The sequence below is a fragment of the Aristolochia californica genome, unplaced genomic scaffold, assembly GCF_029961685.1.
Source record: "Aristolochia californica isolate CCGP_79_NKW_82.1479 unplaced genomic scaffold, dmAriCali1.0.hap1 SCAF_8, whole genome shotgun sequence".
Lineage (NCBI taxonomy): Eukaryota > Viridiplantae > Streptophyta > Magnoliopsida > Piperales > Aristolochiaceae > Aristolochia > Aristolochia californica.
Genome location: NW_027182279.1, coordinates 9096303 through 9240481, shown reverse-complemented (window position 1 = coordinate 9240481; position 144179 = coordinate 9096303). Strand labels below are relative to the sequence as shown.

At 37.6% G+C, this 144179-nt stretch overlaps 1 protein-coding gene, 1 non-coding gene and 1 pseudogene across 6 annotated transcripts; 2 read left to right on the top strand and 1 right to left on the bottom strand.

Annotated features, from left to right (window-relative positions):
• Positions 1 to 47568: 47568 nt before the first annotated feature.
• On the top strand, positions 47569 to 50910 carry LOC137938713 (heat shock 70 kDa protein 15-like; annotated as a pseudogene).
• Positions 50911 to 68175: 17265 nt separating this feature from the next.
• LOC137938966 (uncharacterized) lies at positions 68176 to 134617 on the top strand. 5 transcript variants are annotated; one of them, XM_068784102.1, is made up of 4 exons: positions 68176 to 68609; positions 70432 to 70762; positions 70963 to 71071; positions 134555 to 134617. In XM_068784102.1, the coding sequence occupies exons 1-3, from the start codon at positions 68263 to 68265 to the stop codon at positions 71047 to 71049; spliced, it is 765 nt and encodes a 254-aa protein (XP_068640203.1). In that variant the 5' UTR covers positions 68176 to 68262; the 3' UTR covers positions 71050 to 71071; positions 134555 to 134617. The 5 variants fall into 5 exon arrangements, with proteins under 5 accessions (XP_068640203.1, XP_068640201.1, XP_068640202.1 ...); XM_068784100.1 differs by lacking the exon at positions 134555 to 134617 and adding an exon at positions 101870 to 102313; XM_068784101.1 differs by lacking the exon at positions 134555 to 134617 and adding an exon at positions 97832 to 98301.
• LOC137939622 (small nucleolar RNA R71) lies at positions 96444 to 96550 on the bottom strand. The gene has a single exon (XR_011110000.1). It is a non-coding gene; the product is annotated as a small nucleolar RNA R71 (small nucleolar RNA).
• Positions 134618 to 144179: the final 9562 nt, after the last annotated feature.

Below are 144179 nucleotides of genomic sequence, written 5' to 3'. Positions count from 1 at the left end.
ATGTGGTGCAGGTGGAGCTAGAGAACCATGGTAGAGAAAAGGATGCTCAGCATGCAGAAAGTTCTAGCTCAGGTGATTAGCAACATCACCGAATAGCCATAGATAGACCCAAATGCACTATTAAGCCACCTACCTAGTATGGTTTTGAAGATTTGGTTTCTTATGCGCTTATTACTAGTAGTGGGGATCTTCCTACTTTTCATGAAGCAGTACAAAGCCAAGAGAAAAGTAGATGGATGGGTGCTATGGTGGAGGAGATGGAGTCTCTGCATAAAAACCAGACATGGGAGTTGGTGAAACTTCCCAAGGAGAAGAGAGCAATAGGGTACAAATGGGTCTATAAGAAGAAAGAAGCAGTATCAGAAAAAAGAGGGGGAAAATTAAAGGCTCGTCTAGTAGCAAAGGGTTACTCACAAAGGAAAGGGGTTGACTATGATGAGGCCTTCTCCCTTGTGGTCAGACACACCTCCATCACGACAATGTTGGCGTTAGTAGCACATTCAGACATGTAGTTGGAGCAGATGAATGTAAAGACAGATTTCTCTCATGGTGACTTGGAGGAACAAATTTACATGGTGCAGCCAGAAAGGTTTAGTCACCCTGGACAAAAACATTTGGTTTGTAATTTGAAGAAATCACTTTGTGGGTTAAAGTAGTCTCTGAGGCAGTGGTACAAGCGATTTGATTCTTACATGATCCAGATTGGCTACAAAAGATGTGAGTATGATTGTTGTGTTTATGTGAAAAGCTTTTGATGATGATTCTTTTATTTTTCTGCTAATTTATGTGGATGATATGTTGATTGTTGCAAAGAGTATGAGTGAGGTCAACAAGTTGAAGACTTTGTTGAACATAAAATTTGATATGAAGGATTTGGGTGCGGCCAAGAAGATTCTTGGAATGGATATTTGCAAGGTCAAATCGTCCTGGAGATTATAGTTTTTTTATGAAAAAGCCATGTTGCAGTGATCAGTGCCCAAAGACAGATGATGAAGTTCATGACATGTTAAAGGTCCTTTATGCCAGTGTAGTGGGGTGTTTGATGTATGCTATGGTTTGTACGAGACAAAATTTGGCACAAGCCGTCAGCATGGTTAGCAAGTTTCTTTCAAATCTCGGTCGACAACATTGGGATGCAGTCAAGTGGATTTTCAGATATTTGAGGGGTACTACAGACTATGGCATTATGTTCAGCAGACAACACAATGGTCCTTCAGTTGTGGGATATGTGGATGCAGACTATGCAAGGGAGTTGGATGATAAGAGGTCTACCATAGGTTATGTATTAATTCTTGTGGGAGGACCTATTTGTTGGAAGTCCATGGTACAATATATAGTTGCACTATCTACTACCGAGTCAGAGTATATGGCAGTAGTTGAGGCTGCCAAGGAGGCTTTGTGGCTTACAGGGTTGGTCAAGGAGTTGGGAGTCCAACAAGGTGGAGTTCAATTGTATTGTGACAGTCAGACTGTCATTTATTGGGCAAAGAACCAAGTGTATCATGCGAGGACCAAGCACATAGATGTGAGGTTTCATATGATCAGGGAATTGGTTTCATCAGGTGAACTACTACTTGAAAAAGTTCACACTTCTGGGATGCAGCAGACATGTTGACAAAGCTTGTTACTACAAATAAGTTCAAGCATTGCTTGGACTTGATAAATGTCTCCAATTGCTAGATGAGAGACGGCCCCAACCTATTGTTCTAGGTGGAGTCCTAAGTTATGCTTTCTTTTCTTGAGGGCTGAATATTTGCCAAGGTGGAGATTGTTGAGTATATGGCCCATACTTAGGTTTAGGGGGGTATTTATGCACAAAGGTATTTGTGCATTTTATACACAAATACGTATAGGGTTTTAGTATAAATATCTATGATGTAACCCTAATTCAAGATGAGTTAACTTTTCCGGCCGTCGTTCTGGTGGATGTAGACACACTGTCGAACCATCGTAAAATTCTGTCTTCTTCGTTTTTCCTCCAATGGGTAGTTTAATTGTAGTTGGACTCTACTACTTTCCTCTATTATAAATAGAGGTTCATGTACTTAGATTATAATAAGTCAATAAAGTATTTCTCTTTTCCATAATTTCAACAATTTCGTATAGGAAAATATATATCTTTGGAAAGATATGAGTCTAGTTTCCAACTCAAAAATAATCGTTGATATCAGAATTTTTTAGAAAGATAAATTGACTTCTGAAGCAGCAAAGGTCAAGGAGCAGAAAAGTTACATGTAGCAGCAGAAAAGTTCACATTTTGAGCCATTTTAAGCCATAAAGAATGAGGCTTTATATGGAGATTTAAATTTCAAAAGAAATATATGTAAGTATATTTTTTACCTTATTAAACTAATTCTCAATCTGAGTTTTCTAGAGGGAGCTATCAATTTCCCAAAGATCAATGGTCATGTTCGCAAAAATAGAAAGAGTACTCAGATTTGCCAGATTATAGAGTAAAACATATATTAGATTCTTTCTCGAAAGATGAATGTTTTATGAAAATATGCTACATTTTGATGAAAGGTATTTAAGTTAAGGTTTATAAGGAGAAAATTTTATGTCAATTTGGTCTATATTTAAGGAGATATTCGCATCGAAAGAATCAACGATCATGTTGATATCCTATTGTCTGTGAAGATCTGAATTTAAGCCGAATTTTTTTTTGCTTCATTTTTTTAGTTATTGTTATTGATCAGCAATATCAGGAAAGTATCTCATGATCTACCTTTGGAAACTGTATTTTTGTTAACTAACAATATCTATAAAGAATCTTTAGAAGATCATCTTATTTTCATAAATATTCCTTGATTTATTTGTCAAAGAGAAGAAGTGTTCCTATTTTGAATTATGGGCCTTTTTTGCCAGCCTCAAATTTTGTGTGATTTTTTTGGTGATTTTATTGGTGATTTGGAAAGATTACAAGAATCTAATTTGATATCTTTGAGTATTGAAGCAAGGAAAGATTGATTTTTGGGTAAGTGGTGCCATAATACAAGGGAAATTTTTCTTATTTATATTTGGAAGTGGCTGATTTTATTAAAGATCTTCTCAAGATCATGATTTGGTGGATAATTTGATTATTATCCTTTTGATTAAGAATGATATGATTTTTGGACAACCAAGAGTTTGCTTAATTAAGTGCATGATTAATTGACTAAAGTCAATAATTGAGTTCAAGTTGAAATTGAAAGATTGGGCTTGAATTCTTCCTTGAGTTGAATTGGTTCAAGTTGTCAGTTACTTGGACTCTTTTATTTGGATTGGTTCTTCTTAAACAAATTATGCCAATTGATATTTGAGCTATTGTGAAGTTATTAGTACTAGCCTCCTTAATTAGTGGATGATATCGGACTAGCTCAATTTACCAATGAAGGACATCTCGGGCTAAGTTTAGTGATAAGGAGATTCACAAATTTTTTTGGCGACCTTGTTCATAATCTATTCTTTCTTGAGTTGATTTTAAGCCCTTGCCAGTCTTAAGAGGATCAATAGCTTTGGGCTTGAAGTTTCCAAATCTTGGAAATTAGTTTCTTACTTCATCCTTTACAAGCAACTTATTACTCGGTTCCAACTTATTATTTGGTGCACATTCTCCTAATTCAATGATGGACTCGCTACAGATTATTTCATGTGTCTTTATTAAGGAATTATATTATTTGGTACATGTTATTTAGGCATTGGCCCATATCCGCTGTTACTATTGTGTCTCTTTGACTAAGACATTTTTATTGAAGAACTTTTTAATTGCTGACTATTTTCAGCATTGGTTATTCTGATGAAGAAGAAAGAACATGGTGACCCCATAATATTATCTTCCATTGATTACCCTTTACCCAGTTTTACTCCTACCATTTTGAGAGTCGGTGCCCTGTGTTGGGACACCATGACTAAGGAGTTTATTACTACATTTTTTGTACAATGCCTATAGACCCACTACCTATAGAGGATAGGAGTGTGTCCAACATCCAGCATGAATCAAGTCTATTATTCACCCAAGAGGTGTTTTTTTTAGCTACCCTGAAAAACTGAATAGACTCAGTGCCCCTTAGTAGAGCTATTTTTTCGCCTGTGAAATTGAGCAGAAAGTATTTTTGACTACGACCATTTGATTGGAGTTTGGAGCTTTGTCTTACGGCTAAGAATGATTTTATATTATAACACTTGGGTCTCTTGGTAAAGAACAAATGGACCACCAGCTTGAGGTAAAGTTTTGGAAGATATGATTGAGGTAGACTGCCATTTTATATGGGAAGATCCTGTCCACAATTTGCAGCAAGTTAGAATTTTATAATGTTCTCTCACCCCCAGCTTGAGGGGAAGTGTTGGAAGATGGGCTCAAGCCCACACATCCATGGAGAAGGCCCACTCTTCCAAGAGAGGTGGCATCATGATTAATAAGAAGACTTCTCATAAAGATGGCACAAGTATGTAATTAGTCAAGGATGAACATGTCTACTTATGTCTTTTCTTATGTAAAGCTTGTAGCCCTAAGGACATTGTGGAAATCGTAGCATCCTCTCAAAAACTATAAAAGAAGGGCCATTGGCTTGGGTAGAGCATTCAAGCTCTCTCCCCTTCTCTTAATTCATCCAAACTCTCTCTCTCTCTCTCTCTCTCTCTCTCTCTCTCTCTCTATCTCTCTGTCTCTCTCTCTCTCTCTTCTCTTCTCTTCTTATTTGATTCTCCTCTAGTTGTCTTACTTTGTTCGAGGTTCTTTTCTTGGGATCTTAAATTCAAAAAATGAAGAAAATCCCCTTACAACATCCTCCTCACCTATAGAATGACTCCAAAGCAAGAAATCCTTGTGACTTAAGGGGGGGTCAGTCAACATGACTCAGGACATGAAGATCAAGCGCATTACTCACTTCATGTCCTGATGTCGTTAGGGAGCGCCAAAGATCATGTCATGTACATGATTATCCATGACTCAGGAGTTCATGTCCCAAGAGTAAACGATGGAAAGCGCTTTCTGCCCGATTTTGAGAATCATGTACATGACACTCACGGGACGCTCTCTTGGGCCTCTGTCTCTCACACACCGTCGCTCTCATTTTTCGCTCTCTAGTTCCCGTAGCCCTCTTTGGTTCCGGCATCTCTTTTGTTCCACAACCCTCTCTCATTCTCTGCTCCCTCTCTTGTCTCCACCGTCCCTCTCCGGTCTCTCTCTCTCTCTAGTCTCCCTCTCTATGGCGTCCTTCTCTCCTTCTCGGACTCGCTCTCCCTCTGAACCTCCCGCTCACTTCTCCCTCTCTCTTATCTCTCTGTCTCTTCTCCCTCTCTTCTCCCTTTTGGCATCTCACTCCCTTCTCCCTCACGCTATTATCTTTTCTCCCAAAAGACCTTCCAATTTCTTGCGATTTCCTCTGTTTCAGTTTCGGTTTTCTTCGATTTTGACATTTGGGCTTCGATTTCTTAATTTCTACTTCGATTCGGAATTGATTTCCCCATTCGGCTTTGATTTCAGCCATCGGCTTCGGTTTAACAGCCATCCTCCCTCTCCTCTCCCTCTCCACCTCCGTCGCAGAGCACGGGAGGTCGAGCATCTGTTGCCGAGCTTCTCAGCCTCCCTCTCTTCTCCCTCTCTGTGTACCGTCGGAGCTTCGCCTCTATTGGCGTTGCCCGCCACTGTCGCCGTTGCCTGCTGGCTCGCCGTTGAGGAAGACGATGATGGTTTAATTTTTCCTAAGTTAGAAAAAATTAAACTATCGTCATCAAAATCATTAATTTATAAAATTTATTTATAAAATAATTATTTTTATTTATTTAATATATTTATTTTATAATTACTATATTAAAATAGTGATTTAATAGTCATAATTAAAATATTGTTAAAATAAACATTTGATAAATTATTTTGGCATAATTATCTGATTTCTATAGTTAATTAAACCAATGGTTTTAAAGTTTGTGATAATATATTATTAATTAATAATACATAAAATATATTATGTACAAATATATAGTGTATTAAATTTATGATTAGATCAATTTTTTCTCTTAAATTATTCATTTTTAGGTTAAAGTATATCATATGTTGTTAATAAATTAATAACTCAACGTATTACTTTCGTTTTTGTTATTTATAATGTTATTTATGTATTATTTTTAATTAATCATGTGCATATTTCATTGGCTCATGTAATTACCATATTAATGCATAATAAAATATCTAATTCAATTAATAAATATATTAATATATTTAATTATACAATAAATAACTTATTCGTGTAGTAATAATGGTTGTTTTACCTAATTTGGGGTTTAAGGATTATGTTGTAATTAAGTGTACTGTAAAAGTTTAGAGATTCTCTTGTTTTTTATGTTTTTCTCATATTGGGGCACTAACAGTGGAAACTATTTTCCAGTGCACAGGAAGTCGTCAACACTAAAGGAGAACAAGTTTTTCGAGAAAATTTCTCATTACCCAAGAAACATTTTTCTCAGTGAGTTCTAAATTTTAGTTGGAACAATGTTTTATTTGAAATAATATGGTAAATATAGTAATTGTGAATTTTAAAATTTGTTGGAATAAATTGACCTCTACCAAAAAAATTAAAAATTCACTATTACATGTTTTAAAAATTTTCAATGAATTTGTAAATTCACTGGTATAGTGGTAGAAAATTGTTCCAAGGAAATTGTTCCAAGAAACTGTTCCAAAAAAATTGTATATCTATTTGCTTTATATCAAAATGACATGCAACATGATTAATAAGGTAATGGATATTACACTTTCTCTTATATAAGAAGCATTTCCTCTTGGCCAGTCATTGTCTTGCTACTACTTAAGGCTAAAATTCTTTTACATGAATTAAGATTTATTACAAAAGATACAAGCGTATACTATCATTGTAAAAATTATGTTTGTCAACAGAATAGGAAAAGAACCTGTCTAGTTTTAGGGCGATGATAAATTTCACCGAGCCTAACCCATAGGGGTGAATACCCCATATACCCCCATAAAAACTTGAATTTTATATAGGTTTAGCATTGAATTATAAAATTATTTAAATTCTTTTAAAGCATTTAAGGAAACAAAAGAAATTTGAGAAGCAAATTTTTATGAGTTAAAGTCCATTGCATATAAAAAATAAATTATTATTGTCTTTTCTTCAATTATTCAAATACTCTGATATTATTCATTTGTATAAGTCAAAGTTGATGTAAAAACTTGTCTAAAACTTGTGATCAAAACACATGGTTAATTCCAAATGTCAGTGGAAATAGGACCTTGAGACCAACATCCTCCTGACACTATCCTTTTTCTTATGATAACAAACACCATTCAAAATTAAAGCTCAAATGCACATACATATAATCCTCTAGCATGATTCATGAATTAAATAATATGTCTATACTCCCCCTAACAACAAGCCAACATCCATGTAAAAATTTTAATCACGTGGATAGAGATTGAAAGTTTTGTGTTTTGAGTTTTATTTAAAGTTGCTCCCCCTTTCCTCTTGCTTTTTTTGTCCTTTTTTAAAATTTCTCCATCTCAAATTATGCTTTTTTTCACACACTCTATATTTCTCCCTTTTTGAGTTTTATGTCAATTTTATTTTCCTCTTTTATATTAGTTTTCTTATTTCTCTCTTTTTGCATCATAAGAACATACTAAGATGAAACTCACTCATTCATTGAACATTTTATTTCTCCACCTAAATGTTTTCAAGTACAAACACATTAAGGCACTGCAAATGATATACATCACACGGTCAAATCCCTTTTGAGGGATCTTGAGATCTAACATTGTCACAATGTTGACACTCACACATAAAATATCACAAATATGTTGACAAAATGTTGATATCAAGATCCTATACCGCCAAGTTTTGATGATAAAAAAATATTTGGTACTAATATTTTGAGTAAGTTTTAGACAGGTCTCTAAAGCATCTCATGCTCCCACGACACCTCCATTATAATGTTAAAGGAGTGTTCAAGTAATTGAAGCAAAAACATGAAACCAAAAAATGCAGAAATAACCACAATAATTTAACAACCATAGGAGAAAATCATATTTTGTTTGAACAAGCCATGAACAAAATCTACAAAAGTAAAAATAAGACGTGATTTGAATAACTCAAACCAGAACGTGATAGCAGTGAGTCTCAAGCTTCAATTCAGTCGTGTAGGTGTTGAAACCTTGTAAGTATTATATCATTATGATTAGGAGTTTAAAACAAGAATTTTAAGTATTTTCTTGTGATTTTATCAAGGATTTGATGAATTTTATTAGAAGACAAAAGGTCTCTTTCAAACCTAATGATCTATTTGAGAAATAAGAACTTTGTTTCTAATGTGATTTTCGACCTCATTTTAAATTTGGCTACAAAAAAAGGGACCACTCAATGAACACTTACACTTCCAAGTCATCTATGGGGGTTGCATTATCAACTCAAAAGTTCAATCTATCACTATTTTTGAAAAATAATAATAAGAGTTGTTATCTTAAATCCTCAATTATCTTAGCTTAATGTCATGCTAGAAGTAGCGTTCCTTGATTTTTAAATTAGTTCATACTCTAGCAAAGGTCTTTGCACAAATGAGCTACTTTAGGTGAGCTAAGAAATTTGGAAAGTTGATGTTTTTCTTATGCATGAATTTCAAGTTTTACACTTTCCATAACCAAGTACAACAAAACTTTGAGTTTCAAATCTATCATTGTACTTGCCTATCTCTGACCTTAACTTGAGCCATTGGACTTTCAAGTTGCTCATTATATTTTAGAAAATCACTTCTTACATAGTATTTTCAAATCCATCTCTCAACCATGCAATTTTTGAATTGATATTTTATTCTCAAATCTTATTTGGACTGCACTTTTGATCTTGAGTTTCAAATAAAGTATGTGTGAATATCCTTGAGTTGTTACAATACTTGGGAGGGCGCATTGGTAGGATGTATTTTTATTCATGTTTATTATTAAAAAGAAAGCCTATTAAGAGATATTAGGTATGTTGAAATTGTAAGCTAGTAAATGCTGCCTTATGATCACTCAAGTCTTATGGAGGCAAGACTAATACCTCGACTCAAATCAATTGCAAAACATTTGTGGTTTTGATGATGATATGAACCCCAATCGTGTCATGGGTTAGGCTATGCTGGTCATAAGGGATACAAAAATAATAAATTTATGCTCCTACAAGAGCCTAGTAGGATTGAGTCTAAAGTTAGAAGTCCTTAGGAAGTTATTTATATCCAATAGAAGAGTCTAAGGAAGTTATTTATATTCAATAGAAGAGTCTGGGGGGGAGGGGTTAATCAACTTGACAAAGGAGATGAACTTCAGCCGCATTACTCAGTTCATCTCTTGAGGTCGTTAGTGGAGCACTAGAATTCAAGTCATCTAGATGACTAAGATGATTTTGAAAATCATCTCCAAAGTGTAAGCGATGGAATTTGGTGTCCACCCATATTTGTCCTTCATCCGAATGAAGCAATCGCTGGGGTTCAAACCCTTGACGATTTTTCCCCCCTCTCTTGCTTTCTTCATTTCGTTTTTTTTCACCATATCTCCCGCACCCCCTCTCTCGTCTCCATGCGGCCCGTGAGTTCTCCGCTCCGTCTTCGTCTCTCTCTGGGCTCCATCTCTCCGGTTTCTGTCTCTCTACGACCTCCATCTCTGGCTACGAACGTCCTTCCGATGTCCTTCTCTCCATCTCGGACTCGCTCTCCCTCTAAACCTCCTGCTTGCTTATCCCTCTCGGTTATCCCTCTCGACCTCCCTCTCTTCTCCCTTTCGGCCTGTCACTCCCTTCTCCCTCTCGCTATTCTCTTTTTCCCTAAAATACCTTCTGATTTCGTTTGATTCCCCCTATTTCGGTTTCAATTTTCGTTGATTTTGACATTTGGGCTTCAATTTCTTTATTTCTACTTCGATTCAGCATCGATTTCCCCATTCGGCTTCGGTTTTTCCCAAATTTCAGATGGTATGACTAAACCCTAATTTTTTTGGATTAAATTAGTGTTGTATTTGATTTAATTTTAGTTTTAGTGCCTAATTTGGGGTTATTTGTGCATAATTGGAGGATTTAGGGTTACGATTTAGGAAATAAATTCTAGATTAGGGTTAGGGTTTAGTGTTTTTAGGGTTTGGTGCTCTGTATTTAAGGGTTTAGTGTTTAGGATTAAGGATTTATGGTATTTTTAGGGTTTAGATTCTGAAATTAGAGTTTAGGTTTTTTTCAAATTTTTTTTTCAGTTTAGGTTTATTGGGTGATAGAGTTTTGGGTTTGGGGCTTTTAGGATTTTTAAGGTCTAGAGTTTTTTGTTTAAGTTCTAGAATTATGGTTTAGGGTATAGGGTATAAGGTTTAGGAGGTTTAGGGGGTCTAGGGTTTAGGGTTTATTTGGGTTTTCTAAGGTTCTCAATTAGGGTTTAGAGTTTACGGTGTTTAGTCCAGTTCAAACAAGGTTGAGTCACCTACACGGGCGTCCATTAGCCAACGAAACCCGACCCCCATCACTGTCGAGGTACAGTTCATAGTGATTGTGAAGTTATATGGGGCTCTACCAGGGGTGTTCGGTGAATTTCGACTTGATGTGTGTGTGTTTTGGCATTGTTTAGTGTATCTGCAATGGAAATAGTTTATTAATTTTGGAATGTTTTAGAATGTTGTTTAAAATTTTGTTGCTCTATGAAATGATTTTGCCATGTGGTGAGGAGATTCGGGTGTTATAAATATCCACCACATGGTATTTTATTTTCTGTGGTTTGTGTTTTCGTGATGGATAACGGTTGTCTGATAAAGTTTTTTCCATTAGGACCATCTCTAAGCTATGTTCCATCAAATTTCTTAGATGTACCCTTGTACGCTACTGACACGTTATTGTTGATCAAGTTTGGTATTTTCCATCCTACTTTGCAGCATAACATCGATAATATTAGGTTGTACACTACTCCCCGGAAGCTTATCCACTCTCTTCAAAATCTTGATGAGCCCAGCTCTGCATCCTCTGAAAAACAATCCAGGAAGTATTGAAGTCCAAATTCAAGGGTTGGACGGAACTTGACAAGAGAAAGAATTGAAGGGCCCTCGCATAATCCGACAAACAACAAGATTGAAGGCAGAATAAGCTCATAGGAACAAAGCTCTGAATCTGTTCTGTCTACAAGCAATTGTCCCACTGTGAAGTGCCCTCTGAAATGGGTCAGAAGGAGAGGAGTAAGATCCAAACTGTTGTCAACTCAACAAGGAGAAGTTTGAAGAAGTCTATTGTTACTCTGGTTGTGGGACTTTCTATAATTCTTCCTATTGTTTTCTTGTCAGCAATGTGTCCAGACAATGGTGACAAAGCCTTTAATCTAGTTCCTATATAAAACACTCTTTCTGATTTTGAAATTTATGCTTTGTAGATATCGTTTTTGTTGCAATTTGGTTCGTAAATTCAGCCCATTTGTATCATGTAATTTGAGTTTTGAATAAATACTCTGCTATCTTTAAAGAGTCTCATGTGTTAGTAATGATGCCTCTACTTCTGCGTGTTCTACAAAGTATAAATTTGTAATAGTATTTAGATCTTTGGGTTATGAAGATATTGAGTAGCCCTCCAAACAGCTTCAGGACCCAACACTACTAGTTTTAATACAGGTGATGGGCCTACACATATGTAAGCATATTTTCCATACCACTCATAGCTGCATCCAGGGCTGAAAATGTATAATTCGTCTAACCCAATTCTTCCCATTGTAATTTATTATTAATTAATATTACGTACAAATATAGTGTGTTAAAGTTATGATTAGATCAATTTTTCCTCTTAAATCATTCATTTTTAGGTTAAAGTACATCATATGTTATTAATAAATTAATAACTAAACTTATTACATTCTTTATTGTAATTTATAACGTTATTTATTTATTACTTATAATTAATCATGTGTATATTTCATTGGCTCACCTAATTACTGTATTAATGCACAATATAATGCAATCATTAAATAATATAATATCTAATTCAATTAATGAATATATTAATATATTTTAATTATACATTAAATTACTTATTAGAGTAGTAATAATGTATGTTTTACCTAATTTGGGGTTTAAGGATTATGTTTTAATTAAGTTTAGGTTTAGGGATTCTCTTATTTTTATATTTTTCTCATGTTGAGGTACTAACACTGGAAACTATTTTCCAGTGCACATAAAGTAATCTACAATAACACCATGTGCGAATATGAAGTTCATGTAGATGAATGAAATGAATTTGAATCAAAAGATGAAGATGAACTTCAAATTTCCGTTTTGTTGAAGGAACAAGGAGTAGAAGAAATTGGTGGGAAAAGTTGTGTCAGCTATCTAGAGCAAAAGAGTCAAGGAAGACTCTAGATGAAGAGGTGCCGACAACATCTAGGAGCATAACTATCTAGGAGAACTCCCGAAAAAGGGTGCCAACTTAGAGGAAGAGTTTAGATGTTTCGAGGTCGATCTATGTCTTGGACCACAATCAAAAGGATGTCTAAGTCTTAGTACCAATAAGGGAAAGTGTAGAAGTAGCTTTACTCTCTTGTCTACAAATGGTAGGCTCCATGAGCATTTTACTCAATCAAATATCAAAACAAAACCCCCTTTTTATCTTTGACTAAACTTATTAGTTTGGCCAACCCAAGGCATCTTGACTAACGATAAATAGGTCTCTTAGGTGGTTAGCCCTTGTTTAATAGGTTGTCTATCAACATATGAAATTTCACCAACTCATATGTGTTGACCTAGAGTTGACTCCCATCCATATTGATGATAATAAAGCTTAACCGTGCTAATAATTGTATATTTAATATTTCACAAGCTTTTACTTCAGGAGACACAAAAATTAAGGTATTTTCAAAAGAACCAGCAAATGCATCTCAATGCCTCAAGTTAGATTCATGTGTCAAGACATCTTAAAGAAGCAACCTACAAGTGAAGGAAATAAGACTAGAATAATAGAGTCCAATTTGTATAGAAGAGTCTCAAGAACTCTAATCATGTAAAAGGACAAAATGAAAACTTCAAATTTGAGGTACAAATGAATTTTTGGAGCATCAGGAATATTTTATTCAAAACATATATTTTCAATGCATATCAATGTTTTAAACTTGTTATAAACCCTTAGGATTGTTTTTATCATGCTTAGAAGCCTAATTTAGAAAAAAAAAGGATATGGCATGATCGATCATTATCTGGTAGTGATCATATAATGATCGATCATCCAGAGTGCAAACTGGCAAAAACATACAAAGCATGATTGATCAACCCAATGGATTGACCAATTAGACATACCTATAAAAATGTGCTATAAAGAATGATTGATCACAAATGTCTAGGCATTGAAAAATTATAAAACACGATCAATCATACCTATGTATTGATCGATCAAATAGAACTATGTCAAAATGGGATAGAAAACATGATCAATCATACCCATAGAATTGATCAATCATACTTAGTTTTGCATAGCCAGAGCTTCACTGCATGATCGATCATTCAGGATTGATTGATCGATCGACTTATGTTTTCTAAATGCTTGACAAAGTGCATTGATCGATCAATATGCCTAAGGACTCATAAAAATATAGTTGTTACACATGATTAATCGACCATACCTTTTCATTGATCAATCATTGAGTTGTCAACTTTTAGGAAACAACTACATAATGACTAATTTGGCATGGGGAAGCTATAAATACCCCATCAAATGTGCTTTAAAGTAATTATTGATCATTTATTTGCAAACTTATTGCATTCAAAGCAATCTCTACTTAAAATTCCTTCCAAACCCACTTTTGAGAGAAAACAAATAGAAAATTACAAATTCCAACCTTTGTCAAAGATTTTCTCCTTGCATCATCTTAGTTCAAGCTCTAGAGTCATTCTCAATTGTGCTTAAAAGTTGGAGGTTTGATATCTCAAAGGAGATGGTTGTCTCTCCATCAATTCAAGGGTGAAAGCTTTTCTTCTTTTGTATTTTTACTTTTTTACTTCATAGGTTAGGACCTTTAATTTTAGATGGAAGAGTTTGCTAGAATTAGAATCTAGGCAATTAATCTCTGGGAAGACTTCTGTAAATAGTGTATTGAGCATACATGTGGCTTAAAAGAGAGCCAAAATCTCTTTTATGTAAATTTCAGTTAATAGAGCTAATTAGTGGAATTTCCCAAGCAAATGTTCTTGGGCATTGAGTACCACTAGGGGAACATCGATAATAAAACATCTTTATGTTCAATTTGTGGTGTGTGCATGCTTTTACATTGAACTTGTTTTAGTTTTAATTTGGCATACTTAATTTTCATTTGAAAGTTCTCAATTCACCCCCCACTTGAGAAGCCACTTGGGCCAACAATCTACTCCCCCTGAGGAAGAAGACTCTTGATAATGATAAGAGTGCTTGATACTATCTATTAGAAGACAAGGAAATGTCTATAGATCATAATCATATGTAATTTTCCTCTATTATTTTAGTTTTTTGTAGTCTCAATGGCAACTTGGTCATTACGTAAAGATTTAGTTATAAACTCTCATGAAGTGCATGAATTTGATAGAGAAACCCTAGGCTGAAAGGGTCCGAGCTCTTTGAACATTCATTTCTCCTTTTCTTCTTTCTTTTTCTTTTCTTTCCTCTCTTCTTGTCGGTTTATCTTAATCTAACCACAATTGTTGGCATCTCAAGACAGTCTTTGGATAAAAGATATCATGGTATCAGACCAGGTCTATTAAGGGCAGCTTGTGGATCAATTTATTTTTAGAACCTATCTATCAATAACTGGATTAGAAGGGAAAGGGAATTAGTAGAGCTATTGGTTAAGAAGTTTCCTTCCTACATCCTTTTTTTTCTTTAGTTTCTGCTTATCTATCTTGTGAATGATTCATGAGACAGTCTAAGCATGGAGCTTACTATTTTGAAATCTGAAACTTAAGTTGTTTGTAAGAGTTCTCATGAAGAGAATTCAATATTGAAGCTTCTGATTTTTGGGTTTAAGAAGACTAATAATTACATGATAAATTTGGTGTTATGATTTTTTGTAATAGTGTGTTTTGTTTTTCAGCTATATTGATGGTTGAAGATGATCATATTCAAACTACAAACTAGTTTGATGTGTGGTTTTTCTATTTAAGAATCCTAGTTGAAATAAAAAAAAACTTGAAGTTGTAGAGTCCTCATGTAGTTTAAATCAGAAGCAAGTTAATTTATATTGAAGTTAACTTGATGAAGAGGTTGTGTTTCATTCATAATCGTGTTTTCCTAGGTTCCTTCATATGCGTTCCAGTTGTTTGTGAAGCTAGTTTGTGGTTTATGTGTGCATGGAATTTTGGATATTGGCACATGAATGAAAAGGTGGTTGCTGGATTTCTTTCATTAACAACTTTTGTGTGTTGGTTGTGTTTAAAAACTTATGTGATGGCTGAAGATGATGTAGTCAATCCAATGGTTGGTGTGTATAGTTCGTCGTATAAAGAGGTGAGTTTTTGGAAAATCACCATTGTTAAACATAATGGCGAGAATTACATTTTGTTAGCTCAAGTGGTGGAGATCTGTATTGGTGCTAAAAAAAGATAAATTTATTTTTGAAGAACTACCTACTGGAATGATGACTTAATGGAGGGCTGGAAACTTGCAACTCTGGAAGAGATAGGAATTATGGGGTGTAGACCACAAGAAACTCCTATGGATTCAAATACAAAATTATCTGCAAGCACTGGTGAAGATGTAGATATCGGGAAATATCAAGGACTTGTGAGAAAACTTATTTATCTCTTCATAAGAAGGCAGAATATCTCATATTCAGTAATTATGGTAAGTCAATACTTTTACAAACCTCAACTTACTCATTGGCAAGCACTGGAAAGAATATTGTGATACTTGAATGGAGTTTCAGGAAGAGGGCTTCTCTATAAGAGCCATGGTCACTTCAACATAGAAGGGTTCTTAGATGCAAACTAGGATAGATCCTCGAATGACAGAAAATCTACTTCGGGATACTATACAATAGTTGGAGTGAACTTGGTTGCATGGAGAAGCAAAAAATAGAATGTAGTTGCAAGGTCTAGTGCAGAAGCAAAATACAGGGCTATAGCACACACAGTCAGTGAGCTTCTATGGATTAGGTCCTTTCTCACTGACATGGCATTCTATAAAGAAACTTCTATGGATCTATATTACGATAATCAAGAGGCGATTCATATCACCTCAAATATGGTATTCCATGAAAGAACTAAACACATTGAGGTGGCCCGCCACTTTATACGAGAGAAATTCCAAGTCGACATATTATTTCTTAGACATATCTCCTCACAAGGATAAGTCGTAGACATCCTCACAAAACTAGTCACTCATAAAATCATGTCCACAATCAGCAACTAGTTGGGCATCTACAATGTTTTCTTACCCCTACTTGAGGGGGAGTGTTAGAAGATGGGTGCAAGCAGACAAGAGTATGAAAAAAGTATACATGTCCATGAGGGGTGGCATGATTGTAAATAAGGTGTCATCCCATAAGGATGGCACAATAGTGTAATTAGTTAAGGGCAACATGTCTACTTATGCCTTTTATCATGTAACGCTTGTAACCCTAAGGGCATTGTAGGCATTGTAAATTCCTTTGAAAAACTATAAATAGAGGCCCTTGACTAGAGGTAGAGCATCAAACTCTCTCCTCTTCTCACAATTCGTGGAAGACTCTCTCCCTTTTCTTTCTTCTCTCTGCATTACCCGAGCTCTCTCTTTGCTCTCCTCTTTCCTTCTCTTCTCTTCTCCTTCTCTACACCCTCTCTTATGTTGCTCGAGGTTCTAAGCATGGGGTCCTAAATTCAACACATTTTTAGTGCCTTGGCTCGGAGACAAACCTACATCGTAAAAAGTTCAACCCTTGGAGATTCATTTTAAGTTGGATCCCTTTGAGATAACATTTAATGCATTAGGTGATTTAGGCATCAAAATTTGTTTGCCCATTTTCTTTTTGGTTACCACAACCTTTTTGGTTGTCTTGGTTACCCCAATTGATTTGATGTCATTTTCATTCTTAACTTTGAAAATGGGGGCGTAGTGATGCACTTCATTGCAATAGTGGTATCAAATGTGAGGAACAAAAGAGAACTTTTTTATTTGATTTTTCTTGTTCGTCCTAACTTTCCTCTTGGGTGTGGATTTGAGTGAGATAATTTTGATTTTTTGTTCTAAGCGTAAACTCTTCTTTTCAAATGCAAGTCTATCACATGATAACTTGTCTCTCAATACACTTTGTCTTGAAGCATTGGCCACATGGCTTTCATTGGCTTTCTTCAAGACACTAACTTGTTCCTTGAGCTTTGCAATCTCGTGTAATTGAGCATTGAATTTATCCTTATATGTTTTTAGACTATGAATTGACTTTCCTAACAACAATTCAAGTTTGGTTTTATAGCCTGAGTCACTTACCTCTTCGAAAGTGGTAGACTCATCATCATCTTCAATTTCCATGAGTCCAAAATTGCTTTCTTCTTCTTCCAAGTGGCTAGACTCTTCATCCAAAGCATCCCAAGTTGAGATCAAGACCTCCTTGTTCTTTTTCTTGGGATCATTGCTTGTGGATGAGGTTCTTCCTTCAAGATTTAGGCATTTGTTCCTTATATACCTTGGTTTTCCACACTCAAAACAAACTTCAAGTTTTTTTTAAAAATATTTGTCATTTTGAGTTATGTGTTAGCCTTTTATAAAAAAAATTCTTTTCCTATAATTTCTTTGAAAATGTCTAGTGATGAAACTCACCTCATCAGAGCTTTCTTCACTAGAGATGCTTTCAACACTCATTTTGGCCTTAAGAGCAATAGTTTTTCTTTTGGGTTGCTCTTCCTCAATTTCTTGGCGTTCCATCTTGTAGAATTTAGGATTCCATGGTGGAAGGTAAAGTATTTGAAATAGTTGGTTTGCAAATTGTCTGCTCTATTAAGTTTTGTTATCATCAAAAGCAATAAGGGAGTCAACCTATGGTCAACATAAATTTCATAAAGCTATTTATTATCCAAAGGTAAGTCCTAGTGCTTGGTTTGAATAATTCAGCCAAGTAGATTTTGACTTTGGTTTGTAAGAAGTAGCTCTAACCGCTCAATGTTTATTGATAGGTTGTGTGATTTTAATTGTCAATGTTGATGACATTATCATCTCTTGAATTGATATAGAAGCTATTAGTAAAGTGAAGAATAATTTGCAGCAACATTTTTAGATCAAGGATTTGTTGAGGGATAAAACTTGTTAGAAGATGGGATGAAGCCCATACTTCTAAAGAGAAGGCCCACACATCCAAGAAAGATGACATCATGGTAAATAAGAAGACTTCTCATAAAGATGGTAGAAGGATGTTATTAGTCAAGAAGAAACATGTTTACTTATGTCTTTTCTTATGTAAAGTTTGTAGCCCTATGGACATTATAAACATTGTAACAAGCTCTCAAAAACTATAAATAGAGGCCCTTGGCTTGGGGTAGAGTATCAAATTCTCTCCCCTTCTGTCAATTCATCCAAGTTCCCTTTGCAAACCTAAAAGCTCTTCCCTTCTTTCTCTTTCCCTCTTTTCTTCTCTAGTCGAGTTCTCTCTATCTTTCTTCTCTTCTCCTCTCATACTCTTCTTTTCTTGAGGTCCTAATCTAGGGATCCTAGATTCAATATGGTATGAGAGAGTGAATTCTGGATCCCAAAGTCAAAAGAAGATGCTCTGAAAGTTTGATGATCAAGTCATCCATCGAAGGCTCTTGAAGAAGCAAGCTCATTGAGATAAGTTGATTATCCTTATTCTATCTCTTCATGATATGAAGCTGTTCTAATGCTCATATAATTGTATTATTTTCAAACCCATCTCATGGGTATTGTGATTTTAAGATTGGATTATTGAGGCTGAAAAGAGAACTACATCGGTTATATGTTGTCTCTCTCATTGCTTCTTATTCATTAAAATTGGTTTGATACAAGTGATGATGGAGGTTATTTTTTGAAGCATTAATTGGTCTTTATTTGTTTCACCATAAGCTTATGATACTCTATGTTCTTCACAAAACCATACATGAGAAATTACTCAAGATTTTTCCAGTTATCAGATATTAAGTTTGAAGAGCATTATCAACTTTTCTTTCTCAAATCGAGCACGAAGAATGAACTTTTCTAGTTGACTGATCATGAACAGAAATATTTGGTTATTTTTTGTTTTGAGAATTAATCTGATTTCTCTCCTTTACACGTTGAGAATAAGAGAAGATTTACTTGCCCAAAGATCTCAAGGAAAAAATGGCAAGGAAAACTGTTTTTTTTTTATTTCCTCTTTTGGCTCCATTGAAGGAAGGAAACTTTCTTTATACTCCTTTTTGGTCAGCCACGAATTTTGAAAATTTTTATTCGAATTTTAGAAAGATTACAGGTATCAAATTTGATATCCTTGAGTACTAAGGCAATGAAAGATTTAGTTTTTTTTTTTTGGCAAGTGATGCCATAATGCAATGGAAAATTTCCTTATTTATATTTGGAAGTGGCTGATTTTGTGGAATATTTGGGTTGTTTTCTTAATCAAGAAAGATATAGTTTTTTTTTTTTTACCAACCAAGAGTTAACTGAATTGACTAAATTCAATAATTGAAGATTGAAATTTAAGGATTGAACTTGGATTCTCTCTTGAGACGAGTTGGTTCAAATTGATTGGTTTGACTCTTATTTGGATTATGCCAATTGGTATTTGAGTTAATAGTGAAGATATTCTTTATAGCTTCTCTTTGTTGATTATACAAATGAAGAATTAATTCTTGGACTTGAAAAGTATTTGTTGAATCGATTATTGAAGTCTCTTTCCTACACTTTATATGAGTGAATTATTACTCATGGTTTGCCTCTCATTGTTGAAGAATATTTTGGAAGTAATAATCATGTTCTTAGGATTACCACCATACCCTTAAGAGGGTTATCTAATTACTTGAATTGGTAAAAATCAGTTAGGAGATTCCTTATTACCCAAGACCTATTAGGTCCCTTGACCAAGCTATGATGACCTATTGATGATGAAGATATCAATTACAATAAGTGGTTGAAAAATGATACCTTGGTGATTAGTTGGCTTATAAACAACATGGAGGAGCATGTAGTTAGTAATGTAATCCATCTAGAGACAGCTAACAAATATGGGATACATGACTCAAGCTATACTCAAATACTTATAGTATCCAAAAGTTATATGATTATAAAGTATGTTCAATACCAAACAAGGAGACAACTTACATGAGAACTTGGCAAGATTTAGAGGTCTCATTCTAGAGTGGAAGCTAGCTCAGCTGTACTCCACTAATGTCTTTATTTAAGAAAAATAGAGGGAGGCCTTGGCAATGGCTATTTTTCTAGAAAACATCAAGTCTTATCTTGAGGTTGCAAAAACTCAACTCCTTAGCTACTCCGCTATTCCAATATTTGATGATGTATGTGCCACCTTACTCAGAAATACAAATTCTTCTTCCACTTCTCATAATGAAGTATAATCAGCCATGTACTCAGGTAATAGGGGCACATTTTTCATCAACCGAGGCCATTATAGAAGTTATAGAGAAGATCGAGGAAGAGGTGGAAGGATTGGTTCATCCAGAATAGACAACACTCACTGTGGGAGGTCCAACCATACTATAGAAAAATGTTGGAAACTCCATCAAAAACCAATGGGGCCACAACTAGTTAGGCCTCAGTCAACAGTAAAAAGTAGGATAAGTCTAAACCACAATCAGACAAAAAGATCATCATTGATGGTGAGTATGAACTAATCTAGAGAATGAAAACTCGGATGGTATCTCCTACTACACCTTCCACTACTATTGCTGTCACCACTGCTTTAGGTATGCTTTCTGCCACTACCTCCCTTTCATCTTGGATTATTGATTTAGGGGCCTCAGATCATCTCATAGGTAACAAAGGTCTACTACATTCGTTATCTCAATGTCTCTCAAATAAATTTATTACCATAGCCGATGGATCCCAAAACAAAGCGCTAACTTGTGGAGCCTAATCAACGCCTTACACAGAGTTGGGACACAGATCGACCTTCACGGTAAGGTCGTCGTGGGGAGTGGAAGGGGGGCGAGGAACCCCCGAAAGGTCCATGATATATTGACTATTGTTTCATTAAGGGCAGTTTGGGGATTTCACTCTTGTAAAGTGGTTGCCCTAGTTTTCTCTTTATAATTGAGTGGTGCTATTAGGGTTTTATAATTCATCACCTATAGTAAGAAACTGAGAGAGGTTAGAGAAAACACCTATAAGTGTGTAAGATTTATCTTGTAAACTATTTAATATTTATAGTGGATTATTTTAGCAGCGGAAGACAGAACGTAGTCTCACCTTGAGGCGAACCTGAATAAATCTTGTGAGTGTTCTCCGTGCTTTCTTTTCCTTCTTATTACTCTTGTTAGTTTAGAATTAGGGTGTCTAATTCCTAAAAGGTGGTATCAGAGCTTTGGTTTATGATTGAGAGCAAGGGCTGGCGGAGAAGGATCAACACTTGGAATCAACAAGTTTGATCATATGGATTTTGCGTTATGGAAGATGCAAACCAAAGATTATCTATACAGTACAAAGCTGCACTCAACACTTCTAGATATGAAACAAAAAGGTATGAAAGATCATGAGTGGAACCTCCTTGATAGATTGGTGTTGGAAGTAGTCCGGTTAATGTTGTCGAAGAACGTCGCTCACAATGTGGCATTGAAGAAAACCACAATGGGGATGATGAAGATTTTGTCCGAGATGTATGAGAAGCCTTCCCCAAATAATAAGGTACATCTCAAGAAAAAAAACTTTTCAATTTAAAGATGAAAGAAAATACATCAGTGGCAACGCATTTGAATGAGTTTTGCATGATTTTCAATCAATTGACCTCTGTTCAGATAAAATTTGATGATGTGGTTCGTGCTTTAATTCTTTTGGCATCTTTGCCAAATTATTAGGAGCCTATGAGGGTTGCGATCAACAAGTCCATAGGATACGGGAAGTTGATCCTTAATGATGTTCGGGATACCATTCTTGTGGAGGAAGTTCATAGAAAGGGCTCCGGAGAAACGTTGACATCTAATTAAGCCCTCAATGTCGATACTAGGGGCAGGAACTTCGAGAGGAATTCCAACAAGGGCAACAGTAGAGGGAAGTCAAGGAATGGAAGAAGCTAGTCCAAATTCAGAAGGAATGTGGTGTTATGGAATTGTGTAAGTTTGGTCACATAAAGAAGAACTACATAGCACCGAAGAAGGATACAAAAAATGATATTGCAAATGCAGTGACTAAAGAAGGACATGATGTTTTACGCTTGTCGGTTGATACCCCTATTGACTCTTGGGTGTTAGATTCAGAAGCTTCTTTTCACAATATTGTGCACAGCGAGATCATGGAGAATTATGTCACAGGAGATCACAGGAAGGTGTATCTTGTTGATGGAGAACCTTTGGATATTGTTGCCATTGGTAATTTCAGTTTGAGGATGTCAAAGGGTTAGAGTAAAAAATTCACAAGGTGATACATGTACCAAAACTGATGCATAATCTGATCTCAGTAGGGCATCTTGATGATGAAGGACATAATGTGACTTTTAATGGTGCCCTTTGGAAAGTCACTAAGGGAGCCATGGTTGTTGGAAGAGAAGTTAAAACTGGAACTCTTTACATCACTTCTAGTTGCAGGGACATGGTTGTAGTTGTTGATATTGTTATTGATTCTGATTTGTGGTAATATAGTCTCAATCACATGAGTGAAAAAGGAATGAAAGTGCTTTAGTTCAATGGGAAGCTACCAGGGTTGAAAATTTTAAATAGTAATTTGTATGAAGGTTGTATTTTTGGCAAGCAAAAAAAGGATAGCTTTTCTAAAGATGGAAAGGAGAAAAGGACAATAAAATTGGAATTGGTTCACACAAATGTGTGGGGGCCTTCAAATGTTACTCCCATTGGTGGTTCAAATTACTACGTGACATTTATTGATGATGCAAGCAGAAAGGTATGAGTTAATTTCTTAAAAAAGAAATCTGATGTTTTTGATACATTAAAGAGATGGAGAACAATGGTTGAGAATGAGACAGATTTGAAGGTGAAGTGTCTATAGTCAGATAATGGGGGAGAATACATAAATGATGATTTCAAGTGTAGTGTGCTAATAATAGAATCAAGATGAAGAAGACTATTCCTGAAAAACCTCAAAAAAATGTTGTGGCTTGAGAGGTTGAACAAAACTTTGAACGAGTGTGCTAGGAGCATGAGATTACATGTAGGAATGCCAAAGATGTTTTGTTATGAGGTTATTAGTATCATTGCCTATTTAATTAATAGTGGTCCCTCAAAACCATTTGATTTCAAAATACCAGAAGAAGTCTGGAGTGGCAAAGAGGTTAACCTTTCTTTCTTGAAAGTGTTTGGTTGTATTTCTTATGTTCACATTGATTCTACTGTAAGAAGTAAACTTGATGCTAAATATAACATATGTTTCTTTATTGGCTATGGTGGTATCGAGTTTGGTTATGGCTTTTGGGATCACCAAGGTCATAAGGTTATCAGGAGCAAGGATGTGATGTTCAATGAAGGTGCCATGTATAAAGACAGGTTGAGAACAGAGTCTGTGAGCACAAGCGATGAAGCCAATAAGTCTGTAGTGATTCAATTGAGAGATCTTCCAGTTATTGACATGGAGAATATTGCTCAAGAAGACCAAGAAAACATACTCCCAGAAGTAAATCAGAACATTCCTATGATTGAACTCATGAGATCTGCCAAAACTTGTAGGCCACCATAGAGGTACTCTCCTATGCTGAATTATATTTTGTTGAATGATAAAGGTGAACCAAAGAGTTATGAGGAGGTCGTGCAAGCTGATGAATTAACCAAGTGGGAGTTGGCCATGCAGGATGAGATGGATTCATTTTTTTCCAATCAGACATGGCAATTGACTGAGCTGCAAAAATCGAAGAAGGCCTTAAAGAATAAATGGGTGTACCTAATAAAAGATGAACATGATGGCAGCAAGTGGTATAAGGAAAGACTGGTGGTAAAGGGATTTCAACAAAAAGAATGCATTGACTACACTGATATTTTCTCTCTAGTAGTGAAATTGACTACTATTAGAACAATGCTTAGCCTAGTGGCAAATGAAGACTTGAACTTAGAGCAGTTGGATGTAAGGATAACCTTTCTTCATAGTGATTTGGAGGAAGAAATTTATATGATATAGCCATAGGGTTTCAATGCACAGGGAGAGGAGAAAATTGTGTGCAAACTTCAAAAGAGCTTGTATGGTCTTAAACAAGCTCCAAGACAAAGGTATAAGAAGTTTCACACCTTTATGAGTAGTAATGGTTTCTTGAGGTGCCAAGTAGATCATTGCTATTATGTGAAAAAACTTGATGACTCCTACATGATCCTATAGCTATATGCTAATGACATGTTGATAATAGGTTCTTGAAAATAGGAAATAGATAAGTTGAAAAGGGAGTTGTCAAAGAAGTTTGCAATTGAAGGATTTGGGTGCTGCAAAACAAGTCCTTGGGATGAGGATGATTAGGGACATTGATGTCTTGAAACTGTCACAAGAAGAATAAGTGATGAAGGTATTGAGCATATTCAACATGAACAATGCAAAACTAGTGAGTACTCCTTTGGCTAGTCACTTTAGGCTATCTAAGAAGCAACACCTTCTACAGAGTAGAAGCGAGCCAACATGGCTAATGTACCTAATGCTTTTGCTATTGGTAGTCTCATGTATGCCATTGTGTGCACTAGACTAGACATAGCTCATGCAGTGGGAGTTGTTAATAGATATATGAGTAATCCGGGTCAAAAACATTGGGAAGCAGTGAAGTGGATTCTCAGGCATTTGAGAGGCAATGTAGACTCAACCTTATATTTCAGAAAGTCAGACTTGGGATTACAGGACTATGTAGATGCTGATGTGGTTGGAGACATTGATGGTAGGAAGAGTACCATTGGATATACACATTGGGTAGTAGAACAGTTAGTTGGGTCTCTAAGTTGCAGAAGATAGTTGCTATTACCACTAATGAGGTCGAATATGTTGTCGTGACCGAAGCCAGCAAAGAGATTGTATGGTTTGCAATCTTTCTGGGATGAATTAGGTCTCAAACATGGGAAGAATGTGTTGTATTGTGACAATCAGAGTGCTATTAATTTAGCAAAACACCCTATTTATCACGCCATAGCAAGGCACATACAAGTGTGTTACTACTTCATTAGATCGGCTCTAGAGGATAGAGTCTTAGCATTTGATTGGATTTAATGGAGTCAAAATCCAGCTGATATGTTGAAGAAGACTGTTATGATTGAGAAATTGAAGTTGTGTGCAACTTCAGTTGGACTTCTCTTTGAGGATTGAGAAATTGTTGTTGCTGTAGAGGAGATATTGATGATGGATTAGTCTCCAAGTGGGAGATTATTAGGTTGTGGAGCCTAATTAATGCCTTACGCTGAGTCGGTACATGGATCGACCTTCGCGATAAGGTCACCATGGGGGTTGGAAGGTGGGCGGGGAGCCCACAAAAGGTCCATGATATATTGATCGTTGTTTCAATAAGGGTAGTTTGGGGATTTGACTCGTGTAAAGTAGTTGCCCTACGTTTCTCTTTATAATTGAGGGGCACCGCTTTTAGGGTTTTATCATTCACCACCCGGAGTAAGCGGTCGAGATATGTTAGATAAAACTCTTGTAAGTGTATATGATTTCTCTTGTAAACTATTTCATCTTTATAGTGGATTACTACAACGGTGGAAGACAGGACATAGTCTCATGTTGAGGCCAACGTATATAAATCTTGAGTGCGTTCTTCGTGCTTGCTTTTTCTTCTTCCACGATTATTATTATTGCTCTCATTAGTTTCAATTACGACATCTAATTTCTAATATAAAGTTCTCAAGAAAGGATCCACCTCTATTGCACCATCACTTTCACTCAAAAATATTCTATTTGTTCCAACTTTCCCATGAACCTATTGTTTGTCTGTCAACTTACTAAACACTTCAATTGCTCCATCACCTTCTCACCTTCTTCTTGTCTTTTTCAGGATCTAACAACGAAGTGGGTGATTAGTGGATGCCATGAACCAGGGGGCTTTGCTTGGACTTGCCTCAAATAATGCAGTCTAAACCATGCAAATCGAGGCTAGATTATGACTTAATTAGTTGGGACACCCCTCACCACCATCTCTTCAACATCTCTTTCCATCTTTTAAAAAAAATTAGTTTTAAATTCTAAAGTGTGCCAACTAAGCAAACAACAGAGGACCACATACTTGCCGCAGACTGAACTTAAAGGTGTTGAACATTTTTCCTTAGTCCAAACATATGTATGGGGACCCTTGAGTGTCTCAAACATTTTTAGAGTTAAGTACTTTGTCATTTTTATTGATGATTTTACTCAAGTCACATGGATATTCTTGTTTAAAGTGAGATCCGAAATTTAATCCATATTTATGTCCTTTCATGCTCTGGTGGTCACTTAATTTAGCAAGAAAAAAAATTACTTTGCTCTGATAATCCCAAAGAGTATCTCTCTAGTGACCTTGACTTCTTTTGTAAAAAAATGGCACTATCCATCATACATCTTGTGTCTACACCCTCAACAGAACAATGTATAACAATGGAAGAATTGACATCTCCTAGAGGTAGCCCGCAAATTACTATACTACATGAAGGTACCATCCTTTTATTGGCCACATGTCGTATTTACTATATGCATTCTTATTAATAGGCTAACGTCATCCATACTCGGTCATAAATCTCCACACTCTTTATTATTTCCAAATGATGAACCATTTTCACTTCTTTTATGAGTCTTCAGTTGCACATGTTTTGTTCATGCTACATCACCTTGCAAAAATCAACTTGACCCAAATTCTATCAAGTATATCTTCTTGGGATACTCTAGCACACAAAAGAGTTTTGTTTGTTATAATCCTATTCTTTGAAGGTTACTTGTGTCTAGGGATATGACCTACACTTATACAACTCCTTCAAAAATGCTCATTCGGGTCTCTCATTTGTACAAGCCTCTCCTCGATCGATAGTGCCCCTTGCTACAAATATTTTAAACCCCCTAAAGCGTTGGCCAATACCACACCTATGGAGTTTATGGATCCCACCGAAGTAAGTCCATCTCGACCTACTTTTGCTCCATTTGGACTACAATTTGATACTCGGCCTATAGCCTTAAGGAAAGAACCCAGGACTTGTACCGGGCCCTCTACTTCTCACTCAATATCTAACTTTGTGTCTCACCATCATTTGTATTCCTCATGTTATCAATTTATTGCGTCTATTTATTCCATCTCTATAACACAGTCTTATCAGGAGGCTCTGAGGTATCCAAGATGGAAAACGGCAATGGAAGAAGAAATGCATATGAGAATCAGACAAGACCACTAGTCCCTCTTCCTTTAGTCAAGAAGTCTGTGGGTTGTAAGTGGATTTATACAGTTAAAGAAAAAAAGGCAAGTAAAGTATGATCATGTTGCCTTGAAAGACTATTGGAGGCTTTGTTCCCATTCCCCCATTTGTAAATGATGTAAAAATCATATCCGATCACTTTAACCAACCATTTTTCTACGTGAGAGTGGTAAATCATTGCTGGTGAAAAAATTGAAGGGAGAAATGGCTGGTCTAGATGGTAAACTTCTGGATCAAATAAGGTCACCAATGGTGAACTAGGTGAACTAAGGTGAAGATTTTTTTCATAAGTCGACTAAGAGAGCATTCATCCATTTAGAGGTCAACTAAAATATGCAATTGGTTGTTCTTCTTACATCAAGATAGCCCTGATGCCTGTCCCTAAAGCATCACATTCAATAATAGAAGGTTTAGGGAAACTAGGAAAACTAAGATGGGGGTAGTGCACATTCAGTTTTTGAGATCTATGAAGAACTTGGTGCCTTCATCATTTCATATTAAGGCATCATTGTTTAGTAGGGAGTTTAAGGGCTAAGCTATCGGGGTATAGTCTTTGACAAACCTCTGATAGTGTCTTTTTAGACCTAAAAACCTCTTAATTGTTTCAAAGTAGTAGGTTGAGACTGTTCTGTCATGGTTTGAATTTTGTCTTATTCAATTAACACCTTTAGAAACCATGTGCCCTAAATAGTGAACTTTTGGGGAACCAAAGGGGATTTTAGGTGTTTTAGCTTGGACATGATGGAGTTCTCTCCATACCTCTTTCAAGTGTCCAAGATGGTCATTAGAACTCTTGGTATAGATGATAATGTCAAAAATAAAACAAGCACAAGCTTTCACAAGTAAACATCATTCATCAAGCATTGAAAGGTAGTTGGGGCATTAGTCAGCCCAAAGCGAATTACTAAGAACTCATAGTGATCATTATGTGTTCTAAAGGTAGTTCTTTTCAATATCATGATCATCTACTCTGTTTTAATGGTAACCCAAGCTGAGGTAAAACTTTGAAAAAAATTGTGCTCCACTTAATTCATCATATAATTGATCAATAAAGAGGATGGGTTCTTATGTTTGACTGTGATGTCATAGACGACTTTGTAGTCCACACAAAATCTCTAAGATCCATCTTTTTTCTTGACCAAAACAATAGGGGAAGAGTAGGGACTCGGTCTAAAGGTTCATTCTTGGAGCAGTTCTTTGACCAATTATTCAATCTCAACTTTTTGCATGGAAGGGTATCTATAGGATTGAGTGCTAGTAGGAGAAGCAATAGGGTGGATAGGTATCTAATGGTCACTAGAGTCACCTTGGAGGTAGCCCTTTTGGTGTTGTGACCACAATCATTCATCGAGGAAAGTTACTAACAAATGCTTCAAATTGAGGGAGAAAGTTATGTTCACCTTGTGTTTCTATATGCTTGATCGTTTGGAAGAGTGCCTTTTTCTTCTAAGGGAGCCATTTTTTGAAAAAAAATCCGGCTGAAGGTGTGGGGCTCCCCATCTGTAATGATCCACCACTTAGTTCCAATACAGTTAATGGATAAATCTGTGGTCATTTTCTTAAATTTCGATATGACTTCTCCCAAAGTGTGTAACCATTGCATGCCTAATACCATTTCAGCTCCTTTGATAGGAAGAACAAAAATATGAGCATGGATTATGATAGAGACTTGCATCACTTTAGATGAACATTGTATCTTTGTGTGTTCTCCCACCATTAGGGGAAAAAACATAGATTTGGTAAACAGGAAGTCTTAGGGTTTTTGCAACCTTGCCACACACAAATTTTTCCTTGCTACCACTATCAACCAAAATATGTACCTTGTGTTCTTTTAATTCCCCATCAAATTGCATAGTTCAAAGTTGTAGTACCTTATAGAGAACATGAAAGGATGCTTATGATTTGAGTACCTTGTCTTCCGTAAGATTGGAATGGGGAAAATAATCCTACTCATCTTCTTCGACTAGGTACAATTAGAAAAATTTTTGCTTGTCCTAGAACAAACTTTTCATTGAAATTAAATCATTGGCCCTTTCGCCTTTGTTTATCCATTTCTTCTAGGTGAGTTCCTTAACTGGTTTTTGAGGGACACTTTCCTCACTTATAGTAATTTTTTCTGTTGAAATTGGGGTTGAAGATTGCATATACTGAAAAGGTGGTCCCTTGGGCCAATACTAAACAAGGGCAAACTTTTTCTTTTCGAGCACTAGCATGGTAAATTGTCTCAATAAGGGTTTTAGGATGAAATAACCTTACCTCGACTGAAATTTCTGGTTTAAGTTATTGAATGAAGCTTCCCACCTGGATATGTTCTAGCTATTGAATTTCAGTTTGATATTTTTTCAAATTCTATTTGGTAGTCTTTGACCAAACTAGTTTGTTTGAGAATAAAAGTCTTGATATTGATTAGGTGCAAAACAATGACCTTGCACAAACACTTGCCAAGAAAAGGAGGAGATGAATTTTCTTGTGCGACTAGAAATATCTTCCAGCATCACCCTCAAGATGGAATGATGGTAATAGCACCCATTGGATCTCTTCAATTTTCTGGAAATTAAATAATTTCAGTCATATAGGCCTTCCATATCGTGTCATCTTCACTCTTGTGTTTGGGGAAATCTGATCAGGCCACTGGAAGTTGTACAAAGCCCACTTGTGTGGACATGGGCTCACAGGGAGAATGAGGAGAAAAAAAGGTGAATTGGAAAAATGGAAAATCAGGGCGGGGGGGGGGGGGGCAACAATAATAAATCAATCACACACCATAATAATACCAATTTTTTTGTAATCGATGTTCCCCTATTAGTATTCACTACCCAAGAACATGTGCTTGGGAAATTCCTCTAATATAAGCTTTTAGCTTGGAATTACACTAGAGATTTTGACTCTCTTTGGTATGCTCAAATACATGATTAAAAGGAATTTCCCCAGAGATTGAGCTCAATTCCAGCACTAGCAAGCTCTTCAATCTAGATTCAAAAGGTTCTAGATGAACCCGTCAAGAAAAGAATGAAAATGCCAAAGTAAGAAAAAGCTAACACCCTTTGTAAACTTTAAGAGACTACATTCTTCTTTGAAATGTCCAAGCCTCCAACTTTGATGCACAATGTAGATGAGTTTGAAGCTTGACTAAGTGAATGCAAGGAGTCGGTTTGAGAAGAGTGGAAAGAATTTTCAAATGATGTTTTTTCTTTCTAAACAATAACTTGGGTGTGGATTTGCAAGATTAAGAACTTTGAATGCAATAGTTAAGCCAATAAATGCTCATTAACTTCTCAAAAGAATGCTTGGATGGGTGTTTATAAGTTCCATAAGCCAAACTAGCCTTTATTAACTTCTTTCAATGATATTATTGATCAATATCCTTCCATTGGGTCTAACAAGTTAAATTGATCGATCAATGTCCAAGGGCTGATCGATCAATCAAAATTTCTATTGATTGTGCATTGCAAGTATGATCGTTTAATGGTGTTCCTATGGTCGTTCACGCTTTATATCCCTGGTTGGCAAACTTCTGTATGATCAATCAATGTCATTTGGTTGATCAATCATTCTTCATAATTTTAAATTGCCAGGACAACATTGATCGATCAATCCATAGAGAATGCTCGATCATGCTTTATAGTTGGTCATGTTATGGTTGATCGATCAATCACCCTTGATTGATTGATCATGCTTTATATTTTTGGCTTGTACACAATCTGGTTGATCAATCATTGGTAGACGATGATTGATGAATCCAGTGATAGATCTCTAAATGTGTTTTCAAAGCATGATTCAAAATTGATCCAAAGTGATTTTAACTTGTTTAAAACATATGTATGCATCGAAAAAACATGTAGACTATGCAATTTTGTCCTAAAGCTCCAAAAACTCTCATTGTACATCAAGTTTGAAGGTTTAGGGCTGCTCTCTTATATAGAATGAGATTTTGTGATTTTTCAAGACTTCTGAAACTCTAGTCATCTATTATTTTCTTCTTCTTTTTTAGGGTGCTTCATTAAGATGACTTGGATATGGTAGTAAAGCTTGAAGTCTTTGACTGTTGAATTTCAAGAAAAGAGAAACACTTCACTAACTTGATGGAATTTGTGTACATGACCCTCAATATAGAATAGAAGAAACAAGTAGAATCCAATTACAATTAAACTACCCTTATCCTAGTTACACCCAAAGTTAAACACTAAAAGATAAGGCCTTGAACAATTAAACAACAAAAAATATAAATAGAAGACTAACATAACTAAATCAATTTTAAATTGAGACTCTTATGTGAGACTTCCTTCCTTAATTCTTTCATACTTGCTCTTCAACACTCCCCCTAAAGTCGGAGTTTAAAACTTCAACTTGTAATGAAAAGGATTCTTGGTCTTCAATTTTCTTTTGTTGAATTTTTTTTTTCATAGATGCAATTCTTTTGTGCTCCTCCTTTCTTAATGTTTTGGTCACATAAAAATTGTCACAACATGTAAAATTCTTCATTGTAGATTATACTACTTCTTCTTCTCAAACATGGAATTCTGATGGAGGCACAACCACGACAACACTCAACTTCCAATCTCATCCCCATACTTTTACTTCTATTCTTCCCCTCAAGTTGGGAGGTAGTGGCAATGATCCTAACTTGAAACAAATAAAATAGTTGTAGTAATGATCTCTTCCATCAAGGTATGCCAAGGATAAGTACAAAACCAAACACAAACTCTCAAAAAGTAAAAAATGGGTGATAAAAACTCAAGTTGAAACCAACCCCCAAGAATTTCAAACAAAAATAGTGATAATAATCACTTTAGTAGGTAATGCCTATCACTCATAAGATGGTGATAAAAACCCAAGGGTACCAATAAAAAAAGTCTCATTAGACTTAAAAACAACCATATATATTAAAAAAAAAAGACCAACCAAAACAACACACCAAAGGGTTGGGCCAAAAGGGCGGTAATCGAGAGTAAAAAAGGATGGTAAGAGAAAAGCTGCCAAGTAAAAGATTAATGGGGAGTTAAAGGAAGAGAAAATAACCACCATCTTAATAAGAAGGAGATTGTAATGGTAGTAATGAAATAACTGAATAAATTTGACCAAGTATGACTTTTGTTTGGTATGGTTACAATTTTTTGGAGTTAACTATGTGGAAGATATAAAACCAAGTAATAAAAACACAAAATTTGAAAACAATATTAATGCAAGATATTGTATATTTTGAATGAGCACATCATGGAGTGATTAAGTTAGACCAAAATGCTCTAATTAAAATAATTTTTTTGCTAAAAATGCAAATTTTAGGAGAAAATGAAACTCAGTTCATGTCATTGCTTGGAGAGATAATATGAGAGAAAATAGGAAAAAAGGAGAGACTTTTGGCATAATTGATATTTGATACTTCTGATATCAATATCTTCCAAACTATTGCTAAGAATCACAAAACAAAAATTGTTGCTAAAGAAACTGGACTCAAGGAACTTAATTTTATATATAATTTAACATAAAAACTTTTGTTCTTGAATCTTTTACGACCCATTGATTCTCTTTTTTCTGTACTTTTACCTTTGTTGACATTAGTGCGAATATCTCCTTAAAAACATATTAGATTGACATGAAATTTTCTCCTTCTGAAATAAGAATTCAATAATTTCATCCAAGTATAATATTTCTTCATTAAATATACTTCTTTTGAGAGAAAGAATCTGATAGATTTCAGACTGTAATCTAGCAAACTCAATACTCTTTCTTCTTTGGCCAACATGACCATTGACCCTTGCAAAATTGATATCTCCCTTTAGAAAACTCAGATTGAGAATTGGTTTATTAAAGTAGAAAATAAACTTATAGGTATTTATTTTGACACATATTTTTCCTTATAAAGTCTCATTCTTGATGGCATAAAAGGTATCAAAATTTGAAGTTTTTTGCAGCAGCTCAAACCTCTCTTGCAGTATGACCTTTGCTGCTTCAAATATCGATTTCTCTTTGTAGAAAAGTCTGATTGCCAAAATTATTTTTGCATTCGAAATTAGACTTGGAGATTTTTCTATCAATATATAATTTTCAATATGAAAACATTACGGTCCCTAGTCATGGATCAAGTAACACGGCGTGGGACTTGAGACTCCAGCAGTGTAAGTGAGTGGTTGTTCTCGGTAAGGTCAGGTAAGGGAGACCCTTTCTTGGTCTGGTCTGGGTCAAGAGGAAAACAACCTCTTTTATGAGGCTAGTATGTTGCTCGGTAAGGCCAAGGGACCCTATGCTACTGTAATCGAATTGTAAAGGGAAAGGGTTCCCTTTTCTTGACCACGAAAAAGAGTGTTTGATCCCTCCTTGATGCTGATTGTGTTAGGGTTGTTATCCCTAACTTGGACAGCCCTAGGGCCTATGGTAAGGAACTCCTTACCTAGGTTCTTGCTGATCTCAACGCTAGAAAGAAACCTGCTTTCTGGTTGCTCATGGTAGGATGATGGAAAGACCTCAATTTTTGCTCGAAAGAGAGAGAGAATCCTCCTCTTGCTGTTCATGATGAAAAGGAGGCTGAAGCCACTGTTTGAACTCAAAAAAGGGACATCAACTCCCTTCTCTTATTCGATTGTGATCAATGGAATAGTACATCAATAATAATGGGGAGATATGCAGATTCTAAGTGGACCTAGACCTAGAGATCATCAAGGGAGACCTCCAACCCCTAGAGCTCGTCAAGAAGAACTCCAAGCATGTTTAACCTAAAATCAATGTTTTCCTTTTCTCTATTTCTTTACCCTTTAAATAGGGTTTGACGTCATAAGTGTTTTAGGGCTAAAAACAGATAATTCTGCCCCTACATCCATACACCTTACATACTTAATGAAAAATTATATTTAAAGCAATATAAAATATGAAACATAAAAGTAATGAACTCGGTGAGCCATTGCCTCCTCCTTTGTGTGACTCGGTGTGCTATTGAGTCCACAGCATCTGCCTACCCTTGGAGAAAGAGCTTGTCCTCAAGCTCGTAAGTTGGGTATACCTGTTTGAAGATGTCTAACTTCTCCCAGGTAGCTGCCTCCGGTTCTGTATCTGTCCACTGGACTAGAATTTCCCACTGGTCATTGACCAAACGGGCGCATAGCACTGTGGATGGTGTGAGAATGATAGGTCCCTCGACCACTGGAGGAAGGAACGGAGTGGATGTAGGTGGTGTCCCCGTATACGGTTTCAGGAGGGAGACATGAAACACATCATGCAGTTTGGCTATGGTTGGCAGTTGTAGTTGATAGGACACCGGTCCCACACACCGAACAATGGAGAAAGGCCAAAAAAATTTAGGGAAGAGTTTTTGGCAAAATGGTCCCGCAATGGACTACTGTCAGCGCTATTATAGGCATAACCAAACATAGTCCCCTACCTTGTATGAGACATCATGGTGTCCATTGTCGTAGACATCTTTCATGCGAACCTGAGCATGTCGTAAGCATTCTGTAATAGTCTGCAACACCTGGTCGCAATCCATGAGTGCCTGATCAATGGCGTCAACGCGAGGTGGACCCTACAGTATAAGATAAAAGGTGAGGGGATCTCTGCCATAAAGAACCCTGAAAGCAGAGGAGTGCAAAGCGGAGTGGAACGATGTGTTGTAACATTATTCAGCCCACGGGAATCAAGTGGCCGGCTTTGTTGATTTGACATACCTGACATGTTGAGACATATGTCGCAACCGAGGTCTTCATGGCTTGCCAATAAAAGACTGCTCGAATCCGTTGCAAAGTTACATCAATACCTTCATGTGTGCTGTCATGGTATGCATAGAGGATGACCGGAATGAACTCTGAAGTGTGGGGAAGATAAATGCGTTGTTTGTAGCGCATAAGTGAATCCTGGATGGACCACTTCGACTCCATTGTCCCCTCTATAATTTTTTTTTTGTGTAGCTCCTGCAGGACCGGAAGAGTGGCATGGGCTTTTCTCACCAAGTCAAGGATGAGGAAACGAGGCTGGCTGATCGCATATATGAGCTACTGATTTTCAAAACACCGTGACAAGGCATCCACGACCTTCTTTAATCTCCCAGAATGTTAATCCACCGAAAAGTCAAATCCCATCAACTTACTGATCCAATGCAGCTGAGGCAAAATCGTGAGACGTTGTTCAAGTAAGAATTTAAGGTTATAGTGATTAGTACGGATGATAAATGCAAGGCCCCATAAGTAAGGGCGCCAGTGTTGGACCACCTTGGCCAATCCTATTAATTCCCATTCATATGCTACCAATTTGTGATGACGAACTGCCAGCTGTCTACTGAAATATGCAATGGGATGTGACTACTGCTGTAATACGGCTCCAATGACCCCACCCAGAAGCATCATACTCAACTACAAATAATTCATCAAAATTGGGAAGCTATAAGACAGGGGTGGAGGCGAGAGTTGTTTTGAGGGCCTCAAAGGACTGTGTGGCCTCCTCATTCTAGTGAAAGGAATTCTTCTTCAGGAGAAGGGCCAAAGGTTCCGCCAAAGGTGCGGCCAACGGCCCGTAATTCTGAATGAATTTATGGTAGTAACCGGTGAGACCCAAAAATCCTCGTAAAGTTGAGCAAAACTGCAGTTGTGGCCAATCATGAATTACCCGAATCTTCTCTGGATCAACCGTGACACCCTCATGTGATATAATATGGCCTAGATACACGACATGTGAAGCTGCAAAAGAGCATTTGGATTTCTTCAAATAGAGTTTATGTGCCCGTATTAGTTCAAAAACAATCCGTAAATGCTCTAAATTCTCTTCTCCGGACTTGCTATACATGAGTATATCATAAAAAAAAAAGTACAAATTTTCGAAGATAGGTGCTAAATACCTCATTCATCAGTGCTTGAAAAATGGAGGGTGCATTTGATAAGCCGAATGGCATGACCACAAATTCAAAATGAACGTGATGTGTGCAGAAGGTTGTCTTCTCAATGTTGGAGGGGTGTATACGAACCTGATGATATCCAGATCGTAAGTCCAGTTTAGTAAAGACCCACGACCCATGTAATTCATCCAGGAGCTCCTCTACTACCAGAAAAGGAAACTTATCCTTCACTATATGATCGTTTAACTCCCGATAATCAATACAAAATTGCCATGTGCCATCATGTTTCTTCATGAGCAATACGGGTGAAGAGAACGGGGATCGGCTGCTTCGAATAAGGCCCTGTTGTAACATTGCCTCGCAGTGTCGCTCTATTTCATCCTTCTGTAAGGGTGGGTACCGGTACAGCCAGACTACCACCACATCAGAACCTGGTTTTAAACAGATCATGTGATCACAGTGCCGCAAGGGAGGCAATCTGGAAGGCTCATGGAAGAGGTTAGAGAACTCGTCAATAAGATGTTCAATAGTGTTGTCCGGTGGGTCTTGTGTGTGGATGCTATAAAGGTAGTGGGTTTTGTCCACCTGACAGCCCTGTAAGAGCACTTGGCTACCACCTAATACAAAGCTCATAGTTAAAGCAGAGAAGTCCCACAGAATGGATCTCAATGTTTGCAACCATTTAATGCCTAACACCATATCAAAACTGGCCAAAGGTATGACAAAAAAATTTGCATTAAATAAAGTAGTACCAATGGAAAAATTTACCGCTTGACTGATCGTGTAGCTAGAGACTTTCTCTCCATTGGCCATCGAAACCGTGGCTGTAGGATGTGGAAGGATCTGTAACTGAAGATGCTGAGCAGCTGTTAAACTAAGAAAATTGTGGGTACTTCTAGAATCCATTAGTCCCACAAGTTCCTGGTTGAGTACGTGAGCTCGGACCTGCATAGTTTTTGCAGATTCCTACTATGTAATAGCATGCAAGGAAATCGTCAGCGGTTCCTCCTCAATAATATCATCCGTACCTTCTGTATCCTCTTATTCATCCACTTCGAGCCAAAACAACCTTTTACATTGGTGCCCTGCCTAGTACTGTTCATCACAGTTGTAACATAGATTCTTGGACCTCCATTCCGCCATCTCAGAACTTGTTATTTTTTAATATACTGAGATGGGGGATTACTAGAGTGCGTGTCGGCTTCCAGAGTAGGAATCAGATTGTTTCTGGAAGAAGGTAATGTTGGAGGTGTCACTTGAGATGAAGTGTTTTGGCGCCCTTGCCTAGTGGAGAAAATGTTCCTTTCCCCTTGCCACATAGGCTTACGTTGCTGAAGCCGTTGTCGTTGTTCCATTACCCGAGCTAAATTCATTGCTTGAGCCAAATCTGAGGGGAAATGAAGTTCCACCTCTATCCTCAGAGATTCATTGAGGCCTGCTATAAATAAGGGGACCTGCTAGTCGAATCCTACCAACCGGCCAATGCGAGCCAATTTTTCTTGGAACTGTTTTTGATATAGTTCAAAAGACCCGGTTTGTTGCAATAGGACTAAATCTCCCAAGGGGTTGTTGTGGGCTGGAGGGCCAAATCTAAGTGTGCATAATTCTTTAAATTCACCCCAATCCAGCACTGCTCTCTCTAGTTTCACCTAGTCAAACCATAGCTGGGCTTCGTCTAACATATGGAAGGAAGCAAGTGCCACCTTATCAAAATCAATAGTCCCTTGATTTAAAAAAAATTCTCACATCTATGCAACCAAATTAAGGGGTCAACTGCCCCAGTAAAGGTAGGAAAGTCTAATTTTGTGTACCTTGGTATTTTAATTCCTCTTTGATGTGGCTGGACAGCAGTGTACCCAACCACTGGCTCCTCCCTTGCGTCTTGACTATAATGTCTCTCTGCCATGGGACCAGCATACATGCTAGCTAGACGATGAATACTTGCTTGTGTATCTCGAATACTTGCTCGTGTTTCTCGAATACTAGCTTGTGTTTCCTCATGTCTCTCATCCACCTTTTTCATCCAGACTTCCAGTTCTTCCTTGATGAATGTATCCCCCATGTTACCCTGCTCTGATACCAAGTTGTTATGGTCCCTAGACATGGATCGAGTAACACGGCGTGGGACTTGAGACTCCAGCATTTAAGTGGGTGGCTGTTCTTGGTAAGGTCAGGTAAGGGAGACCCTTTCTTGGTCTGGTCTGGGTCAAGAGGAAAACAACCTCTTTTATGAGGCTAGTATGTTGCTCAGTAGGGCCAAGGGACCCTATACTGCTGTACTAGAATTGTAAAGGGAAAGGGTTCTCTTTTCTTGACCACGGAAAAGAGGGTTTGATCCCTCCTTCCTGCTGCTCGTGTTAGGGTTGTAACCCCAAACTTGGACAGCCCTAGGGCCTATGGTTAGGAACTCCTTACTTAGCTTCTTTTTTATCTCAACGCTGGAAAGAAACCTTCTTTCTGGTTGCTCATGGTTGGATGATGGAAAGACCTGCTTTCTTGCTCGGAAGAGAGAGAATCCTCCTCTTGTTGCTCCTGATGAAAAAGAGGTTGAAGCCTCTATTGAACTCGGAAAAGGGACAGCAACTCCCTTCTCTTCTTCTATTGTGATCAATGGAATAGTAAATCAAGAATGATGGAGAGATATGCAGATTCTAAGGGAATCTAGACCTAGAGATCATCAAGGGAGACCTCAAAACCCTAGAACTCATCAAGGAGAACTCCAAGTCTGTTTAACCTAAAATCAATGCTTCCCATTTCTCTATTTCTTTACCCTTTAAATAGGGTTTGACGTCATAAGTGTTTTAGGGCTAAAAATGACAATTCTGCCCCTATGTCCATACTCCTTACATACTTAATGAAACATTATACTTAAAGCAATATCAAATATGAAACATTAAAGTAATGAACTCAATGAGTCATTGCCTCCTCCTTTGAGTGACTCGGTGTGCTATTGATGTGTGAAAAGCAAAAAAGTAACTGGTACTAGGACATGACAAAATGAAAAAAGATAGGAAACAAAATTAAAATACTTGAGATGATAGATCAGAAAAGGATCATATTACCTCTATGGGTTGACCGAGTCAATTCATATAACTTGCTCTGATACCATGTTGAATTTCTGGAAAAGAGAAAAATTTCACAAGCTTCTACTTATAATAGAGGAAACAAGTAGAATCAAATTATAATTAAACTATCCTTATCTCAGTTAAACACTGAAAGATAAATCCTAGCATAATTGAACAAATGAACATAAATAGAAGACTAACATAATTAAAACACTTTTAAAATGAGACTCTTCCGTGAGACCTATTTCCATAATAATTCTGGCTCTGTAAGACTTCTTGTTGTTAGAGTCATGTGAAACTCTTCCTTACCGACTCTTCAAAAATAATCAACATAAGATCTAGAAATATTAATATGGCCATGCTTCTGATACAATAGCCCTTTTCTCAGAGCACCTTTTACATATTGTAATATTTATTATATAGCTTCTAATTGAGCTTTCCTTGAATTTCTCATAAACTAACTAGTCCCACAAAGTACACAATTTTTTTTCTTGTAACCATGGCATGAGTAACTTTGCCAACAACCTTCTATATTGAATCTTGTTTCAGCACTTGTCGATGTAAGAAAATATTGAACAATTGGAACTCGATCAAACAAACCCAAAGGAAATCATGGAAGAGCTAAATTTATCAAACCATATTATGCCTTCTTTCCTCCCCTTAAGCAACAAACCCAAGTGGTTTTTTGTCACAGTACACGCACCCGGTCCTGGGTGTTATGGGACGCCCTGGTCCTGGGCTAAGGGTTAAGTACCTATGTCTTCCGCTCCTAATAGGTCGGTCTTTTGGGTAGTATTGGCTAGGTGCTTAATATTTGGTATCAGAGCCAACCCTCGGTCGTGAGTTCGAATCCTCGGAGGAGCAACCATGCGGAAAGGGCCAACCTGGAGAACTACGAAGGGGCACAAGGAGTGGGGTAGCCGCATGAGTAGGCTAGTTGTAGGTGAGCCATCATGGGCGTCGGCTCACGAAGGGTGGGGGGGGGGGGGGGGGTGATGTCACAGTACACGCACCTGGTCCTGGTGGTCATGGGCTAAGGGTTAAGTACCTATGTCTTCCATTCCTAACAGGCCGGTCTTTTGGGTAGTATTAGCTAGGTGCTTAATATTGCTCCATACAAGCTTCATTCTACAAATCATCATGTACGAAGGCATTCTTTACATCAAACTGATAAATCTACCAATCCAAATTGACAGCTACAAATACCAAAATTTAGATAGAACTCAATTGAACTACTAGAGAGAAGGTTTCAAAGTAGGCCTCCCCAAAAGATTAAGTACACCCTTGTTCTACAATCCTTGCTTTTTACCTCTCCAAATATCCATCTACATGAAATTTAGTGGTAAATACCCACCTGCATCCAATAAATATCTACTCCATCAGAGGACCACACAATTTCTAAGTGCCTGTAGTGATAAGTTCCTATAAGTTCCTCTGTATCCTCTTGCATGGTTGGCTTCCATTGAGGAGCTACTAATGCCTCAATGTGATTTCAAGGAATAGGAATGTTATTTAAAGAGATAGAAACACTTTTAAAGAAAGAGACAAATAGTCAAAAAATGCAAAGTTGGATCTTGGTTGGTGAGTGCAAGAATTTCCTAGTAGCAATGGGAAGTTCAAGATCAAATGTAGAAGATGGGAATTGATTTCTAGTTGAGGATGAGGATGGAGGAGATCTTGTGCTAGATTGTAGCTGGTCAAAAGGGTTGGAGCTGGTGACTTCAAATGAATCTTCACATATTTGTTTAGGCAACGAAAAAATTTCATCTAGAACATTGTCCTTTGCAAGTTTGTTAGAACCAAAAAATGTTATAAACTCAAAGAATGTTACATCAACAATGATATTAAGATTTTTGAGTAATGGTTTCAAAGTATTTATACACTGAGTACCCTAGAATACCCAAGAAACACACAGTAAATGGACTGAGGAGAGCTTATCAAGATGTGAACCTGTATATGAACAAAACAAAAACAACCTAATACTCTTGGTTGAACAAAAAACAATGACTAAGATGGAAATAAAATTTTAAATGGAATATGGTTTTGGATGCTTGAAGAGGGCATTTCCTTAATTAGGTAACACACAGTCAACATAACATGTCCCAATAATATTTAGGAAGATTCATATAAAATAAAAGTGCTCTTTCTACGTCAAGTAAATGCCTATTCTTTTGTTCTGCCACTCCATTTACTATACCAGCATAGCATGTCCCAATAATATTTACGAAGATTCATATGAAATAAAAGTTTGCTTTCTACATCAAGTAAATGCCTATTCTTTTGTTCATCCACTCCATTCTATTGTAGTGTGTAAGTACAACAATATTTGTGAACTATACCATGAGTTTGACAAATTGAGAGAATGCTCTACTTAAATATTCAAGGACATCATCAGTTCATAAGCTCAAAATTGAGATCCCAACCGACTCTCAATTTCCTTAAAAAATTTTGAAATACAGATAACTTCAAATCATTGATTTAAAAGAAAAACCCTAGGACATCTAGTGAAATCATCAAAGTAACAAAGTTCCAAAATCCAAATTCTATAGTAACCCTACAGGGTTCCCAAATATCATAATGAATCAACTAAAAGATTCTAGAACTACTCAAGGAATTATTTCTTGGAAAAGAACTTCTATGATGTTTGCCTAGTTGACAAGAATCACTTAGCAAAGGAGGAGATACTCCAACAAAAGGATCAAGTAACTTCAACTTCTCATGAGAAAGGTGACCTAGCTGAATAAGCCAATCCATTGGTGTGATAGTTGAAGATAATTTCTTCGTGGAAGAATCATCCAATTAGGAGAGAAAGTATAGTCTTCCTTGTTCAAATCCCCCCACCAATTCTATGCACAATTTTGAGATCCTTAAAGGAAAGAAGGTTATGGAATAATTCAACTTTCGGGTAAGTTGACTATTACACAACAAGGCATTCAAGAGAAGATATGGAAGAGTCTTGCATGGCTCTCACAATAAGAAATCTCACAGAGCCAAATTTAATATGGTGGATTCTGATAGGAGTCTCATTGGAAGTCTCATAGAAAAGTCTTAGTTAAAGGTGTTTTAGATATGTTAGTCTTCTATTTATGTTCCTTTGTTCAATTGTTCTAAGTGTTTAACTTTAGGTGTAATTGGGATAAGGGTATTATAATTGTAATTGGATTCTACTTGTTTCTTCTATTGTAAATTGAGGCTCATTGTACTAAAACCACATCAAGTTAGTGAAATTTTTCGCTTTTACAAAAATTTAACATGGTATAAGAGCAGGTTCTATGAGTTGACTAAATCAATCCACAAAGATAATGTGATCATTTTCTGATCTATCATCTCTAGTAGTTTAGGTTCATATTATCTTTTTTTTCATTCTTGTCCTAGTACTCGATGATCTCATCACATTTGTACATCAATACTGAACTTTTCAAATTTAAAAATATATATTGAAGGAAAGATCCTCAATTCTACTTTCCAACTCAAAATAATTTTGGCGAATGGATTTCTCTACAAAGAGAAATCGATATTTGAAGCAACGAAGGTCAGACCTCAAGAGAGGTTTAAGCAATAGAAGAAAGCTTCAAATTTTGAGGTATTTTATGCTATTAACTACTCGACATTATATGTAGGGATATATGTTAAAAGATAGATCTATAAGTCTATTTTCTTACCTATTAAACCAATTCTCAATCTGAATTTTCTAGATGGAGATATCAATAACGAAAGTGTCTATGGTCATACTAGTCAAAGAAGAAAGAGCTCTCAATTCGGCCATATTACAGTCCGAAATCTATAAGATTTTTTTTCTCAAAATAAGTATATTTTATGAAGAAAAACTATACTTGAAAGAAAGGTATCAAGTTATGGTTTTAGAAAGGGAAAATTTCATGTCAATCTGATTTATATGTAAGGTGATATTTGCTTTGAAGTCGGCAACTAGCAAGTTATAGAATGAAGAAAATACATAGGTCATAATAAATTCAAGAATAATTTTTTCTATGTCGAATTAGGTATCACATTAAATATCTTTGATCTATATTCTGGGAGATATTGATATCAAAAGTACTAAAGGTCAATTTTGTTGAAAATCTCTCCTTTTTTCCTATCTTCTCTCCTATTATCTCTCTATGCATTGACGTGAATTGAGTTTCCTTTTCTCCTAGAATCTTATTTTTTTTAGCCAATTTTCTCTTCTAATCAGAGATTTTTGGTAAGAATTAATCACTCCATGATGTACTTGTTCAAGCTATACAAAAATTTCCTAATTCGATGTTGTTTCAAATTTTGTTTTTATTACTTGGTTGTGTAACTTACACATCTCCAAATCCGAAAATTGTGGTCACCACCAAAAAAATAATTTACTTAGTCAAATTTATTATGTTTTACTCTTATAGTCTCCCCTAGTTTTTTTTTAAATGTCATACTAGATTCATTTGGAAGTATGAGTGTTGCATAGTCACTTCCTTCTAGTTAAAGTTTTTTTTCTCTAGTACTTCTTTAATTTATCTTCTTATATTTTCATCACTTTAGATAAATGCCTAGGTCCACTACCTAAATAGTATAGGAGTGTGCCCAACCTCCAACTTGAGTCAAGTCTTTTCTTCTTCACCCAGGAGGTGATTTGCATTTGGGCTACCCTTAAAAACTGAGCAGTCTCTTTGTTAAGCAATAAAGTTGGGCAATTTTATGCCTTTAAAGTTGAGCGGAATATGTTTTATACTTTGACCATTTTGACTGGTATATGGAGCTTTTTCATACGACTAGAGGTGATTTCTTCTCACTCATTGTGTTTTATCCAAACTAGTTTTTTTTGTCATTTTTATCCCCAGCTTGAGGTGGAGAAGTAGAAGAAGAAGTACAAGAAAGAGGTATTTTGTTCCACATGTTGTGGTAATTTTTATGTGACCAAAATATTTTAAAAATGGGGTGAAAAATAATGAAGATTAAACATCTAAGAAAAAAAATTAGCCAGTGAAGATTGAAGACCAAGATTGAAGACTTGGAATCATCTTCATTGCAAGCTGAAGTTATAAACTCCTACTTGAGTGGGAGTATTAAAGAGCAGATATGGAACAGTCTTACATGACGCTCACAACAAATAATCTCACACAATTTTATGCACACAATAACATTATTATTGTAATTTTTTTCTTTAATTTACTTTATTTATTTCAGTTTTAGGCCATAGGGGTATTTTTGGAATATTTTATTTATAGGGGTATTTTTGTAATATTTTATATTAAACCCGAACAGGGTGAACCCTATTTAAGGGGTAAGAGTAGGGGTGGCATTGAGCCGAGCCGAGCCCGAACCTGCTTATATTCGAGTCGAGCTTGATTTAAATATTTCGAGCCGAGCCTCGTCTCGAGCCTAAAATTGTTATCGAGCTCGAGCCCAACGAGTTCAAGCCGAGCTTCAAGCCGAGTTCGAGCCTCAACATACATTTAAAACTTTTCAAAAAATATATATCGAATAAAATGTATATAAAATTTTGCATACATTTTACATAAAATTGGGCATGACCTCTACATAAAATTGGGCATAACTTATATATATAATATGTGTATAAGATTGGGCATAACCTTTACTTAAAATTGAGCATAATCTATATACATAATACTTGTATAAAATTCGGCATGACCTCTACTTAAAATTGGGCATAATCAATATACATAATACCTGCATAAACACTCCATAAACACTCCATAAAATTGTCTATACATTCCATAAACACTTCATGAAATTGTTTATACACTCCATAAAATAATCTAAACACTCCATATACTGCATAACATTATAAATAAACTCCATACAATAATCAAACACAACAAAATTAAAGAAAATATCACTATCAATTTACAATCACCCAAATAAAAACTATAAATCCTTTAAATAAAATCCTATTACTATTACAGACTTACTAGAAAATTACAAGAAATATTTTAATTTTTTCTTAGGAAAGTTAAATGGACCTCTTATTGCCTTTTCTAAGGAAATAAATAAAAATTAATAATTAATCTAATATATTATTATACTTATCGATAAATTTTTAATCACATAAAATGTCAAACACAAAATTGCTATGAAAATTGCCTCATGCTCAAAGTATTATATCATCAACTATCAAATAATTATTCAAAATTTTTCTATATAGTTTTCTAACCCATCTTGGCAAGAAAATTTTACTTGGAAAATTATATAATCTTTTAAAAATAATTTATAATTAAAAAAATATTTTGAAAAAATATGAGGCACTAATGGTCCCTATATTTCTATTAAAAATGTTTTTTCAACATTTATTGAAAAAATCACTAATAGTCTCTAGAAACGTATTTCTACTAAAATATCTTTTCAATTAATTTAAGAGCCATGAGGAAGGGACAAAGAGTTTTTTTTTTCCTTGTTTATGATCTCGTACGTAGGGGTGGCTTTGAATAAATTATATATAAAATTATGCATACATTTTTAAAAAATATAATGATAGGGGAGGTTCAAGATTGAATTTCAATAATGGATTAAAATACACCAATATTAATATTTTTTACTCCAATTGTTGTCTAGCTTATTTTGTAATTTTTGAATCTGGCCATAATTTATTATGGCCTCCTTAGTGCCCCTAGATAAAAATTTATATTCTAGGAAAAACTAAAAATATTTTTCCTATGATAGATATTCCAAAAAAAACCTTTAAATAAAATCTTATTACTATTAGTGACTTATTAGAAAATTACAGGAAATATTTTAAAATTTTCTTAGGAAAGTTAAATGGACCTTTTATTGTCTCTTCTAGCGAAATAAATAAAAATTAATAATCAATCTAATATATTATTATACTTATCGATGAATTTTTAATTAAATAAAATATCAAACACAAAATTGCAATGAAAATTGCTTCATGCTAAAAGTATTACAGCATCAACTATTAAATACTTATTCAGAAATTTTCTATATAGTTTTCTACCCCATCTAGGTACGAAAAATCTTACTTAGAAAATTATATGATTTTTAATAAAAAATTTCAATTAGGAAAATGTTTAAAAAAACATGAGACACTAATAGTTTATAGAAAATTATTTCTATAAAATTTATTTTTATTTTTTTCCAAAGGAAAAAGTTTTTTTTATTTTTTTATTTTATGATCTCACACGTGCGAGATCATCTTCTCGCAAGGAAGGGGGAGATTATTTCTCCCCTATTCTGGTTTTCCGCCGACGACGTGGAGGGAAGGGGGTTACGGCGCCGAGGAGGACCTATCGTCGGGGATGACAGCCACGACGGAGTCGGCGGTGACGGAAGCAGCGGTGACGAAAACAGAGGCAACGACGAGGAGAGGAAGAAATCGAATGGACGGCCACAGAGGCGGTCGGCGAGCAACTGCAACGGCGGTATAGACGTCGGCAAACAGCTACAACGGTGGTAGAGGCGGCAACAACAACCGATGGGAGGGGTCGGCGGTGACAAGGGGGGAGGAAAAACTCCCCCCCCCCCCCCCCCCCTCCCTCGCTCCCGCTCCCCCGCTCGCTCACGATCCCATTACCGATTCATACCGATCCGACTCATTTTGAGCCGGCTCGCGAGCCGACGAGCCAAACCTAGCTTCGATCGAGCTCGACTCATTAAGGTAAACAAGCCGATTTCGGTGCTCGATAAATGACGAATCGAACCGAGCCGAACCGAGCCGGCTCGCGAATTGGCTCGGTTCGAAGCCACCCCTAGGTAAGAGTAATGAGAAAGACAAGCATTGATTTTAGGTTAAACAGGCTTGCAGCTCTCCTTACGAGTTCTAGGGTTTTCAAGCTCCCCTTTGACTTGATTTTCGCTTTCCTCTTCTTCCTCCCTACGAATCCTTGTGTCAGATATGGGACCATAATAACTGGTATCAGAGCGGGAACACAATGAGCTATTCTATATCCCCAAAAGAATGGATAGCGATGCATAGAGAAATATCCCTAGAAGAATGGATGACAATGCACAGAGAAATGAGAGAAATGTGGTGGATTGGCATTGAAGAGGAAAAAAATAAGGGAATAGTGTGTAGATTACATAAAAACATTTCTCGTAAGGTAGCAAAAGGCTGCCACAGAAAAGTTCATACGCTCTCAAATCTTCAAGCACGACATCTGCACAGAAGAGGTAGCAGAAGCTGTCTCGGACGAGCTGAACGGCCAATGGCCAGAAAAATAAAAAATTTCGTCTTCTTTGCCGATCAAAGTCCCTGCAGAAGATTTAGGTGCGACCTCAAATCCAAAATCGGGAACCATGGAAATCTCCGAGAAGGACACAAATCCAATTTTGGACTCAGACCTTCTACAATCAGATGACGGGGACGCCATTTTTTTTAAATCGGAGGGGTATTCCCCAAGCCCCTTATCAAAACCAGAAGTCTTCCACATGTGACACAAATAAAATCGCCCAGCGGAGAAGCCCCTAAGGGGTGTTGCTCGCCGTCGAAGAAAGCTCAGCGGGCACCCAACCGTAAGCATCGATCTGGTAGCCGGCATGGTGTGGATCAAAAGGGAGAAAGGGTGACGGGCAAAAGGGGCACCAAAATGCCTCTCAAACCATGCAACGGAAAATCCTCCAGCAGTGACACCTCGACATCCTCCTATTTGTCACCGAAGGAAGAGGAGGCTCCATCGGCGTCGTCAAAAAAAACTCTGGTGGGATTGGACTTCCGGCCACTACCTCTCCCTCACAATTTCTCTCTCGATAGTCCAGTGGGGAACCATCTTCACCAAAATTGAGGGTAAGCTTCGGAAAAACCCTCAAAATTTAGGTCAACACGAGTCCTTCATGGCGTTGATGTGGCAAAAAGGGGCTGAGTAGCAGCAACGCTACTCGAAAGTTGGGGACGAAGGTTCTCTGTTTCATGAAGCAGAGAAACAGTGCCACAGTGATGGAATTTCGGCCTAGGTGTATGCATTTCGAGAGGAAATTTTTTGGAGGATGTCGGGTTCCATTGAATTAATTTTTTTGGGATGTCTGAAATTTTTTTCTGGTGGCTTTGGTTTCGTATGGATGAGCACAGTACCTGTGCGTCTATTCATTATCAAATTGACAAGGTACGGCTTAATTTTTTGGTTTTCGATGATGTATCTAAGCGTGCAACTACTGTTGTTGTTTGTTTTGGAGAGAAACAGCGTTTTGTGGGCACGGTTGGAGTTGCCTCTTCTGTCATGAATCTGACTAACTCTATTTCTCAAATCAAACACCTTATGAGCAGAAAGTTCTTTGATCCTGAGATCCAATCTGATCTTCATTCTTTGGCTTTCTCAATAACCGAAGGCCCCGATGGGTTACCTCTTTTTCATGCTAGATATCTGGGGGTAATGAGGATTTTTACCCCAACATAAGTTTTAGGAATGGTTCCTTCAAATCTTAACAGTATAGCAGAGAAGAATCTGAATGCTCCAGTTGTAGATTGTTGTATTGGAATTCCTGTCTATTTCCCTGACCTTCCAAGGAGAGTTGTTTTGGATGCAGCTTCAATTGCTGGCCTTCATCCTTTGAAGTTAATGCAGGAAACCACTGCAACAGCTTTGGCGTATGGAATCTATAAGAGGGACTCACCTGAAAATGATCAATTATATGTTTCTTTTGTGGATGTTGGTCATGCCAGCATGCCAAGGTGCACTGTGGGATTCATGAAAGGTCAGCTCAAGATAGTACATGCATTAGATAGTTCTCTTAGTGGAAGAGACTTTGATGAAGTTATGTTCCGACACTTTGCTACAAATTTTAAGGAGTATAAGATTGATGTTTATCAGACTGCTCGGGATTGCAGTTGACTTCGTGCGGCATATGAGAAGCTGAAGAAGGTTTTGAGGAGGTACCACTTAATATTGAATGTTTGATGGATGAGATGGATGTAAAGGGATTCATCAAAAGGGATGAATTTGACCAAATTAGTGTTCCTATTTTGGAGAGGATTAAGGGCCAGCTTGAAAAGGCCTTGTTGGAAGTTGGACTTACTGCTAAAAAAATTAATTTTGTTGAAGTAGTAGGATTAGGATCTCGTATTCCAGCGATTATTAGGCTAATAACCGAGTTTTGTGGAAATAAGCCAAGGCGTACTATAAATGCTAGTGAGTATGTTGCCCACGTGTGTGCACTTCCGTGTGTTATTCTTAGTCCAGCTTTTACAGTCAGCAAGTTTCAGGACAATGAGCATTTCCCATGTTCACTTGCTCTGTCCTGGAAAGGGTTTGGCCTTGATTCTACACAACTTCAGCAAGTGGAAAACTGGCTGTATGAAGATGGTGAAGATGAGACCAAGGATATGTATGTTGGGCCAGCTTGAGAAGATGGCAACCCAGCAGGAGAGGAGACAGTATAGGCCTGCATATAGGAAAGTCAATTTTGTTCTGGAGGCTCCTATTCACAGTTCACAAGACACCAATCACGTGCCTCTGCTCAATGCCACAGTCGGCTTGGCCAACTACAATGCTACTTTTGATATGTTTGTGCCTGGTATTGCACAAGGGAAGTCTTGGAGTGAGATGACAGTAACTTGGACTAGCGGATACAGTATGAATGAAGCAGAACCTTTTGTTGAATGGGGTAGAGAAGGAGGAGATCACGTTCGTTCCCCAGTTGGGACCTTGACATTCAGTCGTAACAGCATGTGTGGTGCACCAGCACGGACAGTTGGCTGGCGGGATCCCGGATTCATACATACAAGCTTTCTGAAAGTTTTGTGGCCACATGTTGTGTACATTTACAAGTTGGGACATAAACTGTCTAATGGATCATATGATTGGAGCCAGACCTATCGTTTTAAGGTATCTCCTTTCCTGGCCAGGACTCTCTTCAACGTATAATCATATTTGGTGATATGGGAAAGGCAAAACGTGATGGTTCAAATGAGTACAACAATTATCAACCAGGCTCTCTGAATACTACCGATCAACTTATCCGTGATGTGAATAATTACGACATAGTTGTCCATATTGGAGATATGCCTTATGCAAATGGATATATCTCGCAGCGGGACTAGTTTACTGCACAAGTGGCACCTATTACTTCTGTTGTTCCATATATGACAGCGAGTGGTAACCATGAATGCGACTGGCCAGAATTTGGTTCCTTCTATGGCAATACAGATTCTAGTGGAGAATGAGGTGTTGTAGCTGAAATGATGTATTATGTTCCTACTGAAAATCGGGCCAGCTGCTGGTACTCAATAGATTATGGAATGTTCTACTTTTGTGTAGCTGATACTGAACATGATTTGAGGGAAGGGACCGAGCAGTATCAATTTATTGAAGAATGCTTTGCATCAGTAGATAGACGTACACAACCATGGTTTATCTTCCTTGCACATAGGGTTTTTGGGTACTCTTCAACTAGTTGGTATGCCCAGGAAGGGTCTTTCGAAGAACCTAGGGGGAGGGACAGTCTTCAAATACGAAAGAACATGTCTAATCTACCAGAACATTTGTTCGAACAAAGAGAAATACACCTACGTCGGCCCTTTGAATGGCACTATTCATATAATTGCCGGAGAGGGAGACGTCGGCATACAGACCCTACTTTCGAGTTTGAGGACTAGCTCGTTCTTCCAGGGGGGTGTAATGTTGTGAACACAATAAAATTATTATTTTAATTTTTTTCTTTAATTTACTTTATTTATTTCAGTTTTAGGCCATAGGGGTATTTTTGGAATATTTTATTTATAAGGGTATTTTTATAATATTTTATATTGAACCCTATTTAAGGGGTAAGAGTAATGAGAAAGAAAAGAATTGATTTTTGGTTAATTTTAGGTTAAACAGGCTTGGAGCTCTCCTTACGCGTTCTAGGGTTTTCAAGCTCCCCTTTGACTTGATTTTCGCCTTCCTCTTCTTCCTCCCTACGAATCCTTGTGTCAGATTCTAGACCATAACACACAACCAGAATTAACATGGCAGATTCTTATAGGAGTCTCAAAGACGAGTCTTAGTTAGAGGTGTTTTAGTTATGTTAATCTTTTATTTATATTTAGTTGTTCATTATTATATGACTTATCTTTTAGTGTTTAACTTTGGGTGTAACTTGTTAGGAATTAGAAACCCTAATTCCAAACTAACGATAGCAATAATAATAATCACAAAAGAAAGGAAAAGCAAACATAAGGACAAACAACAAGATTTATATAGGTTCACCTCAATGTGAGACTACATCTTGTCTTTCGCCACTACAGTAATCCACTATGAAGATGAAATAGTTTACAAAAGAAATGGCACTCACTTACAAGTGTTTTTATCTAACTTCTTTTGGGCCACAACAAATGATTCTCCATGATGATGATAAAACCCTAAGAGTGGCGCCCCAAATATAAAGAGGCGTTAATTACACCCCATTCAATACTACACTAATATCCATCATCAAGTTTAACTATTCTAAATGATGAAGTTTTAGTGCAGAAAAAATATTGGAGTTGCTTGACATGTGACCTGAAGCATTAGAGTCAATTATCCAAGTGAAAGAGGGCGAGGAATAAAGGGCTAAAGTTTCTAGTTGTGCCATTGTTGTGTTTGTTGAACCGAGTGAGGCATTTTCAATTGAATACTTTCCAATAGAGAGAGATGAAGTCCAAAAAGATTGTTGTAACATGTTTTGCAATTCATTCCTATTCTCAAACTTACAATCTATCCTTGGAGCCCCACTTTCACTAGATAAACTATAATCCTAATATGTCATGTGACTTGAGTAGGTTTGCCATATTTCATCTAATACTTGTTGGAGAGGTGATTTGTCTTTCCTCAATAAATACAAGGTGTTCTTCCTTCACCTCTACCCCATTTCCCCCTTCACCTTTTGAAGCTAGAACATTTTTGAACAAATTTAGCAGTAGAGATGATAGTTCATAATCTTCTGATATACTTTTTCAAGCTCCCCTACATACTCCATAACATTGTAGTCACTTTTCTATATAGTATAGTAACGAGTGTAAAGATCAATTACTCGGACATGTTTGCCACTTGAGACATTCTTTTCTTAAGAATTTGCTAAATATCAAATGTTGTCCTACAATTGAGAACTTGGTTAATAATAATCTATTCCGTACTATTAATCAACCAAAACATCATCTGATAATTCTAAGATTCCCACACTACAAAATGATTTACTGAAGAAATCTTTGTCAAATATTTCTTCTTCCTGGTTCCAACATAGATCTCCACTACATGAGATCACATAAGAAAATTCTTCCCATTTGACTCACATGTGGTAGTAATAGGGGCAAATTGACCATCCTTTTCTAGTGATTCATCATTTAAAATGATTGGACACACAAAATCACATATCATGTCACACAAAATCACATATTCTAGACATTACTTAACACTAAGGAGAAGATGAAAAAAATAAGAGAGTAGTGAATGCTACTTAGATAATCTCCTTGGCTCACTTTACTTCTAGCACTTGTGCCTGTTGAATTTATGGAAAAGAGAAATACTTATTTTTAATAGAGGAAGGTAGTAGAGCCCCATTACAATAATACTACATTTGTCCCAATTACACCCAAACTTTAACACTTAAAGATAAGTCCTAGCATAATTAAATAACTCAATATAAATAGAAGACAAACATAACTCAAACTAGAACTCTTCTTTGAGGACATGACCATAAGATAAAGAAGCCAACTCGTGGCTATCTTTGTGGGTCCCATTTGATCTTCTAACCAGCTTGTGGTTATCTTTGCGACTCATTCTTGATCTTCCAACTGGCTTGTGGTTATCTTTGTGAGTCCTTCTTGATCTTCCAACTTATGTGATAAGGATACCAGCTCATGGTAATCATGGTGGTTCCCAATTCTTATTTGCTTGGGTGGCTTGTGGTTATCTTTGTGAGTCCTTCTTGATCTTCCAACTTATATGATAAGGATGCCAACTCGTGGTAATCATGGTGGGTCCTACTTCTTATGTGCTTTGGCCCATCTAACAATATTCTTAGATATGTGGGTCTTCCTTGGTTGTGTGGCCTATCTTACAATACTCCTAGATATGTGGGTTCTTCCAACACTCCCCCTCAAGCTGTGGGTGAGAGAACATCATGAACTCCTAGCTTGCTGCAAATGATGTATATGATTTTTATGTATAAAATGGCAGTCCTCCATATCTTCCAACACTCCCCCTCAACTGGTGGTTTTTCCAGTCCTCCATTGTTTTTTCCATGAGGCCCAACTGGCATAAGATAAGTGAAAGTAAAATCACTCCAAGTCGTATGACAGTGCCCCGGGTATACTCCTATCTTCTGTAAGTAGTAGGTAAGATAAGCAATGCTCAGAAGTGTAATAAAACTTCTCCATCACCTTTTCCCTCTACAGGACAATGACTCTCAAGTGGTAGGATTAATAAATGCTAATTCAGAGAGGTATAACATAGATGTAGTAATAAGTTCTTCCATCACGGTGATGTAACATAGATGTAGTAATAAGTTTGTTCATCACGTTGTCCCAACCCGAGCACCGACTCTCACGGGTAGTAGATGTAGTGATAAGCTTCTCTGTCACAGTGATATAACATAGATGTTGAGGCCACCTTTTATTCAATAATAATGTCTCATCCAAAGAGACACAATAGCTGCATCTGAAATGGGTTTAGTCCCATCTAACACAACCATCTTCCAACACATATAATACGAACCAAAATAATAAACCTCGTAAAAGGACCCATGAAATAATCCAATATAAAAATTTCTTCTTAGATGCACAAGCTTCATTTGTGCTCCCCCTTTCTTGAATATTTTGGTCACATAAAACTTACCCACAACATATGGAATAAAATACCTCTTTCTTGTACTTCTTCTACTTCTCCCCCTCAAGTTGGGAGGTAATGGTAGTGATCCCAGCTTCAACCAAATATCATAAATGTAGCAATAAGACCAAATTACATAGATATAGTAATAAGCCCTCAAACCAGGGAGAAGTAAGATATTTTCCGGATATAGCAACTCAAAAAGTGACGCAAAAAAATTGGCTTAAATTCGGATTTTTCAATGCAACAGGATGCCAACATGACCTTCGATTCTTCCAATGCGAATATATATTTAAATATAGATCAGATTGACATGAAATTTTTCTTCTTCTGAAACTACAATTAAATAACTTTCATCCAATTATTACTTCTATTGATAAAATATAATTATTTTTAGATAAATAATTTGATAAATCTCAGTCTCTGTAATCTGGCTGAACCAAGTATTGTTTCACCTTTGGCCAGCATGACCATTGACTCTTCCAAGATCAATATCTACTTATAAAAAACTCAGATCGAGAATTGGTTGAATAGGTAAGAAAATAGACTTATATATATATATGTGTGTGTGTGTGTGTGAGTGTGTGTGTGTGTTTTGATATATAATTCTCCATATAAAGTCTCATTCTTAATAGGGTAAAATACCTCAGAAGTTGAAGCTTTCTGCTACTACTCGAACCTCTTTTGTAATCTGACCTTCGCTGCTTCAGATATTGATTTCTCTTTTTATATAACTCCAATTGGAAAAAAAATATTTTTCCTTGGAAAGTAGACTCAAATATATTTTCGTCAATATAAAATTTTCAATATGAAAATCTCATTATATAGGTGAAAAATACAAAACAACTAACGGGTGTAAGGACTGAAAAGAGAAAAAAAAAAAGATAAATACGAACCCTAACTGCTAAAGATAATAGATAAGAAAAAGGATCTCATTACCTCTATGGGTTGTTGACCAAGTCAACTCACAGAACCTACTCTGATACCATGTTGAATTTATGGAAAAGAGAAATACTTCAATGACCTATTATAATTAGAGTACATGAACCTCGATTTATAATAGAGGAAGGTAGTAGAGTCCAATTACAATAAAATTACCTTTGTACCAATTACACACAAACTCTAACACTTAAAGATAAGTCAAAGCATAATTAAATAACTCAATATAAATTGAAGACTAACATAACTCAAACTAGAATTCTTCTTTGAGGACATGACCATAAGATAAAGATGCTAGCTCGTGGCTATCTTTATGGGTCCCACTTGATCTTCTAACCATATTGTAGTTATCTTTTGTGAGTCCTTCTTGATCTTCCAATCGGCTTGTGATTATCTTTGTGAGTCCTTCTTGATCTTCCAACTTATGCGATAAGGATGCCAACACGTGATAATCATGGTGGGTCCTCCTTCTTATGTGCTCGGGGCCATATTATAATACTCTTAGATATGTGGGCCTTCCTTGGTCGTGTGACCCATCTTACAATACTCTTAGATATGTGGGCTCTTCCAACAATGCCAAAGTGCACAATAAAACTATTGAGTAGACTCATAAGCCAAGCATTTCATAACTCAATACTCCCAAACTAGATCACAGCAACAACACTAAGTTAACTCTAAAGGACACAAAAGAACACATAAATACAAGCTCTTTTACACTGACTAAACATTAGCATGGGGCCTTGGTCACCCATGCAACTTGATGACTCTTGTATGGAGAAGAAATTCATAGTTTCCAAAAAAAGAAGATTGGTGTTTACCTAGACATGTATTTGAACAAGCTATAATTTTATCAAGCTTTCAAAATGTATCTAACATGAGTTCAATGGATCACAACAGCAATGAATCTATTAGCCTAGGTGGCTTCTCAAGAGGGGGGTGAATTAAGGTTATCAAATTAAAATCGAGTTGTGTGTGTAACTAAAAATCACGCATAAAAGCATTGCAAAGTAAATCAAAACTTGCGCACACCATGGGGAAAATATTTTTTTTATCGATGTTCCCTTAGTGGTAGTCACCGCTCAAGAACCCTTGCTTGGGAAATGCCACTAATTAAAAAGCTCCAATAGATGGTATTACGTAAAGGGATTTCAACTCTCTTTGGCCACATGTAGTTTTATACATGTTTTTTACAACTCCAATCTCTCCAAGAGATTGTTACTAAATTCTTGCTCTAGCTAGACCTTTCTACCTAGATTCTATCGGTTCTAGGTGAACCTTTCACAAGATCAAGTAAAAGAAAGATAAAAACTGCACCCTTACTTGGAGAGATGCTTCTCCTTGAAAGATTCCAACTTCCTCTTCCTTTGAAGCACAATGTGAAATGATTGAAGGAGCTTTGACTACGTGAATGCAAGGATTGCATGAAAGAAATGTGGGATTTTTTCAGAGTGTGAGTCTCTCTCTTTCACTCTAAAGCAATTTCAAAGGAATTTACAAGATTGAGAATAATGGCTTGAAGTATTTTCCAATAAATGCTCATTAACTTCTAAATGCATAGTTTGGTAGGGTATTTATAACTTCCCCAACTCAAACTAGTTGTTATTTGCCCATTTTTAAAAATTAGTACATTGATTGATCAATCATTATAAAGTGTTGGGGGATCTGAGAGCCCCAACATGCCTCTATGCGCTTGTGGCACTAATCTCCTGAGGCTTAACAACTATGCCTATTTGCACCAAAGGGTTGGTGCAGCCTTCATGTCTATCAATAAGCTTAGTGTAGGGTTTTATGTTGGTAGGCTTAGAGGGAATTAGATGCACTATTCCTAAATTTTGAAGCTTTTAAAAGAATTGACTGCACCAAATATCCTACAACTAGTATTAGAGGATGTCATATCTTTGGCCCACCCCAAAGGCATTCTTAGGAGGGAGAGGGGGGGACTAGCAGGACTAACTGCCCGAGCTTAATAGCTGCCCCGTTGGCACCAAAGGGTTGGTGCAACTCATCATGTTTGTTAGTCACTTAGTATTGGGTTTTGCATTGCCAGGCTTGAGGGGCATTAGTTGACATTTCTAATATCTATAACATTTAGGAGAGTTGGTTGCACTAACAATTCTGAACTAGTTAAGTTGATCTCAAGATCCCCTTGAGATAGTTTTGATAATAACAAACACTTGAATTACTAGTGATGGGTATTAATTATTATTAAATCTTAGGGTTCCATTAATAAAACTTCTAGAAGGTCTTTAGATGAGTGTGTAGAAGAAGAAAAAGAAGGAGGAGAAGAGGAGATGGATGAGGTAATTAAAGAGAGAGAGAGAGAGGCAAAAGTCCACGCAAGAGAAGAGATGTGAGGAAGAAGAATTAAGGCTCAGTTAGGGTTATGATCTCCCCCTACTTCTATTTATAAAAATCTTCTAAGTAAAAAATTAGAATAATATCACTAGGGCTAAAATAAGAAAAGTAGACAAAGTTTGGAAAATAATTATAATTATAATGATACATGAGCGGACATGGCATAGGCGAGAAAGCCACGATGGATGTGGCATAGTGAACATAGTGAATTCTTATGTTACTCAACCAAAATGAAGTGCAATGGCAATGACACATTGACTATGTGTGATTGTTAACTTGTGTTTGGACTTTGATTTTGAAATCAATATTGCACATTGAATTATTCAAAAGTGTGAACATACATTAAGGTAAGTAAAAAGGAGTCAAATTAAACAAACCTATTCACCCCCATAGGTTTGTTCCTCATGGGACCTAACACAAAGATTAAAAATGCACTCAAAAAGTTCACTCAAAAGTTGACCATCATGTAAATGCACCAATCAAGCCATTGAAGCAATGGTGGTTACACATTCTTTACAACACATGTCATGCATAGGAGAATTAAAATTAGCCGAATGAGGGCTCAAACTCACTTAAATTGTAGTGTAGCGATGGCTTCTAACAATTGCTTAGAAGATTAAACTTTTTGTGACTGTCCAATGCTTCAAATGTCATCCTCTTTGTTGTTGCTCAGAATTATAAGAGGTTGGTGGCTTTAGATGTTATTATTGGTTACAATGTTGAGTTTTAGAAGAGGTCTGAATAGATTACCCCCACAATAAGGTATACAAAAGATAAACCAATAGTTCAAAGACACTCCAACACTCCAGAATTCCAGCACTAAAAAAAAGGTCCATCTTTAATTGGTTTCAAGTGTGCAGCTAGAAGCTTTGGAATGCATTTTATAACTTGGAAATTGATGGTGAGATGCACTTGATAGGTGGAATCATGGACTCCCTCGAGTTTCAAAAGTTTACTTGTTTCCTTTTTTCTTTATTAAGTCCTAATCAGCACCTTGATTAAAAATTAGTGTACATAAGAAAACTTTTGTTTTCATTCAAGTTGTAGTATGATAGAGTTACTATGAGCATGAATTTGTCAAATCTAGCCAACCATGAAGTTTTAGGTCAACCTAGTCAATCCATCTCCTTGTTTTTACACATATGTGTGTTGGTTGAATCAACTTTTTAAATGTTGGGCTTCCAGAAATTCATTGATACCTCTCTTGTTAGTGTTTCATTATTTTTATCACTTCAAAGTTATGCTCTCAAACCCATTACCGACAATGAAGGGTTAACTCATGTGATTAGCTACCGTAAAAATAAGTACATCTAACCAGAGTTAATGAGGAAGACGTTCTTGACTTTACTTTTTGTTCTTGCAAAGGGCCATGGCAAGTCAAGAAATTAGCAAGGGTTTGTTCTTGTGTTTGTGCTTTTGTAGATGTTGATCCTCTAGTGGCTGGAGTATGAAGTCATGATGTATGGCTAGAGGCGATGTTCAAGTTGGATATGTTTGAGTCATGCTTCCTCCAATTTGAGGAGAACTATACGATAGTGGAGGCGTAGAGTGAAGCTAATTCTACTTTTCCAAGAGTGAAGGTGAAGTGTTGATTAGAGTTGCTAGCATAGTCAAAAAATTTCATGATAACCAAGGGGAGAATGGAGAATTGACAACTAGTGTCTATCAACATGAAGTGACTAGTCGGTTGAAGACAAAAAGATTTTTTTTGTGCAAGCTAAAGTTACAAACTATAGCTTGAGAGGGATTGTTAAAGAAGCCATCATGGGGAGTCTAAGTTGAGTCTCATGGAGGAAGAAATCTCTCAAGTAGAAGTTGTTCAAAGAAGGAAAGTCAAGGAAGCTTTAGAGAATAAAACATGGTGTGAGATTCTTTTTTTAGTTGTTAAATGGTTTTATATCTCTTACTATTTAATTTAGCAAGTTTAATATGGGTATACATTGGGATTTGGGTAGTTCAGTTTAATTATAGTTCAGACGAGTTGGTCTCATTCCCATTTTTCAAATCTTGTTCCTTCATCCTCTTTCACCCTCATTCTAAATTGGTTTTCAAAGTGACCCTTTTGTCCTTTTGCTATCCGATAAAGTCATGACAAAAAAATTGCCAATAATGATAGGTCATTTACAAGGTTTGGAAACCTAACTTGGTCAAATTGAGACTCAAAACGAACTCTTGTCACATTTAGTAAAGTTGTTGTATTCAGTGGGCCTAGTAAGATTTGAAAGGTTAGTCTTCCTGGCATCTTCAAGTCATGGGTTGTTCAAATGATCTGCATTCTTGGTTGCTTTTGTTTGAATTTTGGGGCTTCATTTTTATTACATTTTTTTATAACTTTCTATTGAAGGAACTTGTGAAATAGTTTGCACTTTTTTGGCTTGTGATTATTGCACTATTTGAACTCGCTTCACTATTTGAATAATTTGTTCTTCTATATTTTGTAATTCGACTATTCGAAAACTCCTATTATTCAAATTGTTTATGTTGTATAAATTTAAAATAGATTTGAAAATATGTCCAATTATCTACAAAATCTATCATTAAAGATAGATGGTGGAATTCCATGTCATTCCCCTTGTGCATGTTTATGAGGAGTTGTCCTTCCCTTCCCCTTGGCTCTTGAGGGAACTGAAAGGGTGGAGGTAGGGGTGGCTTCGAACCGAGCCGCTCGAGTTCGACTCGGTGCCGGCTCGGCTCGATTCGTTATATATCGAGCTCGAACTCAGAAATAGGTTCGTTTAGATTAACAAGCTGAGCTCGAGTAGAGCCGGGTTTGGCTCGCGAACTAGCTCGTTAATTTAACGAGAGGCGATTCGGGAATCGGGGGGAGTTAGGAAAATTTTTGGGAAAGAGAGTCCCGTCTCTTCCCTTCCGTCCTACCACCTGGGAAACCCATACTTTTCTGTCATTTCCTACCATTTCCATGCCATTTTAGCATGTTTTTCTTGCGGAAATCACTGTCTGTCGGCGGGTATTCATGGGAAACGGGGGATTTTGGTCTCCAAATCCCTCGTTCTCCCTCTCCCTCTCCGATTCCTCAATCTCTGTTAAAGACATCAATTTTTTCGTCTTCCTCTGTGATTTCTTCCTCTTCTATCTTCTTCCTCTTCGATTTCTTCATCCAAAGTTCTTCCTCGCCGAAGAACGAAAGCCACGGTCTGACGGGAGGTAAGATTTTTATTTAATGTTTTTTTTTCGTCGTCGACCTAACCCTACAAAATCTCTAACTCTCGCTTGGTTTCAGCAGTGATGCTTCATTCTTGGAAATGTTTTGGAGATACCCCCGAACGGCGAACACTCTATTTCTGTAAGTGTTGATTTTGTTTCATTTTTATCTTCTGTACGTTTTCTTCCTCTACGATTTCGGTGTTGATTTTTGTTTTTCATTTTTATCTTTTGTACGTTTTCTTCCTCTACTTCGGTGTTGATTTTTTTTATGTTTATCTTCTATACGTTTTCTTCCTCTGCGATTTTAGTGTTGATTTTTTTTTCATTTTTATCTTCTGTAAGTCTAGTTTGCCTTTGGTTGACAAGACTTTGGGGTTCATTATATATGTTCTAGATAAAGTTAAATACATCATTTTAATCATTTTTTTACCTTTTTTCCTCAATCAATAAGTTTATCTCGTATCCATTTTCTATCATGTGGTTTTTTTTTTAAGCATGAAGAGAATTTAGCAGACCATGTAGTTGATTATTATCTTATTACTCATAGGCCTAAACTTTGACCTTCCAATTTCCACTTATATTTCTATTAGCGGTATTGGTTTTAAATGCATAAAACTTCTGTTCTCTCTTAAGAATCTATTTAAGCTGAAAAGGATCATTCATCCTTTGCTCGGCATTGCATTCTGTATTGTCGTCATTCATATGTTGTCCTACATTTGGTATCCTATACGATTTTCCTATGGACAAAGTCTCAAAGCCCTTCTAGTCACAATATGTGGATTATCAACATTTTCAATGTACAGTGCACATCTACTTTTGCTAGTTCACTACTTATATTGATCTCTATTCATATAGATTGTATCCATATTAATTATATTTTATCTGGTAGTGGACTTTTTAATCCAAAATGCAATGATTAGTCTTTATCTTTTTTCTGCAGCTTCTATTGTGACTTGGTTCTGTTTTTTTTTCCAATAACTTGAGAGAATTAAAATTACGATAACATGCTCTTTGAAGCAATTGTGTAGACAAAAATCATGTCCTAACTGCAAAACTGTAAAAAAAAAACATATCTGGTGTGATTAGAGCCTGTTCTTTCTTCATGTGTCTTTTTCTTATTCCTATGGAACTCTTCCTATTCCTAAATATAATATTGTGGTCCATAAAACAACCATAATAATTAAATTGTTGTTCACCAAAACAAAACTTTTTTTTAATGCATATGGAACTCAACCCAATTCTGTTATGTTAGACTAGTAACAGGTCTAATAAGCATGTATTCATCATACATATTAGATCAGAACATTTCGGAATTTTTTTTTAGACCCAATATTTCGTTGAATTGATACGTTAGATACAGACGGGTGTAAATTATCTCTCTTTTTTGCAATTGATTTTTATCCTTCCTCTTCAATTTCTTCATCTGAAGTTCTTCCTCGCTGACGAGACGAAAGTGACGATCTGACGGGAGGTAAGATTTTTATTTAATGTTCTATTTTTATTTATTTTTTGTCGCCGACCTAACCCTACAAAATTTCTAACTCTCGCTTCATTTCAGCAGGGCTCCTTCACTCTTGGAAAGGCTTTTGGAGATATCCTGAATGGCGAACACACTTTCTGTTTTTTTAAGTGTTGATTTTTTTTCATTTTTATCATTAATTTCTTGGTATTGAGGTTGAATTTCATCAGAATATTAGAAGAGAATGTTGGTGTGCTTATTTCCTTCTCTTAGAAGTTTTTAAATTTATATATAAAAAAAAGATCGGTATATTGGACTAAAAACTATTGGGTGCACGGCTACAGGCTCAAAGAGACCCCGCTACATTGAAAGACAAGGGTCGTTCCCGATTGTCACAACGTCATGTACCTTCCTCTAAGAATAGACAAATATCTTAAATTATGTGTAGGATCTTTATTGTTTGGATAACTTTCTTTTCTTTATGTTTTTAATTTGTAATTTTGTTTTTTTGTAGAAGTAAGAATGACAACACCTCCTCAATTGACATCAATATTCAACACTAGTTCTAGTGTGCCATAAATAGTGACTCAACTCCACCAAAGTCACTACCCTCTGTCATAGAAGTGGGCCCAAATGAAATTACCATAAATGAGGATGAAGGTGACTCTACCCATGCTTCAAAAAGACAAAAAAAGTCCCATGTGTAGTTGGAATTCAAAGAAGTATCACTTAATGGTACAAAAAAGGCTCTGTGTGTTCATTGTAAAATCAATTTGAATGTTATTAGTAGTGGAGTGACCACACATATGAGTCGACATTTGAAACGTTGCACTAGTAGAAAAGTGGCAATGAGAAAACAAAAAACCTTAAACTTTCAACCAGTGGGAGCGGGATCTAATGTTGATCAGAATCCATCTGGACTTCCTTGGATGAATATATGATCAAGCTAAAATGAGAGTACTCATTGCTCATTAGATTCTTATGCATGAGCATCCATTCATGATAGTAGAAGAGGAGGGATTTAATTTTGTAATGAAGATGGCAAATATGAATTATGAGAAAATATCCCGTAAGAACATTAAGAAGGAGTGTATGGAGGTGTATGAGGCAGAGAAAAAGAATTTATTTTTTTTAAAAGAGATTAACAAGATTAGTCTTACCACGGATCTATGGAAGTCCCAAAATCAAAAGATTGAATATATGGTTATTACTGGGCATTTTATTGACAGTAATTGGAAGCTACAAAAACGAGTCTTGAGTTTTGTGCATGTTCCTCCTCCTCGTCATGGCATTGACATAGCAGATGTTATTTACAAGTGTTTGAAAGAGTGGGAGATCGAAAATAAAGCTTTTAGTATTTCAGTTGATAGTGCTGCATATAATGATGTTTGTATCAGAGTTTTGAAACAAGATTTTTCAAGGAAAAAAAATTTGGTGTGTGGTGGAAAGTTGTTTCATGTGCGTTGTTGTGCTCATATTTTGAAATTATTAGTCCAAGATGGTCTTGTTCAGATTAACGATATCATTGATAATGTATGTGAAAGTGTCAAATTCATAAATCTGTTTGAGGCTAGACTTCGCACTTTTTCTGAAATTGTACAACAATTAGAACTTGGTGAAAAGAGGTTGATTATTGATTGTCCAACACGTTGGAACTCCTCTTACGACATGTTGTATTCTGCATTAAAATTCAAAGATGCATTCTTTAGATTTAAAGTTAGAGAACCAACTTATGATTGTTTGCCAAGTTTTGATAAATGGGAAAAGGTTGACATGGTGTGTGAGATTCTAGAAATTTTTAATGCAATTACTAATATAATTTCTGGGAGTGATTACCCTACTTCTAATTTGTACCTTAGTGAGGTATATAGGGTAAAAGAAGTCCTGAATTTTCATTCTACAAATGAAAATATTTTTATTAGGAAAATGGTTAGTAGAATGAAAGAGAATTTTGAGAAGTACTGGGGTCAATGCAATTTATTGATGGCTATTGCTTCAGTTTTGGATCCAAGGGTCAAATTAAAGTTGATCGAAATGTGTTTTCCAGTGATATATTCCAAGGAGGAAGCTACAATGAATATAAATTTAGTTCGATGCACCTTATATGAGATATTTGATGAATATGTATCCTTATATAATTTGGATATTAGAAATGAAGAGATTGTTTCAAGTACTAGCTTTTTGGGTGTTTCGACAAGTTGTAGGCCTTCATCAAGTTCAGGTTGGTCAAAGTTAATAAATTATATGAAACAAAAGGATGTAGTTAATTCACCAAGGTCAGAATTGGAAATTTATCTTGAAGAAGGTGTATATAGTTGTGAGGGAACTTCACAATATGATTTTGATATTTTAGAATGGTGGAAAGTGAATCGTATAAAATTTCGGGTATTATTTAAGATGATAGCGGACATCCTTGTAATTCCCATATCCACAGTAGCTTCAGAATCTACATTTAGTATTGGTGGTAGAGTAATAGACTCATATCATTCTTCCTTGGCACCAAATACAGTTCAAGCTTTGATTTGTGGTAGTGATTGGGTTTGGGTTCTTCACGGTGTAAAGAAAAATTAAAAGCTGAATTTCTTTGATTAATTATTTATTATGATATTTTTTATTTTTATTTATTAATTTTTTTTTTTATGATTACAGCCTGAAAAGAAGAGTGTAGAGATAATACTACCAGCTACATGATTTTTCATGTTTATCTCATCATGGTAATTTTAATATTTTTAACGACATTAAGTAACTAGTAGTGGAAGAGTATTTTTTTATCTGACAATAACTAATTTTATTTTCTTGTCTTTGTTATAGGTGGAGATTTTGCTCATGCAGGGACGTATATTATTTTCTAGCATTAAGAGAAACAACTATAGTTTATAAATTTATAATGGACTTATAGTTTTTATTCGGGTGATTGTAAATTGATAGTGATATTTCATTTAATTTTGTTGTGTTTGATTATTGTATGGAGTTTATTTATAACGTTATGTAGTGTATAGAGTGTTTAGACTATTTTATGGAGTGTATAAACAATTTCATGGAATGTTTATGGAATGTATAGACAATTTTATGGAGTGTTTATGCAGGTATTATGTATATCGATTATGCCCAATTTTAAGTAAAGGTCATGCCGAATTTTATACAGGTATTATATACATAGATTATGCTCAATTTTAAGAAGAGGTTATGCCCAATCTTATACATGTATTATATATATAAGTTATGCCTAATTTTATGTTGAGGTCATGCCCAAATTATGTAAAATGTATGCATAATTTTATATACAATTTATTTGATATATATTTTTTAAAAAATTTTAAATGTATGTTGAGGCTCGAGCTTGGCTCGAAATCGATTAAAATTTTTGGGCTCGAGCTCGATAACAATTTTAGGCTCTACGCTCGGCTCGGCTCAAAGCTTGACTCAAAATATTTAAATCAAGCTCAGCTCGGACGTAGGTAGCTTTGGGTTCGACTCGGCTCGATGCCACCCCTAGGTGAAGGAGAGATTGGCCATTTACGTTTTTTAAAATATTAGTTGTTTTCTCAATAAAATGTTGAATAAAAGTTAGGAAACATTATCCTTTATAAAAATAACTTAAATGAGAAATATAAATAAATTTTAAATTAAGAGAAGTAAGTTATTATGGATGTTCCAAAGAGGTGCGCATAATTTAATAAATCTTTAAAGGGTGAGAGTAATTAACCCTTTTGAGAAATAAAATAAGATCAGGGAAGTGACGGGTAAATTGTGATAATTTGAGAAACATAGCATAGAACTAGAACAAAAAGGGACTAAATTGAGAGGGGATTGTTGAAAATTTTTGCGGTCTCCTTCTAGAGGCCACGAAAGGTAGGGGTGGCTTTGAACCTAGCTGGCTCACGAGCGGCTCGAGTTCAGCTCGGTACTAGCTCGGTTCGATTCGTTATCTATCGAGCTCGAGCACGAACTCGACCGAAGCCAGGTTCGATTCGTCGGCTCATGAGCCGGCTCGAAGTGAGTCGGATCGGTATCGGGATCGAGACCGGCAGCAGGAGTGGGATCGAGAGCGGAGGGGGGGGGGGGTGAAATTTTTCCTCCCCTCGTCACCGCCGAGCCCCTCCCGTCGGCTGTTGTCACCGCCTCTACCGCTGTCGCATCCACTCGCCGGCCATCTCTACCACTGTCGCAGCTGCTCGCCGGCCATCTCGACCGCCGTCACAGCTGGTCACCGACCGCCTCTGTGGTCGTTGATTCGATTTCTTCCTCTCCTCGCCGTCGCCTCTGTTTCCGTCTCCGCCGCTTTCGTTGTCACCGCCTCCGTCGCAGCTGTCATCCCCGATGACAGGTCCTCCCCGACGCCGTAACCCCCATCCCTCCGCGTCGTCTCGATGGAAAACCAGAACCTAAGTTCGGGGGAGAAATTAGGGGAGAAATAATCTCCCCCCTCCCCCGCGCGAAGATGATTTCACGCGTGCGAGATCATAAAGAAAAAAAAAAAACTTTTTCCTTAAACTCTCTTCCTCATAGCTCTCGAAAAAATTAAAAATAAATTTTATAGAAATAAGTTTCTATAAACTATTAGTGTCTCATGTTTTTTTAAAACATTTTTCTAATTGAAATTTTTTATTAAAAATCATATAATTTTCTATGTAAGATTTTCATACCAAGATGGGGTAGAAAACTGTATAAAAAATTTTTGAATAAGTATTTAACAGTTGATGCTGTAATAATTTTAGCATGAAACAATTTTTATTGCATTTTTGTGTTTGATATTTTATTTAATTAAAAATTTATCGATAAGTATAATAATATATTAGATTGATTATTAACTTTTATTTATTTCCCTAGAAGAGGCAATAAAAGGTCCATTTAACTTTCGTAAGAAAATTTTAAAATATTTCTTGTAATTTTCTAATAAGTCACTAATAGTAGTAAGATTTTATTTAAATTTTTTTTGGGAATGTGTATCATAGGAAAACTATTTTTAGTTTTTCCTAGAATATAAATTTTCATCTAGGGGCACTAAGGAGGCCATAATAAAATATGGCCAGATTCAAAAATTACATAACAAGTTAGACAACAATTGGAGTAAAAAAGATTAATATTAGTGCATTTTAATCTATTTTTGAAATTCAATCCTGAACCTCCCCTATCATTATATTTTTTAAAACTGTATGCATAATTTTATATATAATTTATTCAAAGCCACCCCTACATGTGAGATCATAAACAAGGAAAAAAAAACTCTTTGTCCCTTCCTTATGGCTCTTAAAGAAATTGAAAAGATATTTTAGTAGAAATACGTTTCTAGAGACTATTAATGGTTTTTTTAATAAATATTGAAAAGACATTTTAGTAGAAATATAGGGACCATTAGTGCCTCATGTTCTTTCAAAATATTTTTGTAATTATAAATTCTTTTTAAAAAATCATATAATTTTATAAGTAAGATTTTCTTGCCAAGATGGGTTAAAAAACCATAAAGAAATTTTTTGAATAAGTATTTGACAGTTGATGATATAATACTTTGAACATGAGGCAATTTTCATGAAAATTTTGTGTTTGACATTTTATGTGATTAAAAATTTATCGATAAGTATAATAATATATTAGATTAATTATTAATTTTTATTTATTTCCTTAGAAAAGGCAATAAGAGGTCCATTTAACTTTCCTAAGAAAAATTTAAAATATTTCTTGTTATTTTCTAGTAAGTCTCTAATAATGATATGATTTTATTTAAAGGATTTATAGGTTTTATTTGGGTGATTGTAAATTGATAGTGATATTTCATTTAATTTTGTTATGTTTGATTATTGTATAAAGTTTATTTATAATGTTATGCAGTGTATGAAGTGTTTAGACTATTTTATGGAATATATAAACAATTTTATGAAGTATTTATGGAATGTATAAACAATTTTATAGAGTGTTTATAAAGTGTTTATGCAAGTATTATCTATATTGATTATGCCCAATTTTAAGTAGAGGTCATGCCGAATTTTATACAAGTATTATATATATAGATTATGCTCAATTTTAAGTAGAGGCTATGCCTAATCTTATACACGTATTATATATAAGTTATGCCCAATTTTATGTAGAGGTCATGCCTAATTTTATGTAAAATATATATATAATTTTATATACATTTTATTAGATATATATTTTTTAAAAAATTTTAAATATATGTTCAGGTTCGATTTCGGGTCGAAGTCGATAACAATTTAGGGCTCGAGCCACCCCTGGGAAGGCCTATGCGAAATTTAAAGGTCGGTCAGAAAAGCAGGAGAGAATAGCTTAAGAGTCGGAGGAGGTGGCCGCCGACGGGCACATGGGCCATGGCACGCTCAGTATGCAGGGCCCTCCTCTCGTCTTCGCCTGCTGTTGTGCCTCTCAGCAAATGGACGGCCGCAGCTCGCATAGTAGCGCCCGACTGGGCTTTTACTTCTGCTTCTTCCTTTTCTTCCTCCTCCCGAACTTCTGACGCCATGAGGGAGAAGAAGCTCGTCGACGGCGGCACGCCCGACTGGGCTTTTACTTCTGCTTCTTCCTTTTCTTCCTCCTCCCGACCTTCTGATGCCATGAGGGAGAAGAAGCTCGTCGACCGCGTCTCTGCCGCCGTCGAGGCCGTCAACGACCGAAAGCTTCCCCCTGAACTTCGCGGAAGATCCAAGGCCGCAGTAAGGTCAGGCATCTTTTTTTCTTTATTCCCTTCGTAAACTCTATGAATTCTTATTTTGGCATCCGGGTTTTTGTTCTGCCACTTTTTTTTTTTTTTCTGGAAATCCTAAAACCATAACTTTGGATAAATTCGCGAATTCAACAAGTCGAATAATTGGTCTGCCCGCGACCTTTGTGCACAAGTTTTTTTTTTTTCTTTCTGAAAGCTAATTAAGTTCATTTCAAATTCTTTATGCACATGTTATTGTTTCTTATATTGGTAAGTAAGTTTGTAATCATTCACATGGCGAATGAAGCTACCGACGGTAACCCGTAAATGACTTTCAAACCTAGGGATACAGATTCAAGTGAATGGATGGTTGAGATTTTCTTGTTACTGGAAGATAGAATTATTATTATTATTCCTGTCGTATGGTACTTGAAGATAGAATTATTATTGTTCCTGTCGTAGGATTTTATGCAGATTGTAGATTAGCTAGTTAAAGATACCATTTCCCATCTTCCCTCTACTTATTACCTGTTCATTTTGCCAAGTAGGTCATCATATTGTCTGTAATTTGCGTCTTTTGTCGTGTGCTTCAAAAGTCAAAAGCAGATATTGGTGGAACTTTAGTTAGTATAGAGTTACTGCCATGCAATCCATGACATTTTTTTGTGAATTAAATTACAAAGATGATGGAAATTCCTCTTACAGCTTCTGTTTGATCATATCTGGCGGTGACTAAAGCAGAAACTTTTAGATTGGGGCAATGTTAGGACCATGTATAAGCAAACGTATCTTACCCACTAAATCTCTTCAAAAGATGCAAATATCATTCCTATGTCAATCTAGCATTGTTGTTTCTGGAATGGAAGCTGGGAAAAATTTCGTATGTTCTTTTTGTTGTCTTGCATTAGAGTAATCAATTGACTAATCCAATTTTGTATGTGATTAGTTGGCATTCACCGGATGCAAAAATGAAGCATCCTGTTTTGCAAGGCTTTGGCTGCCAGATCAATTTCTCTTGCATTGAGTACCCATGTAGTGACTGATAATGTCTCTCACTCTTGTCCTATCTTGTGAACTTGTACCATGAATGCTATGCAACTAATATTGGTTATCTGGTTCTCATTAATGCTTTTTGACTGCTTTCATGTACTAGGCAGACCATGAGAGGTTCTTCAGGAAAAAGAAGAATAGCAAGGAGCATGAAACAATAGAACATTAGTTTTCCTCTAGTTACCACATGAAAAGGCATATAAATTTTAGGTTGGATGCATAGAATAGGATAACAATTATTTGTTTGGCTGCAAGTAGGGGTTACTGGGAGGTGTGAATTTATGGATAATCTGGAATGGAAGACTGATACATAGTGTGTATTTCTGCTCTCTTAAAAGAATTACTCAATTGATCAAGAAACTTTCCAGGCCTTAACCAGGGTCTCTCAAATTCTTAATTTTCCATTGTTGCTGGCATAATGTTTAAGAGGTGGGAAACAGCGCTAGCCTTAATAGTATACCTTCCTGGTATCTAAAGTTGTACCTTCTTTAAAAAAAAAATTGTTACTGGACATTTTTACAGTGAGCATATAAGGCAATTTGCTTGTTGTACTCTTCGACATGTTTATTGGATCTAGTTTTCATGTTTTACCTCAAATTTCTTTATTTGTTGCGCGGAGAAGAGTTAAGCGGTATAATGTTTATCATGCACTTATTAACTGCATAGCTGACAGGATTCTTTTGTTCCTTAAATTTCCTTTGAACATCATTAAATAGTCTTATGAAATAGTTGCCACCTTTAAAAAAAAAATCATGTAGTTGTCTAATGTATTATTTTCCCTGGGCAGGTCGGAAACAGAAATTCTCAATGTTGTGGAGCGAAGGATCTGGCATTCTATGGAAGAAGGCCAGTTTGAGAACTTGCCTGGAAAAGGAAAGCCTCTTAACCATTGTGAAAACCCTCATGCTGATCCAGCGCAAGATACTTTGTTCAGAATCTTATCTAAAAATGGATGTGCACCCGAGTGGGTTGAGCTTAACAAGGAAATTCGATCCAAAATCAAAGAGTGGAGGGTAACCCTCAAAAAAGCTTGGGCTAATAGATCAAATGACAATGATCCCAAATGGATTGAAATCTCAAATGTGCTGAAAGTGCAGATGCATGATATCAACAATAAGGTGAGAACCAATCTTGTTGAATTTTTCCGCTTCTGTAGTTGTTTCGTATTCAATTTTCTTTAGTTTTATTGGGGTGGAAATCATCTAAAAGTAGATGGAATGGGAAAAAAGGATGTGTTGCATGAGCAAAATTACAAGGGCTCAACCTTGTTGGGTACTATTCATAAACATTGATGTTCAAATTTTCTCGTGGGTTGCAGATTTTCCGTTATAATCTTATTGTACCGTTTGGCCGCCAGATGTTTGGACTCAAATGGGAGAAAGAATTGGATCAAGTTGATGGATGATGTTTTTCTAAAACATCTTAAGGTTTTCTTCTTTCGCTTAAATACATTATCTTTGTCTTTCTTCTTCTTCCCCACAAAGTGGAAGAAAAAACATGAAAAGGAAAAAGAATGCATAATATCTTCTCCTCTGTACTTCCAATATGATTTTAGCTATGCTGATGTCAAATATGTATTCTATTTATGTCCAAAAGATGAAAAAATTGGCTTCATTCTCATGTTTGGTGACGTATCATTTGTTACATTTTCTTAATTTAGTGATAATTTTTAGGTGATTGAAAATTTATTTGTATAGAAAAGCACATTGTATTTCGTTTTGTACATTCATACAATATAGAAGGAAGAGGAAGTTTGACATAATAAACATCTTATATGGTAAAATATTCAGTATTGATTTTTAAGGCCAACAAATAAACACAAAATATCTCAAGGGAAGGAAAGTAGAGAAGAACTGTAGCTCTTGGGAGCGAAGAAACCAAGGGAGAGAAGAAAAAGGAAAATAGAGGTGTAAGGACGAATTTGAGTTAAGAAGAAGAGGTTTGCAAGCTCTATCCCATGCCTTGAGGCTATATTTATAGTTATGGGAATGTGTTTACAATGACTACAATGCCCTTAGAGTTACATGATTCAAAAGGAAAAAGTCATAAAGAGGATACACACCAGCTTGCATAATTATAATTTTATGCCATTTCTATGAAAGTTCTTATTTACTAGCCATGCCACCCTTAACACGTGGCTATCTTTTAATATTAAAGGCAAAAATCACAGAGACCATAGGCCCCTGTTGATTCATATATGTTGTTATAGAAATTTAAGGCATCGTTTGGTTGGACAAAAAATATAAAGGTAGTACAATAAATGCGTGCACTAGGAGCTAAAACTTTAGCTCCAAAATTGCCTTCCCTACAATTATGCTGGAGTGCACACTCAGAAAGATGGGACAGATCGTATGTCTAATTTTCATATTTATAGATTTATCACATGACAAATTATAAATTTTGCCATAGGGAACTCGAGGTTATCTAATAATCTCTCTTACTCCTACTTAGTGAGCTGCCCTTTTTTGAACGAAGAAACTACTTTTCCTGCCTAAAAATTACCTAATTTGAGAAACCCAACTAGAGGAGGAAACCATTTAGTTATGCCTGATAGATGAAACTACCCTGCCCCAAAATTATGCAATCTTAGCTTGCATCACGTGAGTATAGGCATCCTCAAAGGACTGCTCATTGCTATTGGCTAATAGTTGAGCCCAATCTCAAAATCTAGACCTAGGGCATTAGGAAGCGAGCTACTTTTAGCTCCTCATGTTGTCTTATAGTTTATTTTTTTGTCATTTTTTTTAATGCTGAGATCTTATTAAAAGGCTGAAATCTATACAATACAAGAAGGGGAGCTTCAAAGATAGGGAAGGAGCCCAGGAAAAAAGGGAAGAATGAGAGGCGCCATATTTGGTGAGAGAGTTAGCCATGGAATTGGCTATGCTGCCAAGAAACATTAAAAGGACTATATAAGTCTTGAATTTCCTTGAACATGAGTCTAAGGCTCCATGGAGGCTTTGATTTTCCTATCATCCAGCTGATAATGAGAAGGTAGAGTTCCCATCACTAATGAAAGGTCGAAGAATTTTTTAGCGAATAACTTCACCCCCTATCAAAGACTTTGTTTTTTTATCTTTGTTAAGTTGGGTCCAAGGCCCTATCCCAAAATAACTAGCCAACTTAAGAATCCTCTTTACCAACTAATAAATTCAAGATCTTTATACTCACTAATCTATGTGGGACTATTCCTTAACACTCCCCCTCACGTGTAGACCCTCTTTTGTGGTTCTACAAGTGGATAATTTAGGAGTAGATAATTTAGGTGTAGGCCCTCTTTTGTGGCTCTATAAGTGGATAGTTTAGGTGTAGGCCCTCTTTTGTGGCTCTACAAGTAGATAGTTTAGGTGCAGGCCCACATATGAGTACCCACTCTGATACCATGTTAAGTTGGTTCCAAGGCCTTATCCCAAAATGACTAGTCAACTTAGGAAACCTCTGTACCAACTAATAAACTCAAGATCTTTATACTGACTAATCTATTGTGGGACTATTCCTTAACAATCTTAATGAGTCAAATGATCAATTGGAACTATGAATATCAGAAGAATCGATCCTTGAGAATCTCTAAAAACTTCACCAATGCCGCTAGGCCTCGGGTTATTTATGGAGCTACCATCAAAGTTAAGCTTGAGGGAGCCCAAGGCTGAAGGAACCAAAAAACTAGAATTGGAGGAGGGGGAACATTGAATGAAGAAACAGCCTTCCATTTCTTGAGGATCAACGAGAGGGGATGGGGGTTTAACCTAGGTTAGAATTGCTACAGGATTTTCTAATAAGGATTCCTTTAGAAGAGGCTGAATTATTGAATGCTCCGTTGTTTCTTTCCTCCCATAAATACCACGGAACAACTTCCATAGCAAATTACTAAAGAAGGCCCAATTGTGACAGATTATGAGAAAATTTCTTCTACAAGAAGTCAGGAAAATAGGCTGGAAAACACCATGCCCCCAGACTCAAAGCTGCAGGGACAATGCAGGAAAAGATGATCGACCTCCTCCCTTGCCTCACCACATAGCTTACACCAAGAATTGATGACAGGGCAACCTCTATTTTGCAATGCAGCACACTTGAGAATCTTATTGTGGTTGTAGACCATATATAATGCAATGAGAGGAGATGTCTTGTTGAGCCAAGTAGCACCTTTTACAGGGACGGCGTACAGAAATCCTCTTTTTGCTCAAGAGACCAAAGGCTGTCATTCGTACCTTGCCCTCTGAAATAAGAGCTTCCCTATAGACTAAGGAACTCTGAAATATCTTCCACTTCCCTTTCAAGGCTCTTCCGAATTCAAAGTTTCAAGCCTTTTTGCCACCCCTTTTTATTTGCAAGAAGAGTCTTGTGAAGTCCCCACCCACACAAAAAGGTTGAGATTACAACCGATGCACAGATAGCAGTTCTCCCATAAGAATCTATGCCCAGCTGGAGAGGTAAGGACATAAACAACAATGACCATACATCTCAAATTTATTGCCACATGATAGAGCTTCATAGTGATGGAATACTTACCTATGTGTATCTGTCTACCATCTACCTTAAGTCCTGCAACAAGCTCACCCTCATGTTTGGTTGCCACAATTGAGTTGGAACCCTGAACATACTGTTGGTGCCCCTCCCTCTCTTCTTGAATTACCCTCGTTCGCAGCAATATTATATAGCCTTGGAAACTTGATTTTTTCGGGGAGAGTCACAAACCATAAATCTGAAAAAAAAAAAGAAGAAGCAAAGAGTCCTCTACCCCATCATCTGACGTGACGGACGAAGTTAGCTTTGTAGCTGCAAATTTCCTTCATATATTGGTTGGTCTATATGAGGGAAAGTCCACGGTAAGCCATGTTCTAGTGTCAAATCCACATTTGGGGTTGAGAACTTTAGGCCAGAAGGTTTCTTTAGATTGTGGCAAATCTCCACAGGCATTGGTAAGGAATGCCTCTTTCATAAGTTTCATCCTTTTGACCCTCAAACCCCCATCTATTTTTTGCATACATACTTCAAACTAGAGGATATTTGAACTTTTTATCTGTTCCCCACCATAGGAATCTTCTTTGGATGGCTTCTAATCTTCTTATTACACTGGCAGGACATGGTATAGGAGACAGGAAATAGCTAGGAGTTGCAGCCAAAGTGGACATAGTTGACTGCCCAGCCAATGAGAGCAATCAGCCTTTCCGTGAAGTCAGTCTCCTTTAAATTTTCGCTATAATTGGATTCCAGCACATCACAAATGGACAGCCCAAGAAGAAAGGTAACACAAGATAAGAGGCTGGAAATGACAGTTTGTTACAGCCCAGCATTGTCCAAAACATATGGCCTTTCAGCTTCAGCATTCAGCCCTAATATGCTCGACTTGAAGCAATTTATTTTCTGGCCCAATATTTTGTCAAACAGTGATAGAAGAAGCTCTCATTGTTCAGCACTTTTGCCGATGGAATTCTCACAAACACATACTATGTCATCTGCATATTGAAGCTGGGACTCTCAACTCTAAGCCATGGAAACCAAACCCAGTGATCCAACAGTTCCGCTGTGCCACAAGTAATATGGAGTTGAGTGATTCGTCGACTATGTTGAACAAAAGAGAGGAGAGGGGATTCCCTTGCCTCAAGCCTCGGGAGCTTTTGAAAAAACCTTTGAAGGTTCCATTAATGAGATGGGAGAAAAAAGTGGATGACATCGAATGGTGAATCAACTTGATGCATTTCCGCCCAAAGACCCTTCTCCTCCGAACAAAGTCTAAGAAACTCCAACTTTGTCGAATGCCTTTTATAAGTTTGAGTTTAATGCTGATTCCTTCATTGCCGACTTCTTATACATGTCCATTAATTCATATGCAATGAAGGCTGAGTCCAGAATATGCGTACTCTCCATGAATGCACTTTGAGTCTCAGATATGATGGATGAAACATTTTTTAACGTCAGTACCTAGGAGTTTCCGCACCTTCCATCTTTGGCAATAAGGCAAAGAACGAGGTGCCAATGCTGTGATGCCATTTTGATAGAAGTCTTCAATGATATCTGTTTTAAGGAAATCCCACCCTTATTTCTAATCCTTGACCAGTCAAGTTGATCCTTGATATAATATTCATGGAGAAAGGTTATTTGGAGAAGGTCCTCATTACGCTTTCAATGGCATTTGGTTATTTTTTTGGCACACTAAACAAATTCTCGTAATGAGATAATGATTAAATTCTTTTTTTTAACTATTTTTGGAAATAATAATGTTCAAAATCTCATTTTTTTTTCTTTTATTTTCCATAGGGATCCAAACATACCCTAATAGTCATAAGTTCTCTTGGCCATTTTTGCCAAAAGTAGGGTATGATGGACCCCTTACTCTTGATCTGGCTTAAAAATTCTCTATTTGAGTTGAATTTATAGCCAGATCAATGCCTGAATGTGTTTTTTGCCTTGAGGTGAAGTAATATCTTTTTTAATTCACGTACTTTGCTTCCATTTTTACTTTTTTTCTCCTCCCCCCCTAAAGTGCCCTATCACCCAGTACGAGGATGCACTTGCTCTCTTCCTTAGAGTGAAGAGATGCTAGCCAGGATTGTGGTCTCTAGTAATGAACTTGTGGTACATTTACTATACGCCACAGAGCTTTCAGTTCTTCCATTAATTTCTTGGCAACATTCATTTCTTTAGTTTTAACCACAGGGCATCTCCCCAACCATACTAGTTTTTCCTTCTCCACTTCAGGATCTATATGTATCGTTGCCTAATTTGTTGGTTTAGATTGTGGTCTATTATTCTACATCGGTTGACTACATGAGAGAAATCCCCACTGCGAGTGTTGGTGGGGTTTGGTTGCAAGCTACAATGATGCAACCTGTTTGTCAGGTGTTGCTAGTAAAAAAGGGTGATAGGTAGGTGTGATAGGAAGAAATGAACCACGATCTTTGTATTGATTAAGAGTAATATTTATACATTTTACAATCTGAAATGATAAATTTTACATGAAAAGATAATTAAAACATGTGATAAACATAATCAGAATCTTATCTGATAACCAACAGAGGAAGATGTTGATCCCTTATCATGCCCCCTCAAGATAGGTCACGGTTAGATATGCCAATCTTGTCTCTTAGCAACTAAAACTGTGACCATGACAACGGCTTTGTAAGGAGATCTTCAAGCTGGTCACCAAAGGCAATATGAGCAACATGAAGTTGACCAAATTGAACTTGATCATAGATGAAGTGATAATCGATTGCTACATGTTTCATTTTGGAGTAAAACACAAGGTTGGTGCTTAACTGAGTGGCTCCAATACTGGCTCCAATATTGTCACAATAGACTATAGGAGAGGACTATAAAGTCACACCAAATTCAGTAAGTAGATAGCACACCCACCAAAGTTCAACAACTGTAGTAGTAACTGATCGATACCCAGCCTTAGTAGAAGAACGAGCAACAATGTGTTGCTTCTTTGAACTCCAGGAAATGAAATTATGCCCGAGATAGATAATGTAGACACTAATGGAAGAGTAATCATCTTTATTGCCAACCCAATTGGCATCCGAGAACCATGTAGAGATATTGGAGACTTACGATGTAGAAGAAGCCCTTTATCCAATGTGCCACTTAAATACCTTACAACTCGTTTGACAAGTACCCAATGCTCGTTTGTCGGTTGATGCATAAACTAAAACATCTTGTTGATAACAAAGGAAATATCAGGCCAAGTGATAGAGAGATATTGCAGGCTACCAACTACTTTATGAAACTGAGATGGATCAGACAGTGAAGAACCTGAGGTTATGGTGAGTGATAAAGAGTTTGTCGACAATAAGGTGAGAATAGGCTTAACATCTTCCATATGAGTCGTTTTGAGCAAGTCTTGGATGTATCTATGTCGATAGAGTAATATGTCATTGCGATGCGGAGCAATCTCAACTCCCAGTAAGAAAGAGAGCCAAAATCTTTCAAAGAGAAACGATGAGTGAGGCAATCAACAAATTAAGAAATATGGTCATCACTATTACCAGTAATAATAATATCATCGATATACACCAGTAGAAACTTCTCAGTATGGAGAGTAAATAGAAAAGTATCAGAGTGAGAATTTTTGAAACCTGAATCAACAAGAAATTGACGCAGTTCATGATACTAATCCCATGGAGCCTGTTTGAGACCATAGATAGCTTTATGAAGTTTGTAGACATAGGTTGGTTGTTCTGAATCAACAAAGCCCAAAAGTTTGTATTGTATAAACATTTTTCTTAGAGCTGGCCTTGAAGTAAGGCATTGTTGATATTGAGTTAACGAAAGGACCAACCATTGCTGACTGCAATACTGAGTAAAAAATTGACGATGGTGGGCCTGACAATCGGGCTAAAAGTCTCATGGAAATCCACACTTGGTCATTAATGAAATCTTTTGGCCACAAGACGTGCTTTGCATCTGTCAATAAACCAATCATAGTGCATTTTGATTCGAAAAATCCACTTACAACCAACAAGATTAGTGATAACATTAGGAGGAACTAGCTCTCATGTCCCATTACAAGCAAAAACATCATATTCCTCAGATATAGCTCTATGCCATTTATGATCTTTGAGGGTTGGAGTCATGGAAGTAGGTTCAAAGTCAGTTTGGATAGTAGGTGGGTGTGAAAGTTGAGTTTTTGAGTTGGTTTATAGATATTGTTTGGCTCGAGTGGTCATGGGATGTTGGGTGAGTTGTTGGGTGGTAGATTTGGTTTCGATGGATGGATGACTAGCATGTGGTGATGGTTGGATGGGTTGTGGTTGTTGATCAGTTTATGTGTGATGTGATGGTGACTTAGAGGTTTGTGAATTATTATCAGAAAGAGGTATGTCTTGAGGTCGCCCTTAAGGACGACGTTAAGTTGTAGAGTCTAATTAGCGTCTTACACTGAGTTGGTACGTAGGTCAACCTTCATGGTAAGGTCGCCGTGGGGGTTAGAAGGGGGGCAAGGAGCCCCCCTCCCGAGGGTCTGGGGGAGGAGCCCCCCAGAAGGTCCATGATATATTGATTGTTGTTTCATTAATAACAATTTGGGGATTTCACTCTTGTATTGCGGTTGCCCTAATTTTCTCTTTATATTTGGGGTGCTGCTATTAGGGTTTTAATAATCACCCAAAGTAAGATCATCGATTGGCGGCTAAGAAGAGGTTAAAGAAAAATACTGTTAGTGTGTGATTTCTCTTGTAAATATTTATCTTCATAGTGGATTGCTACAACAGTGTAAGACAAGATGTAGTCTCACCTTCACACCTGTATAAATCTTGTTTTGTTCTCGTGCTTGTTTTTTCCTTCTTCCATGATTATTATTATTGCTCTTGTGAGTTTGGAATTAGGGCATCTAATTCCTAACAAGTGGTATCAAAACTTTGATTTATGATTAAAAGTAATGGCTGGCTGAGAAAGATCGACACTAGGAATCAACAAGTTTGATGGTATGGATTTTGTGTTCTGGAGGATGCAGATCGAAAATTATCTATACAGTAAAAAGGGGCACTCACCACTTCTGGATATGAAACTAGAAGGTATAAAAGATGATGAGTAAAATCTCCTCGATAGACAGGTGTTGGGAGTAGTCTGGTTAACACTGTCGAAGAACATTGCTCACAACGTGGCGTTGGAGAAAACCACAACGGGGATGATGAAGATTCTGTTCGATTATGAGAAGCCATTCGCAAATAATAAGGTATATCTCATGAAAAAACTCTTTAATTTAAAGATGACTGAAAATACATCAGTGACAATGTATTTGAATGAGTTTAGCATGATTGTCAATCAATTGACCTCCATCTAGATTAAATTTGATGTTGAGGTTCGTGCTTTAATTCTTTTGGCGTCTCTGCCAAATTGTTGAGAGCTTATGAGGGAGATAACGAGAAGTTGATTTTAATGATGTTCGGGATACCATTCTTGCGGAGGAAGTTCGTAGAAAGGACTCTGGAGAATTGTCGACATCTAATTCTGCCCTAAGTGCCGATACTAAGGGCATGAACTTCGAAAGGAATTCCAACAAGGGCAACAGTAGAGGGAAGTCAAGGAATGGAAGAAGCAAATCCAAACTCGGAAGGAATGTGGAGTGCTGGCAGTATGGCAAGTCTGGTTACATAAAGAAGAACTGCAGAGCATCGAAGAAGGATGAAAAGAAAAACGATGTTACAAATATGGTGTCTGAAGAAGTACAAGATGCTTTACTCTTGTCGGTTGATAGCCCTATTGACTGTTGGGTGTTAGATTCAGAAGCTTCTTTTCACACCACTGCGCACCGTGAGATCATAGAGAATTATATTGTTGGAGGTCACGAGAAGGTGTATCTTGCTGATGGAGAACCTTTGCATATTATCGGTATTGGTGATGTTAATTTGAGAATGTTAAACGGGTCAGTGTAGAAAATTCACAAGGTGAGACATGTGCCAAAACTGATGCATAATATGATCTCAATAGGGCAACTTGATGATGAAGGTCATAACATGACTTATAATGGTGCTTCCTAGAAAGTCACTAAGGGAGCCATGGTTGTTGCATGAGGAATTAAAACTGGATCTCTTTACATCATTTCCAGTTGCAGAGACATGGTTGCAGTTGCTGATGCTGTTACTGATTTTGATTTATAGCATTATAAGCTCAGTCACATGAGTGAGACGGGAATAAAAGTGCTTCAGTCCAAAGGGAAGCTATCAGTGTTAACAACTATAAACAACTGTGTGTGAAGGCTGTATTTTCGGCAAACAAAAAAAGGTTAGCTTTTCTAAGGCTGGAAAGGAGTGTTGGAAGATGGGCCCAAACCCACACGACCAAGGAAAACCCAAGTGTGTAGGAAGATGGTCCCAAACCCATAAGATATTGACCCACCTTGATCACACGAGTTGGTGGGACCCACCATGATCACGTTAGGTAGCATTATGAGTCTTACACAATAAAAAGTCTTACACAAAAGGAAGTCTTACAGAGCCACAATTATTATGGAAGGAGGTCTCATAGAAGAGTTTCAATTTAAAGGTGTTTTAGTCATGTTAGTCTTCTATTTATATTGAGTTATTTATTATGCTAGGACTTATCTTTAAGTGTTAGAGTTAGAGTGTAATTGGGACAAAAGTAGTTTAATTGTAGTTGGACTCTACTACTTTCCTCTATTATAAATAGAGGTTCATGTACTCTGATTACAATAAGTCAAAGAAGTATTTATCTTTTCCATAAATTCAACATGGTATTAGAGCAGGTTCTGTGAGTTGACTCGGTCAACCCATAGAGGTAATGCGATCTTTTCTGATTTATTATCTCTAGCAGTTTAGGTTCGTATTTATCTTTTTTTCAGTCCCTATACCCGTTATTTGCTTTACGTTTTCACCTCTATACTGAGCTTTTCATATTGCAAATTATATATTGACGAAAAAATATTCGAGTCTACTTTCCAAGGAAAAATCGATTTTTTCCAATCGAAGTTGTCTATAAAGAGAAATCGATATTTGAAGCAGTGAATGTCAAATTGCAAAAGAGGTTCGAGTAGTAGTAGAAAACTTCTACTTCCGAGCTATTTTATGCTATCAAGAATGAGATTTTATATGGAGAATTATATATCACAAGAAATATTTGTAAGTCTATTTTCTTACCTATTGAATCAATTCTCGATCTAAGTTTTTTATATGAAGATATTGATTGTGGAAGAGTCAATGGTCATGCTGACAAAAGGAGAAATAGTACATAATTCGATAGAGACCAAAATTTATCAGATTATATATCTCAATAGAAGTATATTTTATGAAGATAATTTATACTTGGATGAAAGGTATTTAAATTTAGTTTTAGAAGGAGAAAATTTCATGTCAATTTAAACTATATTTAAGGATATATTCGCATTGGAAGAATCAAAGGTCATACTGGTATCCTTTTGCATTAAAAAATCCGAATTTAAGTCGATTATTTTGCGTCACTTTTTGAGTTGTTCTTATTGATCAACTATATCAGGAAAATATCTATCTTACCTCTTTTTCGGTTACTACATCTATGTTGTTTGGTTCAAGCTGGGAACACTATCATTATCTCCCAGCTTGAGGGGGAGAAGTAGAAGAAGTACAAGAAAGAAGTATTTTATTCCATATGTTGTGGTAAGTTTTATAATACCAAAATATTCAAGAAAGGGGGAGCACAAAAGATGACACTTTTGCATCTAAGAAGATTTTTTTTGCAGCAAAGAAAGTTGAAGATCAAGAATCCTGACTCGGCTCTATTCGATTCTATTTCTCCTGTTGGATTATTATTTTGAAGTATTCACAACATATTCCTTGGTCAACATATTACATCAGATTATTTCATGGGTTTTTTTTATAAGGATTTTTATTATTTTGGTTCGTGTTACATGGACTTTGGCCCATTTCAGCTAAAACTATTGTGTCTCTTTGGATGAGACATTATTATTGAAGAAGTGGTGGCCTCAACATCCTATCTTTCTATTTACCCATTACCTATTGGTTATTTGACAACCTTACTCCTACCATCCTTTATTTGACTCTCACACATATCTTTTGGCCAACCTTTTGCGTGTTGCTTCGGTTGGGAGTAAGTCCATCATGGTTGGGTGTTTTAAGTCCATTGAAACCTTTATATATATATATATATATATATATATATATACCCGTGGGTTTTTTATCGCCGTCTTGTGAATGACATGCATTACCCACTTGTCACATCTTTCATTGCTGTCTTGTGAATGACAAACATTTATCATATATCACATCTTTTATCGCCATCTTGTGAATGACAGACATTTATCACCCATTTTTACCTGTGAGAGTCAATGCTCGGGTTAGGACACTGTGATGGAGGAACTTATTACTACATATATGTTACCCCCCTTAATTGACATTTATTCCTCCTACCACTTGAGAGTTGTTGTTCTGTGGAGGAACACGGTGATTGATGAGTTTTTACTACACTTCTGAGCAATACGTATAGACCTATTACCTGCGAAAGATAGGAGTGCCACTACCTGAGAATGATAGAAGTGTGCCCTACATCCAACATGTGTTATGACTGGAGTATGGAGCGATGTCATACGACTTGGAGTGATTTTATTCTCACTTATCTTATGCCAACTGGGCCTCATGGAAGAGAGCACCAGCGTGAGGGGGAGTGTTGGAAGATATGGAGGATTGCCATTTTATACGAGAAGATCCTATACATCATTTGCCACATATTAGGAGTTCATGATGTTCTCTCACCCCCAGCTTGACGGGGAGTATTGGAAGATGGGCCCAAACCCACACGACCAAGGAAGGCCCACATATCCAAGTGTGTTAGAAGATGGGCCCAAACTGATAAGATATGGACCCGCCATGATCACACGAGCTGGTGGGACCCACCATGATCATGTGAGGTGGCATTATGAGTCTTACACAATAAGAAGTCTTACAGAGCCACAATTATTATGGAAGGAGGTCTCACAGAAGAGTTTCAGTTTAAAGGTGTTTTAATCATGTTAGTTTTCTATCTATATTGAGTTATTTTGTGCTAGAACTTATATTTAAGTGTTAGAGTTTGGGTGTAATTGGGACAAATTTAGTTTAATTGTAGTTGGACTCTATTACTTTCCTCTATTATAAATAGAGGTTCATGTACTCTGATTACAATAAGTCAATGAAATATTTCTCTTTTCCATAAATTTAATAGTTCACATAGATGTGTGGGCGCCTTCAACTATTACTTCCCTTGGTGGTTCTAATTACTATGTGACATTTATTAATTATGTAAGTAGAAAGGTATGAGTTTATTTCTTGAAAAAGAAATCTGATATCTTTGATACCTTCAAGAGATGGAGAACAATGGTTGAGAATGAAACAAATTTGAAGGTGAAGTGTCTATAGTCAGATAATGGGGGATAATACATAGATGATGATTTCAAGCGGTACTGTGCTAATATTGGAATCAAGATATAGAAGACAATTCCTAGAAAACCTCAACATAATAGTGTAGTTGAGAGGATGAACAAAACCTTGAACGAGCGTGCTAGGAGCATGAGATTACATGCGGGATTGCCAAAGATGTTCTGGTATGAGGTTATTAGCACCATTGCCTATTTGATCAACAAAGGTCCTTCAACACCATTGGATTAAAAAATACCAAAAGAGGTCTAGAGCGGCAAAGAGGTAAATCTTCTTTCTTAAAAGTTTTTGGTTGTGTTTCTTATATTCATATCGATTCTATTGTTAGAAGTAAACTTGATGCTAAATCTAAGATATGTTTTTTATGGGCTATGGTGGTATCGAGTTTGGTTATCGCTTCTGGGATGACCAAAGTTGTAAGGTTATCAAGAGCAAGGATGTGATCTTTAATGAAGGTGCCCTGTATAAAAACAGGTTGAGAATAGAGTCTGAGAGCACAATTCATAAAGCCAAGAAGTCTGAAGTGATTCAGTTGAGAGATCTTACAGTTATTGAGATCGAGAATATTGCTCAGGAAGACTAGGAAAACATACCCCCAGATTAGAACATTTCTGTGACTGAACTCAGGAGATCTGCCAGAACTAGTAAACTTCCACAAAAGTATTCCCCTGCATTGAATTATATTTTTTTGACTGATAAAGGTGAACCAGAGAAACCGTGCAAGTTGATGAATCAACCAAGTGGGAGTTGGCTATGAAGGATGAAATGGATTCACTGTTATCCAATTAGACATGGTAGTTGATTGAGTTACCAAAAGAAAAAAGGTCTTGCAGAATAAATGGGTGTACCAAACAAAAGTATTCCCCTGCATTGAATTATATTTTTTTGACTGATAAAGGTAAACCAGAGAAACCGTGCAAGTTGATGAATCAACCAAGTGAGAGTTGGTTATGAAGGATGAAATGGATTCACTGTTATCCAATTAGACATGGCAGTTGATTGAGTTACCAAAAGAAAAAAAGGTCTTGCAAAATAAATGGGTGTACCAAATAAAAGATGAACATGATGGTGGCAAGCGGTACAAGGCAAAACTAGTAGTAAAGGGCTTTCAACAAAAAACAAGGCATTGACTACATTGAGATTTTCTCTCCCGTAGTGAAATTGACTACTATTAGAACAATGCTTAGACTAGTGGCAAATGAAGACTTGTACTTAGAGCAGTTGGAAGTAAAAACAAAATCTTTTCTTCATGGTGATTTGGAGGAAGAAATTTACATGATGTAGCTACAGGGTTTCAAAGCCCAGGGAAAGGAGAAAATGGTGTGAAAACTTCAAAAGATCTTGTATGGTCTTAAACAGGCTTCAAGACAATGGTATTAGAAAATTAACACCTTTATGAGTAGTAATGGTTTCTTGAGGTGCCAGGCAGATCATTGATGTTATATGAAAAAGCTTGATGACTTCTATATCATTTTACTGCTATATGTTGATCACATGTTGATATCAGGAACTTGCAAACAGAAAATAGATAAGTCGAAAAGGGAGTTGTCCAAGAAGTTTACAATGAAGGATTTGGGTGTTGCAAACAAATCCTTGGGATGGGGATTACTAGGGACATTGATGCCTTGAAACTCTCTCACGAAGAATATGTGAAGAAGGTGTTGAGTAGTTTCAACATGAACGATGCAAAGCCAATGAATGCTCATTTGGCTGGTCACTTTAGGCTATCTAAGGAGCAGTCACCTTCTATAGAGCAGGAGTGAACCAACATGGCCAATGTGCCTTATGTTTTTACTATTGGCAGTCTCATGTATGCCATGGTGTGCACTAGACCAGACATAACTCATGCTGTGGGAGTTGTGAGTAGATATATGAGAAATCCGGGTAAACAACATTGGGAAACAATGAAGTGGATTCTCATGTATTTGATAGGCATTGCAGACTCAACCTTATGTTTTTGAAAGTCAGACTTGGGATTATAGGATTATGTAGATGTTGACATGGCTGGCAGGAAGAGTACCACTGGATATGATTACACACATTGGGTGGTACAACAGTTAGTTGGGTCTCTAAGTTGCAGAAGATATTTGCTCTTTCCATTACTGAAGTAGAATATGTTGCCGTGACCGAAGCAGTATGGTTGTAGTCTTTCTGGGAATAATAGGTCTTAAGCATGGGAAGAATGTGTTGCATTGTGATAGTCAGAGTGTTATTCATTTAGCAAAAAAACTTATTGATCATGCCATAACAAAACACATATAGGTGCATTATCACTTTATTAGATTGACACTTGAGGATGTATTATTAGCACTTGAGAAGAAGATTCAAAGGAGTTAGAATCTAGCTGATATGTTGACAAAGACTGTTACAATTGAGAAACTAGAGTTGTGTGCAACTTCAGTTGGACTTCTCTCTGAGGATTGAGAAGTTGTTGTCGTTGTAGAGGAGAAATTGATGATGGATTAGTCTCCAAGTGGGAAATTGTTAATTTGTGGAGCCTAATTAACTTCTTACGTTGAGTTGGTACGCGAGTTGACCTAATTAAGGGCAGTTTGAGGATTTCACTCTTATATCACGGTTGCCCTAATTTACTTTTTATATTTGGAGAGCCGCTATTGGAGCTTTAATCATCACCTTGGAGTAAGATCATCAGTTGGCAGCTGAGAAGAGGTTAGAGAAAAATACCTATAAGTGTGCGATTTCTCTTATAAACTATTTCATCTTCATAGTGGATTACTATAACGGCGGAAGATAGGACGTAGTATCACCTTGAGGTGAACCTGTATAAATCTTGTTTTGTTCTCGTGCTTTTTTTTTCCTTCTTCTACGATTATTATTATTGCTCTCATTAGTTTAGAATTAGGGCGTCTAATTCCTAATAGACGAGTGTTAGAAGTCGGTTGTCGTGATGGAGTTGATGAAATAGTAAGACAGGGGTAATCCATATATCTATGGTGGTAGAGGTGGGACATGATAGGTGTTTATTGAGGGTCATGTGAACAAAGGGGGTGTACGGGAAGACTGACTCTACAAACTTGACATGACGAGAAACAAATATTTGGGAAGAAGATGGGTCAAAACACAAGTAAGTACTTTGAGATAAGGAGTAACCAAGAAATACAATGTTTTAGACCTTTGATCAAGCTTGTGAGATGTATATGGACGAAGCCAAGGATAACATAAACAACCAAAAATCTTAAGTTTGGAATAATTTGGCGTTTGGTGGAAAATTAACTCATAGGGAGATGATAGATTGAGCGTAAGGGTTGGCATCTTGTTTATTAAAAGTAATTGGAAGGGAGGCATAAGAAAGTAAGCTTAGACCAATTTCATCAATATGACGATGTCTTTTTTCTGAGTCGCTATTGTGTTCAGGTGTATGGGGTGGAGTGGTTAGGTGAGAGATGCCATTTAAAGAAAGGTAATCTTTGAGACCTATATATTCTCCCCTATTGATTGAATAAAGTGTGATAATTTTCTTTTGAAATAATTTTCAATAATGGCTTTGTAACGGTGAAAAACTTCCTGAACTTCAGATTTTTGTTTGAGTGGGTAAAACCACATGTATTTGGTATAGTGATAAAAAAATGACATAGTATTTGAAACCATCTTGTGACAAAACCGGAGAAGTCCATAAATCAGATTTTTTTTTTTTTAAAGTGGTTGTGTAGAGTTGAGAGATGAAGTTGAGATAGACATCTTATGACTTTTGTTGTAAATACATGCATGACATGAAAACTCTTTTGGCATTTGAGTAGAAAAGTTTAAATGATAACTGGAAAGAATGTGTATCACAATAGGATCAACGAGATGACCTAATCGATGATGCCAATTGGATGATGTGGTTTGCACTTGAGAGAAGGCAAGAATTGGAGAAGACAAATTTACAAGCCACTCATACACTCCCTCTCTAGTACTGCCCGTCAAACGGATTGCCCCTATGCGAAGATCCTTCACATGATAGAAAGATGGGAAAAACTTCGACATAAGCATTGTTAGTAGTACAAAATTGAGAGATAAAAATTAAATTCTTTGGCATGGTTGGTACGCGAAGTACATAATTCAAAGTAAATATAGTAGTGGGAGTTGAAAGAGATATTGAACCAATGTGGGTGATGGAGAGACGAGTGTCATTGCCAATCATAACAGTATCAGAGCCAATATATGGTGTATGAAGAGACAAACTGCTCAAGTCTTTGTGACATGGTGAGATGCTCCACTATCAAGTAACCAAGCTAGATTGTTGGAAGTGACGTTAGCAGCATAATGAGTTTGTGGCTGCCATGGTGTTGTCGAAGCATGAGAATGTGGAAATCATGTGTTGGTTGGATTGGTATGAGCTGAAATGATGAACATCTCATAGACGAGTGCCCTTGGATGCCACAAATCTGACAAAACCCCAGATATGGACGAGGTCGAGGCCTGCTGGTGTAAGTTGGAGCACCTGATTTGTAGCCATGGTTGGTCGGCCAAGGTTGTTAGGCGACATGCGCCAAGCCGCATGACCAAACATAGTGATTGATTTGATTGAGTCAATGTGCATAAAATAGGCAGTGAGGTGGAAGTAGAAAATAGTGAGCATACGGTTTGTATTTTTTTTCCTCACTTGTGGGTCACTTACACACGTGCACACTTCGTCTTCTTCAACCTCACGCTGGGAGCGGAGGTGGTAGCACTGAAGTGCTTGGGCGGCCATTGCGTGACGTTGGAACTCCGTTCCGGTGGCGCAGCTGGGGTAGTCAAAAGCCTATGGAAACTCAGCCTAGGACTCAATTTGTAGAGAAGATATTATGGGCACAGAAGATCGTCGGACCGCTGTTCCGGTAGCTCAACTGGGGTCATCAAAGGCGCACGGAAGCTCAGTCGGAGTTCAGCTGACACACTAAGGATCAACGTGTTGCAGAGAGTGCTTTAAGTTCTAATACCATAGATGAAAAACTAAACCACGATATTTCTATTGATTAAGGGTGGTATTTATTCAATTTACAATCTGAAATGATAAGCTTTACATGAAGAAATAATTACACCATCTGATTAACATAATTGGGATCTTATCTGATAACCAACGAAGGATGATGTTGATCCCTTATGAGTAGGAAGGTGATTGGCGGCATTACTGTACCAATGAGTGGTGAAGGCCGAGTATTCAAGGCAAGAGGAAATCCAGATCCACTCTGATCCCGTCACTATGTTTTGTGGGATAGGAAAGCAGCCGAAGATTTCCACAATTTGCTTTAGATGATTCTGCTAGTAAAAGTGCCGTTTATTCTCTCCAAATATAACCCAAACCTCATCAATAGTGAAAAAAAGGACTTCTTTTGGCAGTATCCGTGAAATCATGGAGAACTTCTAGCTGTACCCTGACAGAGGCCTGTTGACGCTGTAATTTCAGTGCCACTATGATGGTGAATCTGTTGTTAAACGGAAGGATATGGACGAAAACCTCTGATTCCCATCTCTAGGGCTAGCGGACATCCGTCTTAGTAGTCGTACGAGGCAGCACAAAGCCTTCCTAGTGCTCACTCGCTCCCTTCCTCATCTCTGTCAACTCCTAGTCTCAACAACCTTTTGGTTGTTATTATCTAAGGATGATAAATAATATTCTCTTGCCATAATGATTCCATTTCATAAATAATTTTTTTGCTGACAAAAAAAGATTTTTGTATATAAGTCTAAGATAGGTCTTGGGAGAACCTTTTCCAAACGGTATCCGAAATTTCCTTTGCAGTGGTACAGTAACAAATCTGACTACTCACGCTGGTCTCCATGCTCTTTACCAAATCTCTTTCTTCCATCCATCAAGGGGAAGAGAAGAAAGGACATCACGTATGATATGAGCCAATTCCTTATCTACCAAATATATCTCAACAGCTCTAGACCATAGCTTATAGTTTTCCTCGTTGCCTCTGCTTATGATTTTAGTGTGTTGGGAAAAGTTAATCGACTTTCCAGTGATCTGTTGAGAGGGTGGTTATTGTCTTGTTTGATCGGAAAGATCTAACCTCGTCTCACTTTGTGAGATCTGATAACAACTCTCTTGTTCTTCGAATAGCGTTGTCATCTGCTGCAAAGCATTGTCCCTTCCAGAAACTTCATCAACCATTCTCTTCTCTATTAAACCCTTGTTGGCATCAATTTCTCACAACCAAGCTTCGAGTGTCTACTCTCTTTTGCTGCTGAAACCTTGTCTAGTGAAATCCACCATTTTAATAGTCTACTTTCTCACTAAAAAGTAGTAAAATCAATTTTTAAAGAAGGAAATAGAAGAAATTAGGGAGAAAATCAGTAGTTGCCGTCAACTTCCATTAGAAGAAATAGAGGAGATTAGGGATTAATCTCTCCTCCTTAAGTGCTTTAGTTTGGGATAAAATACAATGTATCCCCTCTATAAAGTACCAACTCAAAAGCACTTTAAGTTGACTTCCTAATCTACCCTCAAATCTTACAAAATGAATAATAATGGGCTAATTACAAGCAAGCCCTTATCCTCATCTCTCAATACTCTCTTAAGTTGGGGCATACATGTCAAATATACCCAGATTATGCCTCAACAATAATCTTTAGATGGTACTGTGGCCAAGTACAAGGCCCAGTTGGTTGCTAAGGGTTATACACAGTCATATGATGTTAATTATGATGAATTTTTTTCACTAGTCGTAAAGATGAATTTTGTAAGGATACTTATCTTTAGCATAAATTTTAAATGGCAATTATATCAGTTAGATGTGAAGAATGCCTTCTTAAATGGTGACCTATTTGAAGAGGTCTATATGAGTCATTGGTTATATGGTTGAGGAGGAGAAATTAAGTCGATTGAACAAGGTGTTAAAAGATACCAAAGTGTGTATGGGTGGTACGATTAGTAAACAAGGAGAACTTTAAAAGAGATGACATTGAATTATAATTATGGAAGTTAGTGTATATCCTCTTATGTCTTTTTCCTTTTGAAGCATGTCACTCCAAGGGCATTGTAGACATTGTAAACACTTTCCCACAACTATAAATACAACCTTAAGGTATAGGGTAGAGTCACCGCAGCGTCGCCATAAAAAAAAATGAAAAAGAAAAAAAAACTACTCTTGGTTTGTAAGATTTACCTAACGAGATTGACTCGGGTGAGTCAACTCGAACTGATTGTTGCAGATCGGGTCGACTCGGGCTGAGCTGGCGCGACCGAGCTGACTCTTGCGTTTGGCGTATATGCCCAATAAGGCTGCTCGTATTTGTTTGTTACATTTGGATAAATGTTTTGTTTATATATATATATATATATATATATATATATATATTAAATTACAGAACATTCATTGCAGTTCCAAGGAAATAAAGGCCAACGCTGCAACGCCAATGGGGGGGTGCCAAAGTGTTGGGCAACTGAATAAAAAAAAATTATTTTGTTCAGTTGGTCTAGTATTTTCAATCAAATTGTTTGAAGCTACATGTCGCCAAAGTAACCTCTGTAGTGTAGAATAATTTGACTAGAAATACGTAGATGTTTGTACAGAGTTATTTATGTAAATTGTGCTCGGTCCAAAAGAAGACACAATTTGGCAAAATCAACAACATACCTGTGATGATAAATGTGTGACAATTATAAAGACTTTTCATGTGAACAATAGTCAGTCCAAAGAAAGGCTATTGTTTGACAGAACTAATTGTCAGTATTTGATCATTGCATTGAGAGTACCATTTACAATTAATTTATCTATTCAAAGACTAGGAATTAATGTTATGCTAGATGGGTCCCCAATTTGGATTTTATTTTTACTTGTCTTATTTTTTTTTATATGACATGTTAGTTAATGTGAGTATGCTTGTTTATTTTGTTCTTTATACAGCTTCTGTTGTTACTGCTCAAATAAGCAACATTCCAATGTTGAGCGGGACGAATTTTAAGGCATGGAAAGATACCATGGAAATTGTCCTTGGTTGTATGGATTTGGATCTTGCACTTCGGGCAGAGCCACCCATTTCTACTTTGGATAACCTCTATGAGGTTAAAATTGAGAAGTGGGAGCGCGCTAACTGAATGTGCTTGATGATCATGAAATGCTCCATTCCGGAGGCGTTTCGGGGCTCTATGACAAAGAGCAAGAGCGCCAAGAAGTTCCTAGGAGAAATTGAACAATATTTTGCCAAGAATGAAAAATAGGAGGCGAGTAGCCTTTTGGTTAAACTCGTTTAGATGAAGTATAAAGGCAAAGGGAACATAAGAGAGTACATCATGGAAATGTCTCATCTCACGTCAAAACTCAAGTCACTTAAGTTAGAGTTGTCTGAGAACTTGCTTGTGCACTTGGTTTTGATCTCTCTTCCTGCACACTTTGGTCAATTCAAAGTGAGTTATAACACTCAGAAAGACAAATGGTCCCTAAATGAGCTTATATCTCACTGTGTGCAAGAGGAAGAGAGACAATGTGCTCACTTGGCCTCAACCTCTCAGTACAAGAAGAAGAAGAGAGGTAAGGATATTGCGGTAGGTTCTTCTCAGACTAAGAAATAGAAGAAGCAAGCTGAGGAGTTTACCTGCTACTTCAGCAAGAAGTCGGGATATATGAAGAATGATTGTCCCAAATACGCTGTTTGGCGTTTAAAGAAGGTTATGCCTCTAACTTTAGTTTATTCTGAAGTTAATTTAGCTTCTGTACCCAAAGACACTTGGTGGGTGGATTCTGGTGCTACCACTCACATTAGTATGTCTTTGCAGGGTTGCCTGTGGAGCCGACCGCCAAGTGATGCTGAAAAATTCATCTTTGTTGGCGACGACAATAAAGTTGCACTAGAGGCTATTGGAACTTTCAGATTACAATTAAACACTGGATTTTATTTGGTTTTATTTGAGACATTTGTTGCACCGTCTTTTAGGCGGAATTTAATTTCTATTTCCATTTTGGACAAATCAGGTTTTTCTTGTTCTTTTGGAAATAATAAAGTTAATCTCTACCAAAATTCAAATTTTGTTGGTTCCGGTCCCTTAATTGATAATCTATATATGTTTGATGTTGTTAGTTTCTATAGAGAAATATTGCAAATAAGTTCACGTGGTACGAAGTAAAAATTCAGTGAGAATTCCACCACATTATGGCACAAACATTTAGGACACATCTCTAAACAGAGAATTCAAAGGCTTGTGTCGGATGGAATTCTTGAACCCCTAGATACTACAAACTTCCAAGTTTGTGTTGAGTGCATCAAGGGGAAACAAACAAACATTAGAAAATTAGGTGCCGAAAGAGCTAAAGATGCCTTAGAACTTATACATACAGATATATGTGGTCCATTCCCTACAACTTCACGGAATGGCCAACAGTACTTGGCCAACAGTATTTCATTATGTTTATAGACGATTACTCTAGATTCGGTTACCTATATTTAATACATGAGAAGTCCCAATCCCTGGATGTCTTCTAGTCTTTCAAAGCTGAAGTTGAACTTCAACTTGGGAAGAAAATCAAGGCTGCCAAATCCGACCGTGGTGGTGAATACTACAGACGGTATGATGGATCAGGAGAACTACGTCTAGGACCCTTCGCGATTTTCCTCAAAGAGTGTGGAATTGTTCCGCAATACACCATGCCGGGCAAACCCAACATGAACAGTGTTGCAGAGCGACGAAATTGAATTCTTAAGGATATGGTAAGGAGTATAATCAGTCATTCCTCTTTGCCAGAGTCACTTTGGGGAAAAGCTCTCAAGGCCGCAGTATACATCCTTAACAAGGTGTCGAGCAAAGCAGTTGCCAAAACCCCCTATGAGCTTTGGACAAGCAAGAAGCCTAGCATTAGGCACTTGCACATTTGGGGTTGCCCAACTGAGGTACAGCCTTATAAACCACATGAAAGAAAACCGGAGTCAAGGATGGTTAACTGTTATTTCGTTGGTTACGCTGAATGCTCTGGAGGCTATAAGTTTTATGATCCCACATCAAGATTGATCGAGAAATGCGAGATTCCTTGAGGATATTGAGTTTGGAGGGGAAGAAAACATAAGGAATGTTGTCTTTGAAGAAGAATCTGTTATTAACAGTAATCAGGTCTCCATACCTATTGTCGTTCAAGACACAGTTAATGCACTAGAGGACAATGTTCAGGCTCCTATTCCTGACATTGTTCCAAATCAAGACAACAATGAGATTCTTCCTCTTGCACCACCTTTAGAACAAACTCAACAACTTCAAGAAGTGTCATTAAGGAGATCCACTAGGGAGAGGAGAAATGCAATTCCAGATGATTATATCATATTTCTCCAAGAACATGAGGATTGCGTCAAATTGACAGAAGATGACCCGATTAACTTATGTCAAGCCTTGCGTAGTTCTAACTCTTAAAAGTGGATTGATGCCATGAAGGATGAGATAAAGTTTATGAATGACAATGACATTTGGGATCTCATCGAGTTGTCTAAAAGTGTGAAACCCATTGGTTGTAAATGGATATTTAAAACCAAGAGTGATTCAAAGGGCAATGTCGAGAGATATAAGGACCGTCTAGTCGGTAAAGGCTTTACTTAAAAGGAAGGCATAGACTATAAAGAGACTTTCTCTCTGGTATCTTCGAAAGACTCTTAGAACAATAGTAGCACTAGTGGTCATTTAGATCTAGAGCTACATCATATGGATGTCAAAACTGCGTTTCTCAATGGAGACATTGATGAAACAATTTATATGGTACAACCAGAAAACTTTGTATCTAGTGATCCAAAGTCTATGGTCTGTCAATTAAAGAAATCCATCTATGGTCTCAAACAGGCTTCCCGTCAATGGTATCACAAGTTCCATTAAGTCATAACCTCATATGGTTTTGAGGCAAATATTGTTGATGACTGTGTATATCATAAGTTCAGTGGGAGTAAATGTCGATGATATTCTACTCGTTAGTAGCGATATAGGCTTACTGCATGAAACCAAAAAATTTCTGACAAAGAAATTTGAGATGAAAGATCTTGGTGATGCCTCTTTTGTATTAGGTATACAGATACTTAGAGATCGTTCTCAAGGTATCCTTAGGTTGTCACAAAAGAGCTATATTGATAAGGTGTTGAGCATATTCGGCATGAAAGATAGTAAACCAGGAGACACACCCGTCGCTAAAGGAGACAAGTTTAGTCTCAAACAATGCCCTAAAAATGATCTTGAAAGAACAGAGATGTAGAAAATTTCCTATGCATCTGTAGAAGGGAGTTTAATGTACGCTCAAGTTTGTACTCGTCTCGACATAGCATTTATAGTAGGAATTCTGGGTAGGTATTTGAGTAATCCAGGTATGCAACATTGGAAGACAGCCAAACGCGTGATGCGTTATTTGAGGAGAACAAAAGACTACATGCTTACTTATCGAAGATCAGATAGTTTCATTAGGTTCTCTGACTCTGACTTTGTTGGATGCCAAAATAGCAGACGCTCCACATCAGGCTACATCTTTATGTTGGGTGAAGGAGCTATCTCATGGAAGTCTGCTAAGTTGACTCTCATAGCTTCTTCAACCATGGTTGCGGAGTTCATCGCTTGTTTTGAGGCATCCAACCACGGAATATGGTTGCGAAACTTTGTCACTAGGCTGCGAGTGGTAGATAGCATTGACAGACCATTAAAGATTTACTGTGACAATAACTCGGCGGTACTTTATTCCAACAACAACAGGAGCTCAACAAAGTCAAAGTTTATTGACATTAAGTTTCTAGTTGTTAAGGAGAGAGTTCAGAATAAGCAGATTTCTATAGAACATATAGGGACAGACTCTATGCTAGCAGACCCATTAACCAAGGGTTTACCACCTAAGGTCTTTCATGAGCACACTGCTCATATGGGCGTTATTTCTGAGGATACCTTGGTTTAGTGGGAGTTATTTTTTGTACTATATGTTTGCTTTAGACATTGAGTTATTCGATTTTTAATAAAATTGATTGCTTATTATTTTATTTATGAACTTACTTGTATTTTTTTATGTGCAATGTTCACATTGCATTAAGGACTATGGAAAGATCTCACTAAAGACTAAAGAACAACCAGTTGGAAATAGGCATATTTGAAATCATATTGTATGTAATTTCCATGCTACTCACCCATATTTAATCTATGTCATTGAGTGTATTAGTATGGTGATCATCGTGGTTTAGTCACGAATGTAATGTGATGAAAGTCGCGGTGGTTCCATTATTAATAGTATACAGATGCGCGCCTTAAGAATTTGTGATATAATTGTTTCAGGAATGATATGTAACCCAAGTGGGAGATTGTTAAGAAATTCACATTTCCTATTCTAATCTGGGTAACATATTTATTATGCAATTATATTTTCTATTTTTAATGGAATGGGCTGAAATTAAGTGATCTAATTTTGTTAAGCCTATTAAGGAATGGGCCATGGATATGGGCCAATTGAATAGATACCATAGGGAATTATGGGAACCCTATATAAGGAGACAACATGGTTATGGACTCATATACTAAATCACATACAGTTTCCCTTCTCCCCATCCGGAAAAGAGACGAAGGTCCCATTGAGGAATAAGGCGATTTAGTTGAGAAGGACCACAACATCAATATCCGTTCTTATCGTTCATCACAATAAATTCCGCATCAGAAAACGAAATTCACGGAATGGATCCAAGTATGTTTTCAATCCTAATATTCTAGCATGTTGTAAATTCTGGATTAGAATTTACTATTACGGATTCTAACAGTTGCAACAAGCCCAATTCAGCTAATCGCCATTGGATGATCCCAATATTCATTTGGTGATGTTCTTGGAGATTTGTGACATTGTAAAGATCAATGGTGTTACTGAAGTCACCATTAGACTGAGATTATTTCCTTTTTCTTTGAGGGACAAGGCAAGAGATTGGTTACAATCTCTACAACCGGGAAGCATCACTAGTTGGCATGACATGGCTGAAAATTTTCTTGCTAAATTCTTTCCACAAAAAAAAAAAAAAAGCCCAACTTAGGATTGGGATTGGTCAATTCAAGCAAAATGATTTCGAATCACTCTATGAAGCATGGGAAAGGTACAAAGATTTGATTTGACGCTGCCCTCAACATGGATTGCTGGATTGGTTGCAAGTTCAAATGTTCTATAATGGGTTAAATGGGCAAACTCGGACCATAGTTGAGGTTGCTTCTGGTGGAACTTTGATGTCAAAGACAACTGAAGGTGCTACCTTTCTTTTGGAAGAAATGTCTTCAAACAACTATCAATGGCCAACCGAAAGAACTATGGCTAAGAAAGTTGCTAGGATTCATGAATTGGAGCTATTTGCTTCCCTTTCTTCTCAAGTTGCTTCTCTATCCCATCAGATTTCAGTTTTGACAACCCAAAGGATACCACGAAGTGTAGAATATGTGGTAGCAGCAAGTATGACAATTCCGAGCAATGAAGCCAGTTGAGAACAAGTTCAATACATCAACAAACGGAACTACAACTATCGTGGTAATCCTATACCAAATTATTACCATCTAAGGCTTCAAAATCATGAGAATTTGGCTTATGAAAACACAAAGAATGTGTTGCAACCTCCTCCAAGATTTGATAGTCAACCAAGCGAGAAAAAGATGTCACTTAAGGATGCCATGGTTTCCTTTGTTGAGGAGACAAAAGTAAGGTTTAAAAACACTGATTCATGGTTGGATGACATTGAGATTTATTGTAGCAATATGTGAGCCACTATGAAGAATTTTGAAGTGAGCCACTATGGAAATTGGGCAACTGGCCATGACCATCAATGCCCAACAAAGAGGAAATTTTCCTAGCAAGACAAAAGTGAATCCAAAGGAACAATGCAAGGCCATCACACTTAGGAGTGGAAGAGAAATTGAGAGGTCACCATCAAAGGAAACCAAGTCCACCCCAACGAATGAAAACAATGGCCAAAGCAAGAATAAAGTAGAAGAAGAGGAGATTGTGGATGATACACTAAGAGAGACTGACATGCCTCAAGTAATTTCATTTTTTGACAGTCCTCCTATTCTCTCTTCTCCATTTCCTTATCCTCAATGTTTTTGAAAACAAAAATTAGATAAGCAATTTTCTAAGTTTTTGGATATTTTTAAGAAAATTCACATAAATATTCTTTTAGCAAATGCCTTGGAACAAATTCCAAACTATGTCAAATTCCTGAAGAATGTCATTTCCAAGAAAAGAAGGTTGGAGGAGTTCGAAATAGTGAAGCTTTCTAAAGAATGCAGTGCCATTCTTCAAAAGAAAGTGCCTAAAAAATTAAAAGATCAGGGGAGTTTCACTTTGCCTTGCACTATTGGAAATTCTTTTTTTGATAAAGTTTTATGTGATCTTGGTGCTAGCATTAATCCTATGCCACTTTCTGTTGCAGGAAATTGGGACTTGGAGAGATGAAACAAACAACCATTTCTTTGTAACTAGCAGACCGATCCATCAAGTATCTACGTGGAATCATAGAAGACGATAAATTTATTTTCCCAACTAATTTTGTGGTGTTAGATATGGGGGAAGACCAAGAAGTCCCACTAATTCTTGGCCGGCCATTCTTGGCTACGGGAATGGCTTTAATTGATGTTCAAAAGGGTGAACTAACATTGAGAGTAAACAAGGAAGAGGTTATGTTCAACATCTACCAAGCCATGAGATTTCTAGAAGATCCAAACACTTGCTTTCGAGTAGATGTCATTAAGCAATGTGTAGAAGAAGCATTTCAAGCAAATGTACCAGCTGATCACCTAGAACGATGTATCACCATTTCATCTCAAGCTTATAATTTTAACAACTTTGTTGTTTGTGAATTTGATTTACCTTATGTTAGTGAAGAATTTATCCACTATGTATTTGCCTTGGGAGCATTGCAGCAAGTTACATCACTAATCAATGAAGTAGAGATGCTAGAGCCGATGGTAGCAAAGATAGATTCAATGGCTTTTAAAGAAAAGATGCAACAAACTACAATTCTAGAGTTGAAGCAATTACCTGAGCATCTTCACTATGAATTCTTTGGTGATAGTTACACCTTTCCAGTAATTGTTGCGGCATCACTCACAACCAAAGAAGAGGAAAAACTACTGCGTGTGTTAAGGGAGCATAGAACAACCTTGGGATGGACTATTTCCGACATAAAAGGTATAAGTCCATCCATTTGCATGTACAAGATTTTAATGGAGGAGCTTTACAAACTGTCAATCCAACACTAAAGAAAATTAAATTCAGCAATGAAGGACGCCGTGAGAGCTGAAATTTTGAAGATCCACAATGCTGGAATTATTTATGCTATTTCAGACAGCTCATGGGTAAGTCCAGTGCAGGTTGTACAAAAAAAGGTGGAACGACGGTGGTAAAAAATGACAACAATGAGTTTATTCCTACAAGAACAGTCACGGGTTGGTGTGTGTATATATGGATTACCGCAAGTTGAACAAAGCAACATGGAAGGATCATTTTCCACTTCCTTGCATTGATCAAATGTTGGATCGATTGGCCAGGTATTCCTATTATTGTTTCTTAGATGGTTATTCGGGATATAACCAGATTCCATTATCAACACAAAACTGCTTGAAATCATCATCTATGTATTCTCCCCCATTATTTGACTGCAAGCACTTTCAAAATTCTCTCATTCTCAACCATTACTCTCCATCTCTTGAAGGTTTCAAAAGCATCATATTTCTTTTTCAAGAAATAAACTCATAGTTTTCTTCTTGCATCACCAATAAATTTCACATTGTAATTTGAACCACCAAGGAAGGTAACAACTGACGGCCCCCACACATCAGTGTGAACCAACTTCAATTTTTCTATCTTCTGCTCTTTTCCAACCTTAGAAAAGCTAACCCTTTTTTGCTTGCCAAAAATACAGCCTGCACACAAACTGTTATTTATAGTTTTCAACCCTGATAGCTTCCCTTTGGACTGAAGCACTTTCATTTCCTTCTTACTCATGTGGTCGAGCCTATAATGCCACAACTCAAAATCAGTAACAACATCAACAACAGCTCTCATGTCTCTACAATTGAAAGAGATGTAAAGAGTTTCTGTTTTAACTCCTCGTGCAACAACCACGGCTCCCTTAGTGACTTTCCAAACAACACCATTAAAAGTCATATTATGACCTTCATCATCAAGTTGCCCTATTGAGATCAAATTATGGATTAGTTTTGGTACATATCTCACCTTGTAAATTTTCCACACTGACCCATTTGACATCCTCAAACTGACAATATCCAAAGGTTCTCCATCAGCAAAATGCACCTTCTTGTGATCTCCAGCAATATAGTTATCCATGATCTCGCGGTGTGCGGTGGTGTGAAAAGAACCTTCTGAATCTGTTATGGTCCCGGATCTGACACATGGATTCGTAGGGATGAAGAAGAGGAAAAAGAAAATCAAGCCAAAGGGAAGCTTGAAAACCCTAGGTTTGTTAAGGAGAACGCACACCCCTGAGCTCGTTGAGGAGAACTCAAAACCCTGTTTAACCTAAAATCAATGCTTCCCTCTCTCATTACTCTTAACCCTTAGATAGGGTTCACCCTTACAAGGTTTAAGATAAAATATTACAAAAATACCCCTATAATTGAAATATTCCAAAAATGCCCTTGTGGCCTAAAACTGAAATAAAATAAAGTAAATTAAAGAAAAGCTATTAAAATAATAATGTTATTACGTGCATAACATTACACCCCCTTGGAAGAAAGTGTTTGTCCTCAAGCTGGAAGGTAGGTCTGCTTGCCCGTGCCGATGTCTCCATCTGTTCGCAAGTATCAATTGCGGTATCTGTGTCAGCCCTCTAGAGTACAAAACTGGAGCATCTAACAAGAGAAGCAAATTTATTTATTTTTTTTGCAAGGTGGCACTGCCCCCACTTTTCCAACATGGCAGCAACAATTGTCAATCCAGAATCAATGCCTAGAAAATACATCCCATGAGAAGCATATTCCCAATATTTGGATCCAAAGGAAGAGTGCAAAGCTCCATTGCCTAGCTTCCTTATAAAGTGGATTGTGCATGGTAGGAGATTTGCTCATTACAGTACTGCATGACTTCTCGAGAACAGTCTCATGGAATGAAACAACTGGAGGAGAAACAATGTTTGCAGCGCCACCCCTGAAGTCATCTAGCAAATCCTTAAGGTAGATCTCAAGATGGAGTTCTCCAGCTCGTGCTACACTATGTTCACCACTCTGTTCAATTGCACAAACAACCATAGAATCTGGCTTGGCCAGCCGTTTCAAACCTTCAACACCCTAGGGAAGATATGAAGTAACTTTGCATTGTACAACAACACGCACAACAGGAGACATAGAGAACTTCATGGCTCGAATTGGGTGAGCATCAACGTTTTTCTCACCAGTCAAAGAAGCATTTTTGGTAATGAACTGATCCAATTCAACCAAAGCAAATATTTTTCCTCAAGGAACATCTTCAACAGATTGATCAACTTCAACACCTGCTAATGTAAGAGGTCCTGAATCATATTTCCCTTTTCCAGCACTCTAGTTTAGTGCCTTGATTGCATGAAAATAGCCAACTGCATCGTCAAGAAGCACCTTGGCTTGGCTGTCTAGCAGCAATATATGCTGGACTGCCACATCAGCATTATTTGCTTGGCTGGCTGGCAGCACTGGTGGCAGCACTGGTTGCTGCACTGCCACTGCAGCAGCAAAAAACGATTTGTTGAAGAACCCCGCTGCTGCAAAACCAGCACAAATAGCCTTCAATACAACACATTTCTATAACTTTCCTCGATACTGTTGATTATTAACAACAAGCACTGCTGAATCCAGCTATCGCCCAGTGAAGAGAAAAAATATGTGCTCTAAATCATTCAAGTCACCTAAAGAGCTCACCTCCTCTTGCACACGGTGGCAAACACTCTCCTACAACCAATAACTAAATTCAGCTCTGTGAACAAGAGGGTAGGCCTCAGGATCCAAGTCCCTTGGACCATCCTTGACATCATCAAACATATCCCCTCCATCATCCACATGCTATGTTTTAGATTGACTACTTATTTCCCATTCTGAAAACAGAACCTTGATCAACTCCCACACCATGACTTGGTGCATCAAATACATAGAAGAAGAAACAAAAGACCCAGAGACCTCAAGTTGTGTCTCAATAATCCTAATATACTCCGTGCAAATTTCTAGTAGTGTTAAACAACTACATATGAGCTTTCGAAACTTTAATTTGAAGCCATCCACCACAACATCAGTAGTTTCATGGACTATTGATTTGTGGAGCTGTAGTGGAGAAACAAAACAAGAATTGACAAGTGCCTCTTTTTCTTCATCATTTTCATCTCTTACTGCTTTATTGCTTGCAACTTTCTCTACATGGATTATAGGAAACAATTCCTCTTCCTCTATTGGAAACATTAACATTCTTGTTACTTGCATCTTGACAGGATCCAGCCCCAGATGAGCCGAGAGAAAGTGAGATAAAACAGTTCCACTAGGACCCACTTGAGGTTCCTCATCAACATCCAATTCTTCAACTCCAGTGGCTCCCTGTGGCTTCTGAACCAGAGTATCATCCATGACAATATCATCCTCGTCCTCATCCTCATTCTGCATGTCATTCAGTTCAAATCTACTAAAATGGCAAACATAAAATCTCCATTCACCATTTGTAGGATCAAACGAAATAAATTTAGCGCCTTGCCTTTGGTTCATATTTCTCAATAATCTAAGAAGCTGATCTTGTTTGACTTTGTCTGAAACTAGTAACCACTTTTGGAGTATTAGTGTAACTTCAGCCATCAACCTTTTATCTTTTGAAGTTGTCTTGGCACCTGGTTTGGTGCTGGAACCTTGTCCCACCATTTTTGCAACTAAAGTGAGACCATCTGTAAGACACCCATGAATACAGTGTCCCAAATTCATTGCATTCCAGAACACGACATTTTTCATGGGCAATTCATCGAACAGCTGCAATGCCTCGTCCATTTTCCCTTTCTTCCCGAAACATTGCAAAAACATAGAGGACGTGTTCTAATTCCACTGCCTAATGAAGCAACCTGGTCCAAATAATAAGCAAAAGGAAGCCAGACTATGCAGTCCACAAACAGAATAGTTAAAACTTCTTTGATCCGAATATCAACCTCATTCAAATCTCTCCAACGCAATCCATAAATTCCAATAAAATTTTGACCAAGCAATTGATTCAGGGACAACAATTGAAAAGGAAAGGTAAAAGCCGATTCCAATTTCTAGTAGATGTTGGGCATTGTTTTAATAAAACGAGCAGTCCTTACCTCTTTTGATGGATAATGAAACATGCACATTGGACCTTTCAACTGGAAATCCACTGCTCTTGACGAACAGGAAAATAGACATACTCGTCTGCGACATCAAATTCATCTCCTATTATGGCCATGGCCGACCGAGAATCAATGTTCTAGAAGTATCTGCTTCTATGAAGGCCACACTCTCCACGGCGAAATCAACAATTCTGATTTGTTGTGCTTTCCTATTCCTAGCCCCGTCGTCGTCGAGAAGAACAACCTGAGGAAGCGTTCTCCGACGGCGAATAGCAGAGGTATTTGGCCAGAATTTGTCGTAGAGCTTCTCGGCTCAGGAATTTTCAATCTCCCCGACTTCGAATTTCACGACGCTAGGTGTCGGCTTTGGATTTCCACGCTTGGAGGGATTAGGTCCACCCTCTGCTGGACGGCCGAATGGATTCGGTGAGACGGAGGTAGCTCGGACCCGCCGAAATCATTTGCCAATACGGAGGCCCCACGGTGGTCGCCGTTTCCACTTTCCCAATGTTTGATCCGCTTTGTCGTCTGCCTGTGCCCGATGGTGAACAACGACAATTCAGGGATGAAGTTTTGAATAAGGTTGGCACTTGTTGGACTGTTCCGACGGGATTTTTACCCCATAAGTTTCAACTCTTGGGTTTCCAGGCACCTTCTCGGAGATTCTCATGGTTCCCGATTTTGGATTTGAGGTTGCACCCAAATCGTCCAGTGCCATTTTTTTCGTCGCCTGTGGAAGATGTGGCTTCCCATGAGAAAGGGGTTATGGAATACCTTTTCGATTTCCCAAAATTGGGGTCCCCGCCGTCTAATTTCGGAAGTTCGGGAACCTTTTTCGAAACAGAGAGCTCTTGGATTTCATGCGTCTTCTGTTCAGGGAGACGAATAGAAGAAGGGTCTGATGCCGAACCCCATTCCGGATTTTTCAACGAAGGGTATGCTGAATACCCTTCCGATTTTGAAATATATGAGTCCCCAATTTCGGATGTCGTCGCTGCCGCTGGAGAGACAGAAGGCTCTCTGATTTTTTGTGTCTCCTGCCCGTCCGAGATAGCATCTATTGCATCTTGTTATGTGAATTTTTTTTGCTCGAAGAAGACCTTTTTTGTGGCAGCGAGTCTCTCCCTTGCAGAATGTTCAATGGAAGCTGCACACCGTCTTTCAGTCATATGCTCTATACCATGCAAGTAGGCATTCCAATTCGTCGTGCATGGCAATACATAATTCTTGGAATGAAGAATCACTCATTATGTTCATACTCTGGTACTAGTTGTTATGGTCCCAAATCTGACACATGGATTCGTAAGGATGAAGAAGAAGAAGACGAAAATCAAGCCAAAGGGAAGCTTGAAAACCCTAGGTTGGTTAAGGAGAACGCACGCCCCTGAGCTCGTTGAGGAGAACTCAAAACCCTGTTTAACCTAAAATCAATGCTTCCCTTTCTCATTACTCTTACCCCTCAAATAGGGTTCACCCTTACAAGGTTTAAGATAAAATATTACAAAAATACCTGTATAATTGAAATATTCCAAAAATGCCCTTATGGCCTAAAACTGAAATAAAATAAAGTAAATTAAATAAAAAATATTTAAATAATAATTATATTATGTGCATAATAGAATCTCAAGAAGGGGATGAATTGAGAATATTAAACTAAAATTAATTTGTCTGTGTAATAAAAAATCATGCATAAAAGAAATTCAATGTAAATCAAAACATCCACACACCACAGGATAATGACTCTCAAGTGGTAGGAGTAATAAAAGCCATTACAGGTGGTGGTGGGGGGGGGGGGGGGGGGGGGGGGGGTTGTGGGTTTATTTATAATGGTGTCCCAATCCGGACACGGACTATCATGGTATCCCAACCATGATATTTTTTAGAGTTAAATTTATCATGGTGTCCCAATCCGGGCACCGACTCTCATGGTGTCCCAACCGTGATATTTTTTAGAGTCAAATAAATTTTGGTATGAGAAAAGGTACCGAGGCCACCTCATTTTCAATAAGAATGTCTCATCCAAAGAGACATAATAACAACAACTATAATGTAACATGACCATCTTCCAACACATATAACACGAACCAAAATAATGAACCTTGTAGAAGGACCCAAGAAATAATCATAATCCGATATAAATATTTTTTTCTTAGATGCATAAGCTTTATCTTTTGTGTTCCCCCTTTCTTGAATATTTTGGTCACATAAACTTATCCCAAAACATATATAATTAAATACCTCTTTCTTGTACTTCTACTACTTCTCCCCTCAATTTGGAGGTAATGGCAGTGATCCCAACTTGAACCAAATATTATAGATGAAGCAATAAACCCAAATAACATAGATGTAGTAATAATTTCTTAAACCAGGGAGAAGTGAGATATTTCCTGATGTAGCAACTCAAACAGTGACGCAAAACAAAGGGCATAAATTCGAATTTTTCAATACAACAGAATACCAGCATGACCTTTGATTCTTCTAATACGATTGACATGAAATTTTTCTCATTCTGAAACTAGAATTAAATACCTTTCATCCAAGTATAACCTCTTTTCATAAAATATAATTATCATAAGATAAATAATCTGATAGATTTCGGTCTCAATCATCTAGCCGAACTAAGTATTGTTTCTTCTTTTTTTCCAACATGACCATTGACTCTTCCAAGATCAATATCTCCTCATAAAAAATCTCAGATTGAGAATTGGTTGAATGAGTAAGAAAATATATTTACATATCTTTCTTTTGATATATAATTCTCCATATAAAGTCTCGTTCTTGATAGCATAAAATACTTTAGAAGTTGAAGTTTTCTACTGATGCCCGAACCTTTTTTTCAATCTCACCTTCGCTGCTTCAAATATCAATTTCTCTTTGTAGATAAATCCGACTGAAAATTGGTTGAATATGTAAGAGAATAGGCTTACAAATTTTTCAACTATCTATCTATCTATCTATCTATATATATATATATATATATCCATATAAAATCTCATTCTTGATAACATAAAATACCTCGGTAATTGAAGCTTTCTGCTGCTACTCGAACCTCTTTCGCAATCTGACCTTCACTCATTCAAATATCGATTTCTCTTTGTTGATAACTTCGATTGAAAAAACTTGTTTGTCTTTGGAAAGTAGACTCAAATATCTTTCCGTCAATATATATTTTTCAATATGAAAATCTTAGTATATAGGTGAAAAACGCATATCAAACTACGGGTGTAGGGACTGAAAAAAAAACTACGAACCTAGACTTAGGGTTTAGGTTTTAGAGAAAATGATCTCATTATCTCTGTGGGTTGACCAAGTCAACTCACAGAACCTGCACTGATACCATGTTGAATTTATGGAAAAAAAATACTTCATTGACTTCATTAACTTGTGATACTTAGAGTACATGAACCTCTATTTATAATAGAGGAAGGTAGTGGAGTCCAATTACAATAAAACTACCTTTGTCCCAATTAAACCCAAACTCTAACACTTAAGTATAAGTCCTAGCATAATTAAATAGCTGAATATAGATAAAAGACAAACATAACTCAAACTAGAACCCTTCTAGGATGACCATAAGATAAATAGGCCTTTGTGAGTCCTTCTTGATCTTCCAACTTATGTGATAAGGATGTCAGCTTGTGGTAATCATGGTAGATCCTACTTCTTATGTGCTTGGGCCCATCTTGTGGGTTTTCCTTGGTAGTATAGGTCATCTTATAATACTCTTAGATATGTGGGGCTTCCTTGGTCGTGTGGGCTTGGGCCTATCTTCCAAAAATTAAAACTAAATTACATACCTTTCCTATCCATATATTCTCATACTTGTGGAACCTCAACTCGTATAATACACGAAGGTCAGTAGGACTCGAACAAGGATGCACACTAACAAAGTCATACCACCTAAGGAAATAAAGATTTATTAGTAAATAGAAAATTTCTGGCACTAAATAAATACACAACAATCAATTTCACACTACCCATAATGGCACTCATGTTCTTAATCAACACGCTCAACTCTATCTATTGTAGTATGTATCTTAATTGAACATGGGGGACTGACTCTCCTCCTTGAAATGGGAATGCCTACATCGACCCCATAATGTCTTACTCTTAATAGATTGGAATCAAGGTGCATATGTTTGTTTATAGGAATCAGTGGTATTTCAAATATCACAAAATGTATGAAAATCAAGTTGAAACATCCTTGAGATAGCAATGACATGTGGACATGGTATCCTCATCATCTATAACTCCTTACAATATCATTCATAGAATTTGCAGCTTCAGATGTCAATTTCTCTTTCTAGAAAAATCTGATTTCAACGATTATTTTTGAGTTGGAAACTAGACTCAAATATCTTTCCAACGGTATATAATTTGCTATATGAAAAATATGAAAAGAGAGTGAAACATCCAATGAAACAACTCGAACCCCATTACCAATTTGGTTCAATCACCTAATTTTCATGATAATCAAATTGGATGATTTGGAACCTTTGAGCCAAATCAACATGTGCAACCAGAATTCTCTCCACTTTGGTAGTGTAATCTCCATACATTTCTCTCCCATGATTCCTCCTCTTCACAAAAAAGTTATTCAACATATGAAACATAGCATTCACCAATGCTTGTATCGGTAAGATCTTGCACTTTTTAACATGATATTTAAATTTACTAACATAGTTGTAGCCAGTTTTCCAAAGTGTGTATTGTCATCATACACATATGTCCAATGAAATGGGTTTAAATATTGAGATATCAACATTCTTTTTGCATTCATGCTGTCTCAAGTATGAGTACGAACCGGGCACAAACTCTCAAAGGATAAAAATGGGTGATAAAATATAAGTTCGACCAAATATGGTGATAATAATCACTAAAGTGGGTAATATCTGTCATTCACCATACGAAGATAAAAGACCCAAGAGTACCAATTAAAAGTCTCAAAAGACTTAAAACACCCATATAAATAAAGGACCAACCAAAGCAATACTCCAAAAAGGTTTGGCCAAAGGGGAAAGTGAGAGTCAAATAAAGGATGGTAGGAGAAAGGTTGTCAAATAATAAGTGGGTAATGGGAATTAAAGAAAAATAAGATGTATGGGCCACCATGTGCTTTATTAAAATCTCTATCATATGCGCCCATGCCAACAACATTCAACAACCTAGGAGTCCTTCAATAATAATGTTTTAGTCAAAGAGACAAAATATCGGTAGTGGATAAGGGCAAATGCTCAAATAACATGTACCAAATAATGAAAGTTCTTAATAAGGACACATGAAATAATCTTATGCAAGACCATCATTGAATAAGGAACATATACACCAAATAATACGCTAGAACCGAATAATAAGCAACCAATAATCTAAATAATAAACTAGTCGAACTCAACAGAGCAAGTCAGATATCAGACCAATAAAGCTGAGTCACGGGAGGAAATGGTAGAGTACTTAGGACCAAGACCAATATATCAGAGGTAGAGAGCAAGTGGGTTAACTCAGGTAGAGCTAGACCGAGTTGATTCGATTCGAGTTGAGCTATGCCAAGATCGAGTTGACTCGGTTCGAGTTGAGCTATGCCAAGACCGAGTTGACCCGAGTCGTTGGGTTAACCCGAGTGGAACTGAATTAGCTTGATCGCCCATTTGTAGGGTTAACTCGGCAGCTTAAATAAACATTCACCAGTGTGGTAGCTTTGTAGATTAAATGAGTGGAAACAATGTCTTTGTCTTCCTTGTGATGCTAGCTTCCAAACAAAGCAAGATAAAAAAACTACTCAGTAAACAAGCCAACGGAAACTCGGAATAGATAGCAACACAACATCAGAGATTACAACAAGATTACGTAGTAGTAGAGTGAGGATAGATGAAAAACTCCTCTTCATGGAAATTCGATCTGGTTGCCATCGAAGAATAGCTAGATTAACGATGTTATCAATCAACAACATATATCATACCAAATACGATAAGCGGAAATTAAGCAGCAATCGACAAGTCAACTAGCGAATCAATTACTATAAGATTGTATAATTTAGGATCCCATGTGGAGGACTTTAGATCAACGAAGAAGAAGAACAGAGGAAGGAAAGGAGAAGGAGAAGAGATGAACCAAGATGGAGAGTGTTTGGATTAAGGGAGAAGAGGGTGCACCAACCAAGTGAAGAGGGAGGCTGGACGAATTTCTTGAGAAAAGGGGAAAGAGCTTCATTGCTTTAGCCCTTAGCCAATGCCTTTATTTATAATTTTACAATGCCCTTAGGGTTACAAGTTTATAAAAAAAGAGACATAAAAAGAACAAGTATTTACACCTTTATGCCATCTTTATGAAAAACATCATAATTTACCCATATGCCACCACTTATATGTTATGGTTCTGGGTTAAGTACCTATATCTTCTATTCCTAACAGGCTGGTCTTTTGGGTAGTATTGGCTAGGTGCTTAACATTTGGTATCAGAGCGGGCTCCCACGTCTCGAGTTCGAATCTAGGAGGGGCCGACCTAGTAGAAGGGATGACCTAAGCGGAGGGGGCGACCTAGAGGCCAGATTAAAATTATTGGTAGGTCGTAGGAACTTAACCCGGGTCTGGCCAGTGTCGCTAGAGTGGGTCGTTGCTAGAGTAGGCCGTCGCTAGAGTGGGCCGTCGTGGTCGTCGGCTCTGGAAGGTGGGGTGTGATGTTATGGTCCTGGGTTAAGTACCTATGTCTTCCGTTCCTAACAGGCCGATCTTTTGGGTAGTATTGGCTAGGTGCTTAACATTATATGCGTGGGCTTACTAGCCTTGAACATGTCGGCTTGAGCCCATCTTCCAACAAAAATAACCTGTATCCATGTTCTAAATCAATGCGTATAATCGATAAGACGACAAATAACATCTCAATCTCGGTTGAGTTCCATCCGTCAGTGTGTTGGATAACTGTAGTGCCAACGAAGCTAAACTTCTTGAAATAACAAAGATACGATTTCCAAAACTGAAATATTTGATCGATTTGTTGGCTGATGGTTGGTTTATGAGTTGCCTTTCCAAAAACAAATGTTGTAATGAAGGCCCACATGTCTAAGTGTGTTGGAAGATGGGTTCAAGCCCACATATCCAAGAGAGGTAGATGATGAGCTCAAAGCCTACAAACCAAGGAGAAAGGCCTACATGCCCACAAGTGATGACATGATGGAAAATAAAGAGGCATCTCATAAAGATGGCACTGATGTAATTAGTTCAAGTTTTAGGGACATAATTGTAATATTATAGGATTATTAATCTATAAATTGAGCTTCAGGGCAAGGGTTAGGACACAAGTCCACAACCTCATTTCATCCTCTTAGTTTCTCCCAATATGTCGTCTCCTTTTTCTGAGTATTTATTTTTAGAATCATAACTATGATTTTTAGAATTCCTATATTGATATTGGGTTGTATCCTGATTTTTTTATTTTTTATTTTTACTTTTTTATTGAGAGTTCTCAATCTGTTTTTTTTTTTACTCCCGCAATGGAGAGAGAGAGAGAGAGACAAAGAGAATAGCGGTTGTTCAAGGTTACCCAACTCCAACATTTTCAGTAGTTTTGATATTTTCTCTCATTTTTTTTCTCTGGTGCTCTCACCCAGACACAACCTTGAATTGAATGTGCACAAGTTTGGGAGAGAGTCTCAAAACAAAAGAGATTACATTACCTACTAACGAGCATTGACATCTCTGCCCATCTCTCTCACGCAAAGTAATAATAGAGAAAAAAATCTAACTCTCTGGTTTCTAGCTCAACGATATCATCGGAGGGAAGGAACCCACAACGGTCCTAGTGGCCTAAGCCAATTCCCCCATCGGTCCCTCTATCACCCCTTTCGCTAACCTCTACGCCACCAACGACCTCCTCACTGACGCACCTTGCGGGAATGTGATCGGGAATGTGCAAGGTCTCTGGGTCTCAAGCGGAAAGGAGGAGCTCTCCCTTGCGATCCTAATGGCCTTCGGCTTCACTAGAGGTACCTACAATGGAAGCTCCAACAGTGTGAGAATCCTTATCCAAACCTGTCCCATTTTCCTCCATGTTTTTTCTCCCCCTAAACCTGTCAAACTAAGTAACCAAAACAATAACACATACACAAAATTTTTTGATGATCTTTATTCTTCTCCTCATGAAGGCTTTTTATAATACATTTACAACCTAATTAAAATCCAATTTAGATCTTAAAATCAGGAATAAATCAAGGGAACAAATCGTTTCCTATAATTATAGTAACAAATTACATAATTTACAGCTCATTTCAATACTCCCCCTCAAGTTGGTGCATAAATACCGATCATGCCCAACTTGTCAATTATACCATGAAATACTTTCCCTAATACTCCTTTCATGATCATATCAGCCAACTGACTCTCGCATGGAATAAAAGGAAATGGTATAATCTTTGCATCGAGGTTTTCCTTGATGAAATGGCGATCAACTTCAATATGTTTAGTACAATCATGTTGAACAAGATTTTTTGTAATTTCGATGGCTGCCTTATTATCACAATGGAGATTTATAGATTCAGCATATTCAATCCCTAAGTCCCTCAGTATATTTCTTATTCATAACAATTCACATACACTATGAGCCATGCCTCGAAATTCAGCTTCAGCACTTGATCTTGATACTACCTTTTGTTTTTTGCTTTTCCACGTGACAAGATTACCTTCCACAAAAGTAAAGTAACCAGACATGGATCTTCTAGTTGTCTGATCTCCTGCCCAATCAGAATCTGTATATCCTTCAATTTTAGAGACACCTTTTTTTCCGCATAACAAACATTTTCCTTGAGCACTCTTTAAGTATCTCAAGATCCGATAGACTGCTTCCATATGTTCTTCACTTGGTGCATGCATGAACTGACTCATAACGCTCACTGCATATGCTACATCTGGTCTTGTGTGTGATAAGTAGATTAATCTTCCAACTAATCGGTGATAACGCCCTTTGTCTGTTGGGATTTGATCTAGGAGAATTTCGAGCTTATGATTCATTTCTATGGCCATCTCGACTGGTTTACAATTAAGCATTCCGGTTTCGGTTAGAAGATCCAACACATATTTTCGTTGTGAAAGGAAGACTCAATGTTTCGATCTTGCCACCTCAATTCCCAAAAAAATATTTAAGTTGTCTGAGATCCTTCATTTCAAATTTAGTAGCTAAATACCCCTATAAAGCTATAAAGCTTGCATTTCACATGGGTCATCTCCTGTCAAGACCATATTATCAACATACACAATTAAAGCCGTTACTTTTCCTTCTTTGCATTTTATAAACAAAATATGATGTGAGTTACTTTGCTGATAGCCAAACTCCTCCATTGTAGCCAAGAATCTTCCAAACCATGCTCTAGGTGATTGTTTCAGCCCATACAATGACTTCTTCAATTTACAGACTTTACCTTGACATAAAGAACCACTTTTGACTTTGGGTGGTAGCTCCATGTAGACTTCTTTTTCTAAGTCTCCATTGAGAAAGGCATTTTTAACATCAAATTGTTGCAGAGGCCAGTCTCGATTTGCTACTATAGATATAAGAATGTGAATTGTATTGATCTGAGCTACTAGTGCAAAAGTATCCTGATAGTCTATCCCATATCTTTGCGTATATCCTTTTGCAACTAGCCAAGCTTTATATCTTTAAATACTTCCATTAGGTTTGAGTTTCACTATGAACACCCATCGATATCCAATTGTCTTCACTCCTTTAGGTTGTAAAACAAGTTCCCACATGACATTCTTTTGTAGAGCCTCCATCTCTTTGTTCATCGCATTTTTCCATTTTGGATCAGCCAATGCATCCTGCACATTACTAGGAATAGAAACCCTGGATAATTGATCAACAGTAAATGCATACGATTTAGTCAACCTATGGGAGGACACATAGTTGTTGATTGAGTATTTTGTCTTGGCTTCAAGATCAGGTTAATACTGTTTCTTTGGAACTCCCCTATTCAATCTTTGTGGATATCTAGGAGTCATATTTTCTATAGGAACACATGTTTCAATAGATTCATCAAACATAAGATTCTTATTTACCTGAGGAGGAACATTCTGGGTTGATTCTTCAGTTGATGGTGCAGACGAAGGCAACTTTGAGGATTCTTTAGGAGAAATTAATGATTCACTCTCGGCTTCATGGTTGGGAGCAGTCTTGTTGCACATCATGATGACCTGGTTGGTTAAGAAATTCATTCACCGTGTCTAACTCAGTAAACTCAGTCCCTCTATTATTCTCTTGTTGAACATTCTTTTCACTTGAGCTCTCCCCCTGAGTAATAAGGTTGTAATTCATGGAACAAGGCATCTCGAGTTACATAGAGCTTTCGGGTCTGTGGATCATAACACCGATATCCTTTTTGAAAATTAGAATAGCCAATAAAAACACATCGTTTGACACATGGATCAAGTTTATTTTGCAAGACTTTTGTTATATGAACATATACAGTACGCCTGAAAACCCAGGGTTCAAGATTTGGAAGATGGGGAATGGAAATTAGGGAGTGCAGTTTTTTTTTAGGAGTTTGAAAGTCTATAACTCGAGAAGGTGTTCGATTGATACGGTAGACAGTAGATTTGACAACTTCACCCCAATAAAATCGAGGCATGTTCATGCCAAAGAGAGAGGCACGCACTACTTCCAAAAGTTGTTTATTCTTCATCTTTGCCAATCCATTTTGTTGGGGAGTATAGGTGCATGAGGTCTGATGACAAATTCCATGATTGTTCAAAAATTTACCAGGATAAGTATCGACAAACTCAGTACCATTGTCAGATTGCAAAACACGAATCTGCTTCTGGTACAAAGTGTGTACCATTTGGTGAAATTTTTGAAAAGCTAAACACACATCACTTTTTTTTATCACTAGGGATACCCAAATCATTCTAGTGCATTCATCAATAAATGTCACAAAATACCGAGCTCGATAAATAGAGGAAACCTTTGCAGGACCCCAAACATCATAATGAATAACCTCAAAAGGTTCAAAACTCTTATTCAAACTCAGTAAATAAGAGATATGGTGGCTCTTATCCAGTTCACAAGTGTCACAATGAAAATCCAAATTATTCATACCCGAAAAAAGTTGTGGTCTCAATTTCTTAAGATAACCAAAAGAAAGATGGCCGAGTCTTCGATGCCATAACCATATAGTTGCTTGAGCACTTTCTTCACTACTAGCTTGATTTGGCTGACTGATTTTTGTTCCCCCATTCTCTGTTAACTCCAAATAGTAGAGTTTGCCCCGTCTAACACCATAACCAAGAATCTTCCAGGTTAGAATGTTCTAAAAGACACAGAAGGAGGGCCAGAAAGTTACAATACAAGCAAAAGTTGAAGTAATTTGGCTAACAAACAACATATTGTATTCAAGAAATGGAACAACAAGGACAGTATCTGATGTAAGATTATTCGACAAAATAACTGACCCTTCCCCAGTAAAAGGAGAGGTACTACCATTGGCAGTAGAAATAACTGAATGAGGAGAAGGTCGGACAAATGTTAACTGACTGAAATCCCTCGTCATGTGATCAAATGCACCTGTATCAATAATCCAAGTTCTATTCTTAGAATATGCAGAGAATACTGATGCTTTACCGATAATACCTGGATGGGCAACATTCACCGTAGGCAGCAGCTTTTCCCCCAACAATTTTTTTTCGAGGTTTTTTTTGAGAAGTCTCACCACTCTGGATAACCAATAATCTCGTAACAACGTTGTTGCGAATAACCTTTTTCCCCACAGTGAGTGCATACTCGGTTGTTAGCTTTTACAAACATTTGACGATAGCTCCCTATTGTCAGTGTCTGGGTTGATTCAGATTTTTTTTGGTCCGGTCTAGAAACTCAGTTTGGTCTGGTCTGGTTCTATTGTGGTCCGATTTGGTTTTGTCTGGTCCGGTTCTGATCCAGTTCGGTTTTGGTCCGGTACGATTGTGGTCTAGTTTGGGTCCTGTTCGATTTGGTCCGGTCCGATCTGGTTCGGTTCTAGGTCCGATCCGGTTCTGGTTCAGATCGGTTTTTGGGTCTGTAACAGGCGCGGGCCGGTGGTCGATTAAATTTTCCTAAGTTAGGAAAAATTTAATCGAAGTCATCGTCTTCTTCTTCGGCAGCGACAACGTCAGCTTCCTTCGGCGCGGTGGTCGGCAACAACAACTGGGCCGGTGGTGCGGTCGTCGGCGGTCATCGGCGATCATCGGCGACGAGGTTTCAACGGGACTGTCGGTAGTTGGAAATAGAGGTCGTCGGTTTCCTTCGACGACCGCAGTGATCCTTCTGGTTTCGACAACGGCACGATTTGCTGGGAGGTCAAGCAGTGGCTCGGCGTCGGTAGCTTCTGTCGATCTTCTGTGACGGCAATTCTCTTCACGACTACGGCAAAGGAAGCTCTTCCTCTTCGCTGAGCTAGTGATGCGCCAGAAAGCCAAGCGGTGATTCAGCAGCGGTTTGATGGGTTCCAGCGGAGTTCGGGTGGCGGAATTCGGTGGTGTTATGCGATGATTGAAGGAGAAGATATAAAACGTACATCGTCTTCTTCGTTCACGATGACGGCAGAGCAGAGCTCTATTTTTTTTTTCTCCTCCAACGACATAGTTGTTGCTCTAGTATTCGGCTATAGGACAGCTTCTTCATCCACGGCGACGACAGAAGACTTCTCCTACTCTGATACCATGTCAAACTGAGTAACCAAAGCAATAACACATACAAAGAATTTTTCGATGATCTTTATTCTTCTCCTCATGGAGGCTTTTTATAATACATTTACAACCTAATTAAGATCCAATTTAGATCTTAAAATTAGGAACAAATCAAGGAAACAAATCGTTTCCTATAATTACGGTAACAAATTACATAATTTACAGCTCATTTCAACAATTCCTCTCTCCCTGACTCTCTCGACAAGAGAGAGAAAAAGAAAAGATGAAAGAGGAATCCAGTAATCTGCAACACCGACAACCAACGCAGCGTTCCAAAGAAATTTTCAAAACACCGTCGTGGGTTCAAAGTTGAAAAAGGCATAGAGTTGTTAAAAGAGTCAGCCAACCATGTCGGGGAAGAGAACCCCGCCAACGGATTTCTACAGAGGGAGTGGAACTTGAACAAAATAATTTGTGGCCGGCATTTTTCTTCTTATCTGCTTGAGACCTGATTGCTACTACTACTGACGTTGCTCAGACTCAATCTCGGCGTTTTTCACTACTACTGCCATTTCCATCTGACATTAATAGGGGAGCATTGTTCCATCTTTCTTATGTCTGGAAGTTTTTTGCTCGAGTCGGATTTATCCAGCCGTCTCCAACCTTGCTACTTGCTGGCGCATTACAATTTTCCTCTATTCAGAAAGATCACGAATTTGTTTGGAAGACAACGAGTGTTGTCGGTGAGCAATTTCTGGAAACTAATCTGATGCTGCCTATGTTATTCTTATTTTTGGAAGTATTTAACTCCTCGGATTGATATTCCAGTCTCTCTGCCAGCTTGGTTACCAATTTTGGGCGTACTTGTTGTTTCTCTCTGTTTGGAAGTGGGGAAGACGACGACATCTAGTCGAATTAAAAGTTTCGCCTAGTTAGGAAACTGGAGAGCGCTTGTTTTGACCAAGACTCGGACTGGGCGGAGTTAACACAACGAACCAGCGACCCGAGCATCGTTTATGACTTCTGTCCCACTTGGGTTAACTTGAGCCAACTTGGATCGAATCAACTTGGTTTGGGTCAGCCTGACTCAGCCCAAGTCACTTGCTTACTGCCTCGGTTATACGGGTTCGGGTGCCAAGTTTTATACCTATTTCTTTCACGACTCGGCTATATTGGTCTTATATCTGACTCAGATCGACTTGGTCCTTTTTCTCTTGTTGGATTATTATCTTGGTTGGCGCAACTTCCTTAGTTAGTGATAGACGATCTACGGATTATTTTATGGGTCCTGTTTAGGGATTTTTATTATTTGATGTGTTATTTGTGCCCAAACCTATTTTAGTTATTACGATTGTGTCCCTCTAATTAAGACATTATTATTGAAGGACTTATCAGTTGGTGATTGTTATTAGCATCAATAATTTGTTATGGTCCTAGATCTCACACGGCAATTCACAAGGGAGAAGGTGAAGGAGAAGAAAATCAAGCTCTAAGGGGAACTTGAAACCCTAGGTTCATTGAGGAGAACACACACCCGTAGGTTCGTTGAGGAGAACCCACACCCCTGAGCTCGTTTAGGAGAACTCAAAAATCATTTGTTTAACCTGAGTTCAAGACTTTCTTTCCTATTTCACTTTCCCCCTTAAGTAGGGTTGACGCAATCCTGAGTTCAAAAGGAATAATTACAATAATGCCACTATGACATACTAACTCAACAATTGAAATAAAATGAAGGAAAAACACATTGAAAGAAAAGCAATTAACTTAATAACTATATGACTCAGCCATGACGCCTCTGCATGACTCAATCTGCTATTGAGTTCATAAAATTATACCCCCCCCCCCCATACCCCCCTCCCGGAGAAAGAGCTTGTCCTCAAACTCGAAGGTAGGGATGCGTGCCAAAACGTCTCCACATCTTCCCAAGTATCAGCTTTGTCAACCCACTAGACGACACAAGCGTTGTAAGTGCTCCAATGTAACATGCTGGATGAAGAGATTGTGGTATCCGAAACCCTCCTTGGGTTCCCCCAGTTGGCAGAATGTTCCACCTGAGAAACATTTTTTTTTCTTTTGGGTGATAACCAAACTCGCTGTTGCAAAACACCATACGGTTAAGCATCCAAAGAACAGTCTGAACTATCACCTACTCCATTCTGGCAAGACCATGACTGGCCAACAAGACGTTCCACCATAATATTCGGAAACCCATGTTAGAATGAACCCACCAATGCAAAAAGAGAACAAAATGGAGGACTGAAATCTATTGACTTGCTGTCCGCCCAAGTTCTGTCAGTATACCATTTATTTTCTTGGCATAAACTACTGCCCTTGGATCACTCTGCATATCCTTGTGAATCCACACGCAGCCACAATAGTACTGGTTAAGGCTCTGACTAATTATGTGTAAATAAGTCCAACAATTCCTGGGACACAAGTAACTCCAAGGCTTGGACCCAGTTCAGGTTCAATTGGTACTAAAATAGTTGGCCTGAAATCATTTGCATCTGTTTTCCACTTCCTGTATTGTTTATCCCATAGTAGAGAGCAGCAACATGAGCCTTACAAGCATATTCATGCAAGTAAGCCATCAACAGCCATGCACAAATTTTAGTGAGAACCTCGGCTTCTGAAAAGCAGCGTAAATGGGGGCAGTTAAAATCTCTCTTGGTGTAAGCCTGCAAGAGTTTCCCTTGATGTAATGCACCCAGATTGGCACTAGATGTGAGTAAACCCACTACAGTAAATTGATCCACAATTGATGGTATGTGTATCACTGGTTTGTAGGCAGCAGTAAAGACCATGGATGATATGTTGGGCCAGCAACCATTCCGACCAGTGTAATCCTCCAAGACTTTGGTTGTTGCTACATGGTACCCACCATGGCCAAGTAGGTCAACCACGCAAGCTAGACGATCTTCCTCCCCCTTGAGTCCATAGGTGTCAAGTGCAAGCCTGGTTGTAATTGTGCTAAGCATTCCCAAAACTGCCACAGAAAGTCCATATATGGCAGCAAGACTGAAACCTACGTAGATGGCTACTGCAATGGAAAAAATTGGAATTAGGACAGACTCGTAGCTCAATGTGAGGCCACTGATGACATTTGTTGCTGGCTGCTACTACACCCGAAGTTCTGAATTGTGAATAGCATGACGACTTTCAAGCAGCAACAACAAAGGGAACCTGACAAGTATCAAAAGCAGCTGCACCAATTTTGTGAAGTGGGATGTGTGACAACCCCAGCATGGGCTCCAGCAGCTACAAGTGCAGCTACCATTTGTATCTTGCCTTGATCTTGCTTGGATAAGGAACTATCTGTTACCCCATCCCAATCTTGGACTGTTGATAAAGCCCAGCTCTACAACTTATTCTTTTGTAGTTCTTCCACCCTCTATTCCAATGTCTGGTTTGAGGATGCATTGCCAACAATAAGTGGTTCAAGGATAGGGCCCCATGGATCAGCAACAACTCTCCACTTTGTAAAAAAATTAGTGTTGAGTATGTTCACACAAGCAGCATCAGATGTTGGTCCGGCAGTAAAATGGGGAGCTTCATCCTGTTTCAGAATCTCATTTGAAGCCTCCAATATTTCTTTTACTTTGAAAACATCTTCCCACCTTCCCGCCACTACAGAAAGACTCCACAATAAAGGGGAATGAGAAGTATTAGTTGGTTCAAGCTCGATCAAATGGTTGGCTAAACAATCTCCCACTTCCACATGTTCAAGGAACCTTCAGCCTCTTGGATGAGCAAAAGATTAGCATAACGATTAGCCATGCCCCAGAATGGTACAAACTTGGGGCTGATGTGATATTTAGGCAACATTTCATGAAAATAATTTTGGCCTTCTAACATTAATCCTGGAAAAACACAAGCACCTAACAAACCCATAAAGGTAACTTCAGCGGCCATCCCTTGTTCTTTATATGTTGTCTTGGCACCCGTTTTGGTGCTAGAACCTTGTCCCGCCATTTCTACAACTAAAGTGAGACCATCTGTAGGACATCCATGAATACAGTGTCCCAAAATCATTGCATTCCAAGACACAACATTTTTCTCAGGCAATTCATCGAACAACTACAATGCTTCGTCCATTTTGCCTAACTTATCGAAATATTATAAGAAAAATATAGGACATTTTCTGATTCCACTGCCTAATTAAAACAACCTGGTCAAATAATATGCAAAAGGAAGCATGACTATCTATTCCACAAGCATAACAGTTAAAAACTTCTTTGATCCAATTGTCAATGTCGTTCAAGTCTATCCAACACATTCTAGAAATTCCAATAGAATTTCCTGCAAAGGCATACTGTGCAAACTCATACAGACCATGGTATAGAGAAAAACCAAGAAAATTCTATAGAAAGCCTCCCAGGAGTCCTGATCCAAAGACCCACACATAGCCAATAACTGAAGCAGATTTTACATTTGAGAAAACATTCACAGCTAGAAACTCAAGTGCAATCTATATTTTTTTATGATTGAAGAAAAACACAATATATAGTCATTCAAAGTGAAAATTTTCAACCTGATTATGTTTTTACAAGCAGCAACGTATCTGGAATTCTCTGTTCTTGACTGCTCATCTGCCGCCAAGGCAACAATTTCCACTTCGAAGTCAAAGTCTCTGGACTTTTTTGCTTTTCAGTTTGCATAAACCTCTAACGGCGGAAAATTGAAGCTACTAGGTAGAAAATTTGTATGCCCCATAACGAAGTAGAGTTTGACATGTTGCCGACAGCAAACATCAACAACATTTGGCTTCTCCGCTCGGAAATTTCCCATCTCCAGTTATGCGAGAAGTTTAGGTTGCCGTGAACAAGGGAGATTTGAGGTTGAACCCAAATTTGGTTGTTCTAACGCGATTTGAGGTCGAACGACGGATAGCAATTTTTCATCTTCCGGAGCGGCAACCTTCCCCTCTGAGGCCTTAACACGATGTTTCTCGATTTTAGCCAATCTCAAGTCTTCCACCCTTCGATCTGGGGGCGGATTTCTTCCAAACATCATATCCCTCATCCTACTGATTTGTTGGTTGATTCTTTTCTTTCACGCCTCTCTTTCTGCCCACATTGTTGCATTTTTTGCCCGCATTACTGCCAATCGCACCTCTCTAGCAATTGATCCCAACTTGTCATTCCTGGATGAATCACCCATGTTCAAGCTCTGATACCGAGTTGTTAGGATCCCAGATCTCACATGACGATTCACAGGGAAGAAGGTGAAAGAGAAAAAAATCAAGCTCTAAGGGGAATTTGAAACCCTAGGTTCATTGAGGAGAACGCACACCCTTAGGTTTTTTGAGAAGAACACACATGCCTGAGCTCATTTAGGAGAACTCAAAAATCCTTTGTTTAACCTAAAATCAAGATTTCCTTTCCTATTCCACTTTCCCCCTTAAGTAGGATTGGCGCCAACTAGAGTTTAAAAGGAATAATTATAATAATGCCCCTACCGCATACTAACTCAACAATTGAAATAAAATGAAGGAAAAACACATTGAAAGAAAAGAAATTAACTTAATAATTATATGACTGCCACGGCGCCTCTGCATGACTCGGCCTGCTATTGAGTTCATAACATAATTCTAATGAAGAAGAAAGCAAATGGTGGCCTCAAAATATTATCTTTCAGTTAATACCCTTTACCCCCTTGTTTGGCATTTTTACTTCTACCATTTGAGAGTCGGTGCCCTGTGGAGGGACACCCTGATGGAGGAGTTTCTTATTACACTTCTGAGCAATGTTTAGTATTCCCAACATCCAGCGTGAGTCAAGTCTATTATTCATCCAAGAGGTGTCTTTTTGAGCTACCCTAAGAAAGTGGGTAGACTTTATGCACCAAAGTAGGGCTACTTTTTTACCTGTGAAATTGAGCGAAAAATATTTTTGACTAAGACCATTTTACTGGTGTATAGAGTGATGTCTTATGGCTAGGAATGATTTTACTCTCTTTTGTATTATGCTTGTTAGGTCTCTAAGAGACCACCAACTTAAGGGGGAGTGTTGGAAGATATGGTGGACTACCATTTTATACGAGAGGTCCAATAATCCATTTTCAGTAAGTTGGGCATTCATGATGTTGTCTCACCCCCAGTTCGAGGGGGAACGTTAGAATATGGGCCCAAACCTACATGACCAAGGAAGGCCCATACGTCCAAGTGTGTTGGAAGATGGGTTCAAGCCCACATACCAAGGAAGGGCCACACGTCCGAGTGTGTTGGAAGATGGGCTCAAGCCTACATACCAAGGAAGGCCTACATATCCAAGAGAGGTGGAAGATGGGTTAAAGGCCCACATACCAAAGAGAAAGGCTCACAAGTGATGGTATGATGGTAAATAAAGAGCCACCTCTTAAGATGACATTGATGTAATGAGTTTAAGTTTCAGGGGTATAATTATAATATTGTATGATTATTAATCTATAAATTGAGCTTCATGTGAAAGACACAAGTCTATAACCTCCTTTCTTCTCCCCGTTTTCTCCCAATAAGTCATTTGTCTTTGTCTCCGTGAGCTAAATCCATGGATTCCTAAAACTAAAAACCAGCGAAGATGGATGACAACGGTTTAAAAAAAAAAAAAAAAACAATCTTGTCCATGACGAGTTACGTCCTTTTAATCTTTCAAATACTCTCGCACGCAAAAAGGTTATATTTGCTACAATCCCACTCCAAAGGTTACTTGTGTCCAAGGAATTAACTTTTTGAAGACTCCTCATACTACTCTAACAATACTCCTCCAGGTCTCTCTTCTGTACCAACCTCTCCTCGACTGGGTATGCCCCGTGCTACGAAAACTATTCAACCCCTTGAAGTGCTGGTTGACACCACACCTGCGGAGCTTGCGGATCCCATCGATGAAAGTCCATCTTCTCCTATTCCTTTTGGACCACAATATGATACTTGACCCATTGCCTTAAGAAAAGAACCCAGAACTTGCACTAGGCCCTCTACTTCTCACCCCATATCCAATTTGGTGTCTCACAATCGTGATCCTCTTCATTGTCAATTTCTTGTGTCTATCTCCTCCATCTTAGTCCCACAGTCCTATCAGGAGGCTCTGAAACATCCAGGGTGGAAGGCGGTAATGGACGAAAAAAACCGGTCGACTGTAAGTGGGTCTTTACAATTAAACACAATCCAGATGGGTCAATTTCTCACCTTAAGGCCTGCCTCATTGTTGAAGGCTATACGCAGTGTTATGAGATCGATTATGAGGAAACATTCTCTTCGGTGGCCAAAATGAACTTGGTACGTATTTTATTATCTCTTGTTGCTAATTCTTCCTAGCCGGTCTATCAGCTTGATGTGAAAAATATTTTTCTCAATGGGGATATAAAGAAAGAAATTTAGATACAACAACCACCTGGATTTGTGGTTGAGGGGGAGTCGTTATGTCGATTGAAGAAATCCCTTTATGGTCTAAAATAGTCTTCTCATACAAGGTTTGATAAATTTAGCGAAGCACTCATACGGATGGGATTTTACAGATGTTTCGTAGATCACTCCATGTTTCTTACAGACACACCTAAAGGGAAAGTGATTTTAGTCGTATATGTTGATGATAGTCTTATTTGGCAATGATCCCGATGGCATTCAGGAAATCAAGGAAAAGATATGTGAAGAATTTAAGACAAAAGATATTGGACTACTTAAATACTTTCTAGGTATTGAAGTACTACAGTCCAAACATGGAATTATACTATCTCAAAGGAAGTATGTTCTTATTCTACTACTGGAGACAAGAATGATGGGGTGTAGACTAGCAAAAAAAACCCCATGGATTCCAATACAAAATTATTTGCCGGCACCAGAGAAGATGTTGATATTGGAAAATATCAAAGACTTCTCGAGAAACTCATTTATCTCTGTGTAACAAGGCCAACCGGATATTTCATATGCAGTAAGTGTTGTGAGTCAATTCACAACTTACTCACTGGAAAGCAATAGAAAGAATATTGCAATATTTGTAAGGAGCTCCAGAAAGAGGGTTTCTCTATAAGAACCATGGTCACTTCAACATAGAAGGATTCTCAGATGGAGACTGAGTCGAATCCCCGGATGACATAAAATCTATTTCGGGATATGATATTGTATAATGATTGGAGGAAACTTGGTAACATGGAGAAGCAAGAAGCAAAACATAGTTGCAAGGTCCAGTGTAGAACCAGAATACAGGGCCATGGCACACACATTTAGTGAGCTTCTATCGATCAGATCCCTTCTCATTGAACTGAGATTCTATAAAAAAACCCTATGGATCTATATTGTGATAATCAGACGACAATACATATCACCTCAAATCCAGTCTTCCATGAGAGTACAAAGCACATTGAGGTAGACTGCCATTTCATACAAGAGAAATTCCAAGCCGTCAAATGATCTCTCAAACATATCTCCTCACAAGGGCAAGTTGCAGACATTCTCACCAAACCAGTCTGCAGCAAGCTGGGCATTTATGATGTTTTCTCACCCCCAAGCTTGGGGGGGAGTGTTACAAGGTAGGACCCACCATGACCACATGAGTTGACATGATGAGTCATCACACAAACTGAAATCCTTATCACATGAGTTGGAAGATTTGGCAATCTTCCTTGATTAATGTAATTGATTTATCTTCCCTTGATTTATGTAGATTTGGATAATCATGATTGATGTAATTAGAGATATTAAGGATCCTAAATTATCTCTGAAGTTTCCCAAAATATGTAATGGAAATAGTATAAATCAGGGTCTTGGTTGAAGGGTTCAATCAAACTCTCCACTTCTCAACTCGTGGAACAATCTCTCTAGCCTAAAGTTTTTTCTCTCTTTTCTCTTCTCTCCTCTCTACCCGAGTTCTCTCTCTCTCTTTGCTCTTTTTCTTCTCTCTCTCTCTCTCTCTCTCATCTTGCTCGAGGTTTCAATGATAGGGTCCTAAATTCAACATATCTATTCGAGAACTCTATCCCTGTTGCAACTCCACTTCCTCGAAATAAAAACGGTGTTGCTCGTAGCTAGGAGTGGTTCAAAATTCCAACATGACAAAACAAAGCAAGAAACGCAGAAAGCAAAGACGGATGAAAGTGTAGATCATGAGGCAAAAGAAATAAATAAATAGCACTGTGTAATGCTGGGCAACATGAAAAATGAGCAACAAAATAAAATAAAAAAATTAAGTTCCAGAAACTATGAAAAAAGAAAAATAATGAATCCTGAAAAACCATAGTCGAAATCATGAAAATCAATGATCTAGTACCGTGTTGATTTTCAAGATTCCATAGATGATAACTTTAGGAAAAAGAGAGAATGAAGAAGAAAGAAGAGAGAAGAGAAAGAGAGGATAGAAATATGGTACACATCCAAAGAGAGGATAGGAAATTAGGGTTTTGGACTTCCCCCAAATCCTCCCCCTTAAGGTATATTTATAGGTATCAAAACTACCAATATTACAAGTATACCTTTCATCCTAATAAGAGTGAAGAAGTGACAAGAAATTTAAAAGTAATTACATTAGTGCCACCCTAATTACATCATATCTTCCAACAAGATTTTTTATTGGTACATGTGGTTCTTCTATCGTTATCTTGTAAATGACCAGCATCACCTACTCTACTTTTTTATTGGTAACCTTGGGTCTTTTATTGCCATCTTGTCAATGACAGGCATTACCCACTTTAGTGATTATTATCACTATATTTGGTTCAAATTCTTGGAGGTTGGTTTTGACTTATATTTTATCACCCATTTCTACATTTGGTGCCCGGTGTTGGGACATTGTGATGGAGGAGCTTATTACAACATCTATGTTTTTTGGTTCAAGTTGGAATCACTGCCATTATTTCTCGGGTTGAGGAGGAGAGTTGGAAGATATGATGTAATTAGGGTGACAATAATGTAATTAGTTTATGATTTATGTCTCTTATTCACTCTTACTAGTCGAAGGATATTCTTGTAATATTAGTACTTTTGATATCTATAAATACAACTTAAGGGAGAAGGTTTGGATTAGCCCATGAAACTATTCTTCCTCCTCTTTTCCCCAAATTTATCATTCTTCCTCTTCTCCTCCTAAAACCTTCTCTCCTCAACTCTTCTTCTTCTTCCCCTTTATTGTTTGATCTACTAGAGGAAGAGGCTGAGGCAAATTGGGGATTTCCACTGCCAGGAAAATCAAATATTGTTTTAACCCTTCAAAAATTTATGGGGTAAGAAAATCAAGTAGAGAGTTATTTTCCCCTTTGATATATTCAATATCAAAATCAAATACACTTAATTATGCCTGCCAATGGGCAAATATTTGGTTAGATTCTAAATTTTTGAATTTATTTGGGAGGTCAAATTTCTACTCTTAACAAAAAAATTGATTGATTAAATCATCCTAAATTTTACCAGTACTTGTAACTATAGGAAGAATCTCTTGCTTAATAGTCGAATAGTTCAATTGGGCCTACTTCCATAGGCCAGAATTAAATCTTACCAATTTCTCTTTATTAGAAACTAGATTTAATTGTTTCAAGATTCCTCCATAGCTAATAAGAGAAGCATCAGTTTCAACAACCTTCTTCCATTAAGGATTGGCTAGAGTAAGACAAGGAAGTTGTTGAACTCTAGATTTAATTTTTCCAACAACCTTAGTATGGGCTTCAATCCAAGGTTCAAGATTCTTTTTTAATCTATTATTAGGAAGTCAAGAATCCTGTGCGAGATTTGGATAGTAGTATGAGATGTAATTAAACTACCCAAAATCTTTATAATTGATTGTTATCCCTATTTTCATCAGGTAATTTAGCAATTGATCTACTGATAGGAATAATTGTTTATTTATGAATATCATGACCCTAAAACCTTATATAAGTTTAAAATAATTTTATTTTTGGAGCATAAATTATAAGACAATTTCTTTTAATAAGAAATAAAAATAATGGATTGAAAAACAAAGAATGGTAGAAAGAAAAAACGAATAAAAAACGAACTTGAAGTGAAGTAAAAAACACAAAAAAGGAAAAGGAAAAAACAAAGAAAGAAAGTAACAAACAAGAAGAAAGATAGAAAGGATAAAATATAAAAAGAAAGAAAAATAAGAAAGGAAGAAAAAATGAAATTGAAGTGGCGTGAAAAACACAAAAATGGAAAAGGAAAAAAAAAGTAACAAACAAGAAAAAAGATAGAAAGGATAAAATAAAAAAATAAAGAAAAATAAGAAAGGAAGTGAAAATTAACAAACACAGAAAGAATTTTGTTAGAAAATAGACAAGAAAGAAATTAAGAAGAAGGAATGCACTAAAGAAAGAAGGAAAAAGGAAAGAAAGAATGAAACATTAAGAAAGAAATAAAGAAAAAGGGAGAATGAAACAAGAAAGAAAGAAGTACAGAGGAGGAAATCAAAAATTTTAAAAAAAAGGATCAAAGCTACGTAGGGTGTAGAAAATTTGGATTCCCAAGGGAAGCCTAAAATTGTCTTCAAATATTGAGATGGTGGGACCAAAACAAATTTTCTTGAGGTCTTCCTTTTGGCTTTCAAGCTTTAGCCCTTGAGATGCTCTTGAAGGTGAAGAATATGAAATGCTAGATTTGCAAGTTATTAGCTCAATTAAGTGTTATTATCATCAAAAGTAATGTGGGAGTCAACCTATGGTCAACACTTGCCACTGCCTCTGCTCCAAAAATTATGTAGATTATGATGACAACCATCTTCAATGTAGATGATACTACTCTCCCATCCCTTTCGAAGTTATTGTGCCCGAAAAAGGAAAGTAAAAGGACTTGATGGCCTTAAGCATATCCTTCTCTTTATGCAATGATAAAAATCTCATCAAAGCAGAGGTTTGTGTTAGAAGATAGGTTCAAGCCCACACCTCCAAGAGGTGGCATATTGGAAAATAAGAAGACTTCTCATAAAGATGGTGTAGAGGTGTAATTACTTGTCTATTTATGTCTCTTCTCTTAGCCCTAATGGCATTATAGTCATTGTAACATACACTCAAAAAACTATAAATAGAGGCTCTTAGCTAAGAGCTGGAGCATTAAGTTCTCTCCTCACTTCTCAATCGCGTCCAAACTCTCCTCTCCCTTCTTTTGGAATCTGATCTCCAAATTCTCTCCTCTCTCTTCTTCTCTTCTTCTTCTCTTTCTTCTCCTTCTCCTCTCCCTCTTTGGCTCGAGATAACTATGAAGTAGTCCTAACTACATGTTATCAGATCTAAGGATTTATGACTCCCACATTGAAGTGATTCTTAAGTACCTTTGAAGGTTTCATGCAAGGTGTTCTTGAAGGAAGAGATTCAACCATGGAAAGATAAGTGATTTCTGGTTATTTTTTTCCATAATATGTACTGAGCTCTTAATCTCTATATTACATCAAGAAACAAATGTCTTTTATATGAGAACTTATGAAAGCTAATACTTTATGTTTAAAGGATATTATGACCTTGATCTTCTTGCACTCAAATATTGCAAGTTTGATCAAGATCAGTTGCCTACAAGACCATGAAAACCTTTTGATTATGAAGTTGATGGTTATATGATGGGAGAATGATATGAAACTTGCATAAGACTAAGCTTGATCTCTCATTATTCAAGACAAGTAGTTTACTTTGATTTTTTTTGGATTAAATCAAGTTACTTTTTGTGGGTCTTTTCTGAGCTCAAAGAGTAGATAATTTTGGTGATTTGTGAATTTTGGAAATTGCTAATTCCTTCTCCAACCAAAGACTTATGAGCAATTTCATTGCCTAAAGGATTTTTTTGGAAATGAGTAAGGGAAATGTGTCTTTTTAAGTGATAAATATGACACATGTCTTAAGGAAAAGTTAAGCCAGGCTTGGGTGAAGAACCAGCCATGAGTTATTCAGTTTTTGAAGAAAAAAAAGGATTTAATTGATATTGAATGAGTAATTTATTTACACCACTTAAGGCATGATTTTTTGTGTGTTTGGAGCTTGATTTACTGGCTAATATAATGGATAAGAACTTATCTTTTTTGGAAGTGGTTGGTATTTGAAATAAGATTGTTCAATTTTGATTAAGAGGACTATTTTAAATTTTGAACTATGGATTTTTTTTGGGCAAACATTAGCCTCCCAAGATTGAGGTCTCAATTTGAATACAAGTTCGAATTGTTTTGAACCCTTAAAAGTCCCTTTTGGGTTAAAATTTGGATTGGGAGGAAAATTTCCCTACTCGGGTTACCTACTTTTTTTGACAGAATATCATTGCTTTAAGCGGTTATCAAGCTTTACAAAGTAACCTTAATTCAGTCCCAATCAGCTCTTAAATAGTGGATGATAGCAGTTGCACCATCTAAATTGAGATTTTAGTTTGATTGGATCTCAATTGGAATTACAGCTCTTCTTGTTCGTGCTTTGGTAAGTTTTGTTAAATTAAGATGGTTAAACGAAATATAAGTAATAAGAGTGACATACTCAAAATTACTATCATCCCCTTAAGAGGGTTATCCATTTATCTTAGTTGGTCTCACTCGGTTAGAAGTTTCTTATTACTCGAGACCTTCTCGGTCACTTAACCAAGCCTTCACCATCGATTGATGAAGAAAGTCAATCTTATCTAAAGTGGGTTAAGGATGACACTTTGGTGATTAGTTGGCTTATTAATAATATGGAAGAGCATGTAGCCAACAATATTGTCCTCTTAGAGTCAGCCAAACTGACTCCAGTACGACAACTTTACAAATTTATTTGAGGTATTTCAAAACATACTCAATATTAAGCAAGGAGACATTATTCATGAATATTTGGCTTAGTTTTGAGGTAGCGATATTTCAATTCAATAAAAGAAAAGGGAAACTTTAGCAGTAAATTTTTTTTTTTACAAATGTCAAACCATACCTTGAAGTTGCTAAGACCCAACTTCTTAGTTCCTCTGCACTTCCGTCCTTTGATGATATAAACACATTGTTGTGAATCCCTAATTTGTCTCCTAACTCAAATAACGATGCTTCATCTACTATGTATTCAGGTAATGGAGGAACATCATCCTCCAACCAAGGCCATGATAGAAATTCTAGAGGAGGCCGAACAAGAGGTGTTAGAACCGGTCCTAGCTACTCTCGATAGAGCCTCGAATATGCACTTATTGTAGGGGTCAAAACCACCTTGTGGAAATTTGTTGGAAGCTTCATGGAAAACTGGAATAGGCCACGACTACTCCAACCTCCTTTACCAATGATAAACGGGAAGAAAATTTTAAATCACAAATCAGGAAGATGACTCTCACTCTTGAAAACTATGAATTGTTTTCAAAAAATGAAGTCATTCATGGGGTCTTCCCTTACATCTTTACCTAAAGCTTCTACCACTATTGCTTCAGCTATGCTTTATTCTACTTCCCCATCTTCATCTTCGTTAATAGACTTCGGGGCCTCAGAACATCTCTCAAGTGACAAACATATGCTAATTTTTCTATCTTCATATATTCCCGATAAGTTTGTAACTATAGGTAATGGTACCAAACCAAAGTACTTTGCAAGGGATCATCTTCTATTACACCCTTTATCCCACTTTGAGATGTCCTATTTGTTCCTCAAATCCCTTTAAACTTACTCTAGGTAAGTCAGCTCACAAAAAATCTAAATTGCTCAATCACCTTCTCACCCTCTTCTTGTGTATTTCAGGATCTAACAACGAAGCGGGTGGTTGGTGGAGGTCATGAAAATGGGGGTTTATATCACTTGGACCTACCTCCATTAGTTGCACTTTCATCCTCTCCATTTGAGGCACAACTTTGGCACAACCGGCTTGGCCATCCTTCTACTTCTTCTCTTTAATATTTATTTCCTTCTTTTAAGTCATTGTCTACTTTAAATTGTGAGGTTTGTCGGTTAAGCAAACACGAGAGTACATGTTCTCCTCACCCTATCAATAAACATATTGCGCCCTTTTCTCTAATACCTTTGAGTGTCTCCAATATTTCTCAAGTTAAATATTTTGTTACATTTGTTGATGATTTTACCTGGGTAACTTGGCTATATCTATTTAAAGAAATATCTTAAATATTTACTATCTTTAAGGCCTTTCATGCTATGGTATTAACCCAGTTTGGCAAGAAAGTTCTAGTACTTAGGTCTGATAATTCTAAAGAGTACTTGTCTAGTGAGTTTTAGTCCTTCAGTTAAGATAATTGCTTTATCCATCAAACATCATATACCTACACACTTCAATAGAATGGTGTTGGCGAAAGAAAGAACCAACATCTCCTTAAGGTTGCCCAGGGTCTCTTCTACTCCATGTAGGTACCCTACTTTTATTGGCCCCATGCCATACTTACGACATGTTTCCTTATCAATAGGTTACCTTCATTTGTACTTGGTCATAAGACTCCATATTCTGTATTATTTCCAATTGAAGACCCATTTTCTCTTCCCATGAAGGTCTTTGGGTGTGCTTGTTTTGTCCATCTCACATCTCCTCAAAAAAGTAAGCTTGTTCCTCGTTCTATGAAGTGCATTTTCTTGGGTTACTCTTGCACCCAAAAAGGTTATGTCAGTAACAGTTCTACCCTTCGGTGGTTAGTTGTGTCTAGGGATGTGACCTTTTTTTAGGACACCTCATTATATTCCTTGAACGATGCTCCTTTGGGTCTTTCATTCCCTCTGGCCACTCCTCGTCTATTTGTACCATTTAATGATGATGTCACTCCGCCTCCCGAAGCATCGGTCGGCACCACACCTGTGGAGTTTTTGGATCCTACCAAGGTAAGTCCTTCTTCCCCTATTCCATTTGGTCCACAGTTTGATACTCGGTCCATTGCTCTTAAGAAAAGAACCTCGTACTTGCACTACTTCTCATTCTATCACGAATTTTATGTCTCACCATCGGTAGTCTTCCACTTGTTATCAGTTCCTTCCATCTCTATTTCGCAATCCTATCAGGAGGCCCAGAAACATCAAGGATGAAAGGCAACTATGGATGAGGAAATGCAAGCCTTATATGAAAATTCGACATGGAACTTAGCACCGCTTCCGAGAGGTAAGAAATCGATGGGTTGTAAATGGGTTGTTACCGTCAAACATAATCCGGATGGATCTGTTGCTCGCCTTGAGACCCGACTTGTCGCTAAGAGGTACACTCAATGTTATGGAGTGGATTATGATGAAACCTTCATTCCTATTGCCCAGTTAAATTAAGTATGTATCTTGTTACTGCTTGCCGCTAACTCTTCATGGCCCGTTGATCAACTCGATGTCAAAAATGTTTTCTTAAATAGTGATATACGCATGAAAATTTATATGATTCAATCACTTGGTTATTTGGTTTAGGAAGGTCTGAATGCCGCTTAAAGAAGTCCTTATAAGGGCTTAAACAATCCCATCGGGCCTAGTTTGATAAATTTCGTCAAGCACTCCTACGGTTTGGATTTCGTCGATGCTCAATAGATCATTCAGTATTTATTAAAGATACCTCGAAAGGAAATATATTATTGGTTGTGTATGTTGATAATATTGTCTTAGTCGGCAATGATGCGAATAGCATACAAGAAGTCAAAAACACGATATGTCTGTTAAGCAGTGGAGCCTAATCAACGCCCTACGCTAAGTCAGTACACGATATATTAACTATTATATCATTAAGGGCAGTTTGGGAATTTTACTCGTATACCGTAGTTGCCCTAGTTTCCTCTTTATATTTGGGATGCCGCTATTAGGGTTTGATCATCCAAGAAGCATCAATTGTGGCTGAGAGAAGTTAGAGAAAAATAACACTTGTAAGTGTGTGTAATCTCTCTTGTAAACTATTTTTCATCTTCATAGTGGATTACTACAACGGTAGAAGACAAAATGTAGTCTCACCTTGAGGTGAACCTATAAAATCTTGTTTGTTCTCGTGCTTGATTTTTCTTTCTTCCACGATTATTATTATTGCTCTCATTAGTTTGCAATTAGGGCGTCTAATTCCTAACAACGTCATGAATTTAAAACTAAAGATCTTAGACTTCTAAATTATATTTTGGGCATAGAAGTTCTTCAGTCCAAGTATGGGATAATATTATCTCAGAGGAAGTATATCTTGGACCTCTTCAAAGAAACAAGAATGATGGGGTGCCGCATAGCTGACACACCTATGGATGCGAATATTAAATTATGTGCAAATTTTGGAAAAGATATTGATATTGGCAAATAAGATAAACTTGTGGGCAAACTTATCTACCTCACGGTAACTAGAATAGACATATCATGTATAGTAAGTGTGGTGAATCAGTACATGCATAAACCACAACTTACCCGTTGAAAAGCCTTGGAAAGGATATTACGATACTTAAAAGGAACCCCAAAAAGAGGATTACTTTATAAGAAAAATGATCACTTCAATATAGAAGGTTTCTCATATGTAGATTGGGCTAGATCACCTGATGACAGGAAGTCTACTTCTAGATATTGCACTCTTGTTGGAGGGAACCTGGTTACATGGAGAAGCAAGAAGCAAAATGTGGTTGTGTGATCTAGTGCAAAAGAAGAATATGGCTCACACAGTCAGTGAACTCCTATGGATCAGGTCCCTTCTTACCGAATTGGGATTTTATAAAGGAGGTTTTATGGATCTATATTGTGATAACCAAGCAGCTATTCATATCACTTCGAATCCAGTCTTCCATGAAAGGACTATACACATTAAGGTGGACTGCCTCTTTATACGGGAGAAATCTCAAGTTGGTATAATCTCCCTCAAACATGTTTCATGACAAAAGCAAGTATCAGATATTCTTATTAAATCGGAAGAAATCTCAAGCGGGTATAATCACCCTCAAACATGTTTCATTACAAGAGAAAATAGCAGATATTCTTACTAAACCAGGTACGTCTAAGATCCTATCTTTTACATGTGGCAAGCTATGTATGTATGATGTTTTATCTCCTCAAGTTTAAGGGGGGGTGTTAGAAGATGGGCTCAAGCCCACACGTCCAAGAGGTGGCATATTGTAAAATAAGGAGACTTCTCATAAAGATGGAATGAAGATGTAATTAATTTTCTATTTATGTCTTTTCTCTTGTAAGGTTTTAGCCCTAAGGGCATTGTAGTCATTATAACATACACTCAAAAAACTATAAACAGAGGCCTTTGGCTAAGAGGTAGAGCATTAATTTCTCTCCTCACTTCTCAATCTCGTCCAAACTCTCCTCTCCCCTCTCTTGAAATTTGATCTCTAAACTCTCTCCTTTCTCTCTTCTTCTCTTCTTTCTCTCCTTCTTCTCCTTCTCCCTCTTTGGTTCGAGATCAATATGAAGGAGTCCTAAATTCTACAGTTTGCTCTAAGAACTATGATGTATTATTTCTTTTTGTATCACTGTATGAACTTTAGTTTAAAAGACCTTTGTATCTATCAAGTTATGCACTATAATCATGTGCATCGTTAATTTATTTACTTATTTATTAGTGTGTGAACTTAGGATCTAGTTCAAGATGAATAAAGTATTTGAAATATAATTAGGGTATGCCTAAGCAAATATCTTGTTGTGGCTCATGACTCTCCTTTAGCATTTTCATTTTGTTTCCCTCTCTCAACTAAATTGTACTAACTCGGATTGACTTGGTACCTAACTTAGCTTGACTTGGTCTCTTTACTCAGCCTGACTCAGTACCTTAGCTCGGCTTAACTCAAATCTTTACCCGGCTTGACTAGCTCATTGTGTCTTATCTCCCTCATTGTTGCATATTGGTTTTTTAATCCAGACATTTATTTAAGAAAAAAATCCTCAGATTGATTACCTTGGACTATTACACACTGATTGTTGCCAGCAGACACTATGATGGCTCTTAAAAACACCATAGGCCAGAAGATTGTCTCTGTCGTAGAATTTGCACTACTTCAATAGATAAAGAGTCTGATGGCTTAGACAAATAGCTAGGCCACTTGCAAAAAGATTTCTCCTATTGCTGCTACTTCTATAACAAGATGGTTTCAATTACTTCTCCATCATGGATCATTGACTTTAGGGCCTCTGAGCACTTGACAGGTAATGGTACACTCCTGAATTCTATATATCCATGTTTACTTGACAAATTTGTTTCCATAACTGATGGATCCCAAACCAAGGTACGTGGGGTAGAATCCACATTTACTATACCTACTCGTCATTTAAAAGATGTCATATTTGTTCCTGAGTTTCCATTAAACCTTTTATCCGTTAGTCAACTCACAAAAAAATTTACTTGTTCCATGACTTTTTCTCCAACTTCTTGTGTTTTGTAGGATATGAAAATGTTGGATGATGGGTTCCCGCCCACATGACTAAGGAAGGCCCACATATCTAAGAGTATTATAAGATGGGTCACACAACCAAGAAAGGCCCACAAGATGGGCCCAAGCCAATAAGAAGTGGACCCACCAGGATTACCACGAATTGGCATCCTTATCACATAAGTTGGAAGATCAAGAAAGACTCACAAATGCATTTTTATCTTAAGGTCATGTCCTAGAAGAGTTCTAGTTTGAGATATGTTTGTCTTTTTTCTATATTGAGTTATTTAATTATGCTAGGATTTATCTTTAAGAGTTAGAGTTTGGGTGTAATTGGGACAAAAATAGTTTATTGTAATTAGACTCTACTATCTTCCTCTGTTGTAAATAGAGGTTCATGTACCCTGATTATAATAAGTCAATTGAAGTATTTATCTTTTCCATAAATTCAGCATGGTATCAAAGCAGGTTCTTTGAGTTGACTTGGTCAACCCACAGAGATAATGAGATCATTTTCTCTAAACACTAAACCCTAAGTCTAGGTTCGTAGTTATTTTTTTCAATCCCTACACCAGTTGTTTTCTTTGCATTTTTCACCTCTATACTGGGATTTTCATATGGCAAATTATATATTAACAGAAAGATATTTGAATCTACTTTCCAAGGAAAAACGATTTTTTTCCAATCGGAGTTATCTACAAAGATAAATCGATATTTGAATGAGCAAAGGTCAGATTGAGAAAGAGGTTTGAGCAACAGCAGAAAGCTTCAACTTCCGAGGTATTTTATGCTTTCAAGAACGAGACTTTATATGGATATATATATATATATATATATATATATATATATATATATATGTAAGTCTATTTGTTCGCCTAGTCAACCAATTCTTGATCTGAGTTTTTTTATAATGAGATATTGATCTTGGAAGAGTCAATGGTCATGCTGGAAAAAAAAAAACAGTGCTTAGTTCGGACAGATGACAGAGAACGAAATCTATCAAATTATTTATCTTCTGATAATTATATTTTATGAAGAGAGTTATAATTTGATGAAATTTATTTAAATCTAGTTTTCGAAGGGAAAATTTCATGTCAATATGATCTATATTTAAAGATATATTTGTATTGGAAGAATCAATGGTCATACTGGAATTCTACTGTATTGAAAAATCTGAATTAAGCCGATTTTTTTGTGTCACTGTTTGAGTTGCTATATCAAGAAAATATCTCACTTCTCCCTGGTTTAAGGGGTTATTACTACATCTCTATTATTTGGGCTTATTGCTACAACTATGATATTTGGTTCAAGCTAAGATCACTGCCATTACATCCCAGGTTGAGGGGGAGAAATAGAAGAAGTACAAGAAATATGTATTTTATTTCATATGATGTGGATAAGTTTATGTGACCAAAATATTCAAAAAAATGGGGTGCACAAAAGATGAAGCTTTTGCATCTAAGAAAAACATATTTATATCAGATTATGATTATTTCATGGGTCCTTCTACAAGGTTTATTATTTTGGTTCGTGTTATATGAGTTGGAAGATGGTCGTGTTATATTCAGCTATAGTTATTATGTCTATTTTGGGACATTATTATTGAAGAAGAAGTGGCCTCAGTATCTTTTCTCATACCATAATTTAATTGACTCTCAAAAATATAACGGTTGGGACACCATGAGAGTCGGTACCCGGATTGGGACACCATGATAAATTTAACTCTCAACATATCACGGTTGGGAGACCATGAGAGTCGATGTCCAGATTGGGACATGCCTCCTCTCCCCCTGCCCAACCACCGTTCTAGACCCCGCTACCACTACCCCCATTCCATCATCCTCATCCTTCAACAATGGGCGCCCAAGGACCAGGCCCTTCGTCGGTGCCTAGATTTGCCAAATTGGACTTCCCCAAGTATGATGGGTCTTTGGACGCTCTCATTTGGTTGCATAGGTGCGACCAGTTCTTTTGGCACCAACGCACCCAGCTCGAGGAAAGGGTTCTACTTGCTGCCTTCCACATGTTCGATGAAGCGCTTTTGTGGTATCATCAGTTCAAAAACGAGAATCCTATGTCTGATTGGGAGTATTTCAAAGCTTCATGTATGTTGCGATTCGAACCCCCAGCCCGCCACAACCCTCTTGGAGAATTAGCCAACCTCAAGCAAACTAGCTCCATAGAATAGTACCAAAAATCCTTCCAAGAAAAGTTGGCCCGTGCCTCTCACTTGGTGATCCCCAACCAATATGTTCCCTTGTTCATAGCAGGTCTAGTTGAGGCACTCCGCCTTGAGCTTGAATTACATGCCCCACCCAATCTCGACCACACCATGAATTTGGCCCGAACATTGAATGCCAAATAGCGCATCTTGAGAGACTCTATTGGTAGAAGACACCCTAGGCCAGCCCCCCCACCCCCAGCTACTTCCCCCACTCCCCTACGTCCAGCCCCCACTTCCATTCCTACTACACAGTCTCCACCCCCACACCACCTCCCCAATTCATCAAACGACTCTCTAAAGCTAAACAGGAACAATGGCGAGCTCAAGGCCTCTATTTCAATTGCGATGAGAAGTATCGCACCGGCCATCAGTGCAAAAGGCTATTTTATCTTGACGGGTGTGATCCTAAAGAGGGTGACATTTCAAAACTAGAAGAGGAGCCAGTAGTGGAGGAAACTGCCCTTTCCCTCGACGCCATGACCAGCTTGCATAGCACCAACACCATGCAGGTTCACCCTCACATCCAAAATCTCCTGGCAGTTGCCTTGGTTGATTCGGGCAGCACCCATAACTTTCTCAGCCAGACCGCAGCACAACAATTGGGCTTACCAGTGCAACACAACACTAGCCTCTCGATTTTAGTGGCAAATGGGGAGAAGCTTACCAGTATTGGAGTATGTTCAGCAGTCCGGGTTAATATTGAAGGCCATCCATTTGTCGTAGACTTCTTGGTCATTCCTCTAGCCGGGTTTGACTTAGTTTTGGGTATCAAGGGGCTTCAACAACTGGGTCCGATTTTATGGGATTTCACGTCCTTAACGATGAACTTCACTTCTGGACAGCGAGACATCATTCTTCATGGCACTCATGCCCCCTCCAGCTACACACTCCAGCACTTACAGGTAGCCACCTCGGACAACAGTGCCTTACAGTCCCTCATTACCGAGTTTGGGGACTTATTTATGGAGCCTCAGTCACTTCCTCCCATCAAGACCTGTGACCATCGTATACGTCTCAAATTGGGTACAGAGCCTGTCGTTGACCGGCCATACCCCTATCCACACTTGCAGAAGGACGAAATTGAGAGGCAATGCTAGCAAATGCTCGAACAAGGCCTTATTCAATCCTGTAGGTCCCCTTTTGCTACTCTGGTGTTGTTAGTGCGCAAGAAAGATCAGACTTGGGGCTTTTGTGTCGACTACAGAGAGTTGAATGCACACACTGTCAAGGACAAATTTCCAATCCCCGTGGTGGATGAGCTCTTGGACAAGCTCCATGGTGCCAACTTATTTACCAAACTGGATTTGCGTTCCGAGTACCATCAGATCCGAGTCTACCCGCCCGACGTGGAGAAGAGCATTCCGTACTCACCATGGCCACTTCGAGTTTCTGGTCATGCCATTTGGGCTCTCCAACGCCCCTCCACCTTCCAAGCCCTCATGAACTAAGTATTTCGGCCCCTTTTACGGAAATATGTCCTTTTTTCTTTGACGATATTTTGATCTACAGCACCACTTGGGAGAGCCACATGCAGTGCTTGCGCACGGTGTTTCAACTCTTACGTGCACACCATCTCTTTCTCAAGCATTCCAAATGCTCGTTTGGTGCTACGGAGGTAGCTTATTTGGGCCATGTTATTTCTTCCGCTGGCGTCAAGGTGGATAGTTCAAAGATCCAAGCCATTGTGGACTGGCCTACTTCACATTTAGCAACGGCATTAAAAGGGTTCTTGGGGTTATCTGGGTACTACCGCAAGTTCATCCACTGACTACGGTCAGCTAGCAGCACCCCTGACAGGCTTATTGAAACGCAATGCGTTTGCATGGTCTGAGGCAGCAGCATCCTCATTTGCTCAACTCAAGCTTGTGTTAGCATCAGCACCCGTGCTTCAAATTCCGAATTTTGAGGATCTTTTGGTTATTGAATGCACCGCATCCGGGGGCGGCATCGGGGCAGTTTTACAGCATCAAGGACATCCCATTGCCTATTTCAACAGACACTTGGCCCCTCATCATCACAAATTAGCTGCCTATGAGCGTGAACTTATCGGTTTAGCCAAGGCCATTTAGCATTGGCGGCCCTATCTCTGGGGTCACCACTTCCTTATCCGTACCGACCACTGCAGCCTTAAGTACCTTCTAGAGCAGCTCCTTACCACATCTCCTCAACAACATTGGCTCAATAAATTGATGGGCTTCGACTTTCAGGTAGAATTCAAACTGGGTCACCTCAACAAAGGAGTTTATGCATTGTCCCGCCGCGAGGCGCCAGAGACCCACCTCCTGGCCATCAGTCAGCCCCGCGTCTTACTGCTCGACACTATTCGGGATGAGATTCAGCAGACCTCGGACCTCCTTGCCCTCTGCCACCACATTGAACAGCAGCAGCTGGGCCATCCAGGACGGCTTCCTCCTATACAAGCAGCACATTTATCTGGCTGCCACATCGCACTTACTGCCCACCATTATTTCCACCTATCACGACGGTACTCTCGAAGGCCAGTAGAGCACTTACTTCCGCTTAAGTCATGACTTCTATTGGAAAGGTATGAAGAGCATGGTGGTTGACTACGTCTCCGCATGCCAAGTAAGTCAGGGCAACAAAACCGACACTCTCCAACCAGTAGGTTTTCTGCAGCCCCTTCAATTACCTACTCAAGTTTGGGCCGAGATCTCTATGGACTTCATTGAGGGTCTTCCAAAGTCATCCGGTAAGTCTACCATCCTGGTCGTGGTGGACCGTTTCTCCAAGTATGGCCACTTCATTGCTTTATCACATCCATATACAGCGGTGCATCTAGCTCAGATTTTCATGGACAACATTGTGCGCCTTCATGGCTTACCGAAAACCATCACCAGTGACAGAGATGTTCTTTTTACTAGCACCTTTTGGAAGAAGTTTTTCCGACTACAGGGCACCAAACTAGCTTTCTCTTCTGCTTACCACCCCCAGACTGATGGGCAAATAGAGGTTGCCAACCGCACACTGGAGATGTATTTGCACTGCTTTTTGGGCGACAGTCTGAAGACTTGGATCTGCTGGCTGGCGTGGGCCGAATTCCATTACAACACTTCCTACCACTCTGCCCTCAAGATGACCCCCTTTCAGGTGTTTATGGTAGACCTCCCCCTCGCCTTGTCTCGTACCTTGCTGGCTCTTCACATGTGGCTGCCATCGACTAGGCTTTGATGGAACAGGACAGCATGCTGGCACATATCCGCGACGACAACTTATTGAGGGCTCAGTCACGCATACAAAACTCTTATGACAAAGTCCACCATGACCACTCTTATGGCCCAAGCGATTATGTGTGGCTCTGTCTTCACAAGTACCGCCAATTGTCACTCCATGCATCCGAACATCACAAGTTCTCCCCCAAGTACTTTGGGCCCTTTCAGATATTAGAGCATATCAGCAGCGTCACCTACCGTCTCCAGTTACCAACTGATGCCCATATTCGTGATATATTCCACGTGTCTCTATTGAAACCGTTCAAGGGCAATTCGCTACTGTTGCACACCCCTCTCCCTCCACTTCGCGATGGCTGCATCCTGCCCACTCCAGCTCACATCTACCAGGCTCGCAAAGTTAATGATCATTGGGAACTGCTCGTCCATTGGGCGGAGACGGACCCGGTGGAGGCCTCTTGGCAGCTGTTGGCTGAATTTAGGGAACTTTTTCCAGACTTTGAGCTTGAGGACAAGCTCTTTCTCCAGGAGGGAAGTGATGTTATGGACTCCATAGCATTGAGAGTCATGGCTAGGCATGGGACTTAATTGTTGTTAAATTCAGGTTAAGTCATGGGGTACTTTTGTAATTTTTGTGTCAAGTTAATTAGCCAAATCTTGGCCCACTTGTATGCGTCCCTTCCTTGGTTTATAAGGAGGACGGAAACTTGAAATGGAAAAGAAAAAGTCAGTAGATTAATTCCAATAGGCTAAATAGAATTCACGTCCTCCCTTGGAGCTCCACTCTCCTCACGCCCTCACTCATCTTCTCTCTCGGAAATCACCAACAACTAGCTGACGTTCAAAAACTACAGCACCTCCTTCTTCATCTTCAACACTGGAACCAAGAGGGAACGCCGGGTGACAAGATCCATGGCAAGGGAACCTAACAGTGTAACAAGACCGAATATTTCATACGCAGTAAGTGTGGTAAGTCAATACATGCACAAGCTACAACTTAGTCAATGGCAAGCACTTGAAAAAATACTACAATATCTGAAAGGAGCTCCTAGAAGAGGGCTTCTATATAAAAATCATGGTCACTTCAACATTGAAGGATTCTCAGATGTAGATTGGACTGGATTCCCAGATGACAAAAAATCTACTTCAGGACTTTGTACGATGGTTGAAGGAAATCTGGTTACATGGAAAAGCAAAAAGTAAAATGTAGTAGCACGGTCGAGTGCATAAGCAAAACACAGAGCCATGGCACACACTGTTAGTGAGCTCATATAGATAAAAACTCTTCTCACTGAGTTTGGGATTCTACAAAGAAGTTCTAATAGATCTATACTGTGACAATCAATCAGCAATACACATTACATCAAATCCAGTCTTCCATGAAAGGACAAAGCACATTGAAGTGGATTGCCCTTTTATACGAGAAAAATTCCAAGCTAGTTTCTTATCTCTGAAGCATATATCATCACAAAATCAAGTTGCAGACATTCTCACCAAGCCAGTCACTCACAAGATTATGTCTACCATATGCAGCAAGCTCGGCATTTATGATGTCTTTTTACCCCCAGCTTGAGGGGGAGTGTTACAATGTGGGACCCACCATGGTGCTCGAGTTGGTGAGACCCACCATGAGGACGTGAGACACCAAGAAGAGTCTTAAAGGACGTGGGACACTAAGAAGAGTCTTCACCCAAGCAAGCATGAGTTAAAGAATCAAAAAGCACAAGCAGAATTAAGTTAGAAGACTTGAAGATCAAGTGGGACCCACAAATATCTCACGAGCTATCAACCTTATCAAGATGAGCTGGAGGATCATGAGGGACCCACAAGGATAAGGCTACAAGCTGGCCTTCTCCCCTATAGTCACGTGAAGAAAGCAAGAGTTCTAGTTCAACTCATATTATGCTTCTAGTTGTTGGGTTTAAATAGACTTATCTTAGAGAGTAGAGTTGGAATGTAATTAGGATTGAAAGGTTAATTGTATAAGGATTCTACCTCCTCCTCTACTATAAATAGAGGTGTTTTAATTCGGAATTAATCAAGTTACACATCTCATTCTCGAGTTACTCTCTCTCTCTCTCTCTCTCTCTCTCCCTTTGCTTGGCACAACCTCTTTGCTCTTTTATTTTTTCTTCTCTCTACCCGAGAGCTTTTCTTCCCTTTTCTCTTTTTTCTTTCTTCTTTCTCTTGCTCAAAATTATGGAAAAGGGATCCTAAATCTAACAATTGTGAATACTATCAAGTGAGTAAACACCAGTGGAGTACTTATTCTCCTCATGGTGAAACCAAAAGTGTTGCCCCATTTTCTTTAATTCATACTAATATATGGAGCCCCCTATAAACATATCAAATGTTTCCCAGTCCAAAGTATTTCATTACCTTTGTAAATGATTTCTCTTAGGCTACATGGTTTTTCTTATTAAAATAAAGATCAGAAGTCGTACCTCTTTTTAAATCTTTTTGTGCCATGGTGTCTACCCAATTCAATACTACCTTAAAGATTCTTCTCTTCGACAATGCGAAGGAATATCTGTCTATAGACTTCTTAACCTTTTGCTAGGACAAAGGCATCATTCACTAAACCTCATGTGTCTACACACCACAACAAAATGGTGTAGCTAAAAGAAAAAATAGACACCTTCTTGAGGCTGCCCTTGCTCTACTCCATCATATGCATGTGCTTCATTTCTACTCGCCCCATACCATCCTCACAGCTTGTTATCTTCTTAACAGGTTACCTTCTTCAGTGTTGGCAACCAGATACCATATTCTTATCTTTTTCCTAGTGATAAGTTGTTCTCTCTTCCTTTTAGAGTTTTTGGGTGTATCTGTTTTGTTCATAATACTTCCCCCTGTACTAATGAATTCGATCCCAGGATAGTTAAATATATTTTTTTGGGTACTCTCGTATATGTATGTTACAATCTTTTCCTTTGAAAACTGTTTGTTTCTATTAATGTCACATTCTTTGAGAACCAACCCTTTTATGCGTCCATCGGTGCCCCCATCTGGTTTTTCTACAGCCAATGAGTTTCTTAAACCTATTATGCCGATTGATGACTCAGCAACTCATGACCGTATTGATGCACTTGCTCCGCCCCTTGAAGCATTGGTCGACACTACACCTGTGGAGTCTCCAGATTCCTTTGAGGTAAGTTTTCCTTCTCCATCCCCTATTTTTTGTTCTCCATTTAATCCCCGACCCATTGCTTTTTGGAAAGAACCTCGGGCCTTCACCCGATCTTCTACCTCTCACCCCATTGCTTATTTTTTATCCACCCATAGAAGCATTTTTTTTTCTTGTTTGGATGCTCATGGAGAATAAGAGAGAAAATAAAAGAGAAAAAATATTTCTCTTATTGGATGCACAAGGAAAATAAAAAAGAAAAGAAAATAATAATTTTTCAAATTTTAATGATTAAAGTTATGTACAAGCCTAAGAACTAAAATATCTATAAGTGTTAAACTATTATCAATAAAAATTTTATTTTCTTTCTATTAATTTTTATTATCTATAAATTTCTCTCTAATTTCTCTTTCTTTTCCTTTATCTCCAAATTCCATGATTTTCTAAGAGAAAGTCCATTAACTAAGAGAGGAAGTTTCACCCATCTTTTTTTCTTCAAAAATCTATGGTACCAAAAACTGGAAAAAAGCTTCTCTTCCTTTTTTCTTTGCTTTTCTTTTCTTTTCTTTGATTTCAAGCACACCCTTAGTGTTGACATATGATGACTTTCTTGTCGACAAACTTCCTTTCTTAATTTGCTTGTGTGCATCTGATATCTTTAAATTGTATTGCTTGCACAGAAGACTGTAGGTATGATTAGATAACTAATTTTATAGTGGATGTATAGACAACTGGTAGAGGACTTTCACAAGTGGATCAGATAAGTCACTGTTAAGCACCTAACCAATACTACCTAAAAGACCGGCCTGTTAGGAGCGGAAGACATAGGTACGTAACCCCACCTTCGTGAGCCGACGACCACAGCGGTGCAACGACACTGGCCTGACCACGATAATACCTAGACGCGACATACCAGTATTTTAATCCAGCCTTTGCGCCCGCGCAACGACACTGGCCCAACCCAGGGCTTATCACAAGGACCTACTAGTATTTTAATCTGGCCTTTGCGTATCCCGGGACTCTCACTCGCAACATGAGAGCCCACTCTGATACCAAATGTTAAGCACTTAACCAATACTACCCAAAAGACCGGCCTGT

Coding starts and splice junctions, on each gene's coding strand:
- LOC137938966 (XM_068784102.1), top strand. CDS start 68,263: ATGGCACGCTCAGTATGCAGGGCCCTCCTCTCGTCTTCGCCTGCTGTT. Junction 68,610..70,431: donor AGATCCAAGGCCGCAGTAAG/GTCAGGCATCTT, acceptor TTCCCTGGGCAG/GTCGGAAACAGAAATTCTCA. Junction 70,763..70,962: donor TGCATGATATCAACAATAAG/GTGAGAACCAAT, acceptor CGTGGGTTGCAG/ATTTTCCGTTATAATCTTAT.